The 141,817-nt window shown below is 48.6% G+C and overlaps 3 protein-coding genes, 1 long non-coding RNA gene and 1 pseudogene across 16 annotated transcripts; 3 read left to right on the top strand and 2 right to left on the bottom strand.

Moving 5' to 3' along the window:
* The first annotated feature begins 317 nt into the window (after nucleotides 1-317).
* Nucleotides 318-8,912, top strand: TMEM254 (transmembrane protein 254). The gene is made up of 4 exons (XM_007095611.2): nucleotides 318-456; nucleotides 2,557-2,660; nucleotides 2,850-2,909; nucleotides 7,226-8,912. The coding sequence occupies exons 1-4, from the start codon at nucleotides 367-369 to the stop codon at nucleotides 7,344-7,346; spliced, it is 375 nt and encodes a 124-aa protein (XP_007095673.1). The 5' UTR covers nucleotides 318-366; the 3' UTR covers nucleotides 7,347-8,912.
* A 12,970-nt stretch (nucleotides 8,913-21,882) lies between these two features.
* LOC107180911 lies at nucleotides 21,883-22,149 on the bottom strand (annotated as a pseudogene).
* Nucleotides 22,150-36,748: 14,599 nt separating this feature from the next.
* Nucleotides 36,749-50,744, top strand: PLAC9 (placenta associated 9). Its single transcript, XM_042960339.1, has 4 exons — nucleotides 36,749-36,845; nucleotides 48,458-48,555; nucleotides 49,972-50,098; nucleotides 50,607-50,744. The coding sequence occupies exons 1-4, from the start codon at nucleotides 36,794-36,796 to the stop codon at nucleotides 50,651-50,653; spliced, it is 324 nt and encodes a 107-aa protein (XP_042816273.1). The 5' UTR covers nucleotides 36,749-36,793; the 3' UTR covers nucleotides 50,654-50,744.
* Nucleotides 50,745-60,101: 9,357 nt separating this feature from the next.
* Nucleotides 60,102-105,147, bottom strand: ANXA11 (annexin A11). The gene is made up of 15 exons (XM_042961124.1): nucleotides 104,963-105,147; nucleotides 78,302-78,364; nucleotides 76,268-76,380; nucleotides 74,961-75,353; nucleotides 73,562-73,649; nucleotides 73,256-73,350; nucleotides 72,433-72,546; nucleotides 70,592-70,682; nucleotides 70,141-70,220; nucleotides 69,948-70,004; nucleotides 67,551-67,644; nucleotides 64,224-64,319; nucleotides 63,223-63,281; nucleotides 62,935-63,057; nucleotides 60,102-60,932 (listed from the first exon to the last, which is right to left on the bottom strand). Exons 2-15 carry the CDS (start codon nucleotides 78,354-78,356, stop codon nucleotides 60,873-60,875), a joined length of 1,518 nt encoding a protein of 505 aa, XP_042817058.1. The 5' UTR covers nucleotides 78,357-78,364; nucleotides 104,963-105,147; the 3' UTR covers nucleotides 60,102-60,872.
* Nucleotides 105,148-105,210: 63 nt separating this feature from the next.
* Nucleotides 105,211-138,171, top strand: LOC102969232. Of its 13 annotated transcripts, XR_006209418.1 has the most exons (9): nucleotides 105,211-105,513; nucleotides 106,701-107,018; nucleotides 107,596-107,674; nucleotides 110,346-110,526; nucleotides 112,229-112,538; nucleotides 112,646-112,827; nucleotides 118,224-118,405; nucleotides 129,939-130,022; nucleotides 137,790-138,171. It is a non-coding gene; the product is annotated as an uncharacterized LOC102969232 (long non-coding RNA). The 13 variants fall into 13 exon arrangements; XR_006209419.1 differs by lacking the exon at nucleotides 106,701-107,018 and having other exon boundaries at nucleotides 105,216-105,513; nucleotides 110,435-110,526; XR_006209407.1 differs by lacking the exon at nucleotides 106,701-107,018 and having other exon boundaries at nucleotides 105,218-105,513.
* Nucleotides 138,172-141,817: the final 3,646 nt, after the last annotated feature.

The following is a 141,817-nucleotide window of genomic DNA, read 5'->3' as shown; positions in this document are numbered from 1 at the left end:
CAAGCCGTCTACTCCACAGCCCCTGCTCACAAGTGCTGTGCAGTATGATACATCTTCACTAATGAAGAGGAAAAGCATCCCTTCACTCAGACTCGTGGTTATTGGAGGCGCAAAGCACCATCTATTCCAACACTTTCCTCTTAAGCCCGGGAAAGGGCCATGCACAGAGGGGGTGTTCCCTGCGAGACGACGACCGGTCCAGCAGGCCAGAGGCCAGCAAGCCTCGCTGTCCGAGTTTCCCAACACGCAGGTGCCTCGGGCTCCCGGGAGTAAGGAGGGAGGGAGGAGCGCTCGCCCAGGCCCCGCCCCGCCTCTCCGCGCGCAGCGGAGCGCCCCGCCTCGCCCTCTCGCTGAAGTGCCGCAACCATGGGGACAGCGGCAGGCGGTAAAGCGTACTTCCAGAGGTGCAGTCTTTTGTGGTTCACCGTCATCATCCTTTCATTTGGGTATTACACGGTAAGGGCAGCGGCCGCCCTGAGCGGTCCGAAGCGCGGAGCAAGCGCTCCTCCGAGCGCAGGACCCGAGCCAGCCAGGCCGGAGGGGTCGCGCAAGCGCAATTAGGCTCGGAGCCCCGGGGGCGGGGACCGGGCCGGGAAAGAAGACGCAGGCGCACTCGTGTGCCCGCGCCTCTCCCGGGTCTCGCGGTTCTGAGAAACCTGCTGCCCAGGCTTTGTCGGGATGGGGGCGGGGGCGGGGATGGTTCCCCATCCCACGATTCAGTGTGTAGATCTTTCAAGATGGTGGTGACGAAGTCCGAGGCCGGCAGGGCTGCTTCTGCCTACTTCCGTCGAGCCAGACGTTTGCCCTCGCTGGTCACCGTCCTGGGACTGGGCTATTTCGCGGTGAGGAGTAGGGAGGGGTGGTGCATCTATTTGGGCCCTCCAGGCCCTCGTAGGGCGAGGGGAGCACAGGCAGCGAGGTCTCGCGCTTGCGCGTCCGGCGGTTGCCTAGGTTACTGTCGTAAGCGGAAGGTCGGTGGGCTCACGGGATGGTTTCTACTCCACCTGTTCCTCCTTTGCGTCCTCGCCCCTCCACACTTACTGCGGCATAACCGGGTGTGAGTAGAGTTCACCGAGGAGGAATTCACGTTGACAGGCTGCCGTAGGCCTGCCGGCTCAGAATAGGGCTTCCGAAGCAGAATGTTTGAGGCAGTTAGAATTGTTTGGAAAACGGGGATAAACCTAAAGAAGGGATAGACAGGATATAAATGTTATGGCATAGATGTGGTATCAGGAAGAAGGGATCTCTGCTGAGAGAGGAGCGACTTTTGTCTGGCTGACAGTTCATTTAAAGGATAATAGGAAAGATGCCTGGAAAAGTAGCTTGGGGACTAGGTTGGTATAATTTTGAAGAGAGGGAAATCTATTTGGATCTTGACGGGGAGATCCTTGGACACTGGGGCTTAGAAGTGTGTTGTCGTGTCCGCAGTGTTGTTTGTTGTCAAATCTGAGCTCCTTGACTCTGATTTCCTCATATGTAAAATGGAGGGATTGAACCGAAATTCTGCAAAGGTGCATTTCTGTTCTATGGTTCTGCATTCCTGACTAGTTAGAAAAATAGGTGGAGGAAAGTGTTGGGGACCTCAAATTGGGGTATTATGGGGCTGGCAGGTGCTGCCCCTTCCATTCCCTTTGGTTTTGGAAGGTGCAGTGATATTTTAAGCTTTATTTAAATTTTAGATGTGTTACAACATGATGGGAGAGGTAGGACTGCTCTTGCCTGAGATCTGAATGAGACAATAACGTTTTGGACCTGTTGGCATTTAATTATTCTCAGAAAAATCCGGCAGAGGTTACAACATAGAGATTAAAGGAAAGTCGATCAGATTACACAAACCTAATGTGATTAGGTAGTTGGTGTTAGCACTTCACAAACTTGGCTCACATATTTTTCAGCTCTGAGGTGGATCATTCCCAGTTTTAGAGGTAGGAAGAGTGAAAGAAGTGAAGGAATTCTAAATTAAATGGGGGTTTGGTTCAAGCTGTAGCTTCTGTCGTAAAGAAACTACCAAGGACGCGGAAACTTAAACATTTATTAGTAACCTGTATAAAAATAATGTTTTGGGTGGAATTCATTAAAAATAGAAGTCATCCAGCCTGGACACTGAGTCTGATAATCACACAGCTTCCTTGTCATAAATCTCCCAGCCAGATAACTTTTAGGAAATATTAAGTGGAGGGGCACCTGGGTGGCTCAGTCAGTTAAGTGTCTGACTGTTGATGTAGGCTCAGGTCCTGATCTCACAGTTTTGTGAGTTCGAGCCCCACATCGGGCTCTGTGCTGACAGTGTGGAGCCTGCTTGGGATTCTCCCTCACTCTCTGCCCCTCCCCCACTCGCACTGTCTTCTCTTTCTCTTAAATAAATAAAACTTCAAAAAAAAAAAAAAAAAAAGAAAACAGAAGTGGAGAATGGAAACCCAAATGACTTAATTCAGAGTTTCTTTGGTCTTTAGTTGTTTTTGTAGAATCTGGGTTATTTCATAGTTTCTTTGAAAAATAAACCTGTGCTGATTTCAGCACCCTAATAGGTATTCTGTGCCTCTGATTCTCTTTCAGTGGGTTGTCTTCTGGCCTCAGAGTATTCCTTACCAGAGCCTAGGGCCGCTGGGCCTCTTCAGTCAGTACTTGGTGGACCATCATCACACCCTCCTGCGCAGTGGGTAAGGAGAGCTCCGGAAGTGGAGTGTGGCCAGCTCCAGCCCTACCGAAGACCTGGAAAGCCTGCACTTGCCTTTAGATATCTAAGAGTGTTGCTGGTTCACATTAAGGCACCTTTCTTTTTGAGGTTTCTGTGTTAGATTTCATCAGCAGATAACCATCACCTTAAGCAAGGCTGACTTTTGTTTCAGGTATTGGCTTGCCTGGCTGATTCACGTGGGAGAGGCCTTATATGCCATGGTTTTGTGCAAGTAAGTGTTGGGGTTTTTTTGTTTGTTTGTTTTTTGCAAGTAACTGTTTTTAATAGGTCTTTATCATTTTTCTCTTGGTATCTAATGTAAGTTAAGAGTAGCCACATTTAAATAATTCATGCCTTTGTAGGCCAAGAGCATTCTCAGGGTAGGGTTGAATCACCATGCCTAATACTGAGCCTAGCCCAGAGGGAGTGCTCAGTAAATATTTAACAAATGGATTCATTTCATTTGTGTTGGCTAGTCAACTAATGAGCTACTTAATTTAGATGGTTTTCTCATTTAAAAAAAAAAAAAAATTCTCTAAATAGCCCCAACTAGAACAGAAGATTTGGAGTTTGCTTTCTAGTTTGAAAAAGAGCCAAGTTAGGGGAGCCTGGGTGGCCCAGTTGGTTGCGCATCTGACTTCGGCTCAGGTCATGATCTCACAGTTCGTGGGTTCAAGCCCTGCGTCGGGCTCTGTGCTGACAGCTCAGAGCCTGGAGGCTGCTATAGGCTCTGTGTCTCCCTCTCTCTCTGCCCCTTCCCCTATTTGTGCTCTTGCCTTTCTCTCTCTCTCTCAAAAATAAATAAACACTAAAAAAAAATTTTTTTTTAATAAAAAAAGAAAAAGAGCCAAGTTATGGACATAGGCCATCGATTCTCAGATTCTCAGTCCTAGTTTCATGACTGAATCACCTGAGGAGCTTTCTCGGAATACACATGTCTGGTTTCCAGACCCAGAGATCCTGATTTGGTGGGCCTTGCTTCAGAAATGGGAATATGTTCTTTGTTTTCAAGCTCCACAAATAATTCTGGGTTAATTCTGCAAGTTAAAAAAAAAAAAAAGAAGCCTCTGGACTAGACCCTACTCAGCAGATGCCAGCATAAGTTAATACTATGTGAGCATATTTGGAAAGATTCTCTTTCCATTAGTACTTTACGTAAGCGTGTAGAGACAGCATGCTGTCATGAAGCAATGGTTACCGTCATGCCAAATTTACTTTGCAATTAATTTTTTTCTGGTCGAGATGAACTATCACCTCTATTATTGTATTCTAAAGGTGAGAACTAAGATACTTTATAACAACTATCTTTTAATAATAAAAGTAATTAATATTTATTGGGTGCACACTCTGCCAGACCCCGGTTAAGTGCTTCAAATAGATTATGTCACTCTGTCTTCTGATTTATGAAACAAGCTGGGCTTTCTAGGAGAGGAGCAGAAAGCTGCTTTATTTTTTCTCACCCCTCTCCAGTTACACTCTCCCTATGGGTTATTGTCTGCCTCCCACTGGACCGTGGATGAAATCTGAAGTGGTTCCATAGGTTTTCCAGTCACTCTCTGATGTAATCCAGTCTAGTCCAGGCTATTTATTAAAACGATGAAACTGTTAACCAAAGTCAAAAGTGTCTGTTCTCATCCAGCTGGGGCTCAGGAGGCTGCCCTGGGGAAGAGAGTGTAGTTAGTGTCTTCTCTCTCGGGCCACCTCTTTTTCCTATTTGTTAGCGACAGCTGCTTGTGGCCCACCAGGGTGGGAGTAAGTTTGGGGAAACAGGGCACGGTCCGCCTTGTGGTCAGGCAGCTGGGGGCTGTGGATGTTGCATGCCCGGTGTTGGCTCGTTTTCTCCGGCGGAGGCCCGGTGGGTTTTTGAGAAAGCAGCCATCACTGGGGATCAGTCTCCCTTCTGCATTTCCCTTGATGGTTCCTTCCGCTGCCTCCTCCAGCCTGCCACCTGCAGTTTCCCTGCAGGATCTGTGGTTGAGGGGAAGCTTTCTTTTACTGAGATCTCTTCTACCCTTCAATTAGGGCCTCTGGGCCAGGGTCCCTTTTCAGCCCACCCACGCCTGTGGCCTTCCACCAGATCTGGATGGCTCACAGTAACAGCTTCTTTGTCCTCCCAGTGGGATAATCGGCAGATACATGCACTTCCCACTGCAGTCGTGTATGTTTGGTCTCCCATCAGGCAAGCTTTACCTGAGTCTTAACTTTAGAGTCAGATATTAATCTCTTCCCCTAAATTCCAGGGGACTCGGGTCAGGCTCTCCAAGTGGGTCTGTTGAAGCTGTTCTTTGAGTCTGACTTGTGACGGGAAATGCCGCAGCACTTGGCCCCTTCAGCCTTGCATTGAAATCTTAGCTTGGAGGCGTGTGGTCTAACCCCTCGAATTTACAGTGTTGGAGTATTTGACGCCTGTTCTGTTATGGGCATTTGGAGCCTCTAGTGAAAACCGAAAGACTCAAATTTAACATCCTGCTATCCAAGTCTTTGAAGGGTAGAGGAAGAGCAGGCATAGAGAGGTGAGGTCACTCTTATTATGTTCTTGAAGTTATTTCTTTATGGTCTCACATGTTGCAGTATATCATTAGTCACCGTACATCAGAATAAATACTCCATTTGAATTGTGAATGAGTGAATGAATGAATTTAAGTGAATGTATTTTTGTAACCTCCCAAATCACACTATCAAGCCATAAAAAGGAATTGGTGAATCCCTTTTAACCAGAGAAAAGATTGGTCTATGTGTTTGACTTCATAGCCACCCTAATATATATAAATGTAGATATCAACTCTTCTGTAACTTTTTCCATTGTCGTATATGCCTATTTTTTCATGTCTACACCTATAAATTTACCTCATTCATTTTATTAGTGCAAAGTATTCTGTTCCATGGCTGTGCCTCACTGTATTTCACAAATCCCCCCTCTGATGGACTTTTAAGTCTCTAGTTTTTTATTGTTATAAATAATACTGCATGAACATGAATTCCTCATATATCCTGGCCCTTGTGTTGTTGCTGATTAAAGGGAAAGCTTTCAAATTTTGCACTGTTTTTTCTAGAGTCACGTAGACCTCCTCTATTAGAGTAAGGAAGTTCCATCCTGTTTCTAAGTTAGCTGAGAACCTGTATTCAGAATGGATGTTGTCATTTCTCAGATGCTTCTGCATGTATCCAGATGATCATAGGATTTTTCTCCTTTAATCTGTTAGCGTGGAAAACAATATCATTTCTACGTATACTATTCTAAATTAGAATTCATCCACATAAGACTTATTTATATACAGATGAGACCAGCAAGCCATTCACTCCCATTAGGCCATTTTCTTTTGAGCTCTGTTTCAAGCAATTTAGTTTGCAGCCGGGTGTTTATTATTTCCGTGAGCCAGGCTTTTGACTAAGCACTGTGTGTATGTTATCTCCTAAATCATCCCCAAACTTGCTGGGATAAATACTGATACTTCTGTTTTTCAGAGGAGGACACAGAGTCTAAGAGAGGAGTGGCTTGCCCAGCCGTCACAGCTGGTAGTTGGCCAAGCTAGGATTTACATCTGGTCAACCTTCAAAACTCTTCCTCTGAAGGCATCCCAGTGCTTTTTAACCCTCCGCTCATCGAAGTCACAGGAGAAACTTTTTTTAAAAAATTTTTTAAACATTTATTTATTATTGAGAGACAGGGGAGGGGCAGAGAGAGAGGGAGACACAGAATCCGAAGCAGGTTCCAGGCTCTGAGCTGTCAGCACAGATCCCGACACGGGGCTCAAACTCACAAACCGCAAGATCATGACCTGAGCCGAAGTCAGACGCTTAACCGACTGAGCCACCCAGGTGCCCCGAGAAATAGTTTCATAATTCCATGCCCTAGGCAGTAGCCAGACTGCGTCTGAGGGAAGAGTGTACCATCCTGAATGCACAAGAAAAATGAAAATAAATGAACTAACCATGTGAGTTAAGAAACTAGAGGAAAATGGCAAAAATAAACCTAATGAAAGTAGATAGAAGGAATATATATATATTTTTAAAGTTTATTTACTTATTTTGAGAGAGAGAGTAGGAGGAACAGATAGAGAGGGAGAGAGAATCCCAGGCAGGCTCCATGCTGTCAGTACAAAGCCTGATGTGGGGCTTGAACTCATGACCTGAGCCGAGATCAAGAGTTGGACACCCAACCGACCGAGCCACCCAGGCGCCCCTAGAAGGAATACATTTTTTAAGAAAATGGAAGACTAGGGGCTCCTGGGTGGCCCAGTTGATTGAGCGTCCGACTTCGACTCAGGTCACGATCTCATGGTTTGTGGGTTCGAGCCCCACGTCGGGTTCTGTGCTGCCAGCTCGGAGCCTGGAGCCTGCTTTGGATTCTGTGTCTCCCTCCCTCTCTGCCCCTCCCCTGCTTGTACTCTGTATCTCTTTCTCTCAAAAATAAATAAACCTTAAAAAATTTTTTAATAAATAATTAAAAAAATAAAAAATGGAAGACTAACTCTTATGAAACCATAACATAAAAATTCTGGTGGTTAAGTTTTTCTTTTTTCTTTTTTCTTTTTTCTTTTTTTTTAGGTCTAAAGGCATCACGGACGGTCGGGCTCAAGTGCTGTGGTTCCTACAAACTTTCCTCTTCGGGGTGGCATCTCTCTCCATCTTAATTGCTTACAGACCAAAATGCCAAAAACAAACTTAAGGAAGATATTCAAATGCTTTCTCTACACTTTTGGCCTTCCACTTCACTGTTTTGGGGGCAAGGAAGATGCTGACTTTACTTGATCTTTCTACTTTGCAGAAGTTGAAGACCGTCTAGTTAGTCATTATTCTTTCATATGCTCTGGTTGAGCTTGACTGGATGACAAGAAAGGATTTAAGCTTCCCAGTTCTGTAGACAGACTATTAGGCAGAGGGTTTCCAGCTACCTTCTTGAGGTCGTTGGCAGTGCTGGTGCTCATTCTGTTGTCTGGTTTAAGCTGTGCACCAGAATTGTCTGGTGGTATAATTTTGCTCCCACCTTCTGAGTAAACCCCATCTCAGCTCTCTTTTCCCCCAGTTTTTTCCACCTTTCTGAACCAAGACAGAGTGACATTTCCACAACACCTCAATTCCACACACGGTAGGCATCTGTAAGGCAGGATCTCATCCTCTTGAACTTCCTTTTCTCACACCACCAAGAAAAGATCAGAAAGATGAGCAGGTGCATGGAATGGGCCAGGCTGAGCAGTAACAGAGACACAGAGGACACGCTGAGCACCGAGAGGAGAGGATTGGGGGACGCCTTCCCTGATCCTGCCAGCCCGAAGCCGTCCTTCCCTCCACGCGGCCCCTAGGACATAGCACTCTGTGGTGTGCAAGGGTCTGAAGGCCACTGCTGGATTGCTCCTTCCAGGCAGGATCACATCTCAGATTTATTTTTGTTTCAGCACCTGGCCCATTGCTTTGCACACAGGTGTCCTACCAGTGTTTTTTCGAACAAAGGACAGAAACCGATGCAACTTTCCACGTGTTCAGTGTCATTCCAGTTGTTCTGTGAAAACTGCAGAACTCACTCAGTGTATTCTCTTCTCAGAGAGAAGCACAGGACTGCCCTTGGCTGGTAGCGCCACCTTTCTGTGGGTTCCCCATTAGGAAACCTGTATCTTTTTCTTAGTCATTTTCTCCAGACTCTAACATCTCCCTCCTGCTCTGGCTTACTCTAACACAGATGTTCCTGAGCTAGAGATTCTAACTGGAAGCTAGCGACTACCTCTCCCATTCACCTGATTAGACCTTTTTACTACTGACTGGTCAGGGCAGAAGGGTCACTGACTCCGTCCCCTGACCTTGGCCAGAATGGCTCAGTCACCTAGGAGCCATTGAGATTCCTTCCCAGGAGGATCTGTTCCCCAGGGACTAGACCTTATTTTCCTTCTATGATGCAGGAGGGCATGTTACCTGTTTCAAGCAAACGTTTATGAGAGGCAGCCCGCTCACCCCTAAAGAGGCCCCAAGTAAAAGTACAACCCTGAGAGATGATGGACTATGAATTGTTTCTGGTGGCGATCACTTTCTACAACTAAATCTCAGTCTTTCCAGTTTCTCTGGTGGTGAAGGGGTTGCCTTTTGGTGAAGAGACAGATTTTTAATCATAGAGTTAAACATCATGGAAATCCAACCCAGATTTTTTAAACGCATGGCCCTGTCAAAAGAGAAATAGTAATGACAATATTACAGTAATGGTGACGGCAACGATATGGCAGATTATTGAATAAAATGGATTAACTTGAATAAATGCTGTGAATTGCCTTTTCTATTCAAATACTTTTTTGTATGTCAGTTTTGTTATTGTCGCACATTTGATTTTACTCTTCTAGGTAGACTCTATTATGGAACTGTTCGTACAGTTCAGATATTGAGGCTTTTTTTCCATGGATAAAGAAACGTAGAGGGGCGCCTGGGTGGCTCAGTGGATTAAGCGTCCGACTTCAGCTCAGGTCATGATCTCACGGTTTGCAAGTTCAAGCCCGGCGTTGGGCTCTGTGCTGACAGCCCAGAGCCTGGAGCCTGCTTCAGATTCTGTCTCCCTCTCTGCCCCTCCCATGCTCATGTTGTCTCTGTCTCTCAATAATAAATAAACGTTTAAAAAAAAAAAAAAACAAACGTAGAATGCCCTAGTTGCAGGGCATATGCTCCTCGTTATATTTACAGAGCTGCCCAGGGCCCGCTTACCTCCATGCACACAGAGTCATCGGTGGACGTGAGTGTCTCCTTTCGCTGTAGGAGTGTTCCCCTTTTGTTTTCATTTATATTTCATTCAGCATCTGATACAGTCTATGCAGCAGGCAAGAGGAATATTTGTGCTCTTTTACGTGCCAAAAGTATATAATCTCACTTGCGGGTATTATCCTGGCTTACAGCAAAAAAAGGATCTTAATGAGCGCACAGTGTAGGTCATTTTGTAGACCCATAAACTGCATCCCATCGAGGTGAAGTAACAACATCACATGGAGAGGCCAGACCTCAGCTGGATCTTGTGTCTCTCCCCTCCTCTGCAGCCCAGGAGCATAGAAATTAAGCCTGTGAAGCAAAAAATAAACAAATACAGAGATCTGTTGGCTTTGTGTTGCAGCTGTAATGGTGATAGGGGAGAAACATCCTTGTTGAGTTTGGATGAGAAAGGACCAGAAGCACCTTAATGGAAGCAACCGTGGGAGGCAGACAAACTAACCTGTTTTCTCCTGCCCCTACCCCGAAGATGTTGGGAGCATGTGTAGTTTGGAAGAACAAAAAAGAAAGGACTAATGGAAAAAACTAATGACCTCACCACTTAAATAGTAACAGACCTGTTTATAGTTTCTCCTTATAAACATTCAACTTATTTAGGACTCCATGCAGTCTACGTCTAAACATGTTTTCAAGCCACGGTTTTAAAACAAGTCTTGGGCTTAAGAGGTCCTATTCCAGATGGAGGTTCTTTGGCAAAACAGCTTGCCATCTGCGGGCCGTACGTATTTACATACACGGGGGGTCTGAAGACACACAAGGACAGTCTGAGCACCTGCCGTTGAGATTAGAGAACCCTGCAATCACATTTTTATCTTTGCCTGGACCCTTCCTGGAACCTTGTTAATTAAAGCTCTTAGTTTGGCATAAATATCATTGATCTGCCCTTTATTGGCCCAGGCAAAAAGATGCTGGTAGGGCAGCTGAGTAATGTCTGTGTAAGCATAGGAGGCACCTGTCTGCAAGGCTCCTTGTCTGCCTCAAATTGGGAATTAGGGTTCTCTCTTCATCAAGGTTAGACAAGTGAGAGACTAATTGTCATTTCACATTTCTCTTTATGAGGAAGAACACTATCCTTTGATTCCATAGCGGATATTTGAAAATCCTATTCAAAATACTGTATTTGTCATTTCTATGACCATTTTAAGATGGCTACTAGGCTTTCTTGATAGGATTGAGTTTACCGATTGCCTCCTTTTTGTTTGTAGTGAGGCATAAAGGTGGCTTAGGGAAAAAGCCTTTGACACCCTAGTACTGTCAGGGAAATGTTCATGTAAGTGTCAAGGGTGAGAGAGTGCATTGTGGGAATGGAGGTCTCAGTCCTTGGATTTCCCACGAGAAGATTCACATGGGGGAACCGCGCTGCAATAAGGACAGCCAGCCAAAAGGAAACAGCGAGCACCAAGCAGTTTCCTAAGACGAAGGTATGCTCTCAAAATTGGAGAGAGAGCCGGCAGCTTCTCCAAGATGGAACCAGCCCCTAGGTTGTTTTGGGTTTGGATATTATTGGGTCTCTCTGGGCGGGGAGCTGGGACACACAGTGGGGAAGCCTCTAAAGGAGGTTTCTGCCAACAGGATGGGAAACTCCTTCCACAGCAGGGCGATCACTGCCTGGTTTGTAGCCTGATCCGGCCCTTCTCCACAGGCAGGGCTGGACCCAATGCCAGTGCATATATTGAGTGTGGGGGTTACCCTGGGGCCCAGGTGGGAGAGGAGAGCACTTGTCCCGTACCTGTGGCTCTTGATCTGTCAGGCCCAAGGTCTTAGAAGCCTCAAGGTCAGCCTCAAGCTCCCAGGCTTTGTGTAGCTTTTTCTTTCTTTCTTTTTTTTTTAAATCACCATCCTTGCCTCCAGCTCATGTCTCTATTGTTCCCCTTCAGGGGCTGGGGACTCTGTCTCTGGGAGTTACATTCACTTTTTCTTTGTACCAACAGGTTGCACAAGCCGTTCTTAGTAAACAGAACTTAGTTGATAAAAACTGCCACCAAAGCTTTGATGTTGCTATAAAGGAGAGTAATGATAAGATAGGGAAGTGTTCCCTAACCCTCAGGCATGTGGGGACCACCCCCGCAAGGCTGGTCATGCCTATGCTACACATGAATTCATTTTAAGAAATCTTCCTAGGGAAGAATAACTATGAAATGCCCTGCTTGGTTTGTTCATTATATTTTTTTTTTCCTCTGATACGTATGAGAATAAAGCACCGTTATTACCTAACTCACCATGCACATTAATGATGCATTCAGCAAACTGTTAACAATTTAAGGGTATTACACTACGCAGTGATACTGAAGTGTGGCATTTCACCTGGCTCCAGGCACGAGATTTTAGGCAAGTCTGTCACCTTCCTGGACCTCAGTTCCATCAATTTTACATCGCGGCTGGGATGAAAGTAGAATGGTAAACTTAAGTGAAAAAATCTAGATAAAGCAACTTCATACACTGTATCGTACTGAACAATAGTTTTATTGGAAGGCTGGTAATCACCAGTGATGCGTCCTGTGCTTGTTAAATGTACCCATGCAGATGGGTCACGTGAAACCTTGCAGAAATGCAGGTTCTGTGTGGGTTACGCGTGTGTAGGGGGGAGGGCGGGCACTCGGTAAGTTAACTGGTCTTGATGTTAAATTGAAATAGTTCCCTTTTTAAGGGGAAATCTACTGATCAGTTTAAGAAAATGATTGGGGTAATAAAACGTGAGCTGTGGAACTAGGTACAACTCCCAGAAGAACAGAAATAGGATATATATCATTGCTTTTATTTGAAAAGTTGTAAGCCTTCAGAAAAGTTACAAGATGAGTATAGAGAACATCCATATACCCTTCACCTCCCAGGTTCACCAGTTTTTAACATTTTGCTGTGTTTGCCTTATCCCTGTCTTTTTGTTCCTCCATATATAATTGTTTCTTTTTTTCCCCCTGAATCATCTGAGAGTCTTTGTAGACACCACTGCCCTTCACCTTCAGTGTGCATCTCCCAAGAGCGGAAGCGTTGTGTTACATAATTATTACACCCAGGAAACGTAATGTTATCTTCTACACAGTTCAGATTGGAATCTCCCCCCTTGTGCTGATAACATCATTCAGAGCCTTAGGGATGATGGGGGTGGAAGGGTCCCGGATCCCGTCCAGAATCACACATACTGTTTAGTTGTCAGCTTTCCTTAGTCTCTTTAACCTAGAAGGTTCTCTGCCTTTTTTGGTTTTGGTTTTTGCCTTTAACAACCGACATTTTTGAAGTGCCCAGGCCCAGGCAATGTTGCAGAATGGCCCCCAATTTTGCCCGCCTTCTCACGATCAGACTGAAATTAAACGTGCTGGGAGGAACACTGCCAGGTCCTTTTCAGTGCATCACAGTGAAAGGTATTTTCCCTCCCTTTGAGTTAATAAGAGATGTGTGGACCGACACTTCAATACCACATGACCACATATTCCCTACCCATTGATGATTATCCATTATGATTATCCATTGGTGATTCTTGCCTCAACCAATTTTTTACCATGATGTTTATGAACTGGTGATTTTCCTATTTCCATCATTTCTTCTACATTTATTAGTTGACATTCTGTAAAGAAGAGATTTCCTTGGGACATCTGGGTGGATCAGTTGGTTAAGTGACCGACTTTGGCTGACGTCACGATCTCGCGGTTTGTAGGTTTGAGCCCCGCTTTGGGCTCTGTGCTGACAGCTCGGAGCCTGGAGCCTGCTTTGGATTCTGTGTCTCCTTCTCTCTCCGCCTGTCCCCACTCACACACACTCTCTCTCAAAAATAAATCTTTTTAAAAATTAAAAAGAAAAGACTTCCTTTCTCGTTGTTCCACCCGTTTTCATTTTTTGTTCGTTTAATATTGGAGGTATCACAATGAACTTATCATTTCTTTTAAATTTTCTGTATTATAAACCCAGTGTGGGGCACTGGCCTCCATGATGTTTACATTTTGAAGAGCCAGCTCGGGACCTTTAAGAAAAACTTTGCTGGGTACTAATGTTGTTGAGTGGCATAGTTAGCTTATTTCAAAGTTTATTTTATTTTGAGAGCAAGGGCAAGCAGGAGGAGGGGCAGAGAGAGAGAGAGAGAGAGAGAGAGAATCCCAAGCAGGCTCCACACTGTCAGTACAGAGCCGGATGCAGGGCTTGAACCCACAAACTGTGAGATCGTGACCTGAGTCAAAACCAAGAATTGGATGTTTAAGCGACTGAGCCACCCGGGTGCCCCAACCTTTCTATCTACCCTTACCCATAACAGGTATCATTAATTTTGATTTATCCCTCCTGTGTGTAATTTTGCAAATGCAAACAAATAAATGTTCTTACTTCACCTTTTCCTTAGGTACCAGTTCCTGTGGTAGATAGATGCCCACCATGGCGTAGATTTTCCAGACAAAAATGGGCTGAGGCCCTTTCACAAAACACCTGGCAAAAGATTGGGGGAACCCATCCCCGGGAGAGTGGTATATCGAGCGAAGCACCAGATTTTGTAAAATTTTCCACTTTCTAACGCTCCAGAGTCCTCTAAAATCTCCATGAGCCAGAGCTGTGCCCCTGATATAACCCCAGAAGACTCAAGTTGAACTACCTTACCTTACCTTTCCGGCTACTGGGAAATGAAGCCACCCAAAAAAGACAAGATCTAATCAGGAGAAAGCTCCAGAAGGGGGAATCCTGCAGATACTTTACTTTCCAAGGGAAAAATAACAACATAGCAACCCTCTGAGACAACTGATAAATAAGTCACACTGCACCCCTTTGTTACTGTTGTTTCCCCTGAAGAATGAAAGGCGGCAGGTGTAATGGAGTAGGGTCCTTGGCTTTTGAGCCACAGCTCTGTTCACATTGTTACCTGGTACTTATTACCTATGTCACCCTGGGTGAGTTTCATCATGTCTTTGAGTCTCAATGTCTACTCGCCCCTTGTTTCGTTTCCTTTTATCCCCATTTCCTGCCTGCCCCCACTCCCAGGCAACAATTCCAGTGTGTTTGCTGGGCATGCATTCTTGCAAAATGTACGTTGTTTTGTGAGCAAGTATCTTTAATGTAAATGAGTGGTATTGTGATACATTAAGACTTAAAGACCAGATCATGTTGCAATATGCCAATTGCTACTAGACTTTGGTCTCCAGAAGGACTTCCAGGACAGTGTGAGTTTGGGAACTTAATCTGATTCTTGTTTAACTTTTGACAATTTGCCAACAAGAGCTGGGTTGCCCACATTCCACTGGAGGGAAGAAAATCTGTATGTTCCTTTGGAGCGGGGAAAAATCTGTCTCCAATTCAACATGACAGCCAGCTGGAACCTGTCTGTCTGTGAACAAGACAGGTAACAGTAGAAAAAGAAAGTCCAGGTTGGCCAACTAAAAAATCTTAGTTTTGCTCAACTTAGAGAGAATGGCGTTAAACTACAGAGGAGATGAGATGAAATCATGTTTGTGGCCCTCTTGTAATCAGAAAGCTGGAAGGGACTGCTTAAATGTTCAGATAGACGCCCCCTTCATTTTAGCTTTGGAGAAACTGAGTGCCAGTGACGTCACCACCAGGGTCACACAACCAGTTTGACGGCAGACCTAGGTCCCTGACTCCTCCATATGTCACCAAGCTGCAGGTCAGCGGTGTTGGAACAGACATCCAAAGTGCTGTTCTCAACAGCACGCCTCACCTCCCAACTATTTTACAAATGTTATCCAAGAATGATGCACGAAGAGTGAGAATTATCTCCGTCGTTGTTAGCTGCCCTAAACCCCTACGTCCCGTTCATGTTATGGGTGCCTGCCTTTGATGCCGTCTCCATAGCAATGTACAAATATTATAAACACTCTGCAGACCTAGGGATTTTCTTGCTATTGGTTAAAGATGCGGCAATAATATGTTGCACATGTATACAGAATAGGGGTATTTATAGCCTTTGCGAAACTTTAACATCTGCGATGTTGGCGAGTTGGCCGGGCTTATGTTCTGGTATTACAGAATATTTCCTAGGAAACTGAAAATAAATACATTATGAAATTTCAGTGTTCCACATGTCACTGGCGTTGTCCTGGTGTCCTGTCACGCCTATTACAAAACACACTGTTGGCCAGAGACCCGAATTCCTTAAGTAATCCCATGATATCCTTTGAAACTGCAGGAATCTCACAGAATGGCTTCTCTGTTGATAATAATGAGAGCAAACATTAATTGAACTCTCCCTGTGACCCAGGCATTATGCTTAGAGCCTTGCTTGCATTCTTTCCTTGAATCCTCACTAACTTTTGGGAAGTAGGCGCTGCTCCCATTTTCCAGGTTAGAAAACTGAGGTCTGATGAAATTGAGTAGTTCTTTAACAGTCAGAGCCAGTGAGTGGTAGAACCAGGAATCAAGTCCGGATCCCTGTGAGTCCCAAGCCTACGTTTGTAATGGGTGTTCATGGCCCATTGGTTCTGGATGACAGACGTAAACCTAATAAAATCATTCCCTGGGATTAATATATTCACAGTGAAATACACTGCTTCATGAAATACATATTCAAAATGGACTCCACCACCTAACTTCTTATATAGATGTTATTCCTTCTAGGGGTGCCTGGGTGGCTCAGTCAGTTGAGCGTCCAACTTCGGCTCAGGTCCTGATCTCACAGTTCATGAGTTCGAGCCCCACGTCAGGCTCTGTGCTGACAGTTCAGAGCGTGGAACCTGTTTTGGATTCTGTGTCTCCCTCTCTCTTTGCCTCTCCCCTGCTCACACTCTGTCTCTCTCTCTCCCTCTCAAGAATAAATAAACATTAAAAAAATTTTTTTAAAGAAATTCTTCCAAGTATATTTCAAGCAAGGGATCCATTTGAAATGTCTCTTTGAAATGGCATCTAGTAGGAAAGACATTTCCATCTGAGCATGAGTCTGAGCAAGGGCCAGCTAGCTTGGGAGATAGCCTGAAGCAGGTCATCCTGCTTCCACACTAGGTGGAACAGGTAGGTAAATGGACCTTGGCCTTCAGGGCCTGTGAGCCAGAGACCAGGCATCTTCATTCAAGCAGGATCGAGGTGGAGATTAAGAGGCCACTGGGGGGGTGCCTGGGTGGCTTGGTCGGTTGAGCGTCTGACTTTGGCTCAGGTCATGATCTCATGGCCCGTGAGTTCGAGCCCCGCGTCGGGCTCTGTGCTGACCGCTCAGAGCCTGCAGCCTGTTTCAGATTCTGTGTCTCCCTCTCTCTCTGCCCCTCCCCTGTTCATCTCTCTGTCTCAAAAATAAATAAACGTTGAAAAAAAATTAAAAAAATAAAAGAGGCCACTGGGACTAGAGAGGGCTGGGCAACTGAAAGGGTATGCCCAGAAATGGGGCAAAGAGGAACCATTCATGTGATATTGGGGCAGGGTGAGGGGACTGCCTTGCAGAATGTAGCAAGGAGAACCCAGTTCATCATTCAAATGTTCCAAAATAATTCTCGTCCTGGGGTCCACGGATGGATCAGCGAACCTTTAATATAGTCTGGGATCTGAAGAGGCCCAGCGAACACAGCCTGGGGCCTCCAGGAATTGTTCTTTGAGAGGGTGGGGGGCACTGGTGGGCGCAGCACCAAGGCTCTCAGATGCATTCAGGAAAATGGACTTAATAAGATAGGGGGGCAGAGGAGGATACAGCTGCCATGTGACTAGCCCGGCAATGTTGGACAAAGCATTTCACCTCCCGCACTTGGGTTTCCTCACGAGGCAGTTTAAATTTGATGGTTTATATGTTTCCAGCTTTAAAATTCCTTTAAAATCCCAGAAGCACTAATCACTAGTGCAAGGATTTACTGGGATAAGTAGTGAGTTCCCCGTCACTGGCAGTATTCAAGAAGAAGGAGAATAGCTACTTGTCTAACATGGCCCGAGAGAGAATTCCTACATTAGGTAGGAAGTTATGATTTGACTTTGAATAATAAAAACAATAATAATGATAATAATAATATTAACTATCATTGATTAAGTAGGTAACACGTGCCCAGTACTGTTCTAAGCACTTACACACATCTCATCTAAGGTATGATTAACATTCCCGTTTTGCAGAGGACATTCAGAGCTGAGGTTGACAACATGTTGCTCTGACTCCCCCACTTCCTAACCACCACCCTTCATTCCACCTTCAGCCTCTGTCACCACCGGGATAGGCATGCCTTGCCCGGCCTGGGTTCCGAGTGCAAGGCGATACGACTGCTCCCACTTGAGCTAGCGGAATGCAGACATCCTTGCCAACAAGGATGCTTTCCCAAGGCATGCTGCCAAGAGCGGGAAGGTGTGGTCATCCGTGCTGAGAACCCCAGTGCTCTGGGCCCCTTTCACCCTCCACCTCCCTTTACAGAGGGAAGACTACTGCCCAGAAGGGGTGAGCTAACTACCCACACTCACACAGCACATTAAGTGTCAGAGTTGGAAAACAAACCCCCTTGCGTCCCGACTTCCAGGTCGGCGCTTGACGTTGTGTTGTTTTGTTGTCAGCTCAGCCCTGTTATTGTGGTAGCTCACGTCTGTCCGTCCCTGACAGTCCCCCGGTTTTGATTTCTGACTAGACGCATTTTCGCATGAAGGCACATGGATCAACCACAACTAATTGGAGATTCACAAGGCTGGTAATTATTTAAATTCCTGTCTGTTCTAAAACTCTGAATCTAATCTCACCCCTATACAACCAAATTTACCTCGTACTGATCCTGAATCAGCATTCCTGCTTTTAAGCACACGTCTTCACTAAATTGACCCCGAATTACATATTCCTGCCTACTGTATTTTGCCCAAGTCCTCAGCCCGCTAGAATTCCCCCCCCCCCCCAACGGCCTCGGCTTATCTGCCAGGGCTGTGAGTTCCTGCTCACGTGCACCCCCGAGGGAACTGCAGTCACTGGAACACTTAGTTTACAAACTAAATTTATGCCTCAGTCAGAGACATGTGACCCCACTCTGCTTTAGAATCCCCCGCTCATCTACCCTTTCAGTCCTACGGAACTGAGGGAAAAGCAGAATTGTTCCAGGGCAAAGATATTTGCCTGTACCTTCTTTTTCCTTCCCTCCCTCCCTTCCTTCCTCCCTCCCTCCCTTCCCTCCTTCCTCCCTTCCTTCCTTCCTTCCTTCCTTCCTTCCTGTCTCTTATTAGTTCAGTGGTTTCCAAATTTTAGGTGCAAAATTCTTAATTTCAGTATGATTGAAAGGGTGTCCGAGGACTGTATAACTTTAGGTCACATGCTGGCGTGAGGACCAGCCCCTTAGCAAGCGGTCCTTCTGATGGGGTTCTTGTGCAAACGGCTAAGAAAGAATTCTTGAGACATCTTTGGTGCAAAAAGGTGATTTTAGTAAAGCACAGGGACAGGACCCGTGGGCAGAAAGAGCTGCACTGGGGTTGTGGGGAGTGACTGATGATATACTCTTAAGTTAGTGGGGTTAGGGACAGTCCTAAGGAAGTTGAAAGCAAGGTTTTCAGGCCCTTGAGGGGTAGCTACTGTCTAGATAGATAAGATTACTTTTAGTCTTTAATGAAACAAAAACCTTAAGGAAGTAAGGCAGCCCTGAGTTCCTTGAGCAAGGTCACGCTCAGCAGGTTTTAGGTGTCTATCAGTGGCCAGCAGGCTTTAAGGAGATTTAATTTAAGCTACATTTGTCTCACCTTTGTTTCCTCACCACTTCCACAGTCTGGAGCACTGTTTACAGTCAGGAGCAGGCTTTGGAGTCCAGTGTGACCTTGGGCAGGCTTCTTATCCATTCTCAATCCACTTCTAAAATGGGGGTGATGACAGGACTCCCTCACAGGACATGTTTGCTGAAGGGGGAATTAGTGGGTCTGGGCCTCTGCACCCTGGTCTCTGTCACCTGCTACAGGTCCTACTTCACCCTCAGATGTAGAGACTGTCGTCAGCATCAGCCCCAGCTGGCGTCATGGCCGCCTTCACCGGCCCATCACACTCAGGAACTGTGCCCAATGCCACAGAACTAGGGCCCAAAGCCCTGTTTTCCATCGCTGACTGGACAAGGGAACTCTCAGAGTTTAGGGAGGCAGGGCCCAGCCCCTCCTGTGCCCTCTCATAAGGCTCAGTGCATTTCCTACAGTCTCCCGGGCTGGGCCTCCTCTGCTCCCCTCTTCTCCTTCCCACCCTGCTTCCTCAACTGCTCCCTGCCCCCACGCATTGCTGCTAACCCACTGGCTGGCCTTTGAGCAAGGCCCTTTCTCGGGGCCTCAGTTTCCTTTTCTGGAGAAAGAGGAGCTTGACTGCAGCAGGGGTTGTTTCTACTGCTATTACAAATGTATTGCATGCTTGTAGTGAAACGTGGGATCGATCAACAACGTGCCGTCGGCCACGTAGAGCTCCCAGGCATGCGAGGACCTCACTTTCATCCCAGTTTCTGTGTTGAAGAGATTCCACTCTCACCAGTTGAATGTCAGGTTAGTTTTCTAGGTATGAGCAATGGGTGTATGGATGGGCATGCGTGAAAGAGTATGATACATATGCACACGCGCTCATTCACACACTTTGGTCAGGAACAGGATTGTATCATGAATGCTCTTCTGAAACTTGCTTTCTCTTTGCAACACTAAGTCTTGGAGGTAATTCCATTCTGGCATACGTAGACAGAGTTCCTTCATTTTAGCATCTCCTCAGTATACTGTCTACCATTTTTGTGCATTCGATTCATTACCTATGGACCAGGTTCTTGAAAGCGGAATTGCAGAACCAAGGGCATGTACGTGTAACGTTGTTGTAGATGTGGGCAGATGGCCCTCCACAAAGGCTGTACAAATTTATGTTCCCACCAGCAGAATATGAGGCTAACATCAGAGGAAGTGGGAGCCATCAGGAGAACCAAATCTGAGGTGATGGGTCAGTACTAGGCCCATCTGAGCTTGAAAGAATGAGGCTTCAGCCCAGAGGATCGGGAGAAAGGTTACTTCCATCGGACTGAGGATGGGCAGGATAGTAGGATCCTCAGGGAGGCTCCCAGTGACTTAGGATTGATTGCTTCAGAACCCAAGGCTGGAAGATGCTTCATGCCGTTGAGGAGGGAGAACAAAAACCTTTATCTCAATTTTGTGGCAGCGGGATCACAGCCTTTGGTTCTCCATCTCTTTTGGATCATGGACCCCTTTCGGGATTTGACAAAAGCATGGGACCTGTGCCCTGAGTACGCACACATACTCAGACAAATGTGCACATGCAACTTTGCATATAGTTTCCAGGAGCTAATCCCAAATCTCAATGTATATGAGACATCACACAGAAAGCCCAAATTGGCCTTCTGGAAGGTAAGATACGATGCAGAGTCCCAAGCTATTCTAATCCTCTCAAACAAGGCCATCAAAACCTCCTAGTGCCAGCTGTCCCGCCGCTGATTACAGGTCCATCAGTGAGCCCACCTGAGATCAGTGGCGACCAGCAGAAGGACCACTTAGCAGAGCCCAGTCCAAATTGGTAACCTGCAGAATCATGAGCTAAAGAATGACTGATGTTTAAACCATCAAGTTCGGGGATGGGTTGTTATACAGCAAAAGCTAACGGATACAATCTCCATGAAGAACACTTGGGAATGCTATTGGGAGCCTCAAAAGAGGAGTAGAACAAGCGGGAAGACGTTCTATGTTCTTGAGCGGGAAGAATCAAGATCATGGAGATGTCGATTTGCCCTAAATTATTCTATAAATTAAATAAGCTGCAAAGGAAACACAAATGGGATCTTTTTATAATCAGAAGAGCTGATCCTGAAGATCCCACAAAAAAAAGAAAGGGTCAAGAAGAGTCGGGGAGAAAATCTGGAAAAGAAGACAGAGAGGACCTATTCCTATCAGATAGCACAACACATTACAAAGCTTCAGTAATGAAAAGCGGGCTCATGAATACAGCAACATATTAGATAAGCAGAATAGGAAGCCCAGAAACAGATCTAAGTATATAGGAGTTTGGTATATGCTGAAGGCAACTTTTTAAATCAGTAAAGGAAACAAACAAATATTGTGCAACTAATGTCGCTGGGGAAAGTAGATAGCCATCTGAAAACATATGAAATTAGGTAGGCACATTTACTTCGAGATTCAAATGTAAAAAAAAAAAAAAAGAAGTCATATTAGAAACAAGAATCTATTTTTTTAATAAAAACAATCCCACAACATTTGCTGTCATCTGATAACAACGTAAAGGTAGTCAAAACAATTATGAACAAGTGTTTCAGAACGACTTGTTCTGAAGCACGCCTGAAAAAACAAAGTATATTGGGGCGCCTGGGTGGCTCAGTCGGTTGAGCATCCGACTTCAGCTCAGGTCACGATCTCGCGGTCTGTGAGTTCGAGCCCCGCGTCAGGCTCTGGGCTGATGGCTCAGAGCCTGGAGCCTGCTTCCGATTCTGTGTCTCCCTCTCTCTCTGCCCCTCCCCCGTTCATGCTCTGTCTCTCTCTGTCTCAAAAATAAATAAATGTTAAAAAAATTTTTTTTAAAAAAAACAAAGTATATTTGCCTTCTCAAGAATTTCTCACTTCACCAATCATTTCTAGTTGGAGATACTTTGGAACAGGGTAATAGTATCTCTTTTTAGCATGATCCGACCCAGTTGGTTTCTCGACTTTGTTTTAGAATGAGTCTGTCTGCATTATCTAACACAAAGTTCACACACTCATCAAAACCAATGATACAGCCCTCTCTCTGAATTTACTTGCTCATAAGGCCACACCGGAATCCAAGATACATTTTGCAAGTATCTGAAGATGAGGTTGATGGGCTCTATGATTACCTTGTACATTTTGTGACCCCGGGCCATGGTGCACCATGGTGAAAGCTGACAAAGACCACACACAATACTGTGTAGTTTTTTTTAAAGCTTATGGTGGGAAAGGGTTGTCTAACTATGATATAAAACACAAAAGTCATAAAAGGACATTAAAAAGAAATACTGGTAAACTGTATTATATAAAAATTTTATTTTATTTTTTATTTTTTTTTTAATTTTTTTTAACGTTCATTTATTTTTGAGACAGAGAGAGACAGAGCATGAATGGGGGAGGGTCAGAGAGAGGGAGACACAGAATCTGAAACAGGCTCCAGGCTCTGAGCTGTCTGCACAGAGCTGGACGCGGGGCTCGAACTCACGGACCGCGAGATCATGACCTGAGCCGAAGTCAGCCGCTTAACCGACTGAGCCACCCAGGCGCCCCTGTATTATATAAAAATTTTAAATTCAATGTTGAAATTACTATAAGCAGACTAAAAAGACAATAATGAAACTGGGATAAATATATGGAATTCATAACATAGACAAAGGGGAACGTCCTTAATATGTAAAGAACTCCCACAATTCAATAAGGAAAAGCTTTACAACACAACAGAAAAAGGAGTGAATGATATTAATATCTAGGTCACAGAAAAGGAAATACAAGTAGTTCCGGATATTTTAAAAGATACTAAATCTCACTCATAATAAAATATATTAAAATTAAAGTTCTACTCAGAAAACAATTTCCCACCTGTCATGTTGAGGAAACCACCTAAGAGTTTTATAACACAATCTGGAACTCGTGTGAGGGGAAAGGCATTTTTACATACCGCTGTTGAGAGTGAACATTGGAGTCACCTCTATAACTCAATTTGGCATTATCAATCAAGATTGCAAATGCGTATAGCCTCTGACCCAGAAATACAGATATATTCTGATTCACGCAAGTAATATACAGACAAGGTTTTTCACTGCAGCTTTATCTGTGACGGCATATCATAAAATATTATGCAGCTGTCAAATGAAGAGAATGAGGAAGTACTTTTATGTGCTGATATGGAAAGATCTCTAAAAAATGAGTGGAGAAAAATAAAGCGTAACACAAACCGTGAGATCATGACCTGAGCCAAGGTCCGACGCTTAACCGACTGAGCCACCCCAGGTGCCCCTAAAATTTCTAATATTTTAAACACATTTCACAGTGTCTCAGACTCAGGTGTTATAAAGCAAGGCAAATGAATTTCATTTCATGTTAAGTTTGTGGCTAACATTTGTAACGAAACAGAATGTATGCATGTTTCTCGGCTGTTATATGAATGAAATAACTCTCGAAATGTGTACCGGAGCATACATTTTTGTTCTGCTTGTGTTTTTTTTCCTCAACTTTCGCATTTACTCCTCAAATAAGCCAGCACTCCTTTTACTAATGGTTACATTTGCAAATGCAAATCCGTGTTTAACAAAAGTTACATTGTTATACTGAAGAATTTTATTTTTCAAGTTATGTTTTCTAGTTGACCAGCTTGAAAATAATTTCTGGGATCTTTAGGTAACTTGAAGCCTTGGACTGATTGATTTGATTAGTGGATATTCACTGGGCACATAGATTATTTCTAAGCAAAATGGGATACGGAGGCATGCAAACTAAGCATAATTTAAGTTTATATTCTTTTGCTTCTTCTTTCATATGCTACAGGTAGCCTCTATCTTTGGGTCTCTTAATGCACCTGTTCCTTTTCGCCACTTGGAGAAGCTGTACTATTGGGATACCCATGACCACAGAAAATTGTGTTTGAGTACTCATGAATTCTGCTCATCTGCTGAAATGCCAATGGGTGACAGTGGGTAGTTACGAGTATCTCTCTGTGAAATGGAAGTCACTTTGCTTAAAAGTTATCATCGATGAGCATGATTGACACTATGCTTAACAGTAATAGTTTCAAAGAAAGACAACTGTGTGTGCTTCTGTTTTCCCAGAAAAAGAGTAGTGTTTCCCTAAGGCACCAGTATTCACATTGGTTTTTTGGGGTTTTGTTTTTGTTTGTTTGTTTGGTGAAACTCCCTATACATTCTTCAAGCATTTTGGGGATACCGAACAGCTTTTCTTGTGTTATAAATAGTGATATTTACTGCCTTGGACATTGAAATTGAAAAAGATTTTAACGCTTATTTAGTAATTCAGTTGAAAAAAGCAATAATGAATGCATCGCAAGTTAATAGCGTCTTAGCAACGTTAGGAGATTGGTTCTTACCTCATGGGTCCTCTGAGATCATTCCTAAAGAGTCAGTTTGTTGCAGAATATGAAAGAGCGTAATGAAAGACTTAACAGTGAAATTCATTTGCCTTGCTTTATAACACCTGAGTCTGAGACACTGTGAAATGTGTTTAAAATGTTAGAAATTTTAGGGGCACCTGGGGTGGCTCAGTCGGTTAAGCAGCCGACCTTGGCTCAGGTCAGATCTCACAGTTTGTGGTTTCAAGCCCCACATCTGGCTCTGCGCTGACAGACAGCAGGGAGCCTGCTTGGGATTTTCTCCCTTCCTCTCTCTCTGCCCCTCCCCGACTCAGGCTTCGCTTTCTCTCAAAATAAATAAAAATAAACTTAAAAAAAAGATATTAGAAAATTTTTCTTAATTTTGGTGGCCCCGTTTCCTTGGTTTCCTGGTCTATTGTTACCCATTATATGAAGGGTTATTCTTTTTCCCATGTGATCTGCCTAGAGAGTAAAGACTCTCAGTTTTACCAGAATAATGATCTGATTTTTATGTTGATGTTATTACGCCTTTAATTATTTAAGAAAACAAGGTTTCTTACTTAGGAGGGTGCTAAGTGTGCTTTACAGTCATGTCACTTTCTGCATTTATTCTTAAATGTTTTATTGTCACTTTCAAGTAGATACACGAGTATTTCCCACGTACCCGTGATCCTACCTTAAGTGTTCAAATCTCCTGACAACTTTGGATTTTTGCCTTCCTCAGATCAATCCTAAACATAAAACGAAATAAAATTATAATGATATCTGAGATTTCCCAGACAGCCCAAGGAAAATCACAAGAGATTTGTTATTTCCCCTTATAAAAAGGGAGGTGCCAGAAATAATTAGATCTATTTGATACATTACTATTGATGAAGTTGCATGGGAAGGGATGGAATTATTTTTGATCGAAAGAGGAGGAAACTATAGGAAATTTTCTTTCCGTGGAAAACTATGCATTGGCTGTAGTATCCCCTTCTGCATTCTGGTTTTGATTTCATGGGGGTTGTTTTGCAATTCTGTAAAATGTAGGTAACTGACAGCAACAGAAAAATAATTCTTGTTTTTAGACATGCACATGACCAAAACAGGTTTCCACCCTGGAAGAAGCTGGTTTGGCCTTCATTCATGCATTTGTTGTAATATTCCTTTACTTCTACACCTTTGTGCTTTTGGACTTCTCCTTTGGACCAATTATAATTTGCTTTGTTCCCTTATTGAATCAGTGAAATAAAATCCTTAACACATGTTTGCATTATATCTGTTTGAGAGTCACTATTTTACCTTTTTTTTTTTAAATGTATCTCTTTATTATTTTTTTAAATGTTTATTTATTTTTGAGAGAAAGAGCACGAGTAGGAGAAGGCCAAAGAGAGAGGGAAACACAGAATCTGAAGCAGGCTCCAGGCTCTGAGCTGTCAGCACAGAGCCTGGTGTGGGGCTCAAAGTCACGAACCATGAGATCATGACCTGAGCCAAAGTCGGACACTTAACCGACTGAGCCACCCAGGCGCCCCAAAAATGTATCTTTTAATAATGCATTGAACAGAAGCCCTACTCATCACAATTCATTACAAAAATGAAAGCTTTAGGCATTTGAGTTTGATTCTTTCCCTAATGCTAGTTGAGAAAACCTGGATGGTGGAAACTGAAAGATCAGTAGCTGACATTGACCTTCACCATGTAATCTGGCCCCTCCCCAGCATGGGGTTGCCTTGGGCAAGTCACTTCCTTTCCCTACACCTCCCCACCCTTCTAGTTGGGTGGGTCTAAAATAATCCCTTCCCACCCTACAGCACCAGACAGGACTGGATCAAGCATCTTCGCCCTGGAAGGCTAGCATCAAACACATACGGTTTAGGGGTGCCCAGGTGGCCCAGTTAAGCATCTAACTTGATTTCGCTCAGGTAGTGATCTCATGGTTCGTGGGATCGAGCCCCGTGTTGGGCTCTGTGTTGAGAGCACAGAGCCTACTTGGGATTCTCTCTCTCCCTCTCTCTTTGCCCTCCCCCTCCCCCTTTCTTTCTCTAAGTAAATAAATAAACATTAAAAAAAGAACGTGTGTAGTTTAGATGTCAGTATGCAGGTGGGGGCCAGATTAGAGGCGATAAACGTTAATACCAATTTACATGAGCTTTCAATTATTGCCCTCAGGTTTTTTCAGCTGGGATTAAGTGAAAGAATTAAACTCTCAAGTGCCTAAAGTTTAGAGATTGGTCCTATTCTATTCAGTTAATGGGGTTGCTCCAGCAGCTGAGCTGAAATGAAGGCAACATGAAGATTTTTAAAAACGTTTTACTGAAGTATGTTCATCTTAAGACTGGAACACACCCATGTGACCAGCACCCAGACTGAACTGCAGAACAGTACCGGCACCTGAGGAGTCCCTCATTTTTTTTTTTTAATTTTTTTTAACGTTTATTTATTTTTGAGACAGAGAGAGACAGAGCATGAACGGGGGAGGGTCAGAGAGAGGGAGACACAGAATCTGAAACAGGCTCCAGGCTCTGAGCTGTCAGCACAGAGCCTGACGCGGGGCTCGAACTCACGGACCGCGAGATCATGACCCGAGCCGAAGTCGGACGCTTAACCGACTGAGCCACCCAGGTGCCCCAGGCGTCCCTCATTTTTACGGCCACTGGCCAGCACCAGCCCACATGAGAGTAACTCAATACCCAGTTCTCACAGCATGGGTTAATTTTGCCTGTTTTTGTACTTCGTATAAAGTGAATCATACAGATTTTTTGGTGAATATTTCTTTTCATTAATTATACTTCTGTAAGATTCAGCCTTGCTGCTGGATACAGGTGTGCTGTTTCAAAGGGGCGATTACACCCCAATATTTATAGCAGCACTATTGACAAGAGGCTAAGTATGGAAAGAGCCCAAATGTCCATCGATGGATGAATGGATAAAAAAGATGTGGTATGTATATATATATATATATATACACACACACACACACACACACACACACACAATGGAGTATTACTCGGCAATCAAAAAGAATGAAATCTTGCCATTTGCAACAACATGGATAGAACTAGAGGGAATTATGCTAAGTGAAGCTCAAGAAAAACCAATATCATATGACTTCACTCATATGAGGACTTTAAGAATCAAAACAGATGGGGAGGAGGTGGTGCCTGGGTGGCTCAGTCGATTGAGCGACCGACTTCGGCTCAGGTCATGATCTCACAGTTTGTGAGTATGAGCCCCGCGTCGGGCTCTGTGCTGACAGCTCGGAGCCTGGAGCCTGCTTTGGATTGTGTGTCTCCCTCTCTCTCTGCCCCTCCCCCACTCATGCTCTCTCTCTGTCTCAGAAATAAATAAACATTTTAAAAAAATTAAAAAAAAACAAACAGATGAGGGGTGCCTGGGTGGCTCAGTTGGTTGAGCGTTCGACTTCGGCTCAGGTCATGATATCACAGTTTGTGGGATCGAGCCCTGCATCAGGCTCTGTGCTGACCGCTTGTTCAGAGCCTGGAGCCTGCTTCAGATTCTGTGTCTCCTCTCTCTGCCCCTCCTGCGCTCACGCTTTGTCTCACCCTGTTTCTCAAAAATAAATAAATGTTAAAAAAAAAAAAAAGACACAAAACAGATGAACATAAGGGAAGGGAAGCAAAAAGAATATAAAAACAGGGAGGGGGCCAAAACAGAAGAGACTCATAAATATGGAGAACAAACTGAGGGTTACAGGGGGGTTGTGGGAGGGGGGATGGGCTAAATGGGTAAGGGGCACTAAGGAATCTACTCCTGAAATCATCGTTGCACTATATGCTAACTAACTTGGATGTAAGTTAAAATAAATAAATAAATAAATTTTTAAAAAGGAAGAAAAAACGATTCATCCCTGTTGTTACATGTCGGGGTAGATCTGTCCCTGATGTAGTCAGCTGTCGATTGTAATTTGGGTAGTTTCCATTCCAGGGCTATTGTGATAGTGCAGCTCTCTTGGTATTGCTGTCCACGTCTTTTCGTGGCCACGCATTTCCATTAGGTATATACCTGTGAGTGGAGGTCCTAGATCACATTTATTTCTGCATCTTTCGATCTGCATATGTATTTAAAAAAAAAAAACAAACTTGAATTCATGCTGATCTCTCCAATTCTGATCGAACAGAACAGGGCCCATGTTATCCTTCCCCCTTTCCTTATTTGTAATTCTTTTCTTTGAGAAATCTAGCTCCCATTAAATACAATATATTTACTTATTTGCTCAATCCTAGGATACCCATAACATAGCTTCAGAATTGCTAACCCACAGTCCTTAGTCCTGTCTGCTGAGACGGCCTAGAAGCAGTGACACCCCAGTAGCAATGAGCACACCCAGCACTCAGATGTTAGTTTCTAAATACCATTCTCCAAAAAAAGGAACCAGGGTTCCTTGGAGAAATGACCGAGTCTGGGGGCGGGGGGGCGGGCCATGGGACTACAAGATGAGCCTGAAACATCCTGTGGTCTCAGGAAGTATGGAAGTGCTCAGAATAGAATAGGAGTATTTCAAAAGGACACAGGGGTCATCCTGAAGATGCTCCTAATCGCCATATCTGGGACAATGTGAGAAACAAAACAAATAATGTTTGTAATGGATTAGAAGCCACAGAATAAAAGAAATATCCACGAGTCCATACTTAAATAAACAACTGAATAAGTCACTAAATGGGAGAGAAGGGAGAGCCCTTCTATACACTTGGATTTCAACTCATAAATGTAGAAGGAATTATGGAGGTGGAAAATCACCTTTGGAAAACCAACGGTAATAAATATTGCAGATAAGAGTCAGCAATGAACGCTAAAATTACTGGCTTGAAAGTATGATGAGAAATAGATTTATATAGTCTCAGAGCATCTCCACATAAGGTACTTACTAATTACAAAAGGAAATGCAGTAATTTTAGAGTGGAGAAACCTGGCACACAACACCTTTACCACAGCATCCTTCAAAGTTAACAGTACAAGTAATGAGACAGCAATATCACATGTGCCTTCTGGTCTGATGCACTGGGAAGGATGCAATAGCACTTCTGTGGGGCTCCCACCAAAAATGCACAACTTCAGGGGCGCCTGGGTGGCTCCGTCTGTTGGGCGTCCGACTCCGGCTCAGGTCATGATCTCTCCGTCCATGAGTTCGAGCCCCTCATCGGGCTCTGTGCTGACAGCTCGGAGCCTGGAGCCCGCTTCAGATTCTGTGTCTCTCTTTCTCTCTGCCTCTCCCCCATTCACACTCTGTCTCTCTCTCTCCCTCAAAAAAATAATAAACATTAAAAAAATTTTTTTTTAAATGCATAACTTCAACCTCATCATGAGAAAACATCAGACCTAACTCCAGTTGAGGGACAGTCTGTAAAACAATTGGCCAATACTCTTCAAAAATGTCAAGGTTATGAAAGAAAACATAACTGACCCGGACTCATAAGAACCATCAAAGTTCTGAGACACAGGGAAAAAGAGCAGCTGTTTTAGATCTGTGGAATCCCGGACGGCATCCTGGACCAGAAAGAGAACAGTAGGGGGACAATTGGCAACATCTGAGTGAAGTTTATAGATTCTTTAATCCTATTGTATTGCTGCTAATTTCCTGGATTTGCTAATTCTTCTGTAGTCATACAAAATGTTAGTATTTGGGGAAGCTGGTAAAGCCTATACAAGAACTCACTGTATTATTATTTCTAAGTCTAAAATTATTCTGCAGCGCCTGAGTGCCTCAGTGGGTTAAATATCGGACTCTTGATTTTGGCTCGGGTCATGATCTTGTGGTTCGTGGAACTAAGACCCCATGTCGGGCTCAGCATTGACAGCACAGAGCCTGCTTGGGATTCTCTCTTTACCGCCAACCCCCCCCCCCCCCGCCCCAGCTTGCAATTTCTCTCTCAAAATAAATAAATAAACTTAAAATAAAATAAAATAATTTCAAAAGAAAAATATTTTTAAAGGAAGAAGAAAGGGATTGGGCACGACTGTGTCATCCTTTGTCCAAAATCCCTTCCAGCACCTCCGCCCATAGCACGAAAGCAGACTCTCCTGAGAGTGGCATTCAAGGCCCTCAGTAATCAAGCCAAACATTCCCCACCAATCTCGAAAGCATGAGGTGCTTGGGAGAAGCCTTATATGTTTAAAGATCACCTTCATGGGACCGTGACTCAGAACCGACCTCAGGAAGCAGCATCTGCTGTTGGCTCTTACTTGGTCAGCAGTTGACTTTCCTGACTCGCTGGGAATTTGAACTCCTTCCGAGGGCCTCCGCAGGCCTTTTAGGCATTGCTCACACACCCTTTCTATCCCCAAGAAACTCACGACACACAAATAAGGCCAGGAAACAACAGTGACAGGCTCAGGGACACTCGGAAAGCAGGTCAGAGGCTGGCAGGGGAATTCACACTTTCTGCAGTGAGGCAGGTGTTGCTGTGATCCCCTCTTTGCTGGTGAGCAAATTGAAGCTTAGAGAAAGGAGGGCATCTGCCTAAGGCTACATAGCCAGTGAGGGCAGAGTCAGGGCTTAAACCCGATGCCTTCCCTTGCTTACTGACGGATTCGAACTGAAATGCTTTGAATAGTTAGCCAGGCAGGGTCCTGAGATAGTCTACATTTTACCCCAACTCCAGCCTTGAGTAGCAAAATGAGATCTCCCTAGAAAGCAGTGCAGACAAGATTCTTAAAGAGCCAGGGTGATGCCAGCCGACTCCCCACCCACCAAGCCGCGGAGGATGCTGGAATCGAGCATCAACACATTCTTGGCAAATGTCACTGCCTCTTACGATGACCTGAACGGACACTGAGCAATGTGAATCTGTGTAAAATACCTCTGGGCAGGCGGGATTCCTTGCTAGACCCCACTCGGCAGGTCTCCTCCACTTTTAAATGTGGATTCATCACTTCAGAAAATGCCGGCTGGGAAAGTGTTCTTGCCAAGCTCCGGGATGGCCACAGAACCCATCTCCCAGAGTGGCAGCCGCAGTCACTGAGAAACGGAGCACACGGTGCTTCCAACGTGGTCGGGATCCGTGAACGTCAGCTCTCAGGGCTGTGATTATTGACATTATCATTATTTTTATTTTCTAATGCTTATTTTTGAGAGAGAGAGAGAGAGAGAGAGACAGAGAGAGACAGAGCGTGAGTGGGGGAGGGGCAAAGAGAGAGAGAGGGAGACACAGAATCCGACACAGGCTCCAGGCTCTGAGATGTCAGTGGGGCTCAAACTCGGAATGACGAGATCATGACCTAGGCCGAGGTAGGACGCTTAACCGTTGACTGAGCCTCCCAGCGCCCCTTGATATTATCAACGTTAAACCTCTACCCTCCCCCACTGCTCGGCCCCTTGGACTCAGCAGATCTTCCCTTCTTACAGAAAGATCTTCTTACATCTTTTCCTATCTGGGGAGATTCAGGACCGCATACCAGAAAGGGAGCAGAGTCAAAACCAAAAAGATCTAGGGTGGGGGAAATGGGTGACGGACATTGAGGAGGACGCTTGTTGCGATGAGCAACGGGGGTTGTACGTGAGCGAGGAGTCACGGGATTCTACTCCTGAAGCCAAGACTACACTGTATGTTAGCCAACGTGACAGTCAAAAAAAGTTCTGAAATTTCAGCTTGTCGATCCTACCCGCCCCCCACCCCCCCACTGCTATCTAACCCCCAACCTCCGCAGACATCCATGGCCACGCCCCACCACCCCACTGGGTTGCTTCCTCTGACCTCGTCTTGCATGGCCCTGGGCTAGTAGCCTGCTCCATCTATGCTGAGAGGAGGCGGCCTGGCCCACCAGCATTGAGGGCTCTCCTGGAATGGGTCTTGCTTGTGCCCAGACAAGAAGACGAGGAGCCTTTGTGAGGCCCAGCTCTGACACTTCTAGCTCCTGAGACCCTTTCCGTTGGGCTGTCCCTCCCCCTCCCCCCCTCCCCCCAGCCCCCCAGAGATGGCCCCTTGCTTTGGTTGTGGGCTGGGAGAGCAAGCCTCTGCCTGACTCCCCTCCCATCGTCCCGGAGCGCAGCCGGGTGGGGGGCCCGTGCCCGGTTGCCTGTGGAGGCGTGGGCTCCCTGGGAGCAAATCCCCACATTTCTACATGGTATGTGTCTAACCTTGGGCCACTTCTTAACCTCCCTAAGCCTCATATTGCGAATCTTGACGCTATCTGCCAGAGTGACGGTAGCATTCAATGAAAAACTCTGCAAGTTACAGCATTCCATTGACACAGGATGCTATGCGTGTCCCCCTAATGGCCAAGAACTTGCCGCTCGGAGCCTTCAAATACCCTGTTTGCCCTCTACTCGCCCACCTCCCTCCAGACTTCCTAACTCCCTGCTCACCTGGGGCCTGAGAGTCAAGAGGCCTAATATCACACAAGAGCATGGATTGTAACATCAGATCTACCTGGCTTTCGAGCTGAGATCTGCCCCTCTCTGACTTTAACCAAATACATCTTATTTGAAAAATGGGGATAAGGATACTCACCTTATAGGTTTATTGGTACTAGGATTAAATGAGATAACCCACGGACGGCCTTTCCCCAATACCAGGTTCCGAGAAGCTTAGCAGATAACAGAGTAATAACACATAATGATACTTACTGTCATTAGTCCAGCTGGCCACCAACTTGCTTTGAGACCTGGCATATGGTTGACATATTTCCCTAGTTTCTGGCACTTTCCCTAGTTCCTGCCAGTTTCTTCTATTTTTTGTTTTATTGCCCATTTCTGGAGAAGGTCAGAAGGAGGATATTAACAAACGATGACCTTAATATCATCTGGCCCAGAAGTTTTCCTTTGCGTGTTGTAGGCTGATTTCCGTCGGTATGCGGAAATAAATTGATTTCCAGACACTTAAGTCAATCCAGCCAGTTCATGGAATCATTTGAGTTGCCCTTCTAAGGATTTTCTAAGAAAGCAATGGACCCTTCTACTATTGGCAATATTTTGTCCCCTTCACAATGCCTCTTCGTTTGTGTTTCGTTGCATGGATCACGCTAAGGATAGCTAATAGTGACTCACGTTGCCTCTTTACCTCATTCCTGGCTTAACAAGGAATGCCTCTCTCCTCTCTCCTGTACGTACGCGTCAACTATTTGTGTGAGGTAAAAGTAGCTATCTTGTTAAGGCAATATCCCTTTATTTTCTTTATTTCTACCTCTTAGAGTTTGTTGTTGTTGTTTAGTCTGGGAAGGCTGTTTAATTTCACCAAATAATAGTTTCAGTGTTCGTTGAAATGATACGGTTATTTGATTTTTGTTTCTTTGACCTTATGACAGACACGATGGCTAGAGATTTTTCTGGAACTCCACTTGGGAATGAATAGCTATTTAATTTTGTGTTCCAATTAGTGGCTAAAGGATGGGGGACACAAGAAGGAGCATTAGGCTGCTTAGATGCCCATTCAGGAAAATATTTAAGTTTGAATCTTTCTTTGCAACCACATTAAAATTCTAGATGGATCAGAGATTATACCTTTAAAAAAGTTTTAGACTAGTTGGCAAAAAAAGTATTGGAGAATATTTTTTATAGTCTTGATATGAGGAATCACAAGCAAGTTGTAAAATCTAGAAGCCATAAAAGAAAATCCTGAGAGATTTGGTCACCTAACTATCTAAAACTTCTGTATGATGAAAGACACCACAGAGAAAGTTAAAGACTTGGGAAGAATGGAAAGAAACATTGCCAACATACATAACAGGCATTGGATTAATAATCAGAATATGTCAAAAGAGGAAAATAGAAAAAAGTATTTGACTAGGCAAACAAATACTAAATAGCATGTAAACGAAAATAGTAAGGTAATATTTTTCATCGTCAAACTGTCCACGTTTTAAAAGTTGTTTCCAGCGTTGCGAAATGTGCATGGCTAGCTAGATCTAGGTATTTTAGGTCAAGTATTTTATGTAAATGGCGCCCCCTGCAGCCCAACTGCCTTAACTACATGGAACGTTAGTTCCATTAACTACAATGGAATTGGGTGCCCCTTGGAGTCAGGCTCTGAGTGCCTGCCTCCTCCCTCCGGCTGAGTGTCAGTTTTTGCATAACCAGTAAAATGTGACAGGCCCTCTAACTCAATGATTCCTTTTCCAGGAATCTAGCCTTTCAGAAATATATGAGTATGTAACGTGGGCGTAAAGATACACGCAAAAGGATGCTCATTGAAGCTTGCTTTATATTGGGGAAAAACAGGAAAGAAAGTACATGTCCTTCGACAGAGGGCTGTCTGCACAAATAAGGGGGCATCCGTTCGTGACATATTTTGCAACTCTTCAAAGGGATGAAGTGGATTTCTGTGTACTAACAGAATGATCTTCAAGGTTTAATGTTCTGACTGAGGTGAACATGAATGTGAAAGCAAATCCCCCAGATATCTATTATTCATTCCCATGTACGTACGTTTGCATCTGAAAATGCATAGGCAAGGAGCTGGAAGAGTCCACCAGGCTGACAGAAGTGGACTGGAATGGCTGCGCCAGGGAGGGTGGTGACAGGGAGGACTATCAGCTTTCACTCTACCTGTTCTATGTGTGACTCTACCACAACCAGAAAGTATAGTACATGTGCTGTTTTTCTCTGCGACTTCAACACCTTAAGTCCCCCCACTTGGCCCAAGCTTCGAGAATCCCTGTGGGTTCGGCTGTTCTTTGACACCTTCCCACCTGGCTAAACTACTGAGGAATGTCCTACGGAAGCAGGAGACGTTGTTGGCATTCTGAAATAGATTTTTCTAAGCCGGCTCATCTGGGCATCCTAATCCCCACGAGAGCTTTCTAAAAATTTAGATCCAAGTCTCTGTGCAAGATCTGCTGATTCAGAACAGGAATTTCTGTGCTGTGGCTATTATCTGGAGGAGGAAGTGACGGGTGAGGGTCCCTGGGTAGTGTGGTGGCTGTGTGGGACAGCCACAGGTGGGAAGGAGAAGGCAGAGACGCAGCCTGGATCTGCGAGGGCTCCAGTGACCCCCAGTGGAGACACCTGATGGATAAAGGTGTGCTCTCGGGCCAGCGTAGCCAGGCCAGGCCCTCAAAGCTGTGCAGAACTGACGGTAGGACTGCAGCCTTCATTTCTTGTTTTCGCTAAAAGTTAGCTTTTCTTGCACTTTTTGGGTGGGTGCTATTGTGTTCTAAACTGGAGGGAAGGTGGAGAGTTGAAGTTCACCCAAAAACTCACCTGGGTTTGCTTAGATGGAGAAAGAAAACCCGGCTCTCGGGGACAATGTGTAAGCATATCCTTATTTAAGGATAAATAAATAAACTCCGGCCTGCAGAGGCGGTAGAAGTGGATTCAAATCCTGACTCCGCATTTATCAGCCACGTGACTGTCGCAAGGTTCTTCACCTCTCTGAGCCTCAATATCTTGATCTGCAGAATGGACGTAACGATGTGCTCCTCCTGGAGTTGCAGTGAAGATTGGAGAGGTTGTGTGTGTAGAAGCGAATCAATCAAAGCTGAGCTGCAGCTTATTAATATTACGGCAGTTCCTAGACCATGAACTCCTGGAGGCAGACATACGTGATGCCGAGAATTTTTTCTCTCTTCCCTTCTCCAGAGTTTACCTAACACTAATCTAGTACAGACCTTAAGTGTTTGCTGAACACTGATTCTGATTTTGATCCTATTAGGGCTCTGGGTCTCTCCTTGCGTTGAAGCCATTTCACTAGTCTGTGTGTTACAGAGAGCAGTGCAAAATAATTGTTGTCTACAGACGGGCAAACTATTCCTGTTATAGTTCAATTCTCCATCTCCGTGTGGAAGAAGCCGGTCTCACCTCCACCTGTGCCTTCTTGCCGATATTCCAGACCCATGTCTGTTCTTTGGACTGGGTGTCACCTCTTGCTGGTTCCCTCAATAGTGAGTGAAATAAAATCTTCAGCACATGCTCACTTTACATCTGTATGAAAGTCACGATTTTACCTTTTTCTGAAAAGTATCTTTTAACACTTGCTATTACCTGTTAGCAGAACAGGAAGTTTCTATGAAAGGCAGACCCCACCACTGAGACTCTCAGGGTCCCTGTCCCCTTGCAGTTAATTACGAATTAAAATGCGTAGGTGGACGGATGAAAGCCTCCACACTCGGTGCGTTCGGGGTTCGGGAACTGGGGGTGACACCGGGGAAGCCTCGGTCTGCGGGTCTGAGATGGGCTCCCGCGAATACCCGGGCCGGGGAGCGGTAGCCCCGGGGTGGGGGTGGGGGGCAGCCCTCGCCCCTCCCGCCCTCCTGCGCCCGGGCCCGCGGGCGCCTCAGGGAAGGGGGGCGGCGGCCCCCGGCTGGGGAGGCGCCCGGGGTTGGCACGCCGGCCCCTCCGCCCGCGGGGTCTCTGGAGGGGGCGGGTCGCGCGAGCCGGAGAGCCCGGCGCCGCCCAGGAATCTTGGCTCGGGCTGCGAGCATTTCCTGCGGGCGGGCCGGCGCGGGCCCGGGGGCGCGGCGGCGGGCAGACTCCGCGCTGCGCTCGGCCGGCCGGCAGCATGCGGCCCCTGCTCTGCGCGCTGGCCGGGCTCGCCCTGCTCCGCGCCGCCGGTGAGTGGGGTCGGGCCGGGTGGGACCGAGGGGACGGAGAGCGGAGAGATGGAGAAAGGGGGGACCTCCCGGGAAGGGGGGGGTGTGAAAAGAGACGTGAGAGAGCGCGCCCGAAAGAGGAAGGCTGGAGAGACCCGACGCCCCGCAGGAGAGAGAGGGGACAGGCATCGCAGGGCGGGGAGGTCAAGTCTGCAGGGAGGGCACACATCCCCCCAGCGCCCCCCGCCGCCTTCCGGGCCAGCTGCATCCCGAGGGCCTGTGGAGGTGCCCGGGCTGGGCTTACGGGCAGGGCACTCGCTTGGAAGCTGAGTTCCGGCAGACGACGACCCAGGCTTGGCCCAGCAGAGCCAGCGGGCGGACAGGCGGCCCCAGGAGAAAGGCCACGACTTCACCTGCCATCTGGCCGGCCGAGGGCTCTGCGGCGTGGGAGAGGAGGCCAGTGTCTCTGCTTCCAGAGATCTCCCCTAAGGCCCCGAGCTGCCTTGGGTGGGGGTGTTGGGGTGCGGGAGGGAGAGGCCCTCCGGGTGCTCCACAGGGTGGGGGAGCTCCACAGGCTGCTGCTCCCAGCAGGGCAGGTGAGGGGAAGGCTCGGCTCTCACAGCCGTGCCATGGCAGAGGCCTCACCAAGTACTCAGGCCTCCTGCCCCCTCAGGCAGACCCTTGCCCCCACCGGCAGGTGAATCGCCTAAGTGAAGTACCCTGAGCTAAGATGGGAGCCTCCCAGGCCAGTGCCTTTCAGGGCACAGCCAGCTGTGGGTGTGAGCACCCAGGGGCAGGGTGGAGGCCTGTGCTGATCCTGGGCAGCCCCCCCGCTGAGTAAGTTGGGTCGGCTGCCTTATCTCTGTGAGCCTGCTTCCTCCTCTGTAAGGTGGGGAGAATGACACCCACCCTGCGGAGACTGAATGAAGTCCCCAGCACGGAATTCAACACACACGGGCTCCCTCCCTCATCCCCTCAGCTCCACTGATCTCTCTGAGCCTCAGTTTCCCCACCTATTGATGAAGGAGGACCAACAACTGCCTCCTCAAGGGCTGTATGACGAGTGGCTGGGATTGTGCTCGGCACAGAGCCCATAGAGCCAGGCCTTCTTTCCCCCTTCCTCCCCCGCTGCTCCTGGAGCCCCCCCCCCTCCAGGAGCCGAGGGCACAAAGCCGAGTCTGTGCTCCCCCAGAGGGAGGATCTGGCTGCCGCCCACAACTGGCCGACTTTATTGTGGCCCCTGCAGTCATGACCAGTATATGCGTTTTAATTTAAAACCGTTCTTAAACATTCTTTCTGATTATGCTTGCTTATTGCTACGGATGTTTTAAAAAGGGGGGAAGTATAAATGTATAAGTGTAATCTCACACCGTGTTCGCACAGTGTTGTGTATAATCTTTCAGCCTTCAGACAATTTACCATTGTGTTTCTTAACGTTTGACTATGAAATGTCTTGGATACAAAGGCAGAGCAGCGGGGCAAACTCCGGTGTTCCTGCCATCCTGCTTCGGCGAGTATTGGCCTGTCTTGTTTCCTCTATCACCCCACATTCTGTCCCCTCCCTCCAATAGTTTTAAAGGAAATTCCGGGCACCATATATTTTCATCCGTAAATATTTCCTTCAGTATCTCTAAAAGATAAGTAATCTTGTTCTTTTTAAGTTTCGTTTATTTAAGTAATCTGCATACCCAGTGTGGGGCTTGAACTCATGACTCCAAGATCAAGAGTCATATATGGGGCGCCTGGGTAGCTCAGCCGGTTAAGCGTCTGACTTTGGCTCAGGTCATGATCTCACAGTTTGTGAATTCAAGTCCCGAATCGGGCTCAGAGCGTGGAACCTGCTTCAGATTCTGTGTCTCCCGCTCTCTCTGCCCCTCGCCTGCTCATGCTCTGTCTCTCTCTCCGTCAAAAATAAATAAATACACATTAAAAAAATTGTTTAAATTCATATGCACTCTCAGCTGAGCCAGCCACGCACCCCAAGATAAGTAATATTTTAATAAACACAACTGCAATACCATTATCACACCCTAAAAAGGGATGAAAATTTCTTAATATCATCAAATGTCCACATCCCCCATTGTGTCATGTTTACATTTGGTTTTGTTTTGTCCAAATAAGGTGCACATGTTGCTTTTGGCGGACATGTCAGTTATGTTTCCTTTAACACGTGAGTTCTCTTCCCCCCTTTTCCTTAAGATGTATTTGTGGACGCAGCTGGGTTGTTTTGTCCTATAAAGTTTTCCCGCATTTAGATTTTAGCTGATTGCATCTGCCGAGAGTCATTTAAATGTTCTTCCTTCCCCTGTGTTGTCTATAAACTGGCAGATCTGGAAACTTTTGCTGTTCGGCAAGAATATGTTAAGATGGTTTGTTGCTTTAATTTGTATTTCTTTGATTACTACTGAGGTTGAACTTTTTCTTTAAGTGCACATTGGTCATTTCTACTAATTCATGCGAATTGTCTCACGCTTTTCAGTTGCGGTACTGGGATTTTTCATATTGACCTACAAAAGCTCTTTATGTATTGACTGAAGCAAACTGCTTGGAATACTGATAAGAGCCCTTTTTCAAAATTAAGTTTTCTGTTGAGTTCCTTTCCTGTTTTCCTATCAGAGAGATCTAAACTCCTAGAGCCTGGTTCTTTTACCAATTGTCACCCATGCCTTGGGGCCCTTTGGGCATTCTCTCATTGTCCGCCCCTGCTCCAGATCCCCGTGGACTGGACATCTGTCTTCCACTGGAATTCTGCTTTCTGCTTCAAGTGAAGGAAGAAGATGCTGAAGGGCTGTCGTGAGGGTCACAGCATTTCTTCCTACAAAGATGGATATCGTGGGAGTGAACCAGTCAAAGACATTTCGATCCCAAGCACACATTTGGGGTCTTATGGGGCCCCAGACAGCTGTAAAGGTCATGTGAACAGGTCCTCTTTGCCCCATACCTGTCCAACCCCTCATTTTGTAACTGTGTTCAAGTGTATTTGCTTGCCGAATGATAGGCGAGTTGAGAAGCAAGATGTTGGTGTAGGAAAGCGACTTTATTTGGAAAGCCAGCCAACTGAGGAGATGGTGAACTATTGTCCCAAAGAACCATCTCTTAGAGCATGTGAGTCGGGCTTGTTCTATGTTAGGAAGAGGGGCAAGGGAGTCAAAAGATGACTGATATCTGTAGACATTGAAAACAGTCGTGTAACTTCTTTGCCCTTGGTCAGTTGATCTTTGTGTGTAGGAATCTGGTGGTGTCGTTCCTGTAAATCTTAAACATAGCATAGTCATTTCTGTATGTACTTCTGTATCTCCTCCAATGAGGCAGGTTTCAGGTAAGAAGGCGGTTTTTGCAAATCTCAGTTGTAAGCAGAATTCCTTCCGTGATTACTATGCCTGTGTGTGGGGCTAAGCAACGTTTCTAAGCTACAGGTTACAGTGACAAGGGAAATAAAAGCAATATGGAGTCAGGCATGCTAAGTTTCTCTCTGTTACCTTTTACAGAGGAGGCAGCTGAGGCCCCAAGAGGGGAGGCCCTTAACTTACACAAGGTCACATGACTGCCAGTGCACAGTCTAGACTGTGTCGGGCAGGTAGGATTCAAATCCTCTCCCTACCACCTACTAGCTATGTAATCTTGGTCATGTTACGCAATCTCTTTGATCTTTAGTTTTCTAATTTGTAAAAACATGATGTAAGCGTTAAATGGGATAATGTACGTAAGCTCTCAACGGAGAGCTTGGCGCACAATGAGTGATCGCTAATTGATGGGAGCTTCCCGTATAGAGTATGGCTATGCCTATTGAAAAGGCGAAGGACCCAGGAATCCAGTGAGTGGGACTGGCTTGTAAGAGAGCCAGAGAGCCGCGTCAGCACCGAGCCCTCTGTGTCCTTGTTGGAGAAGCCCCTCCCCAGCATCCCTTGGACCCCTGCATAGGTTTATCCTTAGAGCAGATGCCTCTCCATCCTGAGAACTGGTCTGTATGACCCAGCAGAGAGGCAGAGCCCTGGCAGCTTCCTCTGCCTTCTTCCATCTTCAGCTCCCCTGGTAGATGCCCTACACACCATTGGCACAGCACTTGGCAGTTCCAAGGCATCTTCAAGGGCAGGAGTCCCTTTAATCAACACAGCAGTCCTGCCAAGTAGACCTGGCAGGACAGCTCCCTCACCGTCTGAAAGAGAGGCAAAGAACGTCCTCAGTAAGTCTCGGAGGTGGGGCTGCGTCTCTGACTCCCAGCCATGTCTGCTTTTCACGGTGCACAGAGAGAGGTTTATTCTGGATGGCTTCTTACACCTTCTCCGTCTTGTGGGGCTTTTGGAGTGTTCTAGTACATTATGACCCCGCGGACTAAAAGAGCATGGTATTCCAAGATAGAAGGAATCAGGGTTCCCATATGGCTTGGGGAGCAGAGCTCTCTGCCAGCCCTGACCACCAGCCAATCTACCTCTGAACTCACATATGAGAAAACGAATAAATACATGTGAAGCCGAGGGGGGGAGGGGGCTTTTTTATGGTAGCCTAGCTTACTTACTGCAACCAGATACTGAATGTACTGGAAATGACATTGAAGTGTTCTCAGAGTGATCAACAAGACCCAGACCCCCATTTGGAAAATGACCAGAGACCAGGGGAGATGGGAGGGCGTGTCTCTCCCAAGAATGTGCCTCAGAATCTGAGCTCTTTCTTGGGGGGCTCAAGGGTCTCTCTCCTGGCTCAGCCAGAGCAGTTCCTCATACTGGAATTCTTCATATACTTGTTTGAAAATAGTATTCTTCTGCTTAAAAAAATTTTTTTTAAACCGCTGGTGGTTTTAAATGAAGCACCAATTTTAACACGAATATTAAATGTGGTAAATTTTATTCTATTATAGTGAGTGCGGTCGAACACAATTAACTCCTAACTGATGGATGTTGCTGGTCAAAGCAGAGTGTGTCTTTGATGATTCAGAAGGCACAGCAATCTTCAGGGTCTCCTCTGGGAAATTATGTGTCATCCCAGAAATCATTGGAGCTGTGCACGCTTTCTTGGTGTTTGAGTCCCAGATACAAGAGGTCCCCTATGCCTGTAAGTAAGAGGGGCCATACTTCCTGCCTCAGAGGATGGGGACCCGGTGGCCATGTCTCTTTAACTGAAGAAGTTAGCCCAGCACCTCCGCTGGGCCTCTGGCCTCCCCGACAGCCTGCTCTCACCAGCCCACTGTGTTCCACCCATGGCCGCCATCCAGGGTGCGCATAGGCCCTGAGTGGGAGCCAGGCCAGGGAAAACAGCCCGGCGTCCAAGAAGGTCCATTTCCCAACTGGCCGGGCAGGGAGGGCGGGAGCAGAGGAAGGAAGGGAACATGGAGACCCACAGCCTTGGCTCCTCCAGCATGCTCATGGTAACCCTTCAGCCTTCCCCACTCCTGACTGTCCCAACAACCCCGTGGGGCAGGCATTATCCTGAGCCCCTTTCTACTGACGGGGAAGCTCAAAGACATGGCAGACGCCCAGCTCTTGTCTCGCTGGAGCTTCTGATCCAAGAAGCAACTTGTCCTTGACTCACGCCGGTTTTGTCCTGGTAGCTAATTTTTGAGGCCTCTCAGCAGGCTGTGAGAGACAAAGCGGCATCCCCCATGAGCCAGATGGGGGTGGCGGTGCGTCAGGCCTCTCCACCCCGAGTTAGCAAGGAGGCAGCAGAGACTCAGGGAGGAGAGGAAAGCTTCCCACAGGCCCGCACCAACTCGTGGCGGAGGGGGGTGAGAACGGGGCTCTCCGGTGTGTTTGGGGCCCTTGTGCAGTGAGGTCAGTGCCAAGTTAGGGACCCACATGGGGGAGGGAGCAGCAGCACAGGCCCCGAGGCAGCTTTCTCTCTCAGATGAGCTCGTAGGGAGGCCTGGATGAGCTCACGGACAGTTGTGCAGCGGAGCCCAGGGCACAGCTCTGTCCAGATGTGAGGGATTAGTGCTGTGTGATGTGGAAAGCAACCTCAGCCAATCCTTTCCCCTGGAGGGCTTTTGGAGCCAAATTAGACCTCACTGCAGACTCGTACAAAACAGGATGTTTTAGGCCGGCGGAGGGGAGTAGATTCATGTTGTTCAGGACTTACAGGGCTGGCGGACCCTCACACTTGGCCAGCCAGGTCAGACTGTTTCCTCCTGGCCCAAGCTGGGGGTGGGAGAGGGCAGGCCGGGCTCCGGGGAGAGGCTTGGCCAGAGGCTCATGGGCGGAGCCCACAGTGGCTGTGTGTGGACACAGATCCACACTGGACAGCCCCCCTTTTCACGGACAGTCCTCCCTGGGGGTGAAAGCGACTCTTCTTGCCCCCCAGGAAACCCTTCTTCTCTAGACTGGGCTCTCCAGTTCTTTCAGCTGAGACAGATGAGTCAAACTTTCTAGTCCCTTCACCATGGCCGCTTCTAGATCTGCTTCTGCCTATCAAAGGCCCAGAACAGAGCACAACCATCCAGGTGGGGTCCCTCAGACCACCCCCTCCCTCTTCCTGAGCCTTTCCCGTCCGTGTATGCGGCCCGCAACGGCTTCTGCTTTCAGCTAACAACCCTATCAGACAACTGGCCTTTATTGTGGAAAATTTCAAACCATATATACAAGAGCAGAGAGGGTAGTGGGAAGAACTCCAATGTCCCCGTCACACAGTTTCAACAATTATCAATTTCGGCCAATCTGGTTTGGCCACCCATGCCCCCGCCCACTCCCAGGCCTGGATTACTTTGAAGTGAATCCAAGATATCATAACATTTCATCTCTAAAGATTTCAGTATGGATCTCTAAGAGACTCCTTTTTAAGAACATAACCAGTCCTCACATGAGCCGCACATATACTAGAAAAAAATAACCAAAATACCATTGTAATGTCTACCCGCCTCCCCAAAGTCAACAAGACCATTGTCTTACAAAAAAATTTTTTTTTAATGTGTATTTATTTTTGAGAGACAGAGAGAGCGTGAGTAGGGGAGGGGAAAAGAGAGACGGAGACACAGATTCTGAAGCAGGCTCCAGGCTCTGAGCTGTCAGCACAGAGCCCAACGCGGGGCTCCAACCCACAAAGTACGAGATCATGACCTGAGCCGAAGTCAGACGCTGAACCAGCCGACTCCCCTGGCACCCCAAGACCATTGTCTTTTGAAGAGGCTTTTCTAAGTTCAGTGGAGGGAACTAATGGAAAATACAGAAACAAATTGTTCTCCGTGAAAGATGCTCAGGGTGGAAGGGAGTTTTGTCTCTGCTGTTAGTTCTTACCCCTAAGTGGAAGAGCTGGGATCCAGAGAGAGTTGGGACAGGAAAGTCTCAGGACGGGAAGCCTCTGGCAGAGATCCAGAAGGCCAGCTTGCTGCGGTGAGATCAGGAGAAGGGTGCTAGGGGTCCAGTCATTTGCTAACCATGTGACCTTGGGCAGGTCACTCAACCTCTCAGAGTTACACATTCGTCACCAGCAAAATGGCTCACCATCTCTGTCCTCACCTCGAGAACTGTCAACCTTCTAGGCGATTCTGTATGTCCCCTTGGGCCATCCAGCCAACACCTGGGTCTTACGGTTACGACAGTTTTGCACCTAGACAGATCAAGTCCAATAACTCTTTGTCCCGACTGTGCCTCAGATGCCCACATCTATTGCCGCAACCTTGATATTGCCACCAGGAAGCTGCTTCACCTCTCAGAGCTGAAGCTGCAATGTCTTTTGCCACTCATTCCTTCCGTTACTGCCATCACCCTTCAGCCCCTCCGTTTCTCCCAATTTATTGGCCCTCTTCTTGGCCTCTCTCCTTCCTTATTCAAGCTAGACTCCAGAGCTCATCCCCTTAACTGCTTGCTGGTCAAATCCTCAATCCTTTTCTCGCTTGCTCTCCCCCATACTCTCTCTGCAGACTCCCAGCTTCCGCTCCATCCAGCCACCTGTCCTGGCCACTCCCAGCCTGTCAGGTGGCACACTGTGGGTCTGGGGTTTCCAAAGTTCTTCCCTGAGTCGCGTCCTTCTACATGGCCCTCCTCATTCTCCTCATCTCCTTTTGAAGTCCTCTGTATATTTGCGCCCCCTCCCCAGTGGTCTGCTGATAAAGTGGCTCGCAAAAACAGACAAAAACCAAAACAAGACATTTGCTGGTTTCCATGATGTAAGTGCTCTCACTGCGCCTCCCATTTTAGTGGCTGTGTTCAACAACCCCCCTTACAGAATTCCTGAAAACGTCACAACTAGCTTCCTCTTTCACAAGCCAACGCGTATTACCAGCAGATGATTCCCCTCTTGCTTTACAGAGTGAACAGAGGCCAGCAGGTGAGAACTCACTCAACTTCTTGGCCCTTTGAGTAGAGGTCTGCTGTGCCCCTTGTCCTCTGCTCGGTTCTTTTTTTTCTTTTCTTTTGCTTTTTTTAAACTAATTTATTTATTTATTTTTACAATTTACACCCAAGTTAGTTAGCATATAGTGCAACAATGATTTCAGGAGTAGATTCCTTAATGCCCCTTACCCATTTAGCCCATCCTCCCTCCCACAACCCCTCCAACAGCCCTCAGTTTGTTCTCTGTATTTAAGAGTCTCTTATGTTTTGGCCCCCTCCCTGTTTTTTTTTTAAAATTCATTTTAATTTTTATTTTTTGAGAGAGAGAGAGAGCACAAATGGGGTAGGAGCAGAAGAGGGGGGGGGATACAGAATCCAAAGCAGGCTCCAGGCTCTGAGCTGTCAGCACAGAGCTCAACATGGGGCTCGAACTCATGAACGATGAGATCATGACCTGAGCTAAAGTTGGACACTTAACCGACTGAGCCACCCAGGTGCCCCTAAATCTTTTTTTTTTAATTTAGTGATTTATTTTTGAAAGAGAGAAAGCACTCGAGTGAGCGTGGGAGGGGCAGAGAGAAAGGGAGAGAGAGAACCCAAGCAGCTCACAGCCGGGAGACCGAAGAAGGACTCAAACTCACAAACTGTGAGATCATGACCCGAGCGGAAACACAAACACAAACACAAATATGGAAGCAAATAAGCCCAGAACCGTGAGAGGAACCTTGACTGTGGACCCTTGGGTGGATGATGTTTCTTATTGAAGTTCTGGGCTTGAGAAGCTCTGTGAGACAGCTTCCAAGGGACCTGCACTTCCTGCCGTGCTCCCTCTCAGCCCGGTGTGGTGGGCGAGCACGCCCGGAACTGAGACTGCTATGTCTCCTTTACTTCTGGAAACTAAGTTGACGTGAGAGAATCAATCCCCTCACTTGAATTATTTTGACTTAATATGTTCCTGAGACTTTAACTTTGTCATTTCTGGCTGCTCCCATCATTCAATTTAGATCATTAATATAAATTAGTATATGCCATTCACCTTTCTGTGAGAATCCCAGATGTGAAAGCCTGAGTGAATCTTTCTTTATTTTGAACCGTGAGTTCCATTTCCCCTTCACAGATGGGCTCCTACTGTCTCACGATGTTTCTTTCTTTCCGATGACACTTGGGCCCTGGGGTTTCCTCAGGTGCTCATTTTCAGCCTTCCTTGGGTAGCCTAGAAGAGTTTGCTGCAGTCACTCTCATACATCTTGCCTAGCTTATTTTTGCCAAATCTGATCACTTATGTATTTAAAACTTCTGAATAATATACATATATCATCAATCTGTAATAATCCTGATTCAAAAAAAAAAGTTCTTCATTCATTCAGTCTAATCTGCACTGAAACCCTTTTTTTAAATTTTGTTTTTTATTTTTTAAAATTTACACCCCAATTAGCATATAGTGCAACCATGATTTCAGGAGTAGATTCCTTAGTGCCCCTTAACCATTTAGCCCATCCCCCTCCACAACCCCTCCAGTAACCCTCAGTTTGTTCTCCATATTTATGAGTCTCTTCTGTTTTGTCCCCCTCCCTGTTTTTATATTATTTTTGTTTCCCTTCCCTTAGGTTCATCTGTTTTGTCTCTTACAGTCCTCGTATGAGTGAAGTCATATGATTTTTGTCTTTCTCTGACTGACTAATTTCACTTAGCATAGTACCCTCCAGTTCCATCCACGTAGTTATAAATGGCAAGATTTCATTCTTTTTGATTGCCGAGTAATACTCCATTGTAGATATATGCCACATCTTCTTTATCCATTCATCCACCGATGGACATTTGGGCTCTTTCCATACTTCGGCTATTGTGGATAATGCTGCTGCTATAAACACAGGGGTGCATGTGTCCCTTTGAAACAGCACACCTATACCCCGTGGATAAATGCCTAGTAGTGCCATTGCTGGGTCGTAGGGTAGTTCTATTTTTAGCTTTTTGAGGAACCTCCATACTGTTTTCCAGAGTGGCTGCACCAGCTTGTATTCCCAGTCCTTTGTTAAGTTCTTTCCTTCAGGCTGTAAGTGTGGTTGTTTCTTCGACTTAAAAGAACAGAAATGACAACAAGAAACATTCTGTAGACCATGTGATCTGATCTCCCTTCCTTCACAGCCAAACTTCTTGAAAAATGTTTCCCAGGGTCCAAGTTTCCACCTCCCAACCTCTCTTTCCCTTCCCATCCCACAGAATCTCGGCTTGGCTTTGCCTCCACGACTCCGTGAACAGGGTCGGGGTGGAATTTAGCAGGACTTTCCTGTTGCTCTGTCTTTCCATCCTTATCTTGCTACACTTCCCTGCTGCTTTAGGCCATGCTGACCACTTCATCCTCAGGGAAGCTCCTTGCTTCTCTTCGTTTCTGGGACAGTGGCCTTCTTCCTGAGTATCTGCATTCTCCAAGGATCCAGCCAACTCTGCTGCCTCACAGGTACCTGGGGGTCACTGACACAAAACCTGAGCTCAGAACCTTCTGGTGTGATGGCTGGTGGTGCCAGGAGGAACCAAGGGGGAACCAGCGTTGGGGAGGAAAACAATGAACCAAAATCCGGACGGGTCGGACCTCAGATCTTCCATTTAACTAGCTGTGTGACGTAGGATATAGCATTTCACCCCTCTGCATCAACTGGGGATAATAAACAGGTTATTGTAAGGATTGAATGAGTTCGCACACTTGTTTAGCGGGCCATGTGGTACATAGTAAGTGCTCATCAAATGTCCAATATTAATAACTGGTCATCAATGTCAGTGTGACGACTAAAATATCTTCCCTTCATCCTCTCTATACCTACTGCCTCCCCTCATCACTTCTCACAGGGATTCCTGCAATAACTTCCTGCCTTCAAGGACAAATCCCTCCGATCCATTCTCTGTATTTAAAAAATTCACATAGGACCGTGTGACTCTTGTGTTGAAATAAACCCCAAGATAAGCACTGCGGTTGGCTTATTAGGGCCTCTGGTTTTGTTTCCATGACCCAGTGTCCTCCCATCCACCCTGTACTTTCCAGCCACGCCAACTCCCTGAGGGCTTGCACACGGAACCGTGCCGTCGTGTGCCTCTCTCTTTGCACACGCCATTCTCTCTGTCTGCAACCTTGCCTCCCTTCCTTACCTCATCCAGTTCAGGCAGCAGCTTCTTGAAGAAGCCCACCTGGGTATGGAGGTGACCATGGCCATAGAGACAAGCGAGTGATTGGGCCAGCCCCCCGGCCCCTCACACCCTGACCCACACTGAGCCTTCCTTTGCTTCTCTGTGACTGTTTTCAGGACCCACCTCACGGAGCCCAGCGCTTTACGGGAGTCTCTAGTGTCACAGGGAATGGTGACAAGGCTTGTTTCTCCACAGCTGCTGAACCCTTCATGCCCTCCCATGGAGACCCAGCTTGGAACACAGGGTGTGACAGACACATGGCTATCCACGGCCGTTTAGACGTCATAGAGGAGGTAATCAGGGTGACTTGGGAGGACGTACAGCTTCAGGACCACCTGGCAGGCTGGCAGCTTTTTTTTTTTTCTTTAATTTTTTTAATGTTTGTCTATTTTTGAGAGGGAGAGAGACAGAGTGCAAGTGGGGGAGTGGCAGAGAGAGACACACACACAGAATCTGAAGCAGGCTCTAGGCTCTGAGCCGTCAGCACAGAGCCCGACGCAGGGCTCGGACTCATGAACCGTGAGATCATGACCCGAGCCGAAGTCGGATGCTTCACCGACTGAGCCACCCAGGCGTCCCCAGGCTGGTAGATTTATAGGGCTCAGGACAACCTTGCTTTGGAAAATCGGGAAAACCCATGCCAATTCTGCTCCCTGGCCACCATGTGAAACATCTCCCTGCCCTGTCTGGGCTCTTAGGCTGACCAGCCCTCAACAGACCCTGCCCCTGGTGGGGGGTGGGGTGGGGTGGGGAGAGGGGCTTGCTTAAACCCAGCTAGAGATCGCCACATAATTACACAACGAGATGGTGGAAATTGGGTCACTGTGTTTTGTTACACAGCCACAGTTTGTAACCGGGGGTCTATAAACTCGTGTGGGAAAAAATTACACCTTATTTTCACAAACCTTTAACTGGAATTTAGCATTCCAATTCACTATAAATACAGGCAACAAACCATAGTAGTATTAACAGTACTGTGACTTTGTTCTCAATAGAAATCACAGATAATTTCACTCCATCATAGTTGTTGTGAATATATCCACACATCATTCATCCTTGCCAGCATGACGTAATTACAGTCGTCGTTAGACCTGATGTTAGATCGTGTTATTTCCTAAGTTAATAAATACATACATTTTTACATCAAAGATTTAATTTTTTAGCACTTGAATAGTATTTTAATGCAGTGGGAATCCTTGGAGATCCTGTATGCTTTATTTTGTTTTCAATTAAGGTATTTTTCTGAGAAGGGGGTCTGTAGGTTTCACCAGACTGCTTTTCATTCATGAAAAGGCTAGGAACCCTGAATAAAGAACATTTCAAAATCCCCCACCTGTCATTTGGCAGAATTGCCAGCAGGGGGCGGGGCGACAAAAGGAATGTGAGCTCCTAGTGGTGAAGAACGGAAAGGAAAACAGGAAAAAAGGGTGGCTCCTTGTCAAACCTGTTGTGACTGGGTGAAGCGCTTAGGGCCCGAGCCAGCGGCGGCCTTAGAGAACGAAGCCCTAGGATCCTGTCATCAGGGGAATGGCGAGGCCGGCAGGGGCTGAGCCTGAACAAGAAGGGCCCAAGTCCCCTGGCGCTCAGTTCTCTCGCGCCCCCACTGGGCCGCCCCGTGCCCCTTAGGATGTGGCTGATGGACTTGGCTCCACTCTAGTGCCCCACTCCTGCCCCCTGCCCCCGCCCCGCTCCCATCTCTCTCGCTCTAGACGGTGGAGAAGACGGTGGAACACCTGGAGGCAGAAGTGAAAGGCTTGCTGGGTCAGCTGGAGGAGCTGGCCTGGAACCTGCCCCCGGGGTCTTTCAGCCCCACGACCCCCGACCTCTTCGGAGACGGTGAGCGGCTGCCTCGGGCTGGGGTGGGGGATGGGGGGAGGGATGGTTGCCCACCGCACAGGTGTGGCTTGGACAGGCAGGGAGAGGCCTCGGGTCAGAGTTGGGAGGGCATCACCCCCTCCCCGGCCCACCCCCAATGTTCTCTGCCCTCGCCCTCCCCACCCCCCCCACCCCCCCGCGGAGGGCGCTGCAGCCTGGCATCCGAAAGGGGGTTCGGGAAGAGCTGGCACAGTTCACCCGGGTCCCCACCCAGCGCCGCCGGGGGCACAGCGCTGCTGCCTCCCCCGCTGGCCATCTTCCCACCTCAAAGCTCCTGGTCTCCTTTCAGGTCCCTTGCAGGGAACCACTCCTGCGCCACCACAGAACCCTCCGAGGACGCGGCGGAGGGGCTGCCCCCTGCCCCTCCTGGAGCCCTGAGTTCCCTGTCACAGGACTTGGGGGGGGGTGGGGCCTGGGAGCGGGGCCGCGGGGGGCCTTCAGCGCTCCCGAGCCGTCCCTTCTCTTTCAGATGGCTTTGGAGCACCGGAGCCAGAGCTGCCCGGCAACTGGAAATGACACGCCCGTGGTGCAGCTTCTCTGGGCACAGAGTGGCACATGGTGGCCTGCCTTCCTCAGCTTTGTGCACAATAAAAGCTACTCCCTTGGTCCTCTGTGTCTGCTGACCGTGACCCCTATAGCCACAGCGCCTTCTCTGTCCACTCCCACGCCCTGAGGCCCACATCCTCCTGCAGGCTCAGACCTGGGGACTTCTGGCGGGCTGCTTCCGCCCGTCTTCGTTATAGGGGCAGACAGGGCAGGAGCTGGTGCGGAGGTGAGGCACCTGAGGCCCAGACTGGCAAGGGGACACAGTGGAAGGGCCCTTGAGTAGCCTCACTACTCAGAATGTGGCCATAGATGAGCGGCAGTGGGAGCCCGTCACAACCCAGACCTCCTGAATCAGAACCTACATTTCAGTGAGATCCCCAGGGGACAGGTGTGCAAATTTCTGTGTGACTTAAAACCTTTTCTATTGAGGTAAAATTCGCGCAACGTAAGTTTCAGATTTTTAACCTTGTTAAACTTCAAATTCAGCGGTTTCACACTGTTGTATACTCATTGCCGAACATTTTCATCACCCCCAAAAGAAACCCTGTACCTACAAGCAGTCACTTTTTAAAAATTTTTCTTTTTATTATTATTTTTGAAAGAGAGAGAGAGAGAGAGAGAGAGAGAGCGAGTGGGGGAGGGGCAGAGAGAAAGAGGGAGACATAGAATCTGAAGCGGGCTGGAGGCTCCGAGCTGTCAGCACAGAGCCCGATGCCGGGCTTGAACCTCCAGATCGTGACCTGAGCCGCAGTCAGTCGCTTAACCGACTGAGCCACCCAGGCGCTCCCAAGCCGTCACTTTCTATTCCCCTTCCTGCCATCCTTCAGAAACCACTAGTATTTCTGTCTCCATGGACATTTTATATAAACGGAATCATACAATATGTGGCCTTTGTGTCAAACCTTTTTACCATTGACCATAATGCTTTCAAGTTTCATCCGTGTTGTGGCATGTCTCAGTACTTTATTCTCGTATAGCTGAATGATACTATATACCATTTTACATTCTCCCCAACAATGTGTATAGAAGGGTTTCGATTTTTCCACATCTTCACTGTGTATCTTTTTAAGTATAGCCATCGTATTAGGTATGAAGTGGTAACTCATTGTGGTTTTAGGTTGCATTTGCCTAATGGTGATGACCATCTTTTTTGTGTGTGTTTCTTGGCCATTTGTCTTTTTGCGGAAATATCTATTCACGTCCTTTGCTCATCTAAAGATTTTTGTCTGTTATTGAGTGGTAAGAGTTCTTTATGTATTGTGGATACTAGGCTTTTTCAGATATATGACTTACAAATATTTTCTCCCATTCTGTGGGTTTTTACCTTCTTGGGTGTCCCTTGAAATACAAAAGTTTTAATTTTGATGAAGTCCAATTTATCTATTTTTTTGTTGTTTTTGCTTTTGCTTTTGGTGTCAGCAAGAATCCATCGCCAAATCCAAGGTCATGGATATTTATTCCTGTTTTCTTCTAAGATTTTTATAGTGTTTGCTGTTACATTTAGTTCTCTGATGTTTTGAATTACTTTTTGAATATGGTGTGAGGTTGGGATCCAACTTAATTCTTTTGCTTGTGGATATTCAGTTGCTCCTGCATTATTTGTTAAAGAGAATATTCCTTCCCTATCAAATGGTTCTGGCACCCTTGCCAAAAATCAATTAAACGTAGATGTTTAGGTTTCTGAATTCTATCCCATCTATAGGTCTATCTTTATGCTGGCATCACACTGTTTGAATTACTGTAGCTTTGAAGTAAGATTTGAAATTAAGAAGTGTGAGATCCCTGACTTTGTTGTTCTTTTCCAAGACTGTTTTGGTTATTTGGGGACTGGTCCTTTGCAATTCCACATACATTTTAGGATCAGCTTGTCCATGTCTGCAAAAAGGCTGCTGGAATTTTTATAGGGATTAGATTGAATCTGTAGATCAGTTTGCAGAGTATTTGCCTTGTCAATACTGAGTCTTCCAATCTTTGAGCACAGGGTGTTTTGTATTTTTGTGTTTTCAGTGTAAAAGTCTTACATCAACAAATTTAGCCTTACATATTTTTTGTTATTATTGTAAACGGAATCTTATTTTCAGACGGCTCACTGCTAGTATATAGAAACACAACTGATTTTTGTATTTTGATCATGTATCCTATATCCTGCAGCTTTGCTGAATTCGTTTATTAGCTCTAATAGTTTTTGTGTGGGTAGGATTTATAATTTCCTATATAAGATCATGTCATCTGTGAACAGAAACTTTTACTTCTTACTTCCAGTTTGGATGCTTTTTCTTGCCTCATTGCCCTGACTAGAGCTTCCGGTACAATGTGGACTAGTGGTGGTAAAAGCAAACATCTTTGTCTCGTTTCTGATCTTAGGGGAAAGATTTTCTTCTTTCACCATTAAGTATGTCAGCTGTGGCTTTTCATAGATACTCTCTATCTCAGGTTGATAAATACTCCTTTTCTTACAATTTTGTTTTTAATCATCCAAAAGCGTTGGGTTTTTTCAAATGCTTTTTCTGCATTAGTTGGGGTGATCGTGCGGTTTTCATCCCCCTTTATCCTACTAACAGTGTGTATTACATGGACTGATTTCTGTATATTGAATGGTTCTTGTATTCCTTTGATAAATCTCACCTGGCCATGGTTGCTAATCCTTTAAATACCCTGCTGGATTCAGCTTGCTGCTATTTCATTGAGGATTTTTGCACTTCCCTTGTGATCTCTTTGTCTGGCTTTGGTATCAGGGTAACATTGGTCTCATATGAGTCAGGAAATGTTCTATATTTTGAAGAGTTTGAGCAGGATTGGTGTTACTTCTTTAAATGTTTGATTGAATTCACCAATAAAGCCTCCTGGTCCTGGCTTTTTCTTTGAGAGGTTTTTATTATCAATTTAATCTCTTCTTATAGGTCTATTCAGATTTTCTATTCTTGAGTCTCATTTGGGAATTTGTATATTTCTAGGAATTATCCCATTTTATGTAGGTTATCTCATATGTTGACATGAAATTATTAACAGTATTTTTGTATAACTTTATAATCCATTAAAAATAAATAACATTTTATTTCTATAAGGTTATCAGTAATGTCCCACTTTCATTTCTGATTTCAGTAACTGAGTCTCCTCTGTCAATCAGTCTACAAGTTTGTCAATTTTGTTGATCTTTCCAAAGAATTATTTTTTTGTTTCATTGATCCTATTGTTTATCTATTCTGTTTATTTGTGTTCTAATCTTTATTATTTCCTTCCTTCTGGTTGCTTTGCATTTAGCTTGTTCTTCTTTTTCTAATTCCTTAAAGTGAAAAGTTATTGACTGGAGATCCCTCTTTTCTTTTTTAACGTAGGCATTTGCAACTATATATTTCCTCTGAGCACTTTTTTTTTTTAAGGATGTTGTTTAATTTCCACACATTTTGTAAATCTTCCAGATTCCTTCCTGTTATTTATTTCTAATTTCATTCCACTGTGGTCATAGAAGATATTCTGTGTAGTTTCAATCTTTTAAAATTTGTTTAGGGGCACCTGGGGGGCTGTCGGTTGAGCATCTGACTTCGGCTCAGGTCCTGATCTCATGGCTCGTGGGTTCGAGTCCAGCGTCCCACTCTGTGCTGACAGCTGAGAGCCTGGAGCCTGCTTTAGATTCTGTGTCTCTCCCTCTTTCTACCCCCTCCCGCTCATGCTCTGTCTCTCGCTCTCTCAAAAATAAACAAAAAAAATTTTTTTTAATTTGTTTAGATTGTTTTGTGGTCTATGTGGAAAGTTTCCATTTGCACTTAAGAATGTGTATTCTGTTGTTGGGTCTACTGTTCTATATATGTTTGTTATGTCTAGTTGGTCTACAGTGTCGTTCAAGTTTTCTGTTTCCTTGTTGTCTTTTGTCTACTTGTTCTATCCACGAGGAAAGTGGGGTGTTGAAGTTTCCGACTATTATTAACTATTTCTCCCTTCAATTCTGTCGGGTTTTGTTTCAAATTTTCTGGGGCTGTACAGTTAGGTGCATACATGTTTATCATTGTTCTATCTTGATGGATTTAACCCGTTTATCAGGATATAATGTCCTTTGTCTGCCAATCTGCTTTTTTGAGAGTTTATGCCATTTATATTTAAAGCAATTACTACTAAGTAAAGGCTTGTACCATTTTGCTATTTGTTTCCTATGTTATGTATATTTTGGCTCCTTAATTCCTCGATTATTGCCATATTTTGTCTGAGACAGTTTCAAGTGTACCATTTTGATTCCCTTCTCAGTTCTTTTCCTATGTTTTAGTTATTGCCAGGGATTAACATCTTAATTTGTAACAACCATTTTGAATTAACACCAAGTTTCAACAGTATATAAAAACTGCTCCTACATAGCTCCACCACCTTCCTTTATGTTGTTATTGTCACAAATTACATCTTTATGCATTTTGTGCCCATCAACAGTTATATTTCTTGATTGGTGTCACTGTCTCTAAATCATGTAGAAAAAAAAAAGAGCTACAAACCAAAAAACATATTAATAGTAATGTTTATGTTTACCTAAGTAGTCGCCTTTGCCAAGGTCTTTTGTTTTCCTCAAGTGGATTTGGGTTACTGCCTGCTGTCTTTCATCTCAGCTTGAAGGACTTTTAGTGTTTCTTATAGGGCAGGTCTACTAGCAGCAAACCATCTCCGTTTTTCTTTATCCAGGAACGTCTTAACGTCTCCTTCATCTTTAAAGAATATTTTGCCAGATATAGGATTCTGGGTTGACATTATTTTTTCTTTCAGCACACTGAATAGGTCATCCCACAACCTTCTGTCCTGCACAGCTTCTGACAAGAAGTCAGATGTTAATCGTACTGGTGATCTCTTGTATGTGACAAGTTGGGTTCTCTGTTGCTCTCAGGATTCCTCGTCTCTTGTGTCTAGTTACGTGTCTTGATGTGGATCATTTTGTGTATCTTGCTTATAGTACGTCGAGCTTCCGAGATGTGTAGGTTAACTTGTTCCATCAAATTTGGTCAGTTTTCAGCCACTGTTTCTGCAGATATTTCTGCTTTCTCTCTTCGCTGACTCCCATTACATGCATGTTGCTACACTTGATGGTGTCTCACAGGTCTCTTAGGTTCTGTTAACTTTTCTTCATTCTCTTTTCATTTTGCTCCTCAGACTGGGAAAGCTCAACTGGCTTATCTTGAAGTTTGTTGATGCTTTCTGCCTTCTCAAATTTCTTCTTAAACCCCTCTAAGTGAGTTTTTCGCTTTTACTGTACTCTTCAACTCTAGATTTTCTACTTGGTTCTTTTTTTGTAGTAACAGAAATTTTCTCTCTCTTCTATTCTAATATAGATTTTATTTCTATTAGGAAATTACAAAAGGGAACCAAATAGAAATTGGCATTTTTAAAGACAGTCGATTTAAAGTCTTTGTTTCGGAAGTCCAATTTCTGGGTTTTCCTGTTTCTATTCACAGATTTTCTTGGTTTCCTGCGTGCGGCTCATGCTTTCTTGTTTTGCATGCCTTATAATTTTTGTTGAAAATTAGGCATTTTGAACATTATAATGTAACAACTCTGGAAATCAGTCTTCCCCTTCCCCAAGATTTATCGTTGCTGCTTGCTGCATTAGTTGTAGTTTAGCGAGTTTTCTGAACTGATTTTTTAAAGTTTGTATTCTTTGTTAGGTGTCACTATTGAAGTCTCTGAATTCAGTGAGCTTAGTGGTCACTCGTGATTCGACACATTTCCTTAAACTCCTGGAACCAACTCCCCAACCTCCATCCCCAAATCTCCCAGTCTTTGCAGATGTGTTCTGTGTGTGTTGGGGCTTCTGACACTCGGCCAAGTGGTCTAGGACTCGACCTAAGCCTTTACTTCCTGCTTGTGCAGAGCCTTAAGATCAGCCAGAGGTGAGCACTGAGAGCCTTCTCGAGTCTTTGCTAGGCATGCGTTCAGCCCTGGGCATGTGCGTGCCCTTCCAGATTGCTAGGGACTCGTGGTGCTCTTGGAAACCGTTATCCCCCAAAGTATTTCATGGCCAGCCTTTCTTCCCCAAACTTTTCAATTTGTCTCCTGTTTGCCCCTACTGTTACCCCTTCCTCCAGGCATCAGTGGCTAATACTTTTGCCTTCAAATGTCCCCCAGGGTTGCCGCCTCCCCCCTTCCCACCCACCTCCACCAAATTAGGTGAAATAAAAGCAAGTCATTCGAGCCGGTTGCTTTCAGGGAGCAACCAGATGGATCAAAATATCCATAGTTCTTGAGGACAACAAGATCCATTCTGTTCCCTCCAGTGCTGAGAACTTACAAGGACCGTGGGATATTGTTTCTGAGGCTGCTGCTGAGCTAGGGGTGTGTGGGGGATAGGGCCGGGGTAAGTGAACACACAACAAAACCCTCTTAATGGAGCCTTTTTTTTCTCAAGCATTTGGTTGCTGCAGACTTTCATTTAGTTTCCGGAGTTTGAATAAAGTTGATTCTGACTGTTCTCATCACCTTATTTGTTGTTTTTGTGGGGGAGGAACACTTCTAGAGGCCCCTACTCCACCATTTTTGCTGACTACATTGAAGTTTAAGACACTCTGATCTAGTCTTTCATTTTACAAAGGCACAACAAAGGCCCAAAGCAGGGACACATGACTTTTCTAGGATCATAGAGCAAATCAGCGGCTGATCTGAGATCGGGACAAGATACTTGACTCCCAGAATGGTACTCTTTCTGCTTCAGGATGTCCAACTCTTACTGTTAGGAGGAACGAGGTTCAGAGTGGACACCCGTGTTGGGCCAAGGCTAGCTTTCCAGGGAATGGGGGCTGAGGGTAAGAGCCCCTTGTAAACCTGAGGGCTTCAGTGATTGAATCCTTTATGGAGAGGGTCCCTGTAAGGGGCCAGGCAGAAGACTGAGCAACATGGCCAGAGAGAGCTTTCAGGTTTGATGGGGTGAAAATTTAAGCTGTTATCTGCCCGGTGAAGACCTTGGTGATGATTTAGCTTGGTTTCTTGTTTCCAGGTCTGACTCCACTTCCATCAGCCAGGGCAGGGAGGAACCGGCAGCAGACATAAGGGGCCGAGTCCTAAGCTAGAGCTGTAACCCTTTGCCAAAGCAAGAGGAAGGACACAGCACGGTCACCCAGCGGTCACCGCCCGTGGGCATCTGTAGAGGGCCAACCTGCAGATCCCTCTTGCCCCCTCTTCCATCACCTGACTGAACTCCAAACACAGCCTTCCTCGAGCTCACCTGCCCGGTGTGTGACCCAGCACCTCCAGGCTCAGAAGTTCTGTCTCAGCTCAGGAGCGTTTAGATCAGCATCAGAATGACAAGGCAAGCACGAGGCAGGAGTGGTTTCCTGGCCCCCAGGCCTGCTCAGATCTGTGAGGTTGGGGCCCAGGGACCTGCATTTTGACAAGCGCCTCAGATAATCCTGATACACGCCGGGGTTTGGGAACCACCACTTTAGGACCATTTCTCCACCCGCAAAGTAAGCACCTTTATTCAGCCTAATATACAGCAGGGAGGATTTCTTCAATTGTGCACCCAAAACAAGTGACCCCTTTGCCTCGCCCTCGCCGTGCTCCTGCCCCCAACCGTGTTCCTTCCGATGCCCCACAGCTGCGGAGAATTCACTCAGGGCTGAAATTCACCGGGTATCTCACCCTCTGGTAGCTCTTCTGGAAGTGACATTAGATGCGTGGCAATGAACTGGCCTCGGCCACCATTTCCAGGGGGCAGAAAAAGACCCAGGGTAGCCCTCTCCCAGAAAGATGGCCTGTAAGGTTGAATGTCTCCCTCCCCATCTTCTTTGTCCTGGGCATAATCAACGCAGTTAATAACCTCCTATCGACCCTGGAAGGCAGTAAATAAATGCCTTTGCCCCTGAAGCGAACTCACCGAGGAGGTCATGCAGTCTTCCAGCCCATGCTTATTATGGGTTGGGTTCCGTGGGCGTGACCAAGAGGGCAGCCTGAGGGACAGGAAGGTAGAGAGAAACCAAGACCGGGATGAAGGCAGGTGGTCCCCAAGTGTGTGGACCAGGGGTCTCAAACTCCGACACCTACAGGGGCCAAACAGGTAACATGCAGTGGGGTGTGGTGGGGCTGGTGGCAAAACAGAGAGCGCTGTGCTCCAAGGGGGCAGCTGCGGACTGGCTCCGGCAGCTCCTGGTCTGCAGGGTTGCCAGAGCTGGGTTTTTCGAGGGAAGCCAGCATTGTGTATTTTTACAAAACGTAAAACCTCTCAATACCTCAATGTTGGCAATAAATTCGAATGTCTGAAAAGACGCTTTGGGGACCAAAGTAAATGCATGTACAGTCAGGTACTGCCTGCTGGGCACCAGGCTACAACCTTTGGTGCAGACAACAGGGCAAAGTAATGTCACGGGACACTTACCGTCACCTTGGAGGGGGCTGAATGCAGGCCCTGGCAGGGCTCAGGAGGCCACCGGGGTCAGCCTGAGTTCACAGTCATGTCGGGCCAATCAGTCCATCCCAACAGGCAGGGCCCCCCTGGCACCCGAGGGCAAGGGGCCTGCCCTAGGGGGGCAGCACCTGCACCGGGCATGCTGGGCCTTGTTCAAGAGGCCACGGGCATGGAAACGGGGAAAGGAGTGAAGAGCAGGGCCTAAAATCGATATTCCAGGGCCCACAGTGACTTCTCCGGCTGGGCAGTGGGTCTAGGGGGAACAGGCTGGGATCTAGCTCACGGCTGCCCCATGCCCCTTGGGCCATCCTCTCCTCTCTTCTATGTCCAGGGGAGACTGAGGGGTCGGGTGGTATTCCCAGGCAGATGTCTACTCCAGGGACAAGGCCTCCCTGGACCCTGCCAGGGCCCAGCTGGCTTGATCTCCCACCTCAGTCCCTGAATTCTCTCCTTTCTAAATTCCAACAGAGGTCAGAAAGGGAGTGAGTGGAGACCCCTGGCAAGGCAAGCTCCAGGCTTCTGGAGAGAACAATGATGTCTAGAAACTGTGACCCTTCTAGACTCACCCTCTAACACTACTGACCAAGGGGCCAAAGGCCCACCAGGACCACAGCCACGAGCACCTCTCAGACCGAAGGGTCCCTGAAGGGAGGCGCCAGTCTTGTGCCTCTCTGGGTTGTCCCCACCCTCCTCTCCAGTGCCTGGCCGTGAGGACTGCCCCAGGAGTCCCACACACACCCTCTTGCCCGTGCTCCTTCCTCAGGACCCGGATGAAGGACCACACTCTTCTACCTTGTCCTCAGTGGACTACACCACACCCGTATCTGACCAAACTCCACACATCACTTCAGCAGCCGGGCCCTGGGCATGGATGTCGGGAACCTCCCTTCTCGTTCCTTACAAGCCGGGGCTCCGTAAATCACCCACGCTCAGGATTTCCTGAGCATGTTTCTACTTAAAGTCATATACACTTGCACTGGCTATTAAGGCCGAAACCCAGAGCTGCAGGCAGAATCGGGAGGCAGGAGAAAACAAGCTGGCACCAGGGAAAACATTTCCAAAATGTTCCAGAGCTGGCTGACTTTAATTTAGAAAGTTTTTGGCTATTGACATCCAGGTTTAAGGCACATTCACGTAATTTACACGAAGCCCTGTCACTGGCAGGGAGCTGGCCGTGTCCTCATGGCTTCGCACAGAAGAAGGAACAGATGAGTTTCTGGTCTTTTTCTTCTTCTTTTTTTTTTTTTTCCCTTTTCTAAGAAAACTCTAAGGAATGGGTTTGGCAATGACAAAGCTGATGACACATTCTCACCAGATGCAAAGATTACTGTCAAAGGTCTTCCCTTTTACTCCTTACCGAGGACACGGTGCTCCCCAGCCAGCCTCTCTGACCCGAAACGTGCACGCAGCACAGACCTGTATGCATCTGTCTGGCAGGGACTATTATAAAAAAAGATGCCTCCAAATAAAAATGAAAAATTACAGGACTAATATGAAGCCAAGAGTCTCAGCCACAAGCAAAAGGGGATGACTGCATGAGTCAAGAAATAAAACATGTACTTCAGCAGCAAGCGGCCGTGAAGGCTGGGGAGGGGAAGGCACCCCGAGGGAGGGAGGGACCCAGGTCCTTCAGCTCGAGCATGATATACGGAGCAGGAGAGGTGGCGGAGGATGGGCCAAGGCTCTACGGACGGACGGGCGGCACTGGGGCACCTGGGGGGCTACTCTGTGGATTTGTTAGAAACAGATGGACATTCTCTTGACCTTTTCCTGGCATCGCTGTTGCCCGCAGGCGGACAGAAGGGAGCCACCAGTCACAGCTCAGTCGTTGCCGCCACAGATCTTCAGCAGAATCTTCTGGTAATCCCCTGAAGTGTCTCCCTGATCCCAGAAACAAGGAAAACATCAGCTGAGGGCGCTGTGGCCCAGTTTCGGCCTCCTATCTTCTGATTTTCTTCTGCCCTGAGCGCTTTTACAGAGAGGCAGGCCCCACGGGGGAAATTCCCCATCACGTGGGTCCCGCAGCGGGAGAGGCTCACTCGTACTCTGCGTCACTGGAGACCCAAACCCAGTGTGGTGCAGTTCGGCTTCCCCAAAACCCCGCTGAAGAAAACAGAGCTGCACTCACCCCGGTGATCAAAGTCGTAATTTGAAAAATAAATACACAAAAATTATAAAAAGCTCCCCCCAAGCCCCTAACTCTGAGCTAACTCGTGGTGGTCTCTCCCCAGTGCAGTGTCATCGTGCTAAATTGAGACTGCCCCTGATGCGGCACTAAGTGTGCTCTGGAAGAGTAATCTCCTGTGGCAGGAGGGTCTGCTGCTATTATTCGGGCATCCCCACTCAGGGGCGCCTGGGTGGCTTAGTTGGTTAAGCGTCCAACAACTCAGGTTATGATCTCACGGTTATAAGCTCAGGTTATGATCTCACGGTTCGTGAGCTCGAGCCCCACATCAGGTTCTCTGCTGTCAGCTCAGAACCCACTCTGGATCTTCTGTCCCCCGCTCTATCTACCCTCCCTCACTCGCATGCGTGCACTCTCTCTCTCTCTCTCTCAAAAATAAATATTAAAGAAAGAAATTAAGAAAATATGCAGAACACAGCTAACTTCCTTTTTTTTTTTAAAAAAGAGTTTTATTGATTTATTTTAAATAATTTTATTTATTTTAAACTAATTTATTTTTTAAGTAAGTTCTATGCCCCAGATGGGGCTTGAACTCACGACCCTAAGATCAAGAGTCGCATGCTCTACTGACTGAGCCAGCCAGGTGCCCCTCACTTAGCTAACTTCTCATCATTTCCTTCTACCGTTTCTTTCCTCAGGGGTGAGGCCTATGGCGTCTTCCAGTAGCCCACGGGCACACAAGACCCACTCTGTGAATAATTACTAATCCTCTGCTATCAACATCATCGTTTTTATAGCCAGGAAATGGAGATTAGCTGTTCTCCGCGACAGGCCCAACATCAAATTTGAGGGAGTCTGAAATCAGAACCTGGTTGTGGTGACTTTGCTTTCAAGGCTCATGTGAGTTCAGAATTTAATGGTCAGACCCCTCCCCCCCGCCCCACCCCCTGCCACCAACAGGAATGCATTTTGTCAGACCAGCCCTGGAACACGGTGATAAGAGTAGCTAGCGTTTCTTAGACATGTCACATGTCATGACGTGCTTTATAGGGGCTGTCTCAATCAAGGCTCCCCGAACTCCTGGGGGGAACTATAATTATCCCCATCTTGGGGATGATGGAACCGGGGTTCAAGGAGGGTGAGGAACCTGCTTGAGGTCACACAGTTAGCAAGTGGAAGAGCTGGGCTGGACTCCAGTCTGACGAGGAACCGCGTTCCTGTCCCAGGGCAAGGGGCACCCTTGGGACCGGGACCCTCATGGATAAAGGATGGCTGGGTGGAATGGCTATGACCCCGGGGCCCTGTTCTCAAGTGCCTTCTTATGCTGCCCCTGCCATGAGGCTGGGTGAAGGAAGTACTTGTCAGTGGGCTGAGCTCCAGGGAGCCTCGGGATGGGAGTCCTCACTGACGGGTCAGGGTCACAGGGTGACCAAGTACCCAGGTGGGGAGGCCCTGCGTTTTCTCACACACCGGTGTTTGCGCTCCCCCTCTTTCCACTTACTGAGCAGCAGGTGTGCTGGAGGCTGGGGAGATAGGGACGGGGTGCCACGCAAGGTCAAGGCCCAGCCTGCCCCCGGGGAGCTTACAACAGCCTGGGGGCAACCGGACAAAGAAGCAGAAGCTGAAGAGGGCCAAGTACGCAGCCCACAGGCAAGATGCCCGTGCAGGGCAGAGGCCAGAGTTCTGAGCAGGGAGGTATAGGAACAATGCGGGTGACCAGGGTGGTCCACAAGCATCCATCCCCCAGAGGGCCCTTACCGCAATGTCGTGGTACAGCGACTTGCCGTACAGCCGCTTATACTCCATTCTGATGTCCAGGAGGTCGATCTCACTGCGAGACACCATGATGCGAATCAGGGTCCGGTCCTTTGTCCCCGCTCCCTGGAAAGAGTCCACCAACGGCGTGAGCAGTGGGCATCCTTACTGTCCCACGCTCCCGCTGTGGGCCCTCTGTCCTCTTAGCTGAGGGGTGGCTCTCCTCGGGCCCCAGTCATGGGAGGGGCTGAAACTCCCCCACCCAGACCCCTGCATGTGGGAGGCACATACCCTCATGGCCTTGTTGAGCCTTTCAGCAAAGAAGGCTGGGGTATTCTTGAGACATTTCACTAGAAGAGAGAAACAGCATAACTCAATCTGCAGAAAACTCTCAGTCCGAGGGGCCTCAGAGAGAGCGAGTGTCCTTCCAGGAGGCCGCACGTGATGCCCGTCACTGCATCCACCTTCCTCTCCCCATTTCTCCTCCAGGCTCAATTATCTGTGATCTTGGCTCCGGCTCTTTGGGATAGAATCACGCAGGGCCTAGAAACCAACCTCAGCCTCCTTCCTGGCAACCCATGTGGTGAAAGGAGCCATGTAGGGAAGAAGCATGGCTGGCGACGGGGAACCGCGTTCCTGCTCCAGTGTGAGGGGCAGCCTTGGGACTGGGACCCTCACGGAGAAAGGACGGCTGAGTGGAATGACAGTCTCCTTAGAGACCTCAGGCCACGATCCTTACATCAGAGAGGACACGCCAGGAAACGAGGAGCCAAAGATGGGCAGACTGCTACGTCCCCACAGGGTACAGGGAGGTCACGAGGGCTACGCAGCCGGGGCCCAAGCCCTGACGGTGGGCAGAAGCGAGCCCACCCGGCCCTGCCCTGAAGGGCACACGGCCCCGCACTGTTCCGGGAGCTAAGCCAGCTTTCCTCAGCAAGGGCCTGTTTTGCTGTTGCAAGTAAAAATCTTTCCACGTGTTTCCATCACCGACATCTGACAACTGCCTGCAGGGATGTATTTTTAGAGGGAACTTGGCAGGATGTGAGTCATCTTCCTCCGGGAGAGGAGCTGGCTGCCCTCCCTCGAGTGCCCGCGCACCGCGGCTCCCTTCCCCGGAGCTGCGCCCGAGACACAAACAAGACACCTCGGGGGCAGCGGGAGGGGCGGTCTCGTTTCCCACCAAGGAGGCCCAGGATTCAGCATCTTGGATCACGTGGTTCGCTAGCTACCCCTCAAGCAGAGAGCGGCGAGCACCCTGAAACCGACAGCGCCGGCGACCCCAAGACACTGACCCACGGCCAGCATGCCCTGCTCCAGGTCCCCGGACATCTCCCGGCAGATGCTCTTCTCAATGTCTCGACCCGTCATCCGCTGATACTCGTTGAAAACTAGCGGAAAGAGAGGGAACAAGTTACGGACTGAATTCTGTCCCCCGAAATCCACATGGTGGAGTCCTAACCGCTGGTGCACCTCAGAACGTAACTGTATTTGCAATGCAGACTTTAGAGAGGTGATTGAGTTAAATGAGGCCCTTACCGGGGCGCCTGGGTGGCTCAGTCGGTTAAGCGTCCGACTTCGGCTCAGGTCATGATCTCCTGGTTCATGAGTTCGAACCCTACGTCGGGCTCTGTGCTGAAGCTCGGAGCCTGGAGCCTGCTTCGGATTCTGTGTCTCCCTCTCTTTCTGCCCCTCCCCAGCTTGCACTCTGTCAAGAGTGTACTCTCTCTCTCTCAAAAATAAATAAACATTAAAAACAGAATTAAAAAAAAAAAATTGAGGTCCTTAGTGTGGGCCCTAATCCGATCTGACTGGTGTCCTTATAAGAAGAGGTTTGGACACACAAGGAAACACCAGGGACATCCACACAGAGAAAAGATCGTTTTAGAACACTCCAAGAAGCTGGCCATCTGCAAGCCAAGGAGAGGCCTCCGAGGCTGACACCTTGATCTTGGACTTCCAGCCTCCAGAACGGTGGGAAAGTAACTACCTGTTGTTTAAGTCACTCGGTCTGTGGTAGTTTGTTGTGGCATCTGGATCAAACTGACACAGGACACACGGTAAGGAGGCCACCCCGCCTCGCCAGAGCCCGCCTTCTCCCCTCTGCCTGCAGCACCCCACGTGGCCCCACTGACCGTGCCCACCCAGCTCTCGAGTTGGGCAGGGTCTTTACCCCACGAGACGTGTGCCCCCAACTCCCGCCTGCTCATGTGATCCCCTCACCAGACTGCTTTCCCAATCACACCTTACTACCCCACCCAGGACCCCTCCACACACACCAGCAGAATGTTTGCTCTCTTCCCAAATCCTTTCCCATCTCCAGGCGGACTATATGTGCTAACTCCTATCCGGCCCACATAGCCTGCGCTAGGACAGGCCAAGAACCCACGGGAACAGGACCCTAGGTTCCTAGAGAGGCAGATGGCACAGTAGCGACTTAAGTCCTAACTCTGGCTCTGCCCCCGGATATTAATCCTCCCTTCTCCTGACCGGGTCTCCCTTTCTATCACTGCTCCCTAACCTTTGGACATTTGCACCTCTGTGTCGTGAATTCTGCTGTACCTGTATTGGTCTTCGTTACTTCCTATTTTCTTCAGATCAGCTCCTCTTTTTCCCCTAAGTAATAATACTTTTGAAACCACGCGTTTGATGTACTACTTATGTATTCTATACGCATTGAAATAAATAAAGACCAAGATGGAAATCTGTTCCCTCATGCTCCATGACAGCGTAGTGGAGGGATTAAGAAGTGCTCTGGAGCCAGGGGCCAAGTTCAGACCTGAGCTCTGCCACGTGACCGGCTGGGTGGCCTAACTTCCCACCGGCCCCGCACCGCCCCGTGGCTTCTCCCCCATCTGTACCAAGGGGAGAACACCAGCACCTGCTGAATGCAGTACAGCCTAGGGCACGTACGGAACGGGTGCCTGCGTTTTCACTCGGGCTCCCACCGTGCCGCTGAGTGTGGCTGTCATTCCCAGTCCTCACCGCCTCACATACTAGCCTTTCCGACACAGCTGGCCTCCAGGACTCCCCTTCCCCTGGGTGTTCCTTCACAGCCAGCTGTGATGGCCATGGCCCTGTCCTCCGCTGGTTTCTCTCCAGATCCCCTCCAGAGGGAACCTCTTGCGGTCCCAAAGCCTCAAGCACCGATGACCCACTCAGAGCTCCCAAGCTTCCATCTGGAGTGTAGGCGTCTCCTGACCTCCAGAATCCTAAACCCAGTGGTCCACCTGGAATCTCTGGACAGAGGCTCCCGACTTCTTTCCCTCCTAAAGCCTGTTCCGCCCACAGCTTCCCGATCTCGGGGGAGAGGCAGGCACTCCGCTCCTCCTCCACCCACCCTCCATGCTTTGCTTCTCTTACACCCCACATCCAAGCGTCAGCAAACAGGGCCAGAATCTGCCCCTCCCCGCCCCGCCCTTGCCACCCAGTCTGGGCCGCCAGCCTCCCGGCTGCTTTCCTGCTCTGCCACTGAACCCTCCACCCTTGACGACACAACAGCCAGTGAACACGCAAAATCTAAGTTAAATCACCTCCCTCCTCCACTCTGAGCCCTCCAGGCCCTCTGGCTTTACTCAGGATGAAAACCCAAGTCCGTGCAGTTGTCCCCAGGGCTGTCCACCACTCTGATCTCGTCTCCTCTGGCTCTCACTCATGCCACCCGCCCCAGCCTCAATGACCCCCTTTGCCGGGAGCCCCCCTGCTCAGGGCCTTTGCACCTGCAACTCTGTCATGTTTTCATTTTTTAAACAAGTTTTATTTATTTTGAGAGAGAGAGAGAGAGAGAGAGAGAGAGAGAGAGAGAGAGAGACGGCACAAGTGGGGAAGAGGCAGAGAGACAAAAAGAATTTCAAGTAGGCTTCGCAATGTCAGCGCAGAGCCTGATGTGGGGCTTGAACCCATCAACTGAACCGTGAGATCATGACCTGAGCCGAAACCAAGAGTCATTCGCTCAACTGACTGAGCCACCCAGGCGCCCTTACTCTGTCATGCTTTTAACTCAAATGTCATTACCTCAGCAAGGACCACCCCAAGCACCATCCCTGACCCCTGGACCATTTTCTATCCCCGTTTCCAACTTTATTGTTCATTTCTAAAGGATCTGCCATCTGGCACAGACTTTGTTTCGTTTTTGTTTACTGCCAGAATGCGAGCCTCAGGACAGCAGAGATTCCATGATGCTGTTCCCTACCGCTTCCCCACACCTCCTCCTTGACCTGGCACGTGGCAGGAGCTTGGCTTATAAGTGCTGAGTGAAGGAGTAAATAAATGCTACTTTTGTACAATGTACGATTGTTCTGCTTATGTTTTTATGCAGGCGCTGGATAACTTGGAACAGGTGCTCTTGAGGGCTGTCTGAATTCTAATTTCCACGCTCTGGTGTAGAAAGACACCAGCCCACAGGAGGCTGCCATTCCTCTCACCTCTTCCTTTGCTTTCCTCCAGAACCAGATGCACGCAGAAACTCGGGAAACCCACCAATAAGATCTTTTAAATCACCACCAGGGGGCTCCTTTAAGGTGGAGTAAAGCTCCATGCAGAGTAGGATTGCCCAGTGTCTCCCCATCATATCTTGTCTGCTCTTATCTATCTGGCCCCAGGGAGGCCTGGGACTGCCTTACCTGCCACCAGGTGGGCCCGGCTCCGGGAGCACAGAATTGCGTTGAACTTGGATTCATCTGTCCCCAGGCGGTTCTCCCCAGCTGCATACAGCTCCTAGACAGATGGGAAAATGGCCATGCAACGCAGGCCTCACCCCAGAGACCAGGCCCAGGCCACCTAGGACGGCCCTGCAGGCCCAGAGGGGAAAGAAATGGGAGCACACCCTGGCCGCGCTCCCTTCACCCTGTGGATCTAGACACCATTCACACATCCTCTCGGTGGCAACACAGAGGATTCTGAGGCAGGGTGGTGGGAGGGGCGGGGCACAGGGATGGGACACCCTGGACCAGGAGAACCGAGGCCGACTGGGGCCAGGACAGGCAAGCAACAGCTTTAACCCAAGCAAGGGAGTAGCAGCACAGGGGCAAAACAGAATGAGGGCCGGGCTACCAACTTGCCGCGGGACTCTAGGCAGGCCACCGGCCCGCTCAGAGCCTCACTTCCTCATCTTTAAAATGTGAAGGTCAGATTAGATCCAGGGTCACAAACTTGAAAGCCCAAAGGGGTCAGCTGGGTAATTGAAATGAGAGAAACAGGCCAGTTGTCAGGCCAGGGGGTGGCGGGGACTGAGGCCAACCACGGGGAGGGGCGATCGCTTCTCAGCACCTGCTGTGCACTTTAATAGAGAAGCTAGGCTCACAGCCGCCAGAAATCCAGATTTCTATGTAAAATTTCCCAATCTTTATAAGCAGTTTCCCTATCTATAAGGGGGAACACACGAAACAATAAATATTATGACAACTGATAGACTCCAACCGTGGATGTGGGATTTCATGTGATAGGTGCTTTCCCTGCGTCTCACTGTGGGTACCATGATGTTTGCAAATGGGCAGAATTTGCACTTGCCTGTTAAATCCTTGAAAGTTTAAGCCAAAAATATTTGCCAACTTGCAACCCCAGTACCAGATGGCCCGAAGGTGCCCTCTAGGCCCCAGGTAGTGGCTCTTGGACCTAAAGGCACCGAGAGCCAGGAGAGGAGGGCAGCCACCAGGGGCCTGGAGATCCCATGGGTCAAGGTGAGGCAGGAGCAGGTCTACAACTAAGAAGACAGAAAAGCAGGCACAAAACCAAGAAACTGAGGCAACTTCTGCCTCAGCTAGGGAATGGACTATCTAGGAAACAAGAAAACAGGAATAGGAAAATTCCCACTGGGATAAGAGCCAGAGCCTGGGAGCTTGGGGGTGCCCAGCCCTATGTCCAGAAATGGGAACCGATGTCGCAAGCCAAGGAAATGTTAGGGTAGGCCCTGCAGGAGGGCATCTGGGATACTGTCTGGGCACAGGGAACAAGCCAGGAGTTTGGGCCCTTATCCGGTCTCTGCCTCCAGGTTTCTCTGGGCACAAGGCTCAACCTTTTTGAGGTTCAGTTTCCCTATCTGGAAGGAAATGGGCCAGAGCAGACAAGCAGCTGCCGTCTAGCCCTAAAAAGCGGGCCCTCCACAGAGGTCACCTTCAATCTGGCAGACAGCAGAGGTGAGGTGACCACTGGCAGCTTCTGGTGGGTGCCGGGCTGGGGGTGGCAGGAGTGATGAAAGGGGAGAGGCGAAGCCAGCTCTGTCTCTCCAGCCAGCACTGCTGTGGTCTGAGCTCATTAGGGGGAAACCCAAACTCCCCTAGAGAGGCACTCAACGCCTGGACAAAGAGGCGCAGCGAGAGACCTTCGCCTTTTGTCCGCAATCATACCAGGCTGGGGAAAAGGGCAGAATTCTCAGGCTGTACAACGAATGTGACAGCTGGCTCCTAGGCTCAGACCTTCAAAAGCATTATGAGGCAAGTGTAAAGTCTGCCCGTTTGCAAACATAATGATATATGCAACCAAACACAGGAAGAGGACTAGGTCACATGACATCCTGCACCCATAACTAACCTACCGACTCTTGCAATACTTACTATCTCTCGGGTTGGCTCTGAGAAGGGATCAGAAAGGGGGGGGGGGAGGGTGGGTCGAGGGGGAGGGATAAAGATAGAGAGGCGGCTGGAGCCCAAGCCCAGAGTCGCTCAAGGTCACACGGCTGATAAGCAGCAGAGCCCATCTGCCCATCCCAGAGCTCCTCCCTCCAGCAGCAAAAAAAGTGGGGGGAAGGGGAGGGCGCCTGTGTGGCTCAGTCGGTTAAGCACCTGGCTCTTGGTTTCTGCTCAGTCATGATCTCACGGTTCGTGAGTACAAGTCCCGCTTCGGGCTCTGTGCTGAGTGCGGAGCCTGCTTGGGATTCCCTATCTCCCCCGCCCCCCTCCCCACCTGCCCCTCCTGTGTGTTCTCTCTCTCAAAATAAATAAACTCAAAAACAAAAAGAAATAAAGTGGGGGGGCACACCCCGACGCAGGAAGCCCAGGAGGGGCCCTGGCCAGCACACCCACCTGGGCGTCTCTCTGGACGAGCGACATGTCCACACTGGTACTTTCATCCCGGTTTCCCTGAAAGGAAGCAGGACGTGTGGTCAAGTCTCCACCCCGCGGTTGTGTGCCTGCTCCGTCCCCGAGCCCTCTCCTTGCTGCTCACAGGTCCACCCCGCTCCGCTCTGAGCCCCGAGCTCTGTCGCGGGAAAGGTACCTGAGACAGAGAGATGAGGAGCCGCTGGAAGTGCCCTGACGTGTCGCTTCGGATGGCCTCCTCCAGGGTCTTTTTGAATTCTGAAAGGGAGACACAGAGAAGGCCCCCCCTTGCAGCCACAGTCGCCAGCCGGCACTGGCAGGAGCAGGGCGCGGGTGCGAGGAGAGAGGTGTCTACACGGCCCTTCAGGGACACAGGGGTTGGGACCTCCAGGCCCACCTGGCCTGGCCCAGACCACACCCAAGAAGTTCTCCCCCCCATCCCTCCCTTACCTCAGTCACCTGCCCCGTGAACAGCAGGCAGGGGCGGGTCTTGGATCAAAGCCCCATGTGTTGGGGGAGGCAGAAGATGAGGTGATAAGAAGGCCAGGAAAGTTTAAGAGGCCATGGGAAAGGGTGTGGCCGGGGCCCAGAGAGCACAGGAGTGTGCGGAGGGTGGGTGCCAGCCTAACCTGTCTTGTAGGCTCTGCTTAATTCCCGGATGTGCTCGTTGTTGCGGGAAGCAAAGATCTCGATCAGACAGGCTTCGTCGGTGCCAGCCCCCTGAGGTGGCAGACAACACAAACCACAGGCTTGTCACCGCTCCCTCACCAGCATCCAGGGAAGGAGCCGGTGCCCTATGCCCCACGGCACAAATCCCAGAAGCAGCGGCCGCCAACACAGCCACACGCCCCTGCTTGGCTGCTGAGGCCCCAGGCCCAGAAAAGTACCACACAGTGACAGCGACATGGTGATGGAGCACAGATCACAATAAGGGCCACCCCACTGCACCACCAGGAAACTGAGCATCGGAGAGGTGTAGTGACTTCTCCAAGGCCACACGGTGAATGGGGGGGGGTTGAGATGCGGACCCAGATCTGTTTTTATTCCAAGTTCGGCCAATGAACGAGACGAGAAAACAACTGAAAAATGGCTATAAAGCAAGAGCAGACGTGTGGACAAATGTGAGTCCCAGATAGGACTGTGGAGAATCTAAAGACATCTAGAAGAGGCAGCAACGAGGGCGAGAGAGATGACCAACCACGCCAGGGACAGGGAGAGAGCCGAGGACACGGTCAGCATCCTGGCTCCTAGGCTGGCTTGAATCTTGGTCTGCTACTTATTAGCTGTGTGACCATGGGCACCTTCCTTAACCTCTCTGGGCCTCAGGTTCCTCGCGCATCAAATGGGAACAACGCTAACACCTAACTCCTGGGAAGTCATGGGGATTAAATGAGCTACGCGTGTAAAGCACTTAGAACGTGCCAGTCACAGGAAGTACACCACAGGGTTAGCTATTTTCATGATTACCACTGCTGTTAGATTACTTGGAGCTTACAAAGAGCTTCGGTTAGCTACCATGCCCGGCCCTCACCACATGCCACAAGAACATCCACATTCCCGTTTTACAGATGCTCAAAGACACATAGCTTGGCAAGGACAGACGACCCCAAATCTGTGTTGTTTCCTATACTCAACAATTGCCTCCACCTCACGCGGCTGGCTGGGGGGCAGGGGCTGGGCTGAGGTCTGGGCTGCCATCCCCAACTGCCTCCCGACACGTCTCTAGAAGCGGGCATGTCAGGATTTCGGCAGGGTCCTCTCTCCCTCCGGGCTCCGTCCTGAATTCTCTGCCTCTCCTCTTGGGGGCAGGAAGTCTTTCTGCCTATCAGGCCCTCTGAAAAATTATGGATTCCTTCTGGAGCCCCTGTTCAATTCACAAGGGTTTCCTCCTTCTGTGGGAGCCGCCTCCTCCCCATCCATTGGACTGGGGGCAGATATTAACCCTAACTAGGTCAGTCAGAATCTGACTCTATGTGAAATTTGGACCGAGGGACAGCTTGTCTCTTCTGTGGTTGAATCTCATAGGTAAATGGAGTGGGGTCAACAGGGGTCCTCTGCCCCAGCAGATGAAGAAAGAAGGGGACACTCAGGAAGCAGCAAAGACCAGAGAAATCCTGCCTGGGTCCCTGCCCTCTGCTAATAACAGAGTCCTAAATGAGTAAGGGTGGCACCACCCAGGGCCTCATATCCCTCTTCCTATCATGGTGTCACCAGCTTCCTCTACAACCCAGCTGCCACCATGCTTTTCAGATGGAGAGACCCGGATGCTCCCCGATGATGAATGATACCTGCGCTGCCTCCCGGAGAAGTCACGAGAACTTGGGCTCCAACCTGAGAGGGTCCAGGAGCCACACTCACAACAGCGGCTAATGAACAGGTTAAGCCACACCATGCAGGCCAGGGAAAGGCCTGGCCTTTGCACGTCCATGCGTGCAAGCGGACACATACGTGAACACACACACGTACATACCTTGATGGCATCCTTGATCTCATAAACGTCAAAGAGGACCGGGGTCTTCATTAGAGCCAAGATTGTCCTCTCGAAGTTTCCTGACAGTTCAGATTTCAGATCTTTGATCAAATCCTGGTCGAATATTCAAACAAACAAACAGACCGATCTTGAGAATCCACAGGTCTGGGGACCAGCGGCATCTGCATCAGAGAAGCCAAATCTCAGCCAGCCCAGATCTGTGGAGCCGGGGCCTCCACGTGAGCCAGCTTCCCAGGGGACCCAGGCACAGTCAAGCTGCAGAAGCACAGGGCTAGGACACCAGCCTGTTCAATTCAGCCAGTGTTTACCTAAGATTCCAAAGCCCAGAAGTTCAAAGCACGTCCCACTGCATTTGTTCAAAGCTGAAAGCCTTTTCCTTCAAAGCTCGTCTGTCAGCTACACCTCCTGGGGCGGTCGTGATGAGGGCAGGGACTAGCAGCCTGGGTCTCCAGGAGGGAAAACAGGCCAGGTAGGAGCGGAAGGGCAATGACTTGTCTGCAGTCTCTGTGAGTCATGGCAGAGCCAGGGCGAGAACCCGGATCTCCAGGCACCTCTCATCAAACCTCACCCCCGGCCTTTGAGATTTCCCCCTCAGAGTATCCTTCCGCTCTAGAAAATGCCATGAGCCGAGAGGCCACCACTGGGCGGGCAGCAGGAAGCGCCCTAATGGGCCTTACTGCCCATCCAGGAGATCTAGACTCGCTTGGCACCAAGGAAAAGCAAGGGTGAGTAGGGCTGTGCTGGAGGACACGCCTCAGTCCCGCAGGGAGCAGGCCTCCCTCTGCCCCGCAGTCCCCCTCACCTTCCCGTAAGCGGTCTTGAAGGACAGGAGGATCTGCTGCCGCTGCTTGTTGGAGCGACTCCCCAGGCAGTCGATGATGGCCTGCTCGTCAGTCCCTGGGGGAAGAAGAGGTAGGTGTGGGCAGGGCTGTGGTCGTGGGGCCACCCTGGCCTGGGCCCTCCAATTCTCCTGGACGTCCCAACAGCACCCCCGTGTCCTCCTCCTCTCCCGCCACCACTGGGACCGGGTTCCCTCTTCCAGGCAACCCCGCAGGGGGCCCGGCGAGCCAGGGGGCCGTGAGGATGTCGCCCACCGGGGGTTTCTCACCGAAGCCTTTCATAGCCTTCCGCAGAACCTCAGCATCTCGCAAGGGGTCAAAGCCGGGAGCATCTGTGATGGTGCCTCGGTTTCCAAACTGCTCGGACAAACGGACTTAGGTAAGATGGCGTATCTCCGAAACACAAGACTTCCCCAGCCCAGACTCTGGAAGTGCCCTGACCACCACAAGTTGGGGTACCCGAAGGAGCCTGCGACCAATAATTGAGTGGGCCTACGGCGATCATTTCGTGTCCTCGTGTTCTGGTACTGAGCTTTCTGCCTGGCTCCTGCGGCTAGGAGCCCCGCTCTAGCTGAGTCCTGATGCTGAAAATCTGCCCTCTGCCCAGGTTCTGCAGGACTGGGCCTGGGTTCCCGATGAAGGGGGAGGCCCCGGGAGCAGGGGCCACTGGCCTCTTCTTGATAACTCACTGCCACAGCGCACGTGAGCATATATTCGGGTCTTCCTGACAGGGTCTGGGTGGTCCATGCAGCACAGCACCTCTGTGCAAATGAGAAAAAGGTTTTCCCCCCAGAAATGCAGGTGCCCAGCCTTCGCGATGGTACACCCAGCCCCGCCACCTCCTGGGCTAGCGCTGATTTCCAGGCTCTGTGACCCGCCTGCCGGACTTCCTCATGCTAAAAGCTGTACTCCCGGCAAACAAATTTTCCTGCCTAAATGGTCTCTTGGTGGACTACCTCCTGTGGCCAGTACAACGCCGGTTTTAACAGAATTAAGGAGAGAAGCTCCGAGAAGGGACGAGGGGGAAGGCACAGGGAGGACAGAGAGTAGGGCGGGAGTAGGGGATTGTGGGGGCAGGGAAGACAGAGACCCTCAGTCTAAAAATAGTAGTCCAGCACTATGCTTGGTTGGTTTGGCCACGTAACCATGACAATGAATTCTAGGCCCTGCAAACATGAAACGCTCTCCAAAATGAGCCCAGAGCAGTCCCGAAGGAACCGCCAACACCCTTCCCTCGCCAAGGGAGGTTTTAAGAATCCTCTAAACCCAGCCTGAGAGGCACCTCAGGGGACTAAAGGCTAAGCGCTGTTGGGCACAAAGCCTTGAGGCCAGCGGCCTGGCAGCTCATACAAAACACAGAGCCCGGGCAGTAAATGACAAAGGAGTGATGAGAACCCCAGGACATTCAGATCCAACTCGCACATGGAACATCTAACCGAACTGGGAGAAACAGGCCGGCTCCCTCAGGTCTTTTCAGAGCACAAACCAGGGGTGGGGGGTTTGAGAGAACGCAACACCCTGTTAAAACAAGATACTACGGGTGGAGGACCGAGCCCTTATCTGGCCCCTGCACCCTCCCTGGCCTTGCCGGTGGAAGACACTATGCCACATGTTGCGGGCCTTTGGGGCCCAGGCCTGGGCAAAGGGCAGTGCAGGGCGAGCACTCACCTGGGCTGGAGGCACGGCAGGGGTGACGGTCCCAGACCCCAGGTATCCTGGGTAGCTTGGCACTGGCTGCTGCTGCTGCCCAGGAGGCGGCATCGGCGGCTGCCCAGGGTAGGTCATTGGCGGCTGTCCAGGGTAGGGCCCTGGGGGCTGCTGTCCAGGGGGCGGCATGGGCTGGCCTGGCACAGGGGCCCCTGGGTAGGGCGGATATGAAGGCATCCCGGAGGGCGCGTTTCCTCCAGGGGGCGGATACATTCCATATGGAGGAACAGGCTGCTGGGCAGACGGGGGCTGCCCGAAACCCCCAGGGGGGATGGGAGGGTAACCACCCCCGGGGGCCCCAGGGTACAGATTTGGCACGTTGGCTCCTCCAAATGTCCCGGACATGTTGGATGCCTGAAAGTCCACAAAGCAAGCCTAAGATCAATGGCTGTCCCTGATGAGCACGGCCACACCCGTGCATCTGTCCTTCCCTGCCCTGAGCTCAGAGTCCGAGCAGCAGCGATTTCTTAGCGAGGCCCAACCCGACCACCCAGCTTGCAACTATTGTCCCCCGGCCCCGTCTGCACTCCTGACCCCTCATCTGCCGTTGTGCCCAAGGCACCCATATTTGCTCTAAAAACACACAGTTTACTTATGGCGACTGTCTTCCCAGTAGGTTCGTACTTCAGGGTTGAGGTTTCTGTTTGTTGTATTCACGTATCCCCAGTGTCTAGAACAAGCCCGGCACAGGTGAGACTGCGTGCTGACTGCACTGTTTACACTGTGCCAGCAGTTGTTTTTAGATTACAAGCCAAGTAACAATAAAAGGAGCATGTCCGGGGGCGCCTGGGAGGCTCAACCGGTTAAGCATCAGGCTCTTGATTTTGGCTCAGGTCATGATCTCATGGTTGAAGCCCCACACACTGACAGTGTGTGCAGCCCGCTTGGGATTCTCTCTCTGCCCCTCCCCCACTCTCTCTCAAAATAAATAAACTTTAAAGAAAAAAAAAGAGGTGCGCAATACATATTCTATGAAGGCACCACCCCCACCCAGTTCAGAGCGGAAAGGGACTTGAGAGACCATGCGGCCCAACACATTCCCCTTCCCCTCATTTTACAGATGGTAAATCAAGATGCACAGGGACGGTGAACTGGAGACAGGCCTCACGGAAACCCTTCGTTCTCAGATGCAGTTCCGTACCCGGTGCCTGCCCATAGGTACGCACACACACAGACACCTCTGAAGCCACCAAAGCCAGCAGTCTTTGTCCCTCTGGCCATGCAGGTGTGGCCCCCAGGGGCAGCCCCAGCAGGAGGGCTGGACTCACCATTCCCGAGAGGTAGTCCTGGTTGAACTGCCCTGCGTAGTTGGCCATGTTATCCAGCCCGATGGGGGGCATGTTGGGCGGGGGGTAGCCAGCACCTCCCCAGGCACCGCCACCTGAAAGCAACACTGAGCCCTTTAGCACCCTGCTGGCACCCCCAACAGGGAAAGGCAAAGCATCAAGCTCTCAGGGGTGGGGGGAGACCAAAGCAGGGCCTTGGGGACAGCACAACAGACCCCACGGAAAACACTCAGGCGAGAGAGTTGAACCCAATCCCACTGCCAGAAGAAGAGAAGAGAGGGACCCCCACCTCCTTCCGAGGAAGGTGGGGTTCAGCAAACACTCCCAGGACCTCTGTGGGATATTATTAAGGAGGTAGGAGGGCCAAGGGCAGACCTGCCCTCCTGGGCTCACCATCATGGAACAGGAATACAGACATAAAAACAACAACAGGTCTTTGGGGATGCTGTGCTGAGCCCATGACAGCGGTGAGCTCAGAGAGCACCGAGAATCCACAATGAAGCAACAGCATGGCAGGGAGGGGTGGGTGTCCTGCTGACCGGGTTGTTTGCGATCATAAGTCCGTGAAGGGCAGGGAGAGCAGGATGGGAGGGTGGAGGGAGACAGGGTTGGGTCACAGAAAACACAGACACCCATCCCTTCAAGGGGGGCCGTTGGGGGAGAGCCGTAAAAAGCCCCAGCTCTGAACCCAGAGGGACTGGATGTGTGCCCTGGGGCGAGGGACTCAGCCCCTCTAGTTCAGCTTCCTCAGCTGACAAGTAGGGATAATAATTCATTTGTGTCACACTGCTGTGAGCAGGACTAAGACCTAAATGCCCATGCAGGGCTCCCATGCTGCAGCAGGCGCCGGGACAAGGGGCGTGGCAGCTAGCATCACGGTGCGGGCCGCTGGCCTGTTATATGCCTTCCTGACCAGGGCTCCGGGACACTGAGGACAGACCCTGCTGGGAATCACCTCCTCTCAGTGCTGCTCAGTGTGGCAGGGGTAAGACACAAGGGCAGGATCCCTACTGGAGAGAGGCCCATGAGGCCAGTGCTGGCAGACCCAGGCCGTGTCTCGTTCAGAGGGAAATGGCCCCACTTAACTCGATATGCCACACAACAGTGGCCAAGCCACCTCCCTGCTCCCGGCCTGTTTTCCACCTGTCGGATGGCAGGGTGGGCTCAGGAGGCCTGCAGGAGCCATAGGTGCTCAGACTCAAGACCTCGGCTCTGGGGAAATGAATGTGACTGGTGGTCTTGTGGGGGCGAGGGGCAGTGCAGCTCAGGCAACCTCAGGATGACCAGCCTGGAATGATCCCCTCTCCCCCTCATCTCAGGAGACCTCGTTTCCTCCCCTACCATGGGGCCCAGTCTCATTTCAGGAACCTAGGAGGGGCTGGGGCCAGAGGAGCCAACTTCTAAGTGTGAAGAGAGAGGTGTTGGAGCTGGGGCCGGGTTCTGATGGCCTGACAACTGGTGCAGCCCCGATGCTATCAGGCCACAGCATCTGGCAGCTGCAGGAGGCCCATCTGACCCTTAGTGACTGCCTCCTCTTCCTCCCTTGGCAGGAGGGACCCTGCCGCTGCACAACCACGTGTTTGAGCCCAGGGTAGGAGAAGTGACAAGGGGCAATGGTCACCTAACAGTGCTTTGGAGGACACGGTGCCAGAAGCTTTACCTGGCTACCTCATTAGTATCTGGGATAGCCCAGTGAGGAGAGATACTTGAAACCACTTGCAAAGGAGAAGACTGAGAAAATGGAGTCTCTGAGAAAAGAAGGCATTTGCCTCTTGTTATCAGCTAATAACGCAAGAAACTGGGTCTCGGCCTTGTCCCGGCTTTCCAGAAGTGCTTCCAATCCAGGCCTTTTGTGGCCCCTGGGTCCAGGATTTTCTCCAGCCCCTCCCCACCTGGCTGAGCCCTTGGGGTAGTGAGGAAATGACTGGAAAGCACCATTCCTCTCTCCCTCTCCACTCCTGGACTTCGGGCAGACAGGGCATTCATTCCCTTCCCCACCGGCCCCGACCCTCTTACCTGGTGCAGCCGGCGGGTAGCCGCCTCCGGGCGGGGGATAACCTGGGTAGCTCATGGTTTGATCTGAAGCGGAAGAGGAAGAAACCAAGCTCAGGCTCTGCCAGGAGCCGCCACCAGCCTTCCCGACAACGGGGACACCCACAAGCCAGGCCCCTACAGGAGGAGGGGCCGCCTCGGGCGTGACCTGGGCCAGCCCAGTTCACCTTCTACTTGCTGCGTGGGCCCCCAGCTAGAACAGGGAAGCAACAGTAGACCCATGCCTGCGCCCACACCCACGACAGGCTTCACCACGCACCAGTGGCTGCATTTCCTGGCAAACCCCTTTCTCCCACGCTTCGCTCCCACCTCGGCCAACACAGGATGCTGCACGTGGGGAGCTGTTCTCTGACCGCAGGGGCGAGCGCGCACTGCCTCGTTCTCAGGGGTCTGGGTCTATTTGTCTTTGTTTTCCAGTGTCTTCATCACCATCCAGCCAGAGGCCCTGTCCCCTGAGCCCGACCGACAGACCCCAAGCTATCCACGGTGGCCTCCAAAGTGCATCTGCCCCAAGCTACATTTTTCATTCTCCAACCTCTGGTTCCTCAGGCATAGGACTGTGGCACGGAATCATCATTTCTAGCAACCAGACACCTCAGGACAGCTCATCTGACCCAGGATCTGGAGTGAGGGCGAGCGAGGCAGTTGGGAGCCCAGAAAGGGTAAGTGTCTTGCAGATCAGGAGTAGAGAAGGGGAAAGTCCGGGGACCCAGGACGCTTGCCTGTTGGTGGCCGGTAGGATACCTGCTCTCACTAAGTCCCTCTATATACAGATCTCTCTGCCTGCGCCACGCCACTTGAACTGCCCAGGGGGGACACAGACCTGCTGTGACCCAGACCACTCAGACTGTCACCCAGCCTCCTTCCTCTTGCTCACTGGCAGCTGCCACGGTTTGCAGAGGCACTCAATGACAGGTGGGAGTGGCAGGAAACCCGTAGGCCCCCTCAACAGTCATACCTGCTGACCCCCGGTGACCGCCTTCTCCCTGTACATTGGGCCCCAGCCTAGTTCTCAAACTGCAGCGTGTGAACCCCCGAGGGGCTTTTAAAACACGTTGCGGGGCCCCGCCGCAGTTTGGGTCAGCAGAACCAGAATCTGCATTTCTAACTAATTCCCAGGTGACGCTGCTGGTGCGGGGAGCCCACTCAGAGAACCACTGCTCTAGATGCCATCGTCCACCCACAAGATTCTAGTTGCCCTTCATAGCTCCTTTGGAGATCTGTGCATGTCGTTGTCAAGGAGGCTGACGGGCTTCCTTAAGGTGCCACTCACTGGTCCCCACAGGGCCCACAGGAATGATGGATGTGGGATGTGTCACCAGGGGCGACTGTAGGCAGGGCAGCAGGAGGCCAGATGATGGCCTGGTGACCTTGGAGAGAGCTAGAATTGACCATGAGCAGAATGGGCCAAAGACCCTTCCCCTTGCACACTGTGGTGAGGTAGGTGGTTGAGGGTCCCAGTGGTGCTGCCTCGGTCTGACTCATCCCCCCCGTGGCTGGCTGAGCCGTCAGCATAAAGTCCTCCTAGGTCCTGCCCTAGGCCTGATCCTTCTGACAGAATCCCCGGACCCTGCTGATGAGGAGAGCCTGGAAATCTGAATGATGGATGAACCAGGAACCTTCTGATGGGAGGAAGAGGAACCACCCTGCATGAGGTCAGTGTGAGCTGCAGTTGTGTTCCAGACGCCCTTCTCTCTGGAGACCACCATTAAGCAGAAGCTTTGGGCACCAAAGACCCTTCCATGCCCTTCTCGTCTCCTCCCAGAAGACTGAGGCCAAAAGGCCCATCCGTAGCCAGGAAGGGAAAAACAAACAAACAAACAAACAAACAAAACAAAACCACGAACAACCAAAAGCTAGATACTACCCTGTTTCCACACATCAAAATTAATTTCAGCTAGAGATTTCAATATGAGAGGTGGCCCCAAGCCCCAAAGACATAAAAATAAGTTCTGCACAATAAGAAACAAATAAGGAAAACAACAAAAAGACAAGAGAAATGAAAAATTTAAGAAAATTATTTTGTGATTTAAAAAAAACAAACGGGCGCCTGGGTGGCTCAGTCGGTTAAGTGGCCGACTTCGGCTCAGGTCATGGTCTCACAGTCCGTGAGTTCGAGCCCCGCGTCGGGCTCTGTGTTGACAGCTCAGAGCATGGAGCCTGTTTCAGATTCTGTGTCTCCCTCTCTCTGACCCTCCCCTGTTCATGCTCTGTCTCTCCCTGTCTCAAAAATAAATAAAAATGTTAAAAAAATAAAATAAAAAAATAAAAATAAAAAAACCAAACAAACCCAACAACCACTAGAGGAACTCAAATGATGTGAACAGGCCATTCTAGAAAAGCAACTGAAGGTGCTCACCCATGCTAATACACTAGGAGAGCTGCCAATTACAAACACAGAGATGTCAGAACGTAACACGCCAAGTTCTGACCCAGAAACTCACCTTCTAGAAATCGATTTCCCAGGCACACTGACACCTGGGTGAAATAAGAGACGTGGATCTCACTGGGGCATTCTGTTGCAACAACAAACCCCTAAATAACCATCTGCAACGGGCTGGTTAAGTTCATCAGAACAGACCCATACAGTAAATCCACTGTAGCTATTTTTAGAATTAGCCAGCTCTACATGTGGGGATAGGTAATGGACACCGTTATTAATCAAGGTGTAAATGGTGTATACACTAAGCTAACATCTTTTTTTTATATATATATAATTTATTGTCAAACTGGTTTCCATACAACACCCAGTGCTCCTCCCGACAGGTGCCCTCCTCAATGCCCATCAGCCACGTTCCCCCTCCCCCACCCCCCATCAACCCTCAGTTTGTTCTCAGTATTTCAGTCTCCTATGGTTTGCCTCCTTCCCTCTCTGTAACTTTTTTTTTTTCCCCTTCCCCTCCCCCCTGGTCTTCTGTGAAGTTTCTCAGGATCCACAGAAGAGTGAAACCATATGGTATCTGTCTTTCTCTGCCTGACTTATTTCACTTAGCATAATACTCCCCAGTTCCATCCACGTTGCTACAAAAGGCCAGATTTCATTCTTTCTCATTGCCAAGTAGTATTCCATTGTATATATAAACCACATCTTATCCATTCGTCAGTTGATGGACATTTAGGCTCTTTCCATAATTTGGCTATTATAAGCTAACATCTTTAAAAAAAATGTAAACATATAAACTCAGTGGTGTATATGTATACACACACACACACACACACACACACACACACCATCCCTGGAATGATAAACAAGAAACTTGGTAACCCCGGTTGCCTTTGGAAGGGAAAACTGGGAATAGAAATGAAGCTTACGGTTTATATTTACACTTTTTTGCCACATGCATGTATTGCCTATTAAAACAACAGCTTTAAAAAAGGCCTGATTCAGGTGCGGATTTCTGAGCTCACTTGAGGCCATGGCTGTCCTTCCAAGATTTAAATAACTCACACAGGGTCTATTCAGCCCCAGGCAGCCTGGCTCAGAGCCTGGGGTTAGCATTATTACATAAATGTACCAGGGGACCCAGACCCAGAGGATCCACTAGTGTGTCCCCGCCCAGGGCAGGACCACAGGGCAGCCTCAGGCTGCTCCCGGAGTGATGGCACTCATTCCCAGGAGGGCTTTGCAGACTTCCCAGCAAGAGTCTAAATTTGTCCCCTGTCAGTAAGCCGGGTCTAAACCCATGTCCGGGGAGCAGGCTTTCATCCCCGGGTCTTCCCCTCCCCTTGTGAGTCCACCTCCAGTCCACGCCCTCTCCTGCAAGCAGCCTCATTTCCCCACCACTTCCGGTCTGCAACTCACTCCCTTCTCTGTCACGGAGCCCTCTTTAGAAGCAAAGGCCCCAGTTGTGGTCCCCCAAGAGTACAGGGCAGGACAGGACCACCGCCTCCCTCTTCCCTGCCTCTCTGGGGGGTACACTGAGAGAAAGTTCTGGACAAGGAGACCTGATGCGGATTCCTGTTAAACTCCCGATCATTCAGCCTGCTGCTCAGCCTGCTGATGTGCGGACATTCCGATATCAAACATCTTCATGCTCAGTTTTGTTTTATAGCCGCTGATTTGGTAAGCATGACATCTGCTTTCTTCCAAGTAACTGGGAGAAAAGGGCCAAGGACCACACTCTTGAACTGTCACTGCCGACCACACGCCAGCCCCACAACAGCAGGTGCAGCCACTCAGCCGGCTATCCGGCCCTCAACTCTACCACAACACCACACACGAGTCCCCATCAACTTCATGATGGTTTAAAGAGGGCCTGCGTCAAGTGAGGATTCTAACACACTGCCCATGCCTAGAGTCCTCTGGTTTACCTGCCTAATAATCCCCAGGAGAAGGGCGACGGCAGCTGGATGACCTAGGGCACCCTTGGGGTGCACCATCCCTGGCCCCAGTGCCTACCCAGCCAGGAGGCTGCTGGGATCCAACTCTCTGACTCACAGTGCCCACATGCTTTCCCCTTTGTGAACATTAAGAAATCTGCTCATCGTCCAGTCTTTGTGTAACTTTGAGCCACCACCGGGGGTGCCTGGGTGGCTTGTGGCTCAGTCGGTTGAGCGTCCAGCTTCGGCTCAGGACATGATCTCGGTTTGTAGTTCGAGCCCCGCATTGGGCTGTCTGCTGTCAGTGCAGAGCCTGCTTCGGATCCTTTGTCTCACTCTCTCTCTCAAAAATAAATAAACATTTTTTTTTTAAAAAAGAGGCCACCACCAGGGCCTGCTGTACTCGGTGGAGGTGTTCCCGGCACCCCGGGGCTGCCATATCCCCGCTCGGAGGTGAGCTCAGGCAGGGCTGCTAGGGGCTCCTCACCGTCCTCTCCCAGGGCCTGTCCAGCCCTCGTCCTCCACTGCAGAGGAGAACACGGTGAGCTACAACCTAGCAGATCTGCTTTCTCTTTGGCGTCCACAAGTATGGCATCTTCCGCACTGACCAGGCCCTTCTCCTACTTCTGTCCTTCAGCAAAGGAGAAAGGTGCCTGGGGAGGAATGCTTCACATTGCTGATGCAAGTCTCACAGACTGGGGCATATCCCCCATTCTACGGTGGCTCTGGTCAGGACGCTGACCCGGGGACTCACTGGAGAGAGCTTATTCCACAAGGCAGGCAGCCGGCCTCTTTCAGGATTGCTCCAATTCTCAGACACCAGTCTCTGGGGAACGTCCAGCCTCCAGTCCTGCCACTTTTGGGCCCGTGTGAAACAAACACCACCCCTGCTTCCTCACTGGGGCCATCCACCTGCCACTGGACACTTGATTTCATCCAGCTGTGGCCTGTCTCTGGCTAAATTGTGCTTCTCCAACTTCAGTCTGCAAAACAATCCCCCATCGGACTTGTTAAAAACCCAGACTGCTGGGTCCCTTCCCCACAGTCTCTGAATCGGTAGGTCTAGGACAGGCCTCCAACTGTATTTTCTCTGTATTTTCCACATGGAAGCTTCCAGGTGGTGCCGATGCTGCTTGACTGTAGACCACACTTTGGGTAGCACTGCTTCATCACGCACGAGAATCGTCTGGACTGCTCACTGAAAATGCCTGTGCCGTGGCCCCAGTCATTCTGGGCCCTTCAACCTGGGAAGGACCGAGGAATCTGCAATTTAAACAATCACCCCATCCCCATCCCCAGTGATTCTGATGTAACTGATTCTGCGCTCCACACTCCAGGAAACACTCTTTCCTTTCAGGTACTGGGACACCTTCTAGCTTATACTGCCTAGCCTTTCTTCCCAATAGCAAGCCCTGAAGACAAGCACCTAGACCTGGGCATCCCAGGATCGCATCAGAACTGAGCCTCATAGTGCCAGGCTGATGAGGAAACAAAAAGCAAGAGAAATGTAGCTTGAATTACATCTCCTTACAACCTGAAGCCCACTGACACACATCTGATATACACAGAGCGTGACCTTGCTCAAGGAGCTCATGGCTGCCTTCATGCTTTTTTTTTTTTTTTTTTTTTTTAATGTTTTATTTCTTTTTGAGACAGGGAGAGACAGAGCATGAACAGGGGAGGGTCAGAGAGAGGGAGACAGAATCTGGAACAGGCTCCAGGCTCTGAGTTGTCAGCACAGAGCCCGACGCGGGGCTTGAACTCACGGACTGTGAGATCATGACCTGAGCCGAAGTCGGCCGCTTAACCGACTGAGCCACCCAGGTGGCCCCCCCTTCATGCTTTTTATTACAAACCACAAGTAACCTTATCTCAACAGCATCTAGCCCCTCAAAACGCTGAAAGCCTTGCTTCCAAATTCCTTTAAAACACACTTTATCTTGGGGAGCCTGGGTGGCTCAGTCGGTTAAGCGGCCGACTTCGGCTCAGGTCATGATCTCGTAGTCCGTGAGTTCGAGCCCCGTGTCAGGCTCTGTGCTGACAGCTCAGAGCCTGGAGCCTGTTTCAGATTCTGTGTCTCCCTCTCTCTGACCCTCCCCCATTCATGCTTTGTCTCTCTCTGTCTCAAAAATAAATAAACGTTAAAAAAAAAAAAATTAAAAAAAAAACAACACACTTTATCTCTATCCCCCTCCCTCCACAAACTTAAAAGTATATCATCAGTCACTCCCCACAACCCCAGTGCAGCTCTTCCTGCCCACGGGTCCTGTCCCTGTGCTATAATAAAATCACCTTTTTGCACCAACAACGTCTCAAGAATTCTTCCTTAGCCGTTTGCTCACGAACCCCACTTCATAATTCCATCAAAGCGAATGCTGAAAGTATACAGCAGGCACACACTATATACTCTACAGTCTCAAGGACTGTAAAAGGGCCTGTTTCCTAAAGCTGTGTATACGTATGCAAGCATATGGTTACATTTCAAGGGCTCCACAAGGACAGGAGCCAGAGTCCTCAAACGCAGGAATCTAGAAATGCTGTGTTGGCAGAAGAGGCAAAATCATCCAGAACGAGAACCTTACTCCTCCCGCTCACTCGCCCCCCTCCTGTAACAGAGAGCCTCGTCGTTTCCCCACCTCATCAAGGGGAGAGGGAGACAGGAGCCTCCAGCAAGGCTGGGCTATGCACACCTCCTGGTGTCCAGGCTGACTTTCTGGGACATGGAAGAGAAAGGGAGGGTTGGGTGGTGGCAGTGCCATGCTGGGCACAAGGACACAGAAGTATCTTCCCCAGAAGGCCAGCACAGGACTCAGGTGGGGGACAGAGCTTGCAGCAGGCTAATGCTGAACAGAAGGGGAGGCCTGAAAGCATCATCCCTGAGACCTCCCGCCCCTCTGTGCCCTGCAGCAAGCCAGGCAGGCCTGGACCAGAGTGGAAGCTTTTGGGGGATGACCTCTCTATTGGCCTTCCCCAGCCTGGGGGCTGGAGTATTCATTTGTGTATTCATCTTTTAATATTAAATCCTCAATCTGGTTGTATGCAAGAATTTAAATATAGAGTTTAAGTCATGCAGCTCAGATGATTCTCGGCTGATATATTTTTAAAAACAAAAAGAAGAGAAGACAAGCCACCAACTGGGAGAAAAAGTTTATGCAAGACACATCTGATAAAGGGCTGTATCCAAAATATAGAAAAGAACGCTTAAAAACTCAACAGTAAGAAAACAACCTGATTTTTAAAAATGGGCCAAAGGCCTGGACACCTCACCAAAGAAGACCCACAGACGGCATTTGAGCAGATGAAAAGATGCTCCCCATCAGACATTAGGGAATTGCAAATTAAACAACGAGATACTATTACACACTTATCAGAATGCCCCAAATCCCACCCAGTGACAACACCAAATGCTGGTGAGGCCGGGGAGCAACCAGAGCTCTTGCTCACTGCTGGTGGGAGTGCAACAGGGGACAGACCCCTTGGAAGAGTCTGGCAGCTTCTTATCTTACCCTATAATCCAGCAATTCTTGGTACTAACCCCAGTGCGTTGCAAACCGGTCCACGTAGAAACCTGCACACAGATGTTTACAGCACCTCTATTCAAAATGGTCAACACTTGAAAGCAACCAAGAAGTCCTTAAGTAGGTGAATGGATGAATACCCAGAATGATGGAATATTATTCAGTGCTAGAAAGAAATGAGCTGTCAATCCACGAAAAGACATGCAGTGCATATGAGAAAAGGCTACATACTGCAGGATTCCAACTCTTGACAGACTGGAAAAGGCAAAACTCATCAGGGGTAAAAAAAAAAAAAAAAAAAAAAAAAAAAAAAAAAAAAAAAATCAGTGGTTTCCAGGAATCAGGGAATAGGGAGGGATGAACAGGCAAAGCACAGAGGAATTTTTAGGCCAGTGAAATACTCTGGATGATACTAAAATGGTGGGTATATTAGTTAAAATTCAGGGAATGTCCAACACTAGAAGTGAACCCTAAGGTAAACTACGGACTCTGGATGATTACGATGTGTCCACGTAGGTTCATCAATTATAACAAATGTACTTGTCTGGTAGGGGTGTTGATAACAGGTGTTGATAGTAATGTACTTTCCACTCAATTTTGCTGTGACTCTAAAACTGCTCTGAAATATAAATTACACTTAAAAAAATAGAAAATAGAATTAAAAAAGAACAGGGGTGCCTGGGTGGCTCTGTTAGTTGAGTGTCCGACTCTTGGTTTCGGCTCAGGTCATAATCTCAAGGTTTGTGAGTTCGAGCCCCACATCAGGCCCTGTGCTGACAGCTCGGAGCCTGGAGCCTGCTTCAGATTCTGTGTCTCCCTCTCTCTCTGCCCCTCCCCTGCTCATGCTCGCGTGCTCTCTCTCTCCCTCTGTCTCTCAAAATAAATAAACATTAAAAATAAATAAATAAATAAAACTAAAATAAAAGAATAAAATAAAAAGATTAGAACATATTGTAGGGAAATTCAAACCCAGCCAGAAAGACACAAAGTGAAAACAAAAGGTCTCTCTACCCAAGGTTGCCACTGAGCAGTTTCTCATGTATAATTCAAGACCCCCTCCCCCAAAACATACACATAAATGGATGTGTCTGCGCGCGCGCCCGTGTGGTTTATGTATGTTCCTATGTGTATACAATTGTTTTAAAGCAAGAGATTTATTTGCTTATCTGTAACTCTCCTTGCTCCAGTGCAAGGCTAGGTTTGGGCAGACTCGGGTGTAATTAATGGTGCACATTCTTACCTGGCACTGTTTGCGGAGATAAAGTTAGTTCGCCCCCAGCCAGTCTGAGCAACTTCCAGCCTCCATACACTGCCCCAGGAGTGGTGGGCCATTCTCCCTGGGTTAGTGGGCAGGACAACAGGAGACAATGACCCAGACAGGATGCGAATGAAGCCCAAAGCAAGCAGAAACACCTACCCAAAGTAATCCGCTTCCAAGAATCTTACATGGAAAAGGATCCCAAATGTGACCAGGAGCCAGGTCCATCCAGATCTCCGCAGACCTCACTAACCCATGGGCGTGAAGTGGGATTGGGAGGGGGGCTGGGGGGAGGGCTTTACCTCTCAGGGCTCGTCCTTCCTTTTGCATTCTAGGACTCCTAAAGGGGTCTTTAGATTTTTACTCCAGTCCTAGGTCTATAGACTCCCAAATGTTCACACTGGAAGCGACCTTGAAGAATATCTAATTTCCAACCCCTTTGGTTTTGCAGCTAAAATACACCAGGGGCACTGTTTACTCAAGCCACTAACACACTAGGGAGAGGGTCCGTGGTAGAACTCTGCTTGCTGCCTGCTCTCTCCTAACACAGCCACGCTGCAAAACCTGTGGCCACTTCATCCTGAGCTAGGCTGGCTTGTTTGGTGGTCCCAGTCGGTCCCGCCACTGGAGACCTACTTTCAGGCCCCTCTTCCCAGGGCAGAAGGAAATGCAGTAAATATGCTCTGAATCAGGGTTTGCCAAGGCCATTCCTTATGGCCAGAAGGCTCCAGAGATCCTCAGGTGCCTAGGCTCACACCACTTCCCTCTCCCCACACCTACAGGGTAGGAGGGAAGCCAGGTACAGGCTAGAGCTATGCCACATACAGTCATTCAGAGCTGGCTCAGCACTGACCTGGACCCCCCACCCCCAGCTCAGCCTTAGCAAGCAGAAACAGGCAGCTTGATGTACTGTTCAGTGTTTCCTGAACTGTGTTCTTGGACACCAGCTTAATATCTTGCAAGTTGAGAATTTAGACGGATGCAAAGAGAGAGAGATCAGTTGTCCAAAAACTTTGGAAAATGCTGCCTACCACATCCCCTCCCCAAAGTGCCAATTCATAATAGCATAATAAAGGCTCTGAGAAATCCTGTAACAAAGGAGCCTACTTAACTTTATCCCCAAATTTCCCAAACTTATTAGGCAATCATGACAACAGTTACCATTTATTGAATAATTATGTGCTAGGCACTGTGTTACGTGCTTTATGTGGAATTCAACTTTACAACAATTCTACAAAACACTAAAATAATGGTACCCTATTAGAGATAAGGAAACTGAGGTATGGAGAGATTAGGAAACTTGCCCAATGTTACAGCTAGCAAATGACTGAGCCAAGATTCACACCCAAGCAGTCAGACTCCAAAGCCCAGGCCTTTCACTGCCCTCCCCCCGCCACCCCCCCACCCGGCTATACTATACTTCCTCCAGCCCCAGAAACTAGTATCTCAAAAACTAAAACACACCAGTTGATGGAAGAGTATGGGATTAGGAATTGGGACCATCAAGCCTCACTGCGATCCCAGGTGCTCCATCAAAGGCAGGATAGGGTGGTGGGAAGAAATGAACTCTGATGCCAGACTACACGGGTTCAAATTCCAGTCCTGATCTCTACTAGGTGTGTGGCCTTGGGCAGGTTACCTAACCTTTCTGAGCCTCACTTTTCCACATCTGTAAACTGGGGACAGTTAACAGTTTAATATCAGATATGTTCTCCTTGTATCACTTAACCTTTCATTATATCTGTTTCCCCGGTATAAAACAGCAAACAGAGTTAGAGGGTCCCAGAGACCCCCAGACCATTTGATAACACTCATGATGAGAAGTGTGCGGGCAGAGGGGACAGGGTGTAGAGTTGGGGAGCGAAACTAGAGGTGGGGGCAGAGGACGCGAAGAGTAGAATCCAGTCCACCAGTCCCTTCTCTCACATCAAGCCCAGCCCTGGGAGCAGCAGGTCCTGGGAATGGCTGTGTTGGATGTTCTCATCTCCCCAAGGAAAAATCACAAACATGAGACTGGCAAAGTTTTCTTTCCTTTCCCTCTGCACACCTGGGTGCCCTGGGGGGCCTGGTGCAAGCCCCAGGAATGGCAGGGGCTGGGGAAACAGAGGCAAGAAGCTGATGGGGGGGGTGGAGAAGAGCATCTCTGAAAAGGCCTCTTGGAGATGAAACCTGCTCAGGAAGAGGGTGCTGGGGAAGAGCCCCCGCGCCCCTGCATAAAGCTCCAGCCCCGCAGGCACCCAGTAACTGGCGTCGACACTTCCACCTGGGCCCCGCGCTAACGGAAACCATTTTCTCTCATCTCAGCTGGGATGAGAGAGACCACAGCACAGCTCTCCGACAAACCTGGCTCGCTCCTGTTCACGGGACGGTTCCCTCTGACACCGCACCGAATGGGCTTCGGGAAGAGCCGATGCTCAGTCAAAGACCGATCCCCGATTCGGTATTTCTGAGCGATGGAAAATGAAGGTGAACCCAGATATGGTGTCACCGTCTGGCTCACACCCAAAGCCCAGAACGTGACAAGGGCTCAGGCCTCGGTCATTGCCGATGCCAAGGGTCTTGTGACAGACGCAGTGGCAGTGAAAAGTCCAAGTCACGGTCAGGACCTGAGGAAACCCACCCCAAAAAAGGGAAACTGTGGGCTGTGTTTCCAAGTGCAGTTCAGGCTGAGAGCCAGGTCTGTGTCTGCCTCACCACTTCCGCCTGGGGAGGCGCCTCCTGGTTACGCCACCTGAGCAAGAGGGGCTGCTCCTGGAACCACCTGAGAAACAAGGAGGAGGGGCCCGCAGACGTTAATCAGGCACGAGTGCCAGGGATGCCTGGGCCCTCCTGGCTGCCCCCTTCGCTCTCAAGTCCCTCGCCCTTTCCTGCAAAGTCCAACCCAAGGCCGTTTCCCCAGGATCACCTGGGCCCCCAGGGGTGCAGCGCATCCACACCCCAGAGCGGTTACTGTCTGTGCAACACAGCCTTTCAGTGGCTCGCAGGAAGGCAACTTGGGGAGTTCCTTCCCTGGACCCCGCCTCTGAGTGGGGAAAGAGGAAGCCGAGTGGCTCATCCCACGTCTTGTAGCCTAAGCATCACCAGCGTCCATCCCCAGATACTCTGTAGGTCCTGCTACCACCAACTGCTCTCCCTCCCGTACCCTAAACCAGTTCCCCATCTTCACACAACCCACGCTCCCCCATCAAGAGCCACAAATATCACAGGACAGTCACAAGAAACATCTCGGCTCTGCCGTATGAGTTTTGCCCACAGCCCACACAGATCTGATATCATCTTCTAACACTGCTGAGGAGGAACCAGGGTGATACACGGGGTTTCGAGCCCGACGACAATGATTCCAAGTCTAGCTCTGCCACTTGCTGGCTGGGTGACCTTGGGCATATTGCTTGACCCCTTTGAGACTTTTTCTTTACCGGGAAAATTGGGGAAGAAACATCTATCTAACTACGTGGCTGGAAGGATTCGATACACTGATACCCATATACAAAGCTACCCACCATGCAGCTTATTAGCATATAGTAGGCACTCAGGTAATTTCAACTTTCTCCCTAAAAAACATTAGCCTGGAAGCTAGGATCTGGGTCCTGGCTCCACCACTTGCTGTGTGACCTTCTTGGAGCAGCTCTACCTCTCTCAATTTCGATGCTGTCTGCAAAGATACGACCTGCCCACCTACCTTGGAGTTGCCGTGAGTACTGAAGGAAGCAATAAAAGAAAAAAAAACTTTGTCAAGTATGGGACAGCTCTCTTAACTCTGTGACCAACTCACACAGTGCTGGTCTCTCCCAAGAGGCCAAGAGGACAGGCGGCGATGTTCGGAAAGGGGGAAAAGGGTCATCGAAGGTCCTGGACATACACCCCAACTTGGTCAGTGTCTGGTACTCACCTGCCACGTGTCCAGCCCACACAGGAGGGGCGTGCCTAACCAACTATACAACCATGGGGTGTCCCAGGACAATGTTGGTAAGGAGGAGGGCTTTTCAAAGCCTGAGATCAAGGCACCATCACGTTCCTTAATTAGGTCCTTCAAAAATATCCCAGACAGTCCACACCCTGATCCCCCAGAATGTGTGAACATGTTACCTTACATGGCAAAAGGGGCTTTGTAGATATGATCAAGGTTACCAATTATGAGATGGGGAGGTTGGCCTAGACCACCCAGGTGGGCCTGATCTAATTACATGAGTCCTTTCCTGAGCGGAGGCCCCTTCCTGGCTGGGTTAAGGATGAAAAGGAAGAACAGGGACACCTGGGTGGCTCAGTCGGTTGGGCGTCCGACTTCGGCTCAGGTCACGATCTCGCGGTCCGTGAGTTCGAGCCCCGCGTCGGGCTCTGGGCTGATGGCTCGGAGCCTGGAGCCTGCTTCCGATTCTGTGTCTCCCTCTCTCTCTGCACCTCCCCCGTTCATGCTCTGTCTCTCTCTGTCTCAAAAATAAATAAAATGTTAAAAAAAAATTTTAAAAAGGATGAAAAGGAAGAACAAAGAGGATGGATTTGAAGCACCGTGGAGGAAGGGGCCATGAGCCAAGGAATGCAGATGGCCTCTAGAACCTCACAAGACAGGGGTGTGTTCTCCTCTAGAGCCTCCAGAAAAGACACAACCCTGCCCAACAAACACCACGAGGCCTGTGAGACAAAAGCGTAAGACAGAAAGGTTGAGCGGTAAATGGTGCAGCCGCTGTGGCAGACGGTAGGGTAATTCCACTTTGGGGTCACAGACCCCGAAGACCAGAAAGCAGGGACCCAAACACACGAGCACACCACTGTCCACAGCACTTTACAAGCACCAAAAGGTGGAAACAATCCAAATGCCCATGAGAAGGAATGAATGAACAAAATGCTGTGCACAACACATGACAGAATATTACTCGGCCTTAAAAGGGAAGGAGATTTGGAGATTCGGACGTGTGCTACAACAGGGATGAACGCTGAGGACGTGATGCTCAGTGAAATATGCCCATCACGAAAAGACTGATAGTGTGTGATCCCACTTCCAGGAAAGAGGTGCCGGAGTGGCCAAATTCAAGAACTGTGGGTGCCAGGGCCTGGGAGGAGTGGGGACTGGGGAGTTTCTGTTTAATGGACAGAGTTTCAGTTTGGGAAGATGAAAAAGTTCTGCAGGTGGGTGGTGGCGATGGTCGCACAACAAATGTGAATGTACATAATGCGGTGGAGCCACACACCTTTGAAAAGTGCTTGAAATGGTGAATTTTATGTTTTTTAAAAAACGTATATATATATTTTAAATGCTTATTTATGTTTGAGAGAGAGAGAGAGAGAGAGAGAGAGAGACAGACAGACAGAGTGCAAGCAGGGGAGGGGCAGACAGAGAGGGAGACACAGAATCTGAAGCGGGCTCCAGGCTCTGAGCCATCAGCACAGAGCCCGATGCAGGGCTCAAAGCCATGAACTGTGAGATCATGACCTGAGCCGAAGTCGGACACGTAACTGACTTGAGTCATACAGGCACCCCAGTAAATTTTATCTTTTATATATTTTACCACCAAAAAACCGTGTGTGGTTTTAAGCCACCAAGTTTGTGGCAATTTGTTATGGCAACAATAGAAAACTAATGCATACAATGATCTCCTTCTTTCCAGATCCTCCCATCGTGTTCTCTTTGAAAAGGTCCCTGCCCTCCTTGTGTAAAAGATTCGTGAACAAGTCTATGTAACTTGGCAAGCTTTCTTTGACATGGGAAGCAATAAACCACCAAGACCAGAGAAAAACCATTCCAACCGAGAAAGGGAGGAGCGGGTGCTCACCTCTCCTGTATGTCTGGGAATAAGAGCTCAATAAAGCTTTGCTCCCTTGTATTATCAGTCAACATGAATCACCATGGTGAGACTTGGGGCTCCGAGCGGGTTCTGTATGGCCAGGCCAGACACACCCAGCCAGGAATGCAAATGCTCTGGGGAGGGAAAAGCTCTGCACAGGCAGGCAATCACACTCAAACTGGCCAGGACCCCACCAACTAGGGCACCAGAGCTCACTACCCCCTAGCGATGACTCAGTTCATTCCTACCCACCCCACCTCAGCCCTCATTTCACAAATGGGGACACTGACCACCAGGAGGGAAGAAGGGACATGCCTAGGTGACATAACAAGATCTCAAGAGGGCCGACCCAGGACCCCCACCTCCTGCCTCCAAGACAAGAGCTCACTGTCCAAAAGGTAGGACACCAGTCAGCCGCTGCATCTACAGGAGTTGGTCCTGGTTTGGGGAGGTCTGGAACTTATACAGTTTTAGGGGCCCTCCTTAAGCAATGACACGATGTCAGGGTGTCTGGGTTAAGCATCTGACTTCAGCTCAGGTCATGATCTCACAGCTCGTGAGTTCAAGCCCAGAGTCAGGCTCTGTGCTGGCGGCTCAGAGCCTGGCGTCTGCTTCGGATTCTGTGTGTCTCTCTCTCTGCTCCTCCCCTGCTCGCATCCTGTCTCTCTCTCTCTCTCTCAAAAATAAACATTAAAAAAAAAAAAAAAGAAATGATAAAATGTTTTGCAAATTTTACAAAATGATAGGACTTTGTGAATCCACTGCCAGGGCCCCTCTCGTGGAAGGGCCAAGGCAAGTGAGGTGGGGGTAGGGGTGTCCCCCAAAGCCAAAGCTTAAATTCCATTAGCTTCAAGGTAATGCCATTCCTGGGCTCGAAGAGGCGCCGGGGCTGGGCTAGACCATCGTGGGGAAAGAAGAGGAGAACACAAAGTCGGGCTTTCCTGTGCCGGGCTTTCGTTCTGGCTGTGGACACACACAATAAAGCAGTTGCAGGAAGTTACCCACAAGCGCTTTAGGAGCCATTCCTAATAAGAATGGAGATTCCGGCTGAGAATCAGGAAATGCATTCTTTGGGAGAGGAAGGTGGGAGAAGAGTCTAGACAACCAGCTTCCCTCTGAAGGGTCTTGGTCAACCTAAGGCTCTCCTGGGCCTCTCCCTCCCTCACCTATTAAATGTGTGAGCCTGCGAGGGATCCACAGTCGTGGACGTGTGCTGCCCAGAACCTGGGGCTCCGTGAAGGTTTTGTAGCTCACACTTATTTCCTGGTGGGGAGGGGGAAGAGCATAAAAGAGATTCTGGGCCTGACTTAAAGTTTTTTTTAATGTTTATTTATGTTGAGACAGAGACAGCACAAGCGGGGGAGAGGCAGAGAGGGAGAAAGAGAATCCCAAAGAGGCTCCACGCTGTCACGGCAGAGCCCCACACGGGGCTCAAACTCACAAACCATGAGATCATGACCAGAGCCAAAACCAAGAGTCGAATGCTTAACCGACTGAGCCACCCAGTCATCCCTGTTTTTTTGTTTTGTTTTGTTTTGTTTTAATGGAAAAATAGGAGATCTGGTAACACGGGTCCTAAACTTCCTGATGGGAGCACATGGCTAGGGAGGCAGCAGCTACCCTTTCGGCCAGGTGTGCCTGCTTCAGCTGCTCACTGTTCCCCACTTGCACAGTCCCAGGCACCTGCACACAGAGTCAAAGGGACAGGTGTCACCCAGGGCCCTGCCAGTTAAGATACAACGAGCCATATGAAAGCCCAAGGCCTATCACAGATCCTCTCTCACAGTGAAGTAGGGGAAGAGGGGTAGCGGACAAGACTGAAGGCGGTGGCTGTTCAAATGGCTTTGGAGAGGCTCAGTCCCTTCAAGCCTAGGAGACAGGAGACAGTATCTATCCCAGGTCCAAATGGCTGAGGCACTCCCCACTCACCTACAAGCCCCAGGAAGCCTCTCCTTCAAATTATACTTACCAGCGGCTTAACGGTGACAAAGTCCCGGCCAACCTTCTTACTGCTGAAGTGGAAAGAAATCCCCACCAGAGCCTATAGATCAGAGATCTATAAAGATCCGTGAAGGTTCTCTTTTAGAGCTCAAGTATGGGCTGACCCCTGTGTAGCTGGGATCCTAAGGTTTGCCAAAGGGCCCTGGGCCAAGAGACACACTGTGCCATGGCAGGAAAATGGCAGGCTCCTGGAGGTCTATGGGCGATGGAAAGACTCACAGGAAATGGCATGTCCGTGGCTCAGCCAGGGCATTTTCTTGGCACTTCTCATCTTCAGGACTTCTGTTCAGGCAGTTCCTTCTACCTGGTCTGTCCTCCTTGTCTCCTTTATCCCTTCCTTAAGGCTGGGTCAGTCTTAGCCTTCCTTTAGCCAAGATAGAGCCCCCCCCCCCACCCCCTTCAGGAAGCCTACCCGAATCTCTCCACGCATAATGACCGCTCTTCCTGGAACTTATCAGCACTTGGCCTAAAACGTTTTCTATGTTCTCCAGTGCTCTAACAATACTCCCCCTTTTCCAGTACCTATGATAGGCACACATATTAGCTCAAAATAGATCACCTCATTAATCGTCACAATGTTCCCACAAGATGGGTAGTGTCACCTTAAGGGAGCTAAGGCTTAGAGACGACTGACAGGCAAAGGTCACACACCCAAGTAGTGCCAGGGCCAGAATTACTTTTTCCTAGGGGAAGAGCGAGTGCCCAGGCTGTAGGATAGGCCCCTCTTCCTCCTGCCACTGGCTAGCATAGGGCTGGGCACAGCGAGCGCCTCACACGTTGACAGGATACGAGTGGACCCTGATTCATCGCTTCCACATCCTGGGTGGCACCTGTTCTGATGGCCTCTTTGGTCAAAGCTTCTGGTGCACGGGCTTCAGGAATCCAGGGGGCAGAGAGGACTCATCAAGGACATTCCCTTCTCTCTCTCCCACACCAAGGCAGGACCTCAAGCGTTTTGAGAGGGTGTATGAACATCCCTAACTCTGCTGGAGAAAGGGGGTAAGTGGCCTTACCCTCTGCAGGGACCGCAGAGCCTCAGTGCCCTGCCCTCATGGGGAAGCTGCCTCTCCTCTCAGGTGTGAGCACAGTGCCATTAAGTCACAGAAACAAGCCAGAAAGCCACCGGGCAGCACTCCACAGATCCTGACCACATTTTCCCAGGCACTGAACAAAAACCCTCTGAGAGGTGCAGTTAAACATTCAACTCCCCACCCACAGGCCAAGAATTAAGACTAGATGGAGCCTATGTCAATCATTATCCAGGCAGTGCCTCAGGCTGTCCTCTGAGGCCTGGCACTTGGGGCTGACCAGCCTGGAGAGGTTCTGGGCAAAGCAGGCTGGGAGAGTGGCAATGGGACGGTGTACAGGCCTTACCATGGGGCTGAACTTGAGCAAGCCAGTTCTGAAAGATACCTCTTAGAAATAAAAAGTCAATTCCCGGGGTGCTAGCATTGGATGACACAGGAATCCTAGAATACTGAAATTGGAAGCGGGCTTCATGAAATCATTTGCTTCAACCGGCCTATTTTACTACAGTGGGGAACCAAGACCCAGAGAGCAGAAGAGGTCTGCCTGACGTCTCAGAATTGACTAGGGGCAGGACACAGACTAGAACCATGTCTTTTGACTTCCAGGCTGATGCATTAATGGCCCACGGGGGCTCCCCTCCACTCAGCACACTTCTGGGCTCCAACCCACTTTCCCGGGCTGGAGAATGGGCTGGGGAAATGTACAGGCTGTCAATAAGGAAGTGACTCTGCGGCCTCCCAAATAAATTCCCGTAAAATCGAGCAGCACAGAAGACAATCTTTGCTCCGCGGAAGCCTCTGGGACATTGTTTCCCTCCCTATGAATTAATAACAGCAGAGAGTGGGGGTTGGTGGCCAGTTGTTCTGACCTCTCTGGGGTCCGTTCGGAGTTTAAATGGCCTCTTCCCCCAAGCTCTCCTGGAAATAGTCACCTACGCCTAATACCTGGAGTTGAGAAAGGTGAGCCAGGAGGAGGAAGCACAGCAAGATACTCTCCATCCCAAAGCTGGGTCTTGGAGGGGCCATCCAAATCCCTGCACGGCCTGTAAGGTCAGGAGGTGGCTCCAAGCGACAGGATGTGCGGCCGCCAGACCTGACTCCTGGGGACAGCCCAGAAGGAGCGATGATTCTCAGAGCATCAGCAAAGTGGCGGCAGCAGCTGCTTGCCTGTTCATTCTCGAGCCCACGGGTGGGAGGCTGCCAAGCCCAGCACCGCGAGCTGGCCTGCCACTGTAGCGACAGACCATTCCTACTTCCTAACCTGAGGGATAGGGGCTTAGCCAATAGCAAGACTGATAAGCACAGCAGGAGTTCAAATTATAGACAGCAGTGGGTGGTGTCCCAGGAACTTCTGGTTGTCCCCCTCAACCATCTGCCCTCTGTTACTTCCGTAACAGAGCACAAACTGTTGCCTGGCACACGGTGGCTTCAAACAAGAACTGGGTTTCCAAGCCTCCCTTGGCAACTTAAGCAGGGTCCTGCCATGAAAGTCTGCTGTCCCGGGCCATGCACGCAGGGGAAGCTCCTGGAGCAGGGCTACCCAGGGTGGCCCCCAGACCGACGCATCAACACAGCCCGGGTGGCTGTCACAAATGACAATTCCCAGTCCTCACCCCAGACTTCCTAAGTCGCAACTAGGGTGGGGCCCAGAAACCTGTGTTTTAACAAACTTTCCAGATTATTCTTATATATGCTCACATTTGAAAACCACAGCCCCGGAGAATGCTGGAAGTGACTTTACAGAAGGAGCCTGGTGCCCGCACCATCTCATGGAGCGGACATTGACTCGGGCCTTCAATTTCTGAAGAGAGGAGCTCCTCTCTCAATCCATGACCACACCCGAATCCTAATGCAGGTAGGTTAGGGAAGCAGGATGATGAGAAACCGAAGCAAGTCAGCAGAAATCAGAAAAGCGATAACATCCAAGTATAATAAATAATGAACAGAAAACAAGATGCAAGGAATAAAATCAAGAATATCTGGTATGTGGGGTGGGGGTGGGGGGGCCTGGCTGGCTCAGTTGATGGAGCGGGTAACGCCTGATCTCGGGATTATGAGTTCCAGCCCCATATTGGGTGTGGAAATTACTAAAAAAAATAAAAACAAAAATAAAATTTTATGTTTATTTTTGAAAGAAAGAGGGAGAGTGCATGCACATGAGGGGGAAGGGCAGAGAGCGGGGGACAGAGGATCCCAAGTAGGCTTCACGCTGACAGCAGCCCACACTGGGCTCAAATTCATGAACTGTCAGATCATGACCTGAGCCAAAGTCAGACACTTAACTGCTGAGCCACCCAGGAGCCCCTTAGAAAAATAAAATCTAAAAATAATAAAATAAAATAAAATAAAAAAATATATATGTCTCTCTATAGATAGATAGATAGATATAGTATGTAAACAGTATTAGGTAAACAGAAAGAAAAACTATTAGTGGAAATACTTATATTAAAAATATGTTGAAGACTGTTTCAATAACCCTGCCTCAGCAGGCTGAGGGTTTTTTCCAGCCTGTTTTTCAGCCTTTTGCCTTTACCTGCAAATACAGGACTTGGAAAACTACTCGCTAGGATTTCCCCTGAAATCGCTGATGTGACTTAAAACACAAAGATACAAAAGGGTGTAAGATTTGGGGGCCCACGTCTTTGTATCTGACATTGGGCCCTCGGACATTTTTGTGTACTGACTATTTTGTCACATACCTTGTGGAATCGAGAAGGGTCACGTGCTGTCCCAAACGAGGAAGGAACAGTGTAATTGCCAGTCAGAGCTGACTGTGACTTTGGACATAAAGGAAGGGGCAGATATGGAGAGATGCGGCACCTGGGCCTGTCCTTGGGGCTTGCAGGCAAATCTTACTTTACCCATCCCTCCTAAGAAGTTGGGACTGGATTATTTCATGATTATCAGGGAGCTGAGAAGCAGGTGGGGGAGACCTGAGCACCACCTACTCCACACAAACCTGAAAGGAAACTAAACAGACCACGTTGTAAAACGTGCAAAACATTGGAAAACCCCTAGCTGATGCCTCCCTCTACATTTCTGAGCCTTTCACTTACTCTCTTAAAAAATACACATATTGGGGCGCCTGGGGGGCTCTACACCCAACACGGGGCTCGAACTCACAACCCTGAGATCAAGAGTCTCATGCTCTTCCAGGTGAGCCAGCCAGACGCCCTACCATGTAGATCAGTTTTGGTCCAAGGATGTTTTAGAAGACAGCATCCTGGGTTTCTGAGTATTTTTGTGGAGCAGTATGATCATATTTTAATGTTGACTGGGGCTTTTATTGGGTTATAATTACTAAATGTGATCAGCAAAATTTCTTTTCATTGGGCTGTATTAAGATTTTCTTTGCGGCAACTACATGACCCATACCAGAAGGTTTCACGGACGGGGAAGGCTGTGTATTCTCTGTGGGACACATACTCTAGATGTATCTGTTAACTTGAGCTTCTCTGCATTTCCTTGAGTATCTATCAATTATCAGAGGTGCTCCAAAAATTTCTCATTATGATCTTTATTTAAGTCAAGCTGTACTTATATTTATTCTAGATGTATTAATCTGGCATCCGTGGTTGGTGTATACACGTTCATCACGCTTATCTTTGCGGATTGTAAGGGCGTCTGCGTGGCTCAGTTGGTTGAGTGTCTGACTTCGGCTCCGGTCATGATCTCAGGGTTCATGGGTTCAAGCCCCGCGTTGAGCTCTGTGCTGAGAGCTGGGAGCCTGGAGCCTGCTTTGGTTTCGGTGTCTCCCTCTCTCTCTGTCCCTCCCTCACTCATGCTCTGTCTCTCTCTCTCAAAGATAAATAATAAAACATTAAAAAAAAAAAAGACATTAAAAAAATTAATTAAAAGACTAAAAATAAATGAACCAATTTAGATATTAAAAGTAGAGCAACAAAATAACCAAAAGAAGGAATGAATAATGATAAAGGCTGAAATTAAGGACCAACAAACAGAAAAAAGTGGAAAGGACACACAAAAAATTATTTTCCAGTTAGCATATCCAGTTGGATTCCCATTCATAATATATTGCAAAGATGTATTACAAGGCCTGTGATCTGTCCCTGATTTGGAAAACTTAATGTCATAAAAATGTCAACTCTTCCTTATAAATAAATACATTCAATGACATTCCAATTCCAATTTCAAGTTACAAAAACAGTCAACAGTCTCAGTGCCCATCGATAAGGGAAAAGTTATATAAATTATGGTCCATCTGCACTATAGAACATTCCACAGCTGCTACTGACCTGGAGGAATGCAAACCCAGAGTTACTGCCCGTGATAAATTAATCAAAAACACAAGCTACAGAGTAAGGTGTGCAGTATGAACCCATTCTGTGAAAGAAGCAAACATTTACAGGTGCCTTTGTCTACATGACACAGAGGGACACAGGGAGAGACCCTTGGCTGCAGGCCACCCACTGTGCTAACTTCCTAGGTGGAATGGGAATAAAAGAATGAATTGAGAAACAGAAACAAATATCCCCTCAGTGCAGGCCTCCTGCAGCACCACCCAATCCCTCTTCTTCCTTTCAAAGCCAACATTTTCAAAGCCTGTCTACACTCAGTATCCCCAGATCCCCACCTCCTACAGCTCCTGCACCCGTTCATCCCAGTCTGGCTTCTGCTCCAACATCCCACCAAAACTGCCCTGGCCAAATAAAGTGCCGAATATCCTCCTTGTCGCTTCCCACAGCAACAATGGACACCGCTGGCCATTCCTCCTACTGAGGTGGACTCACCCTGGCCTCTGTGATCTGACACTGTCCTGCTTTTCCTTCCCCCTCATGGACTGCTCTTTTTCTGGCTCCTTTATAGGCTCATCTTCCTTGACTCAGCTTTCAAGGTGAGTTCCTCAATCTCATCATGCCTTAAATCAGATACAATCCGGACAAAAAAATGTCCCTCTAGCCCAGACCCCTCCAAAGCCCCCCACATACCTGCCTACTTGGTACCTCAGAGGCACGTCAAACGCTACATGTCCAAGACTGAACTCATATGATCATGCCCACTCTCCAGACCTGGTTCTCATCCAGTGTTCCAGGTCTCAGGGGAATCCAGGGGGACAACCTAGGGTGGGTGGGGTGGCCTTTGCTTTTATGCACACAGCACAAGGCTAGGCAGAGAGTGGGTGCTCACTAATGTTGAGTTCAACAGAAACACGCCTTGTCACCCACTTCCTAAAAATAGCCATGACCTTTTAGGTGGACACAGCACGCTCACATCTGCTACCACCAGCCCCCCCACAAAAACAACCTCTCCCGCCCCCCCCGCCCCCCAGAGATGCCACTCGCGGGCTTAACCTGCCACATGCTCCCTCCACCCTGCTACCCTCCTCTGGGTTTCTCCTCTCCACCTTCACTCAGATTCCTCTCATCTCACTGTCCTCCTGGCCAGCCTCTCCCCAGGCTGTAGGTGTCAAAGGCTGGAGCCACGGGACTTCCCTCTCAATTTCAGGAGCAATTCTTCCTTCTTTTCTGCTAAGGCGTGGCACTTTCAGGAGCACAAGCCCATGGAAGACCAGACACTAAGGGATCACAGAACCAGGACTCAACCACCTGCACACTCCAATCCCGTTTCAAGTTTCCTTGCAGTAACACCCTCAGGGTATCAACATTGTCATCACTACATTCTAACTGATCTTAAACTCCCTTTGCAAACAGTTTCCGCAATCAACCATCTGAGGTAGGCATTTTTACCATTCAGAACACTGGGACCCTGTGTGGCTCCATGGCTTGTCCCAAGTGACCCACAACGGATGAGAACTCTGTCTATCGACTCCTCTTTTGCCCTCACCTCGTTACTTTCTCCCATCAGTGTATCTGAGTCACTGTTCAGGCGGTACTGTTAGGATCCTCCCAAATACAAGCCACCGGGTGACATCAGACGGTTATTTTGTGGGGCAAAGGGGCCAGAGTCAGTAGGCCTACGGAGGTACGGTTTCCGGTAGTTATTAGAAAGTTCCACTGAGTTTCAACAACTCCCTTTAACAATGCAAATTTCCAACAAAGAAACTTCAGTTTTTTTCATTTCCCCTAAGGACTTTCCTATCTAGGATCATTCAAACTCCCAGTGCTCCAGGAGACAATAGCATCAAGAAGGTGCTGTAGAGAAAAATCCGGGGAAACCTGTCGGCTTGCCTGGTTGTGATTGTGTAGCACACCTGCACACAGACTCCTCCCTGAGTGCTCCCCATGGGACCAAGTGCCCGGAGCTGCTCAGGCTTAAGGGGGAAAGACAGAAGCTAAGGAGAGAGAGAAGGAAGTGAATCCAAGGGGAAGGAGGGGGAGTTCCAGAAAGGCTCTGGGTCCTCTGAACATCCAGCACTCAGCACAGATTTTGTTTCTACATTTACCTCCTGCCTACACTGGCTTCCCCGCCCCCCCGCCTCCTCTTCACCCCCCCACCCCACCCCCCCTGTTCTGCAGTGAACAGCAAATTGCCAAGAACCCACACTAACCTATTCTGGCTAGATTCTTACTGCTGTCACCAGGAACTACCCATCCTCCCCTGAATCACAAGACCAAGGCATCACTAATCGATCTTGGCCTTCTAGGTACAGCAATCCAGGAGGGGCTCTGTCACCCTTGCCCTGACTACATAAGGGAATCAAAGAGGACTCTCAGCCATCTACTCTCACCTCTCAGTCTGAACTTAATTCTATTTCATTCTCCTTTTTTTTTTTTTTTTTTTAAACCGATCCAAACCCAGCCTTCAAGGTCTAATATCAAAGAAAACCTTGCTTCTCTGGCCTGCCTCTTTCAAGCAGCTAACATCTGCTGAGCACATACATTAGGCAAGGCCCATCCTGGGTATTGTGAGACCAGAGATGGGTAAGAAACAGACCCTACCTTCCAAAGAGGAAGGACAGGGCAGAGACAAGACATGTGGTCATACAAATACCAAGCAAGGTGAGTACTGAACAGTGGTGCCAAAGGAGTGGAGGAGGAGGACTTTGTGGGCTCAGGGGATGTCGTGTCCCTTTCTGCTAGGAGGAGGCACTCGGATGGCTCTCAGGAGGGTGGTGAATAATGGGCAGAAATGGGGAAGGAGGGCATTCCAGGAGGACAGAACGACGTGAACTGAAACAAAGGAACTGGCAGAAGGGCAGTTCAATCTGAACCTTCAGCTGCACAAAAGAAACAACAGCTATTTATTATTGTATTATTATTATGGCTGACACAGATTATGACTTATGAACCAGGCCCTGCTGTAAGCTTTATCTACTGTGGGTGCTATCCACCTGGAGCACAGGGGTATGGTGTACCAGTCACCAGTTCAGGTCAACGCCTGGGTTGTATGGTTGCAATATAATAACTCACTGAATTCTCAGTGACCCTGTAAGGTAGGTACTATTATTACCTTCACTTAAACGATGAGGAAACCAAGGCACGGAGACTAGTAAGAGACAAGATTCTGGAGGGATGCGGGACCCCAGGGACTGAGCACCCAATGCCAAAGCAACAAATTTCCCTGGCACCTCACTTGGCCGGTCTTCTCAGGGACCACCTAGAAGCACAGAGAGTGCCTTTGAGGGAAGGAGCACTGTCAATCCTCCTGGAATCCCCAACAATTGACTTTAGCAAGGAAGGAATGAAGGAACATAATGAGAGCCATTTAGGAGTGAGCAAGAGAACACACCCTGCCGGTCCAGCTCCTGGACTCAGCCCTACCCTCCCCTGCAAGTTTTGTTCCTTGTTGCGAGAGGAGGGAAGAGGCTCACCCCCACAGCACCAGTCCATGCCTAGGTCAGGGCAGCCAGGAGCAAAGCGGGGGCTCAGGAGAGAGAGCAGAGTGTCTGGCTACCTAGGATACCCAGAGTGTCTTAAAACACCCAATCTCCATAGCAAGGTCACTGATGGGGAGAGGAGGGGGGGGACATAAATGCTCCCGGGGCCAACTGTAACCGTCTTGGGCTAGAATTGGCTAGCTTAACTCCCCTCCTCGGAAGGGGAACTTCACAACTGTCCTTTAAGCCAATAGACTTGGTTTCTGCCTATTTAAGCCTTCAAAGGGCTGGGTAGGGCCCAGGGGGAGAGAAAAGTTCAAGAACCCCTCCCTGAAACTGTGCTCGAGGGGAAAAGCAGAGAAGGTAAACACACTGGTGAACACAGTACCCCGGACGGTTCCGCATTCTCTCAAAGTGCCTTACAAACACTCTCCAACGGCGGCAGCTCCCAGGATTTGCGTCCTCCCAGGTTCAGAAGGAAAGTTCCTGAAGCCAGCCTCCCCTACTAGCTCTCCTTAGCACAAGCCTTTCCGGGAAGGGACATACACTCTCGAGAACTCAGCTAGGTCAGAGGGGCCCGGGCCATAGGCCATCCCCATACCAGCCAGTCGCCTTCTGGTCACAGATTCACCCGGTCCCAAGTTCACCCAGTCGTCTCACGCCGACCCCGAACCTGCAGAGCCCCAGACCCCCGCCGAGCAACACAATCACGTGGTCCTGGCTACGGGGGCCCGGCCTATGCACCTCCCACCCCACAGGGAGGGCAGCCATCTACTGACAGCCAGGCCGACGCAGCCCGTCCGGAACCGACAGCCCGACACCATCATCCCCCCCCACCACCATGCCTTGCAACCAGGAAGCCGCAGGGCGGGGGCGAGAGCGAGCGCGGGGTAGTCCCGGGCCTCACCGGGCGGGCCACCACGCACTGCAGCTGCCCGGTCTCTGCCGCCGCCCCGCCGCGGGTCGGGCAGCCCTCACTTACCTGGCCACTGACCACAGGGGTGGGGGCCGCGAGGGACAAAGGGGGCCGCAGGCAGCGGCGTCTCTCTCCGCGGGCGTCCGGCCGCGGCGCCTTGGTCGGCCTGGAGCTCTGTCCCACTCCGGCTTTCTGGGCACTCGGGGCACTTCGGGCACTTGGGCTCCGCAACACCCAGGGCGGGGCGGGAGGAGGAGCCGGGCGGGCGGAAAACTCGGCTGGGCCCCAGCGCGCCCCGGGGCGGAGCCGCTCGCACTGGGGGCGGGGCGGGGCTGGGGGCGGGGCCGATGTGTGGCCCCGCCCCTAGGTCCTAGCCCAGAGGGCTGAAGAGCTGAGAGCTGCCTCCTGAGGCCGGGGAAGAAACCCTCCGGCTTGCCCGCTCTCCTTAACCGGCAGGGGATCCCGCGGGCTCTCGGAGGTCGGCGAGAAGTAGCAGCTCCGCCCGCCTTCTCCGACGGTCTCGCTCTCCGCCGGGCACGCCCTGCGCCGCGATCTCGGGGCGGGCGTTCCCCAAGCCCGCTCTGGCCTGTGTACCGTTGTTAGCGACTCTCCTTAAGGTAAAGAACACTTTGCACGCTAAAATGGCCACGCAACCGTATGGAAATGGTGGGGGTAGGGCGAGTGGCTGTACAGTGGAGAAACCCAGCAAACTACCTTAGCCAGGTGATCAAGGTCAACATCAAGAGAGAGAAATCAGCGGTGAGAGTAGGTGCCGATTGTGGTCTTCCTCCCAAGAATACATATTCCCAGTCTATGGGAAAAACACCAGCCAAACCCTGGTTGAGGGATGTTCTACAAACTACTTGGCCAATACTCCTCTAAATTGTCAAGGTCATCAAAACCAAGGAAAGTCTGCAAACACGTTGTTACAGCCAAGAAAGCCTACGGAGATAGGAAAATAATGTAGTGTGGTATCCTGGATGGGATCCTGGTAAAAGGACATTAGGTAAGAACTAAGGAAATCTGAATAAAGTATGGACATCAGTTAATAAGGCATCAGTATTGGCTCATTCATTGTAGCAAAAGCACCATACTAATAGAAGATGCTAATAATAGAAGAAACCAAGTATTAACTTCTCATTTTTTTCTGTAAATAGAAAACTTTTTTTTTTTTTTAATGTTCATTTTTGAGACAGAGCACTAGCAGGGGACAGACAGAGAGAAAGAGGGAGACTCAGAATCCGAAGCATGCTTGGGGGTTGGGGGAGAGCTCGAGCTCACCAACTGTGAGAACATGACCTGAGCCCACGTCAGACGTTTAACCGATTGGGCCACCCAGGTGCCCCAATATAAAAACTATTCTTAAAAAGAATAGTTAAAATTCTTAAAAAAATTTTTTTAAAGTTTATTTTTGAAAAAAATGTTACACAGGTAATAAATGAACAAATGGTAATTTAAAAGCAGTTTTTAGAAACTGAAATTCTTTACTTTCCCAAGACTTTTAGGCGTGCCCTTCCAGATCCTTCTCTCTGCAACACTCTACTTCTACTCTAGGTGAATATATTCACCTAGATGTACTGTTTAAAATGATAATTGCAGTAATTTTTTTTTCAATGTGTTTTACTCATTGCATCTTGCAGGGTCTTTCCCCGCAAGCGTACCTTGATCTACTTGATTCTTCCTAAGGATTGCATGGTGCGCGCCATCGTGCGTGTCACCTAGCTCCTTAGGGAAGGACATTTAGGTTGCTGCAGGTTTGGGGCTATTGCAAACAGCGCTGCTGGTCTTGTTTCCATTTTTTCAGAGCGCACGGAGTGGGAGAGACTGGGCGCAGTAGGCCAAAGGGGAGACTCTGGCCTCGGCTCTGCAGGGGGCAGGGGTGCGGGTGCCTTGCGGCAGCCGCGCCCTCCGGCAGCCTGCTGCCTCCAGACTCGGAACCCCGGGACCCAGTCATTTTCCACGGCCTCTGCAACACCCCTCCCTGCAAGGCGCGGCCCGTTTTCGGAGCTGGACTGCATTTTTTAGAGATGAGTGGCCGGGTGAGCCTGAAACCCTGGCCAAAGGCTCCAGTGCGACACGGAGGAAATGCCCCGCCCCCACCCCCAGCAGAAGAGAGGCCGAGGTCAGTGGCACCTGGAGACTCTGCCAAAGTTGGGAATTACTGCGGTGGGGGCGTCCGCGGCGACACAGGAACGGGCGTCGGGGTGAAGTTCCCACCGAGCCCGCGGGGTTCCGAGGAAGCTTCCGTCGCCCGGCGCGCTCTGGGCCGGGGGTTTTGTCGGGGAAGGTCACCTGGCGCCCACCAGGCCTCTGCCTGGGCACCCTGCCCCGGCGCCGCGCGTCCCGGCGGCCTCAAAGGCAAGCTTCTTCGAATGGCTCACTTTTTTCGTAGATGAGCGACTGCCTCTTTAAATACTACCTTAAAAAAAAAATAATAAACAAATCAGGGTTGGAATTCCTTCTGCACGTAGCACACACTTTCTGGCATCGGAACTGAGCTCTTCAAGGCCAGGATGGTGAATAGCTACCACTGTGCTCCCCTTACTGTGACTCAACCGTTTACTTTCAACAAACGTGTGTGGAGCTCCGACTCGGTGGGAACACTTGGGTGGGGGAAACGACTCTAGGTTTGGTGTGCAAACACCTGGGTTCTGTCACTTGAAGTTACATGTTCTTTGAGCCTTGGTTTTCCCGCCTAGAAAATCTTCAAAATGATCTCTGAAAACCTGTAATCACTGCTTCATCGCTGAAAGGAGCTGCTAACAAGCATCAAATGAGGTAAGGGAGAGTAAGTGCCTTATGATAAGTCCGGGGCTGCACAGCCCCGAATAATAGTAGGAGACTCTTCTGATCGTTCTTACATTGAGTCATTCGACAAGGATTGAGTATGGCCAATGTGACAGCCCTCTGCTGGGTGCCACAGAGAGGGACAAAAGGAAATTCTCTTGCTCTAGACTCCCATCTCTTCTCATGTGGGGAAACAAATCGTAAATACCTCACAGAATACAGGCTTGTAAAAAGAATCGTTCTGGGTGGATGAGCAGCCAGTGTAGAGGATGGGATGCAGAACGGCTTCTTCTGATCTGTCTGGCCAGACTTTTCAATCGACTTTTAATTTTCAAAATCATGTTTATTCTCCCCCCCACCCCCCAAGTATCTATTGCTTTCATTTCTGCTTTATCTTTGTGGGTTTGTTCCTTCTTTCTTTGGATTTGCCCTAGTGCTCTTTCTCTGGTTTCTAGAGTTGAACTTTAGGGCCATTTGTTTTCCAAATCTTTCTGTTGTTGCTTTGTAATAAATATATATAAGACTATAAATCTCCCTCTACATCCTGCTTTAACTACATATCACAAGTTTTTAATATGCCATGCTTTTGTTATCTCTCAGTTATAAATATTTTGGTGTTTTTTTTTTCTCTTAGGATTTTATCCCTAATTCATGGATTATTTAGAAGTGTGTTTCCATTTTTGTTTCACAGTCATGGCTTCTTAAGAAAACATTTTGTCGTAGATTTCTAATTTTAATGCTTGGAGATGAGAAAACGTGCTCTTTTTAGAATTTGTTGAGACTTCTTTGTGACCTGATAGACAGACTTTTTTTTTTTTTTTAATGTCCCAGTTTTTGTTTTTTTTTTAAATTTTTTTTTCAACGTTTTTTATTTATTTTTGGGACGGAGAGAGACAGAGCATGAATGGGGGAGGGTCAGAGAGAGAGGGAGACACAGAATCGGAAACAGGCTCCAGGCTCCGAGCCATCAGCCCAGAGCCTGACGCGGGGCTCGAACTCACGGACCGCGAGATCGTGACCTGGCTGAAGTCGGACGCTTAACCGACTGCGCCACCCAGGCGCCCCTAATGTCCCAGTTTTTGTAAAGGCACAAGATTCTAGTATTTCTCCATCCAGTTTGCTAATCTAGTTATTTAGCTTGTTTATACCCCAGGCTTTTTTCCGTTCAATCTGCTGATTTCTAAGAGAGTCGATTTAATGTTTTCTACTTTTATTGTACTTTACCAGTGTTCTCTATAATTTGGTCTCATTTTGCATTATAATTTTGAGAACAAATTATTAGGTTCATGTAAGTTCATAATTGCTTTATCTTTTGATGACTTATCTTCTTTTATTGCTTTTCTCCTTGAAAAATTATGATGCCTGATATTAGTATTGCTATCTAAGATAGTATTTGTCTCATATGTATTTCCTCTCTTTTTTCAGGCTTTACTCTTCTTTAGGTTCGTCTCCTGGAAATGACATACAATTTTTTGTACCAATCTTAAAAAAAAATCCATCTGAGTGTCTGCTCTTTTTTAAGTTTATCTGTTTTGGGGAGAGAGAGAGGGAGGGGAGGAGAGAGAGAGGGAGACAGAGAATCCCAAGCAGGCCCCACATTGTCAGCGCAGAGCCTAACCCAGGGTTCAACTCACTAACAGCGAGATCATGACCTAAGCTGAAATCAAGAGTCAGATGCTTAACTGACTGAGCTACCCAGGTGCCCTCTGAGTATCTGCTTTTAATTGGCGAGTTTAGTTTATATGAATAATGATTACAGAAATATTTGGACTTATTTCTGCCCCTTGTTTTGGTTACACACACACACACACACACACACACACACACACACACACACACACACTCAGGGCTGATATTCACCTAAAACACATTAATAAAATGCTGTAAATTGTAAAAAATTGAAACTCTTCCATCCTGCTTGGTAAATAGCTGTTGCCTTGAGACCTCACAGGGCCCCCACCCCTGACATTCCCCTGACCTAGCAACAAAAGGGACAATGCTTATCAGAGGGGACCTACAGCACCTTTTCCAACTTTCTAATTGGTCAGCAAACGGGCCATGCAGGTGGCTTAATATTTTGAATATCATGTGAATTATACTTTCTCCTTGTTTCCTTTTTTTTTCCTTTCCTACTTCCCTTTGAATTGTTTGAATTTTCTTTGGTTAAACAGAGAGGTGATACTAGGATTAAAAATGTATGAATAAATAACTACTTACAAGACACCCTTCCCAGGATATCCCTCAAAAAATTCAAATCTATAATGTCAAAAAATGAACCATCTTCTCCCCTCAACCTGCTTTTCTTCTTGGGTTCTGTATCTCTGGTGAGATACCACAGTAGTGTCCCTCACGTCTGTGGGCTCCTCACGGGAGAGGCTTAGCAAACTTTTCTGTGGTCCAATGTTCTTGTAGAGTTTGCAAAAGTAAGCTATTTTAAGTACAAACAGTTAAGACATCTGGCTCTTTCTACCCTGAGTTCTCCAAAACCCTCTTGTGTTGGAGGGGCCATAGGCATTTTTGGGATTTAGCTAAAAAAAATAAAAATAAAAAAATAAAAAAATAAAGTGAGCTGGAGATACACTTAGGGCTTAGTAGGAAATGTTTATGCCGTGTGCAATCACTTCTGTGTGTACTTAACATTATTGCTAATCTTCCCATGTAGAAAATGGTTTCTATGGACGTGGCTCTGATTCAGCCAGCAGAACCAGAGGTGGCTCAATAACAAACATGTCCTGTAACACCTGTTTTCAGAAATATGCAGAAACAAGATTTGACATCTTCGGAACCAGAAACTAGTCTATGGAAAACTCTTCCAACCATTGTACGTATGGAGTTTTAAGCATGTAAGTCTATTCTACTCCACGCCTGTTTAAAATGGAAGCTCTCTCTTATAAGGAATATACTCAATAAGGCAACGTAGACAATTGTAATATACAAAGAGATATAAATACATCTTTTTAAAAAACGGTTTCAAGAAATATATTTTACTAGAATTCTGTGTAATAAGGCACAAACTGTAGGAGTGCAGTGTGTGAATTAAATGCTTTCTGCACCTCACTGTGTCACATCTCAACTTATGCCATGTGTTTTATACTGATGGAGTCTGTAAATTCTAGATGCGCACACCAAGAAAGACAAAATTTTAGCATGACTTTTTTTTTTCTTAATGTTTATTCATTTTTGAAAGAAAGAGCGCAAGTGGGGGAGGGGCAGAGAGAGAGGGAGACAGAGGATCCAAAGCAGGCTCTTCACTGACAGCACAGAGCCCGATGTGGGGCTTCAGTCCACAAACCAAGAGATCATGACCTGAGCCGAAGTCAGACGCTCAACCAACTGAGCCACCCACGTGCCCCTAGGATGACTTTTATATGAACTACATCAGATGATACAAAACTCAATTTACCACTACAATAAGAACATCCATGACAAGCTGGAAAATACGGTATCGATTCAAGAAATATTTAAGATTAGACATTGCACAAGAAAACTTAAAATGCCTAGAAATCTCCTAGCCCAGGACACCTGGCTGGCTCAGTCAGTAGAGCATATGACTCTTGATCACAGTGTTGTGAGTTCAAGCACCACACTGGGCGTGGAGCCTACTAAAAAAAAATAAAAATAAAGAAGTAACAAGGTCTGTTTCTATAGCCTTCTTGGCTTTAAAGTTCCTATCTGGTGATAAGGATGTCTTTTTACTTCTTAGCACAGGGAGGGTACCTTTTGTATGGGAGATTTGTTTCCTGCTCTCCGGGGGACGGAGGAGGGTCTAAGTGTCTTGCACCTGCTGCTTCCCAAGTAGCTTCAAATATCAAATCAATCTATATTCCATTGGGGTACCTTTTGGGCAGCCTGCCCCTCACCCCTACAACATGACTCTACCAGCAGTATTAATTGTTTGCAACTCAAGTAGCTTACTTGTGCAAATTCTACAAAACCATATGACCGTACTAGAAGAAGATTGGCATCCCTTTCTATTCTACGGAAGAAAACATACTATCAGAAAAGCCTCCCTATAGATAGATTTCTCTGCGTTTTTTGCGTCTGACCCATACTCTCCGCCCCTTAAGCACCGCTGTTGTAGTTTCCAGGCCCTTGTGGTTTCTCACCTGGACTCCTGCAGGGCCTTTCTAACTGCTCTTACTGGCCCCAGTCTCATTCTCCTCAGATCTGTCCTCCAGGGCGGTATAAGATGCACATGTGACTGTGTCACTCTTTTAGGCCCATCGTGAGCTCTCCAGGATGAGGTTAAGCTCTTACCCTGCCCCATCAGTCCATGTCCCGCCTCTCCTTTTGCAATGCAGGCAGTCTTGCCTCTCTCAAAATGTCGACTTGCTTACAATCCATCCTTCCCGTCCTACCCTGCCATGTCCCCATACCTTTGCTCATGCTGTCCCCTCAGCCTGCAGAAGCCTTCTCTCCGCTTTTCACCTTGGTTGCTCCTACTCATCCTCCAAGACTCTGCTTAACTGTCATCTTTTCTAGAAGCTCTCTGACCTCCTCTTTCACCCTAGTGGACTGAACACCTGCTCTCGTCTCTCTCCGCAGCCCCAAACTCCAAAAATGAGAGGAAAGGACAAAAGTTGGTATTTTTAAAAAAGAGGACAAGGAATGTTCAGAGGAGCAGAAGCACTGAGCAATTTCTGAGAGACTGAAAGTAGACAGGATGAGATATAACATTTCAGCCGAGCACATGAGCAAACGGTGCTTATATTCTGGAGTGTGTATCCTGTACTGTACATTATACCTCATATTCTGGAATGCGTATTCCAGGAGCAGGAGCAGCAACAAGGACACTCCATGCCTGAGGTGGGGGAGGCCTGGGACAAGAAGGAGCTAACGGGCTATTGATTGGCAGGTGAGATAAGCACCCCCTTGGGAGCAGCTAGATGAGTGGACTCCTCAACATCTCCTTAAATCCAACCTTGGAGACAAGATGGCCGTGACAGGAGTATCTGTCTCTAGGTATGAAGGAGTGAAGATAGGACGAGGCCCAGATGGATGGCAAAGCCAAGGAAGAAAGGGTAGCAGCTAAGCTCCAAAGACCAAGTATGAGAGCATCCACCCAAGGATCCATCCTGCCCATCCTGCACATTCTGAATGTGTGGTGCACACATTTGCAAAGTGGCTTTCACCCCTTCATCACAGTAAGTTACGCAAACAGATCTTTTTTGCAGGAAATCTCATGGCCAAACATGAGTTCACTACCAAAAAATTAAATACCCTTTGAGAAGCACCAACACCATGAAAGGAAGATTTATAACTGAAGAAACATAATCATTGCTAATGTTTACTGAGCATTTATATGCCAGGCACTATTCTAAACATATTGAATATATTTATTAAAAAAAAAAATTTAAGCTTATTTGTTTTGGGAGGGGGGAACAGAGAGAGAGAGGGAGAGAGAGAATCCCAAGCAGGCTCTGCACCATCAGAACAGGGCCTGACGTGGGGCTCAAACTCATGAACCGTGAGATCATGATCTGAGCCGAAATCAAGAGTCAGATGCTTAACCGACTAAGCCAGCCACAGTGCCCCATATTACATGTATTTAAACTTTAGGGACACCTGGATGGTTCAGTCAGTGAAGCGTCTGACTTCGGCTCAGGTCATGATCTCACAGTCGGTGAGTTCGAGCCCGCATAGCGCTCTTTGGTGACAGCTCAGAGCCTGGAGCCTGCTTCGGATTCTGGGTCTCCCTCTCTCCCTGGCCCTTCCCCTCTCGCGCTCTGTCTCTCTCTCTCTCTCTCAAAAATAAATAAACATTGAAAAAAATGTAAAAACTTTAACCCTACCAGAAATCTTTTAGGGTAAGACTATTTTTATCCCATTTTACAAAGGGGTAAGCTAAGGTGTAAGTGATTAAGTAACTTCCTGCAAAGCCATACAGATTTACAGCCATACAGCCATACAATTCTTCCTGCCTCCAGAGTCAAAGATTAAAAAAAGCAAATAGGACAACTGGTACTGAGCTTTGAAGTAAGTATAACTAATTTTCTCAAATAAGAGAAGATGAAAAAGAACCAATTAGAGATGTTGGAAATGAAAAATATATTTATTTAAAAAAAATTTTTTAATGTTTATTTTTGAGAAGGAGAGAGAGAGAGAGACAACGTGAGTGGGGGAGGGGCAGAGAGAGAGGGAGACCCAGGATCTGAAACAGGCTTCAGGCTCTGAGCTTTCGGCACAGAGTCCAACATGGGGCTCGAACCCATGAACCATGAGATCATGACCTGAGCCAAAGTTGGACGTTTAACTGACTGAACCACCCAGCCATCTCCAAAAATATATTTATAATTAAAGAAAGAAAACCACGCCAAGTGGATGAGCTAAGTAGTAGAACGTATGCCCCTGAAGAACAAATGAACTAGCAGATTGGACGAAGCAATTTTCCCTGAAAACAGAAGGGGATTAATAAATAGAATGGAGAAAAGATAACAGACATGGAAGATAGTTCCAGAAGGGCCATGATCCATCCATTAGGTGTTGTAGAAAGAGACTAGAGCAATGGATGTCCAGTGAAATGTGGTTGATTGGCAACACAAGTTCATTTCCTCTCCCTCCCCAAATCCCAACACCACGGCAATAGAAGAAACCCGCAAAAACAAAAGGAACAAGAGAAAAGAAAATGGTAGACAAAATTTCAACACGCTTTTTGAAGACAGAAATTATATGGAGGAGTGGTAATTGATTCGATAGAATGGAGGATGCTTTAACTTGGGTGCACTAGAGGGAGAAATCAAGAAGTCAGCTGATTCTCCCCACCCACCCCCAGAATCTCAGCCAGGCTTAGCCTTACAGATGTAAGCTAGAGTATGAGGCTGCAATGAGTATGGGAACAGGGACATAGGCAGAAACCCTACTCATTTTCCCTGCCCCCTTCAGCAGAGGTTCCCCCCACCTATGGAGAAAGGGGACTCATTTGTCATATAAATTGAACTGTGGGGACTGCAGAATGGGACATGTAAGGCACAATGAATTTGTGAGGAGGAAGTAGAGCATGGGGCTAAACAAGGATCCAACAAAAATCTGCATATTGAATGCTGGGACCCTAGTCTCCAAGAAGTAGGCAATCCGCAAACAGGGAACTGAAGGATTCCCCTGGGGAGAAAATGAGCCGCCCAGACAAATGTCCTCCAGTGGCTGATATTTACTGATTCCCTCAATGCAAAAGCTGATTGGTGCTTAAACACCCTCCAGTGAACACCATTGGTCAACAAGCCCTACAGCCATGCAGATTCCATTTACCATTGTGTGCCTCATCCCTAAATGCGAATGTCCAGCCTAGGATCACCATCCTGGGAGGAAGGCCTCTGAAGAGGGTGACCAACCGTCCTGGTTTGCCAGGGACCAAGGGGTTTCCCAGGACACGGGACATTCCTTACTAAAACTGGAAGGTGTCTGGCAAGCCAGGATGAGCTGGTCGCCCTACTCCACATGTATAAGCGAGATCCATATGCTTGGCTTTTGCTTAATAATCTGCAAGCCTGGCCCACTTGCCCAGCTCACAGCCTGTGAGCACAGTCATCTGCTATAATTTGTAGGGTGTGGTGGCAAAATCTGCCAAAAGTTATATTAAATGGTTCGTGACTTTTGCTGATCCTTTTCCAGCCTTTGACATGATATAGAGGGGGAAATACGGACTACGCTATTTGTAATTGCCAGGTGGGTAAAACAAAGCTGGATCAAAGATGGCTTCTTTAACTTTTAACTTTACCGTTAACCACCTGATACCACTTTTGGATGGGTTACAGGTATGTTTTCCTACCGAGCGCAGTGCAGCCCGCCTGCCAGTGTGGATTCCGAAGGGTCAGCATCTGTGCCATACAGGTTGTTAAATGTGGTAGTAACTGTGTCATCCTGCTCTGTACTTGACAACAGAAAGCTAAGCGTTCTCTGGGATGCAAATTATCTGCTTTTGACATCATGAACTCAGAATGGTCTTAATAGGCAATCGATACTGCTATCTTATGACCTCCAAATACAAGGGCTACTGATTTTGGATCTGAAACAATCATTTTAATAGATACCCGCCAACCTTAGGGGATTTATAGAAAAGAATTATTAATAGTAAGTTACCTCGTTTAGTTCCCTTGGGAGTGCATTTCACAACCAGTTTAACTAGCAGGGTCTGTTGTTCAAAACGAAATGTGCTGCAGGTTTTTATGTGTGTCGCCAAATAGGGTGTATGGTTACCCATCTCCTGTACAGTTTCTCCAGGCTGATTTTTGTTGCCAACACACGTTATGATGTGGAGCTGCGGGGCCTCAGTTACTCACTTGTTGCATTCTTAGGGAACTCTCAGTTTCTCCTAAAGCAGCTCGTGGCTCTGCCAGCAGGGACTCCCTTGACGACACACTTTGGAGGGGATGTGTGTTGGCCTTTGCTCGAGGAACACGTTCTTGCAGGCACCTGAGTTTTCATAAGAGGCTTGAATCGAAGTTCCAGCTCCATTTATTATGAAGGCATGTGGCTCCTGTCTTAAATGGCAATGGAAAGTACCAACATTCCAAGTAGAATCTCAACCTCATGGCCACAATGGACTTTTTTAAAAAGCTTGGTTAAAAGAAATGCTGTTTGTGGATGAGTGCCTACAAAATATGTATTGTATTCAGTCTCTAGACACATGTTCTTAAATATATCACCAATTCAGCCAGAGCATCAGACTTGTGTGCTTGACTGCCTCTCATGGCTTCTTGACGACCGACTTTTAGTGGATTGTGTTTGGGTCAATGTCCCTCAACCTCTACTGAGGGACATTATGCAAAATATGGCTTTGAACATTGATCCGTTGTCTGTTGTAGGGATGCTGTTGAGCACATTGCTTCTCATGCCCACAGTGGCCTCTCCATGAGGACCATTTGTAGAAGTGAATGCACTAATTGGTCTCATGTATCTGGAATTATGGAATAGTTGCATTTTTTTTTTAGCAACTTGCAAATACTCTGGATCTTATAATAGGTCATATTTCCCTCCCCTTATAATAGGTCACATCTCCCTCTGCTGCTAGGTCTTAGAGCTAGGTTGATAAACAAGCGTGAGACTGTACAAAGGGGACTAATCACTCACATTGGCATAGTTGGTGAAATGGAATCAGAGCACGGGTGTTGGCAAGGTTCTCTGGAGGATGTGCCTGCCATGTTGAGTGTCAGGGAATCCCCTCCCTGGACAAGGGTTGGAGACCAACATAGGTCTCTCCAAACCAGTCTTATAGAAGTGCCTACAGATTATCCCTCTCATGTAGGGTTGGGGTTAGGATCAGGTATAGTGGGGCGATGACATGGGGAGAGAGACCCATCTAGCTCTCTACCCTCTTCCCTCACCAGCTTTCTATCTTTTATCACACATGGCATGGTTGGAAACAAATGGGCACCATATGGGAAGTTAGGGGCCAATTGCTGTCCAATGCTTCACCCACCTCGGTCTCCAGATCTAGATTCCAGTGTTCACTTCTGTTATGGGAGCCAGGGAACCGTAGATGTTGAAAGTATAGCTCTGGAGTCAGAGGGCCAATTTCAAATTCTGCCTCCATGCTCAATAGCTGAGTGGCCGCGGGTAAGAAATCTAGTCTCGTCATCTGTAAGGTAGGAACGAAAACACAGCTTGCCAAACACAGTTGTTACGGAGACACATTATGTAACTACTGTGAATCATCTGCCACAGAGCTTGATGCAGCAGTAGATGTTTGCTATGAAGAAATGCATCATGGTGGTTAAGAGTTTGGGCTTTGGAATAGGATATACTGGGGTTCAAATTCCAGCTCTTCCTGAGCCAGCTATGAAACCTTGGGCAACTTTCTAACTTCTTTAGTCCTTAATCTTTTTCTGTCTCCAAATGGGACAAATAATACATATAAAACTCTTTTTTTTAATTTTTTAATATGTATTTATTTTTGAGAGAGAGAGAGAGAGAGAGAGAGAGAGAGAGCGCAAGCAGGGGAGGAGCAGAGAGAGAGGGAGACACAGAATCCAAAGCAGGCTCTATGCTCTGAGCTATGAGCACAGAGGCTCGAACTCACCAACCGTGAGATCATGACCTGAGGCGAAGTTGGATGCTTAACCAACTGAGCCACCCGGGTGTGCCCCTGTACATATCAAACTCTTAACACACCATTTAATATGAAGTGTGTGGTCTCTAAATGATTGCTCTAATTTCTTACTTTACTGCCGCCCCGGGAGAGAATGTTTCTCAAGTCAAGCAGGCAGGAGGAAATGCCTAAGAGAGAGTCCCCAGAGCTGCCAGCACTTTGGTAACAGGGGAACTGATGTCCATCTCTAACGTACTTTGGTAACACAGCCACTTAGATTTATTATTTTCTGTGTGCTCAACAATGAGCTAAGAGTTCTATATTTTTGTTTTACCTGGGACAAGGTGTGGTGGATCTTTTGGGAGCCACCAGTGCTGTATCAGTCTGGGTCCAGTCAGGAGACAGAAACCACATAGGGGTTTAAGCAATGGACGTGTAATATAAAGAATATTACGCGATGGTGAAAGAGTAACTATAGGATGTAAAGAGAGCCTTACAGGGCTACTCTCCCTACAGCTGAGGAAGGCTTCCCAAGGAAGGACAACCTCGGAAGGGGTCCACCTCTCCAAACTGTGGATCAGGCCTTATTGGAGAAAGATTCGTGGCAGCCCCTTGGACGGCAGAGAAATTTCCCGGTGCATTGGCCGCAACTGCTCTTTGGTTGCCAGATAAGGATGAAGCAATCTGTGGGAGCACAGGTGAGTCACAACCTGGAAGGTGGGGCTGCGGACATGTAGAAGGAGTCAGGCAGCAATGTTAGATGGGCAGCACGGAACACACAGTGTCAGTGTTGGGAGGGTCATGGGAAGGTGATCACCAGGCTGGACAGGACTCTAAGGTCTCTGGGGGACCTCCTGGGCACGTAGCTGGGGAAGGGCACCATAGGATGTCCTACACTTGCCAAAACCAGCAGCAGAAGCCCCTTCTCCTGCAGAGTTCTCCCAGTATACCCTCTGCAGAGAAGGCTCACTGTAAAGGAAAGATGCTTATGGGGATTCTGCCCGTTATCACCCAGCACATATTCTTGGGTGAATTTGGAGCTGAAAAGTAGTAAGTTGATAACCAGCGGCATTTGAAGAAAGTTGGAAACACATACGTGTGGATACATATGTTCATGCATGTGCATATATGTGTACTAATCCACCCTGCTTGGTGGGGTGGGGGTGGGGGGCGGATACTTCTAGAATGTTCACAGACCCTAAGTGAAGAACACCACTCATGGTTCCCCACAGCCAGAAGAAAGCCTCCATAAAGCACTGAACTAACTCTCCGGGGGAGGTGGGGCAAGGTGGCATGAAAGAATCGACCAAGAGACTTCCAAAACCCTGTCCTAATTATGGAGGGTGACATTTCTTCCTCCTTCTCCATTCCCTTCTGTATTGGTCATGCACCCAAGGGAGACCTGAAGACTCCAGCAGGGCAAGGCCTTTTTTTTTTTTTTTTTTTTTTTTTTTTGCATATTCATTTCCCCCAACATCTAGCTAATCTGTCAGCTTGGGCACACAGAGGGCATTGTGCTCTGAACATCAGGCTTCCTGGGTTACTACACAGACTCAAGGCCAGTCATTTTCCTCCACCAACTAAACACCAAGCTACTTGTTGGGAGTGACAGACACCAGTTTCCATACTTTCTACTGTTCGTGGCACGCTAAGTTCCCACTCATGGCCCTGCTGAGAGTAAGGGCCCAGAGGCTGAAAAGTCATCTCTCGCCCTGCTCCAACCTCATCGAAAGGACTGGATGTTGGCAGTGGTCAGAGATGTCCAAAGAATGAAATCGATTCCATTAGGTGCTCAAATGTATGACTCATGAATGGAACCCTGCCTCCATCCCACATCTACCAGAACCAGAAGGGGGCCCAGGAGCCTGTGTGTTCTGAATAAGACTGCCCTTCCCCCAGCCACATCACCTTTGGTAGAGTGAAGAAGGCCTTAGGAGCTCCACATGTTGCTGGAAGGCCCTCATCTCTCCTCCCCAGGCTTACTCTTCACCACCATTATTTGCCTAGAGAGCATCAGGATCCATCTTATCTTTAAGGCTTTATTTTGATTTGCCTCAGTCGCTCCAAACAGTTCAGGCCCCCAGGCCATCCCTTATCTCCCAGACTGGAAAGACCTTATAGCTCTTTATGGCCCTCTCCACCCTTTATTTTTCCCCACAGCACCTGACAAATAGGCCGATTCACTCATGTGTTAGACTTCCCCAACCGAGGGTGAGGTGTCTTGTTACGTTTGTTAACCGCTCTGCTCCCAGCATAGAAGATATCTGGCATATAGTAGGTGCTTAATAAATACATGTCCCAGGAATGCATGAACAAACAAAGCATCTCCGATGCCCTGTGTTTTGTGGGACTCAGTGTCCACTGCAGACCAGTTAGTCTTGTCACTACCTTCCCATCAAGGGCCTCAATTACAGCCCCCCTGCAACCCCCTTCCCCCCCCCCCCCCCCCCCCAGTGGCTTATCACAACTCTCTGGCACTTTCAGAGCATGGGCTTTGGAGACACACAGGCTCGGGGTTGCATCCTGGTGCTGCCACCTGGAGGTTTTTAGCACCTCTATACCTCAGTTTTGCCTATTTGTAAAACTCGGACTTTGTGGTCAAGTGGATTAAATGGAAGGCTTGTGTAAAGGACTCCGCACAGCTCCAGGCACCCAGTTAAGTGCACAGTAAAGGATAGTGGGCAAGCAGGGAGGCCACAGAGCAGGGTGGGGAGGCACAAAGAGGCTTCATCTGCCTTCCATCTGCTGTGGGTTGGTAGCGGATGCCTGGAGCCCTGTGCTAAAATGGATTCTGGGCAGGCACTGAGCTCAGGGGGAGTCCTGCAATTGATTAATGATGTCTGCCATGGGCATGGGTGCTGGAGGGTGTGGAAGAACAAGGAGAGTAGCAGACCCAGGCCACACATTTGCCATCCTGATCTACAACTTGCGCCACGGCTCCTTTCCTTTTGTACGTCTTGACTGCTTTCAAGAGTAAGAGCTCCTCTCTTTCCAGGAGCTCTTCCCTGACCTCACAGTTCTTCACACGCCCCCACCCTGAAAAGGGTAAGGTTTGCTCCTCTGAGCCCCCACACGTTTTCTGTGCTGTTCCTTTGTTAGTCACCATATAGCATTTTGGATGATTTTTTTAACTTTCAGATCTCCTGTCTGTATATATGAGCTGAAAAATGCCTTCAGGGAAGGTTTTGCCTTTGAGAACGGATGTGGTAAAATGAACATGGTGCGCTGGAGTAGGAATCAGAAAATTTGACCTTGCTGTGTGAGTTTGAGCCCATTGGCTTGCCTCTCTGAGCCTCAGTTTCCCCGAATGAAAATGGGAACCTTGAGTAAGCTGCCTTCCCCGCCCACTGTATCGCAGCATTTCAGAAGGCTCCGTAGAGAGTAAAAGCGTTCATGTTGTGGTTGCATACCCCTTGTGCTCTCCTTCTGTGGCTAAAACTGGAGCTTCTGCAGATATATGTTGATTTCAGCAAACGAGTAGGCAGAAGAGAGCCTCAAATGGGAGCAATAGGCACTCTGGACGCCCTGACGGCAGAGTCTGGAGAACGGAAAAGCCAACTTTTCTCTCCTTGTGCTTGCAATTGGGGAAGAGTGAGGAGCCGGGAAAGGTAAATGCTGTCATCTGCTGGTCATTTCCTGTGTAGCAGCATCAAATTAATAGTTTTGCAAAGCTCTCGTTCAAAGTTAGCTAAGGACCTGGAGGGAGGAGGAGGCATTTGCTGAGCACCTACTGGTTATAAGGGACTATCTTCAAGGATGCTATGAACAGAGATATGACCTAGCCCTGGATGCTGCCAATAAGGAGGACACGGACCCCAGGGAGCCAGGGCCGCCTCCCTGTGCCTGTGTGCCTCAAGCACACCCTTGACCTCTCTGAGCTTCAGGTTTCTCATCAGGTGCGTGGACTAGGATGGTCTCCAAGGATCTTGAAAGATGAAGAAAATATTACAGATGGGCACTGGGAAGGAAAGGAGGAGGGCATCAAGAGAAGCCCTTGGAAAGTCTGACAGATGTCCTCTTCCCTTGTGCCCGTGTTTGTGACACCATGGGCTAGGCTCCAGATCGCTAAGCACCTGCCCTCCTCTGACTTCTGTTCAGGGGAAGGGACAGTGGAGTCGGAAAGACTTCTTGAAGGAAGACTGGAACCAACGCCTGCGTTGTCCCCACCAGTCTTAAGAAGTGGAACCATATGGTTGCCTCTGAAGTCATCCATTATATGAATATATTATCATTTCTTTATACATTCTGCTGTGGATGGCATTTGAATTGTTTCCTATTGTTCCCAGGCTTTTACTGCTTTGGACATCCTGTCTTATTAATCTGTAGGAGTTTAAAAATATATTTGAGATACAACTCTTTTATCATCTATGTATATTGGAAAATGTTTATCCCACTCTGTAGCTTGCCTTTCCACCTTCTTACAAATGTCTTTTGCAGGAGAGAAGTTATTAATGGTAATGCAGTTGTAGCAGGCAGACTTCTAAGATGACCGCCATGCCCATCACCCTGGTACAATGTCCCCCCACTGGAGTTATGGAATATGATAGGTACCATTGGGGATCATGTTCTAGTCTGTGGCAAAAGGAATTTTGCAGATATGGCTGTGATTACTACTCAGCTGAGTATGAGTTAACCAAGTGGGATGTTATCCAGTTGGGCCTGACCAAGTCACATGGTCCCTTCAAGCCTGAGTCTAGAGATCAGAAACGGAAAAGGTCAGAGATTCGAAGCATGAGAGATTTGATGTACCATTGCTGGCTTTGAAGATGGAGGGGCTCCATGGCAATGCAGGTGGTCTCCAGGAAACTAATAGATCTTGATGGACAGCCACCGAGGACCCAAGGACCTCAGTCTTACAACCTCAAGGAGCTAAATCTGCCACAACTCCATGAGCTCAGAAGAGGACCCAGAGTGCCAGAGGACCCAGAGACCACAGCCCAGTCCATTCCTTGCTTTCGGCCTGTGAAACCCTGAGCAGGGAACCCAGCCATGCCGTGCGTGGGTTTCTGGGCAACTCATCTGTGAGCCAACAAATGGGCGTGCTTTTAAGCTCTGCTGAATTTATTGTGCAGCAATAGAAAACAAACACAGTGGTTGTATTTATCAGCATTTTCCTATATTTATCTCACTTTCTGAGTTAAAAAGATCATTCTCTACACCGAGGTCGTGAAGATACTCTTCTAAAATTGTTACAGTTTTGCTTTTTCACGTTTAAGTATTCCAACTTCCTAAAATTGATTTCTCCCCTTGCTGTGAAGTAGAGCTCGGACTCCATTATTCCCCACTTTCAATAGAAATTTGTCCTGAGACTACTTATTGACCAGTCCATTATTTCCTCATAGATCTGCAAGTGCAGTCTGGTCATGAAGGCGATTTCCGAACAAACGAAGGTCTGTGTCTGGCCTCTTTATTTTGTGTCATTGTTAATTTGTCTATCTTTGCAACAGAGCCACACTGTGTTAATTGCTATAGCTTTCTAGTAATTCTAGATGTCTGGTGAAATAACGTGCCCGTCTTGTTCTTCAATAGTGTCTTGGCTTTTGGCTCTTGCAAATAGATTTGAGACGGTTTATCAAATTTCGTAGGAAAACCCGTTAGGATTTATATCGGAATCATAATATTATATCTCTAAATCAGTTGGAGGAGAGATTGGCATCTTTAAGATACTGAATATTACAATCTATGCCTATGGTCTATGCCTCCTTTACTTGTCTTCCTATCTTTCCTAAAGACTTACAATTTTTCCACTCAAACATCTTTCCCAAAATTTGTTTCTAGGTACCTTCTATCTCTTATTTTAACTATGAATGGCATCTTCTAAAAATACATCTTTTCTGTTTGTGACTGGTGAATGGAAATGCAAGCCATTTTTATATTCTCATTTTGTAGCCCACAACCTTGATAAATATTCTTATTCATTCAAATAACTCAGTTGTAGATTCTCTTTGGTTTGATTTCTTGAATGGATATAAGACAATTCGGATTTGGTAATTTGTGTCTTTCAAGGAAATTCATTTCATCTACGTTGTCAAGTTTGTTGACATCAAGTTGTTTATAATATTCCTTTATTATCTTTTAAAAATTTTTTAATGTTTATTTAATTTAATTTTGAGAGAGAGAGAGAGAGAGAGAGTGCAAGCGGGGGAGGGGCAGAGAGAGGGAGACACAGCCTCCGAAGCAGGCTCCAGACTCCCAGCTGACAGCACAGAGCCTGATGCGGGGCTCGAACTCATGAACCATGAGATCATGACCCAAGCCAAAGTGGGATGCTCAACCGACTGAGAGAGAGTGAGTGAGAGTGAGCATGTCAGCAGGGGAGAGGGGCAGAGGGAGAGAGAGAGAGGATCTTAATCATGTCCTACACTCAGTGCAGAGCCTGACACAGGACTTAATCCCACGACCCTGAGATCATGACCTGAGCCGTAATCGAGAGTTGGAAGCTCAACCGACTGAGCCACCCAGGTGCCCCCTTTATTATCTTTTTAATATCTGTAGGGTTTAATTGCTATCTTCTTTATATTCCCAATATTGGTAATTTTGATCTCTTCTTGATCAGTCTTGCCAGAATTTTTTGGTTTTGTCTTTGCTCAAGTTTTATCTATTTTCGCTGTGTTGTCCGTGAGTTTTTGGTTTTGCTATCCGGTTGCTCTGTTTACCTGTGACGATTAGGGGAGATTTAAAAATGATGTCATTGTCATCATTTTCCTACAACCTCACACTTTGATTTTTGAAGTGTATTTCAATGGGTGTAATTCTGTGTTGGCAGATTTTTTTTTTTTTTACTTTCAACACTTTAAAAGTGTCATTCCATGGGCTTCTGGGGATGAAATTTCTAAGTATGTATAAAATATGGTAAGTCAATAAAGAAGAAATTATTGACTCCAAGGAAATTTTTTATGTGTACAAATTAGGAAAAATAATCTTGGTATACTTCAAGATATGTTATAATATATATTATATCCACAACCTAGTGATCCTTTTTTTTTATACAAATGCTTGTTCTGTTTTTGGTTACCTCTCGGAGGACTGAAACACCACCTCTCTCCACAATGTTGTGGGAAATTAATTATGTAGAATAATTTTCAAAAATTTGGAAGGAGGGACTATGTAACACTTATTACAGCATCTTATTGTTCATTTGCTTATTTATGTCTTATTTTAAGCTCTCTGTTGGTAGGGAACATATCTTTTTAATTTTTTTTCTTTTGGTGAAGCCTTAATATATTTAAAAAAAATCTTCGCGTCTTCTGGAACTAGTATGTACTGGAAGCATGTTATTTCTTTGAATTAACGATGACACGTGGGTATTGAGATCACGTAAGGTGAAAGGGAGCTAACGTTTCTTGAGCACCTACTGTGTGTCCAAGATTATGGGAGAGTGTCTTGGAATTTGGTTGAGGTTGAGGATAGAGACAGGTGACAGAAATGTTCAGAGCGGGCCTTCAAAGGAGGGGAATTTGCTGTGTTTTGCTGGCCATGGAGTATGTTCTTCTCCACCTAGGAGTCACAGGGGAAGGTGTAGCCTTCACTGGTCAGATGTGGGGCTTAGTGACCAAAACCCTTGTGAATTGTGCTGGTGTGCAAAATCAAGATCCGCATGGAGGGTGGATTAGACACGAAGTGCCTGGAGAAAAGAAGGTTCAGGAGGACACGGTTTTTACTGAAGTCTTTGAAAGGCTGCTGTGCTGTGTGGAAGATGGTGCAGACTTGTGGGAAGGTCACGGCTGTGTCCTGTGGGCAGAAATGTGAGGGAGACAGAGTTTGCTTCGAGCTTGTCATTACAGCACGCCATTTGTAAATAGAGTGGACTGCGTCAAGAAGGACCGAGCTCCCTGTCTCTGGAAGTACACAAGCAGAACTCGGCTGGCCATCATGACATGACTCTTGCATTAAGAAGGATGTTGACAGCTGACTCTGGGGTCCCTACGCTTTTGACTGAGGCTGAGAAAGGCAGTCTCGTCGCCTCAGGTTCTCAGCCAATTCATTCAGGCGCTGAGATAGCCATTTTTGATTTAATAGAAGGTGTTCAGACCAACACTTGGGTGTCACACGGCACATCTAGAAAGAGAGACAGTAGGAGAAGCAGAATCTATAGGGAGAGAAGAGGGAGAGGGATTGCTGCTGATGATCCAGAGCTTAGACACCAAGAGTCAGTAACACTCCATCTGGACCAGCTGTTTATACATCACTCTCCCTTAAGGGCTGTATCCAGTAGGGTCTCTACAGGACACAGAGTCACCTTGGGTGACACCCGTGAAGATGCTGTAATAGATTACTGACAGAGATGTGGGTGGGGGAGGGAAACAGGCAGGAAATGGAGAGGCTCCAGAGACTAGCCACAGTGGGAAGCCTTTACTACCCCCAGGCTGCTGGGATCAGAAGAGGAAACTGTGTTCTGGACCCCTTGAGAGCCGGAGCCATGGAGGAGGGGTCTCCTGAGGGAACTGCCATCATGGAGGTCACATCTGCCAATGGAGACATGTTTGTGAGGAAGGAGAGGAGCCAGGGAGGAATACCCCTGGGGCTTGCTCCTCTTGTCCTCCAGAAACCGCCCCCCCCTGGGCCTCCTTTTGGTCAAGCTGATCAGAAACCAGAGGCAGAGGAGCCAGGAAGACTCAGTCTACAAGGATGAGCCTCCCCAAGTTCATAGCAGAAAGGGGAAGAGAGACATGGGGGGAGGGAGGGGTGACAAACAGAATGGCCAGCGAGAGGGCTCCTTTCCCCACCCTTTGGGGCAGAGGCTACGGGCTGCCCCACGATCTCCTGGACCAGAATGCAGACACATCAGAAGATGAGGGCAGGACCTCAACAAGACAGAGAAACTAGAATGAGTGAGCCTGGTCCCCAAAGCCCCAGGACTGCTGCCCTCTCTCCAGAGGGTACCATTAGGATTGTTACAGGAGAGAGACCCAAACAAAGCAGTGCTGGCTCAGAGCTGCCAACCTGGGCCCCCCACCCAGACTATTACAACCTTTGGTGGCTTTTGACAAGGACAGAGTCCCCATTTTCCAGGAAGCTTTAAGAGCCTCCTGCATGTTTTTACAGCGTGCCACAGGGATCTAGTCACCTTCTTGCCTAGGACCCCCAGCTCCGAGACCGCTCAGAGCAACTGCAACCTTGCACTAAGAAGCTCTCTTCCAGCGCCGGCGTCCTTCCAGCGCTTTCTGCAGAGTGCTGGTGTCAGCCCCGAGCAGGGTGGGCAGGCCGCACCTTGGTGATGCTGTAGCTCTCTGTCTCTCCTCCTCAGCTGGGCTCTCTGCCCTGCCTTGGCGTCCTCGCCATCCCCAACCTCTCTGCCCTGCACAGCCCACGGGAGAATGACGGCTGGCAAGAATCACTTCCTGCCGGGTGCCGAGATGAGAAGAGATGGCCCGCGTTGCAAGCACCATCTCAATTTCTCTGTGACTCCAGTGAGCCTCCCCCTAGAAGCAGCAGGGGAGACAGAAGAAAAGAAGATAGGTTCCCCCCACCCACCCCCCAAGCCTCCTGCCTTGGTTAGGCAACAAAGCCTGTACAACTTGCCCAAATTGCTGGCAATCCTATTTTGTACTGGTATTTCTTCAAGTTGCAAAGCAACTTCACACAGAATTTCACCCCGGTGGCGAAGTTTGGCAGAAGCAGATTCCATTCCCATTTTGCAGGCAGAGAAACTAAGGTTTAGAGGAGGACGGTATCTTACCCAGTGACACACACATGTACCCAGTAGCCAACAGGCTAGGAGTGAAATCTGATTTCTGGTATTTATGCCAGAGGACCTTCCCCTTGTCCCAGAGAGCCCCACGTGATGAAAGAAAAGGTCCCTCATGAGTGGGCATTTTATGAAGTGACACATAGAAAATTCTGACCTTCTCCCTCTGTGCTGCCTTGGAACAGAGAGACAGTGGGTGCCCGATGGATTCCTCATCGGGGCCAGTCAGGAGGTCAGAACCCGCCCGGCTCTGTAAGTGACAGAGAAAGTTTTGGACAGCTAGTCTAGATGCTCTCGGCGTGTGCTTTATGTACGACAAAGTGTTTTGAGGGGCCGGGGGTGGCCTGTGTGTTTGTGGCAGTGGGTGGCTATACGAGGTGGGTCTGTGATGTGCGGTTATGTGTGTGTTTGTGTAGACCCGTGCGTGTTTGCGTGTGTGCGTGTGTGCGTGTGTGTGTGTGTGATGGGTCTGTGGCGTATTGTCCGTGTGTATACGGCGTGTGTATATGTGCTGTGGGTCTCCGCTGTGTGGCATTTGTCTATGTGAGTGTGCACAGGGGGTCCTTCGGAGTCTGGCGGTGCGGTACGCATGGGTATGTGTGTGGTGGGCATGTTCTCATCGGGTGGATGGGTGTGTGCTGTGCCACGTGTGTGAGTCTGTGCGGTCCAGTGTGTGGGAGCGCGTGTAGGAGGGGAGGGCAGGTCTGGGACAAACACCATGCCTCTCGCAGCACCCGTGTTGTGGCTGCCCCGCCCCCCCCTTGCCACGTGGCTCGGCGTGCCCAGCGAAGGCCTGTGTCAGTGTGTGTCCACTGGGGTTCTTTTGTTTTAAATAAGGCCCAAATGCTTGGCACGTGCGGGGGCTTCACGCTGGCCTCATCCCGACCGCGGGTCTCCCTCTGGGCCCACCTGAGCTCCAGGGGCTCTTACACCCGCAGGAGAGCCTCCTCCCTGCCCAGGACAGGGAGAAGCTGTTCCCCTAGCTTGACCCAGAATAGCCATGTCAACAACTCTATGTCCCTCCCACCCCTGCAAAAAGTCAGAACTAGCGCCAGATGCCGGCCATCTCCAACCTTAACCTTGCTTGTGGGGGCTCGGGTGGTGGGGGGGGTCCGGAGGCCTCTTCAGCTGTTTTCCTCCCTGGGAAGCCTGTCCAGACTCCCTCATTCAGCCTGCAGTGCTTGCCCCCTCCGCCCCACCGCAATCCTGACCCCTTCACGGATGTCTCCTTTTTCTCTTTTGTCAGCGTAACACTTGCACCTTCTAATGCTGCTTCCTTTATAGCCAGTGTGCTCCCTCTTGGTCCCCCTCAGGGGAACATAAGCTCCCTGAGGGCAGGGATCCGTTTTATCTTTCATGTGCCTGGAGGAGCCTGCCCGGCATTCAGAAGGGGCTGGAAAAGTATGTGTGGAAGGAAGAGGGGAAGGCGGGTGGGCGGGGCTTAGCCTCAACATTCCACCTGGGCTTGGGCTGTGGTGAGGGTATGGGGGTAGCTCCCTTCCTCTTGCTGTCCCCCCACTCACCACCCAGGGACAGCAGGGGGCCAGAGGACAGCCTCCGGGGCCGCGGCTGGGAGGCCTGTCAACTCGGCAGCCACCTGGCCTGATGGAAGGCACAGCTGTGCGTGGGGGGAGGGGGGAGGGAAGAAGAGCGTGTTGGGTTTCTAGGGACGGAACTACTGCCTGGGATGCACTTAATTTAGCCCAAGTCCGGGGAGGTGGGCAGATTAAGGCACGTTGCGTGTAGTTCTTTCCCGGAGCTGGGGACCGCGGCCAGGAGCCAGGTTTGGTTTAAGTGTGTTACTGGCCAAAGGGGCCCGAAGCCAACCGCAGAGACGGGTGAGGTAAACACCCACTTGGGTCAGTCCTTCCTCCAGCAGCACAGGACAGCCTGACCTCGCCTTCCCCAGGGCCACGTTGAGCCAGAGGAGGCAGTATGCCTGTCTCCCCTCGGCGTCACAGCCTGCAACTCCCTTCCGTAGGTATGGTTGGTCTCATTGGGTTCCGCAACCACCTGCCAGGGAGATAAAGTTTCCATTTTAAGGATGGAGAGGGAAGCTGCTAGGGCAGAATAGGCTTGCAGGGGCCGTAGGGGGCAGCTGGAACAAGGGCCCCAGCTCCAGCCCTCGCTCTTCCGTCCCCTGCCCATTTGATGGAAGGAGACCGACCCACTCATCTCCTTCCCCAACTGTAGAATGGGCCCACAGGGGAGGCAGAACATCCCCTCCAAGCCTGCACTCAGGCGCCACGCTGATGTCAAGAAGGCAGAGCGAGCCCAAACTGGGAATCACAAGATCTGGGTTTGATCCCTGGTGCGGCTGCAGATTGGGCAAGCCACTGCTGATCCCTGGGACTGTTTCCCCACCTAAACAGGCCAAGCCCTGTCCAGTTGATGGCGTTCAGGAGGGCTTTGGTGGGAGCTCAGGCACATTAGGCTTCATACATCACAGTATGTGATGGAGCTTCAGAGGCTCCCACGGGGGCTCGTTCTCACCCTTTTCCTCCTTCCCACTTTCCTTCTCTTCCCATCTCCTTGTCCCTCAGCCCCAGGGCCACGGGATCTGAATAAAGGCCAAAGCAAGTCAGACTCTCCAGGACGCACTGCCCAGCCACTGCCCCGGCAAGCAGGTGATGTGCTCCTTCGCATTCATAGTCCCCATGAGAGGACTAACACTTTATGGGGAGGACTCTGGTTGGGACTCTGCTCACCCCAAGGGTTGATTGATGATGGAGGGGCTTTTGGCTTTTGCTGCTGTGCACTCTGACTTACTTCACTTAGCGTAATACCCTCTAGCTCCATCCACATTGATGCAAGTGGCAAGGGCTCATTATTTTTTACGGCTGAGTAATATTACAGTGTGTGTGTGTGTGTGTGTGTGTTTGTGTGCGCGCGCGTGTGTGTGTATATACACAACTTCTTTATCCATTCTTTTATGGATGGATAGTTGGGTTACTTCCATATCTTGGCTCTTGTAAATAATGTTGTGATAAACATAGGGGTGCATGTATCTTTTTAAATTAGTATTTTTATATTCAATGGGTAAATACCCAGTGGTGGATAATATAGTAATTCTATTTTTAATTTTTTTTAATTTTTGATTTTTGGAGGAACCTCCCTACTGTTTTCCATAGTGGCTATACCCCACCAGCAGTGGACAAGGGTTCCTTTTTCTCCACATGCTCACTGACACTTGGTTATTTCTTGTTGCTTTGATTCTGGCCCTTCTGACAGGTGTGAGGTGACATCTCATTGTGGTCAATTGATTTAAATTTCCCTGATGATGAGTGATGTTGAGTATCCTTTCATGTGTCTGCTGGTCATCTCTGTGTCTTCTTTGGAAAAATGTCTATGCAGGTCCTCTGCTCGTTTTTTAATCAGATTTTTTCTTAATGTGTATTTACTGTGAGGGGGGAAGGGGCAGAAAGAGAGGGAGAGAGAGAATTCCAAGCAGGCTCCATGCTGTCAGCACAGAGCCCAAGTTGGGGTTCGATCTCACATCATGATCTAAGCCAAAATCAAGAGTTGGGTGCTTAACCGAAGGTGCCCTCAAGCTGTTTGTGTTTTTGGTGTTGAGTTGTATGTAAAGACTTGATTTTCAGCCTGGTTCATGATAAGCACCCAACACGAGGTCACTGCTGGAATTACTATTATTATTAGAGCCCCTATCTCAAGATGTCAAAGCTGAGGCTCAGAGTTGAGGTGACCTTTCCAAGGTGACCCAGTTGGTATTGAAGGAAAATTGGGGTCATGACTATTTCAAGCCAAAATGTAGACTTTGAAACAGAGGAAGAGGGCAGAGGGCAGTTCTTTGAGGAAATAGGGGTGCCTAGTTGGTTATGGGGGGTCCTGCGGGCACCTGGACCTGAGGCTCTGCAGAAGGGCAGTCCTGGCTAGGACACAAGACACAGGACATGGGGACATCACAACAGAGGGACAGAGGGAGGATGGAGGTGTTGGGAAGGGGAAGGCCCCAGAGGCAACACAGGTGTTTTTCTCACCTGGAAAATGAAGTGATGACACCGTCGCTGGAAGCAGGTCTAGCAGCCGGCCCCGAATCAGAAGCAAGCACCAGTAGTGGGCACAGGCTTCCGGGAGCCTCAGGCAAGACCAGCGGTCTTAGAGTCAGTGCTGCCCCCCTGGACCGGGGTTCGGGGCCCTGCCCATCCCAGAAGCAGCCCCCAGGGGCCCCAGCATCTCAGCAGGATTACTCGTCCAACAGCCTTGTCTGTCCAATGGGGAAGCTGGGGCCCAGATGGACGATAAGTGACCTGCTCAGGGTCCCTCTGCAGAGCCACGTTGGAGCCCAGATCCCATTCTCTGTCCAACGCTCCCGCATTGCCCCACACCAAAAACCTAGATGGGGAGAAGCAACAGGGAGCTCTGGGGACCCGGTTATCTAAAGACCCCAGGTCTCCAGTCCCTCCTAAGACTTCTCCCCTGTCCTGGGATCCCACCATTAGAGACAAGTTCCCTGGGAGGAAAGGACAGCTCTTCATATTTGGACTTAGTTTGTAATTACAGGCAGAGATTGCATAGAGTCAAAATTACCCTTGAAAACCGCTTAGGAGACACCTGGTGGACCCCTCCACGCAGTCCTTCAACAAACCCGTGACGGCAGGCGTTCCCCCGCCTTGGCTCAGAACCCGGTTTCTTTGGTGGACACCAGCTTCGGTGGATGAGGTCACTCATGAAAAGTCCCCTTATGTTCATTTGGAATCACTCCCAGCACAAAAAGGGACAGTCCTGTGCCAGGGACTGGGGACCTGGCCGAGAACGACAGATTCTGCCACCCCATCACACGCTCTATCCCGGCACACTGGGATGGTGGGGTCCCCCCCACTAGCTCAGTCAGGATCTCCTCGGACTCAACCTTGAAAGGGCATACACACATCTGTGGCTGATGTGGGCTCAGTATCCGGATGGGGATAAATCACGCAGCTGCCCTGCATGCTCCCGGGCAGGTGACTGATCTGGTCCTTACCAGGCCCCATGGTTGGCTGGAGAAAGGGCATAGTGGGCTCAGAGGTCATCAGAACATCAAAACTGGGACCAAACCCTGGATTTGTCATTTCCTATTTCCATGAATAAGTCAAGATTCTCACCCTCTCCTCTCCATTTCTGTATTTGTCAGAGAGAAAAAGTGAGATGACGGAGGATAAAATAAAGCAAGCTTTTCATGTAACAAGCATCCAGAAAATGGTAGTGAGCACACACACGAGCATGTGCACCCACATGCACACCCCTCTACTGGGGGTGGTGATGATGGGGTGATGATGGGGAAGAGAGGTCAAAAGGCCAGCACCCCAGGAGGCAGTTGGAAGAGGCAAGCAGAGACTTGGGGGGAGGAGGAAGCTGGGGAGGCTTAGAGGTGGGGTTGCTGTTGAACTAAGAGGCCCCAGTTCCAAGCCTAGTTCCGCTCCACCACACTGGCTAGAGTTTATCTTGAAAAGCCCACCCAGCCAGGGAGCAGAGGGGCAGACAAAAATCCGAGCATCAAAGCTGGGCCCGAGGTTTTCCGCCAAACGAAGAGCAGCAGGAAATGTGTCCCCAAGTTGAAAGGCCCCCAAAACCTCGTGGGTCTGAGCTCCTTAAGGCTTCAGAGAACTGGGTCGAGTGGCTGGGAGACGTCTGGATTCTGTCCAGACCCCTGGCTAGCGCTGCTCCGCTGTCCATTTGACTCATGTCGGGGGAAGAGAGAAGAGAAAACGGAGGCAGGGAGGGGAAGCCACGCAGCTGTTCCTGAGCTGGGGGCCTCGGAAATTTGAGCCGAGCCACAGGCAGCCGGCAGGCAGGAGAGGGCCTCTTGGAAGCCTACTTCTGAGGCTCTGGCCCAGCCTTGCCAGCAGCCTCGGGATTAGCTCAGCAGCCTTCTCTGAGCTCTGAACATCTGCAGCCTAGAGTCCACTTCCTTCTTTCCCAGCCCCATGGGGCAGCCCCCTGGAATGGGGACTGGGGGGGGGGGCAGACAGCTGCGACCTGGAAAAGGGAGGGTGGGGGGCCCCTGGCTGGCCTAAGACTTGGTTTAGGGCACAGCAGTGGAATAGGAATCACCCGGGGCCTCATTCCAGAAATGCTTTCCCCTTTCCCCATCTTGGGAGCCTGAAGGAAAAGGAGGTGAGAGGGAAAGGAAGGGAAATAGTATCTGCACAGACCCACTGGACACCAGGGGGATTCTGGGTACTTTACCTGATACTTAAAACTATGTCAAGGTCGGTCTTGTTATTTCTGTCCTTCGTTTGAGAAAAAGGCTCAGAGAGGTTAAGTAACTTGCCCACAGTAATCCAGTTAAGTTAGTAGCAAAGTCCAGATTAAAAGCCAGGTCAGTCTAATTCTAAATCCTGAGCCTTCTCTTTATCCAGGGCCCAAAGAATTAGGACCAGGCAGGTGGGAACAGAATCGGTGGCTGGGACTACCTCATCTACCTGATGAAGGCCCAGTGGAACCATTGGCTGCATCACTAGGGGAGGGCACTGAGGACGAGGGAGGAGGCAACAGGCTTTGCCAATTGCTCTTGGACTATTGTGCCCGGTTCTCACATCGCGATGTGTCCAGAGGAAAAGAGCGGGTAGGTAAGAAGTCAACTAACCAAGTCATGGGAGGCTCAGCCGAAAAAACTGGGGCTACATAACTTAGCGAAGACTTGGGGGAGGCTGGGTTGTTGCTGGCCCCGAGCAGATTGACTTGCTCTGTGGGACCCAGTCAGCCAGGATAGGCGAGGCATTGCTGTTGTAACGAACAATCCCCAAATCTCAGGCTTACCCAGCTAAGACTTATTTCTTGCACCCAGCACAGATCAGGGCAGTTTTGAGAGGGGGGCTCTGCTCGTCCTAGTAACTTGGGGGTCCAAGCCAAGTGGGTTTTCCTCCAGACAGACATGAGCCCCCCAAACCCTGCAGCATAGGAATGTGGTGAACTTTACACTGTCTTTTAAAGTGTCTGTTCACATTTCCTTGGTTAGAGGACGTCATGTGGGAATACCTAATTTCAGGAGGCCAGGAAGTACAATCCTACCCAGTGCCCAAGAGCAGGTGGAAATGTTTGACGGGCAGCACCAACAACTATCTCAGGCCCCAAAGGGGTGACTGAGTGTGGGTGGATGTACTCAGAAGTCAACTTTAAGTTCATTTAAGCATGATCTTCCTGGGAAAATAGTGAGTACCTACCAATAGATGTGTGCAAACCAAGGCAGGATAGGTGCCCTGCAGGAAGGCGGGGGAAGAGACTCCCCTGTCACTGGGGTGATGGGAGGTGGCCTCTGTGGCAGAAAAGAGCAGTAGTGGTTGAGACCTAGGGCTCTGAAGCCAGAGGTTCCTGATTTCAAATCCCGTTCTTGTCTTACTGTGTCACTTTGTGCAGATCACCTAACATCTCTGGACTCCAGTCCACTCCTCTGTTACATGGGGGCATAATAACTCCATGGATTGTTGTGAAGGTTAAATGAGATAATATATGTAAAGCCTGTAGCACACCACACCTGGCACATTGGAAGCTCTAATCAAGTCAGCTGCTTTTACTGTTAAGTTCATTTTCCCCCCGAGATCCTATGACCCACTGCTCAAGGAATCTTTGGCAGTGTACTTTCTGGGCCTGTCACGTCCCTAAGACATTAGTCAGTGGCCAGGGCAGGGTTGGGAGGGTTCTGTGTGCTGGCTGAGCAGGCTGATCTTTCTCCACTACTGTCATGTGGTCTATGGAGGTAGGGTGCTTTCTGGAGCCTTCTCTAACCCACCCCTCCTCCTGCCTTGGAGCCTGACTGCAAAGCATTTACTCTCTTCAGTTCAGCCCCCAATCTGCCCTGATAACCACTGAGCTAATGTATGTCTCCATGAGTTTGCCTTTTCCACATAGGTAGCCTTTCTGCTGTCTCTTTAAAAAAATTTTTTTTCATGTTTATTTATTTTGAGAGAGAGAGAGAGAGACTGTGTGCACATGAGCGGAGGAGGGGAAGAGAGAGAGGGAGAGAGAATCCCAAGCAGGTTCTGTGCTGTCAGAGCAAGCCCCCTGTGGGGCTGAAACCCACAAATTGGGAGGTCATGACCTGAACCGAAACCAAGAGTTTGAGGCTTCACTGACTGAGTCACCCAGGCGCCCCTCTGCTGTCTCTTAATTAATCTACTTTATTGAAGTTGAGTCCTAATGGATGGGAGATTTCTGACTCCCCTTCCCCTTCTCCCTGGCCAGCTATGTCGCTGGTATTTGTCCCTCGGTTGCTGTCTTTGTACCTCTAACTGCAGTCCGTAGACCTTCAGCTGTCGACAGTATCCCTAAGGCTCCCTGCTTCATGAGACAAAGCTATCAGTGTTTGCATAAGCTTGAAAACGACCGTTGTAGAGACATCAGGAAGAGGTGTAGCCAAGGGAGATCGTGCGTTTCAGAAATGAGCACTGCAGGAGCGTAGAAAGGAGGAGGAAGTCAGGAGAGGCTTCCTGGAAGAAGCAAGGTTTGAGGGGAGCCTTGTCTGCTTACTTTTCCGGGGGCTGCTGCGGGTGCTCTCTGGGTCTGTGAGCCCTGACCTGCAGTACCTGATCACCGACACCAGGGGGGAGACGAGTGGCTTTGCTGGGACCTTCTCTGCTCTACGGAAGGTAGGCAGCTCAGCTCTCCCCACCCCCATCCCTTAAAGCAGGGGGAGGTGGAGTGACCGCAGGCTCTCAGCTCTCAGCCCTTTACCCCGACAGAGGCTTGAATCTGTGACTGCCGTCTGAGCTGTAGTTTCCAGGCCCTCTGAGCATTGATACTGTCTCATCTGTACTCCCCGTTCTCAAAGTGTGGTCACTAGAACCCTCACGTGGGCATCAGCTTGTTAGACGTAGATTCCTGGGCCCTGCTCCCCAGCTCTCATCAGGAGATGGGGCCCGGGAATCTGCATGTTTAGTATTCAGCCCACCTTCCTCCTACACAGGAAAGACTGAGCACCTCAGTCAGGCTTGTCGTGATCTTAGCCCGTCAAACCTCTTCGTGTTTTCTCCCTAGTTTCCGCAGCAGTTTCTAAATAAAGGGTCCCTGACTGCGGGAACATGGAATATTTGAAACCTGGAGATTCACAGGTCATACCACCATGTTAAAAGCTCTGTGGTAAAGAAGACTGCGTGACTTTGTTAAACGTAGCATTCCCCAAATTAACCTACCCTCAGGCCAGACCCGACTCTTGCCTCTGTAGTCCCTGTGGACATCATGCACTTTGCCACTTCTATACCTCCCCTTAACTCTCACCTGGACACACAGGCTTCAACTGACTCCTCCTTCCCCAGGAAGGCCCCCCAGATCTCTAACACTGCCCACCCCCACCCCCACCCCCAGGGCTGGGGCGTCTCAGAGCTCTGGCAAATAACTCCACTTTATATCTTCTCTTTTGTCACTTCCTGGATGCTCTGCTGTGCCTATCTTAGTGTAACAAAACTTATCCCCTCCCTTCATTCTTGGGGAGAAGTACAGGCACGGGACCTCCTGGAGGATATCTCCAGGAGAGGAAAAGACCAGGCTCATTCCAGTCCTGCACAAGACGAGCCCATTCTGTAGCCAAAGCCCCAGCATGCTGGCCCCCAGTCCCTTCCCAGTTCACCATCTCAACAATCAAGGTTGCCCTGGCTCACTCGCACCTTCCCCGGGCTGGCCTCCAGAGCAGCGAAGGTAACCGCTCGGAGAGGACCTAAGGGCATTGCCCCGGAAGTCTGAGACCGCCAGGATTCCCATTCTCCACCCATTTATTTAGCCCGGTCGCTCCTGGCTTTTGGATTTCAAGGGCCTACAAGCAAACCCACCCCCACATTCCCAATCTAGAAGACTATATGAGGTTCCTAACTGTTAATATTTCCAAGAAACCCATCAAAATATTATCTGACCTGCACTTCGGTTTTCTCAAAAATGTTCCTGGAGCCTTTACATGGGAATCACTCATCATTAAAAAAAAAAACATATTTTAATGCTTATTTATTTTTGAGAGAGAGAGACAGAGCACAAGCAGGGAAGTGGCAGGGGGGCGGGCGGGACACAGAATCTGAAACAGGTGTCAGCACAGCCCGACGCAGGGCTCGAACCCAAGAGCTGTGAGGTCATGACCTGATGTTTAAGTCGGATGCTTAACTGAGCCATCCAGGTGCCCCGGGAATCACTCATCATTTAATAAAATGATCAAATACAAATTTTAAAGGGGCAACTGGGTGGCTCAGTCCATTAAGTGTTTGACTTTGGCTCAGTCACATGTTTACTGTAAATGTTGAAATGGGCCTTGAGCCTGTGGGCAATTGGAGACACCGCCCTTTGGGCCGCATGGTTAGATGCTGAAGGTTGGGAACCTGCATGGTGGGTGGAAGGAAGGGAGGAATTGTAGTAAAATGCTTTCCTAGAGATAAGCCCAAAGAAGGTCATGATACAGCGATCCTATTTCTGAACAGCTGACCCAGGAAGCAACAGGCTGCCTGACAGTCGGAGACCGTGGAAAGAAGAGCGCGTGGAAAGAAGAGTGGCAAGAAATTACGGAGAGATCCTTTTAAACTGGACAGAGGAAAGATGTTCTCGGAATCAGAGATGCCCAAATATAGAAAGTGAGCTTCTCATTACTGCACACAGATGTTGAATCATCATTAGCCTGGGAGGTGATGGAGAGGATTACTACATTTGAGTAAAAATAAGGAAATTAAGTAGAAATAATGAAAGTCATTTTACGTTTATAGTACTTGACATTCATTAAGTTGTTTTGAAGGGGCCCCCGGGTGGCTCAGTCAAAAGAGCGTGCAATGCTTGATCTTGGGGGTGTGAGTTTGAGCCCCATGTTGGGTGTGGAGCCTACTAAAAAAAATAATAAAATTTAAAAAATAAAATTAAAACATAATAAGTTTATTGGGGCGCCTGGCTGGCTCAGTCAGAAGAGCGTGAGAATCCTGATTTCCGAGTCATGAGTTTGAGCCGCATGTTGGGTGTAGAGATTGCTTACAGTTAAAGAGAAAAATCAAGTTTAAAAAAAAAAAAAGTTGTTTTGGTACAACTGAATTAAAAAAATTTTTTTAAATGTTTTATTTATTTTTGAGAGCGAGAGAGAGAGAGAGAGAGAGAGAGCGAGCATGAGTGGGGGAAGGGCAGAGAAAGAGGGAGACACACAGAATCTGAAACAGACTCCAGGCTCTGAGCTGTCAGCACAGAGCCCGATGCGGGGCTCAAACTTGGAAACGACGAGATCATGATATGAGCCAAAGTCAGACGCTCAACCAACTGAGCCACCCAGGTGCCCCGGTACAACTGAACTTTTAAATAGTTTTGGGAGGTAGATAAAAATCATTCTGATTTCAGGTTCAAGATAGCACATTGAGGACACACAGCACTGACCAAAACAGATAAAAATGCCTGCCTGGTGGAGCTTACAATCTAGAAATTCCATAGATTTTATATTATCCTTGTGATACTAGAACTTAGGGATAGGACAAAATAAGACAATGCAAGGAAGGGGGCGCCTGGGTGGCTCAGTGGGTTAAGTATCTGACTCCTGATTTCAACTCGGGTCATGATCTTGTGGTTTGTGGGATCGCGCCTCACGTCTGGCTCTGCGCGGACAGTGTGGCACCTGCCTGGGATTCTTTCTCTCCCTCTCTCCATCTCTGCTCCTCCCCCACTCACGCTCTCTCCCTCTCTCTCTCAAAATAAATACATAAACACTAAAAAAAAAAAAAAAAAAAAAAAAAAAGGCAATGCAAGGAAGAAAGGCAATTATCGACTCCAGGGAAAAAAGGCAAGAAAAACAATAGAGGCAATGTAATTATAGCATACTTTTGATTCCCTAATAAATGATATTAATACAGTCATAACAATATAAATGCTATTTTTGATGTTTTAAAACAACTTGTAGACGATGCATAGAAACTTAGTGATGATTAAAGACAGATACCAGTGTTAATCATCTTGACAATATAAAAAAAATACATGTAGAGTCCATGGAAGACTGGAGTTGTGGGGGACAACGAAATAAAAACTAGAGGAGTTAATAGTCAAATTCTCCGAGTTGTTGAGCTACTGAATAAAGTTGAGAAAACAAGAAATAGAAGTATAGGTACAATGTTTCAATGTTCAAATGTAACCACTAGAAGACAGAATTAGATGATGATGATAGATATATAGATGAGAGATGGATAGATAGATAGATAGATAGATAGACAGATAGATAGAACGAACAGAGAAGAAGGACAAAGGAGGGAGTTTCTGTGAACCAAATTCTTTTTTATCACACCATGAAGTCAAGAGACTACCTAAAGTTGGCAAATCAAGAAACAGATCCATAAACATTTGATTTAGATTTTTGGAGGCTAACCACCTAAATAAACAAAAACATAAATGATTAAAAGAGTTTTCCTTGGGGAGGTAAGTCAGAGGGAGGGAGGACTGGACCAAGAAACTTGTTTTTTATCACACACATGTATGTAACATATCTTTTTTTTTTTTTAAGAACACAATGTAATATATTCTTTTCATATTTTTAAAATTCAAAACTACCCTCGTCATTAAAAAGGTGAAGAAACTGAGGTTCTGAAGAGGAGGTGACTTTCCTTAGGTGATAACACTAGGAAGGACCAGGAATGGAGGCCATATTTCATGACACCCGGTCCTCTGAGCTATATGGGGCTGTTCCAAGCAAGAGTTCTTTCTCACCCTGCCTCTATGATTCACCATCCATGCAGGCCACTATGCCTTTGCACCTGCTCTTTTCTCTGCCTGGGGTGTGCCTCCCAGCTTCTTGCCTTGGCATGTGCCTGTTCATATTCCATAACCCAGCGCCATGTCAATTCCTTCGAGACTATGACTCTCTCTTTTCCTGTACTGTTCCTGACTCTACTATAATGTTTATTTCTGATCCCACTGGATCATAAATATTTGGTTACCCATATGTCTGCCCATCTTACCGTCTCATTTGCTAGACCGTGGATCCCTCAAGGCAGAGGTTTGTGCCTGATTCAACGCTGTACCCCAGCTCCTACCCCAGTGCCTGCCACAGGGCATTCAAAAGTGTTTGGGGAATTTGTGAATGGGTGGAGCACACGAGTCTCTGCCTCGAAGATTCTGGGCTGGTGGCCCAAGGCCCAAAGCCTGGCCACAGGCCTGACAGCTGTGCAGGAGTCTCCTCCTTCAGGTTCAAACTCATCCCTAAATGACTCCCCCACCCCCAACCATCATATGCTGTCACCCTCCTGTTTTCTTGTTCTTCTCTGACATGGCAAGGTTTATCTGCAAATCTCAGCACTCCCCAAAGGCATGCTTGAAGAGCCAAGTGGAGCCCTCCATCTGGATTGAATTAAATCACTGACAGAGTTATGTTCCCAAGTCAGCAGGGGCTGGAGGAAGGCTTTGGGGAAGGGACCAGACCTTGACTCCTTAGAGGAACTACCTCAGAAGAAAAATAACATGCTGGTAAGAGCTGCCCAAAGGGGTGGGAACAGGGAGATGCACGGACTGAGCTTTTCTCACTAGACGTGTATCTCCAGGCAGGATCTCGGTGTCTCTGGGCTGTTCATGTATCACCTATATCCTACAAGAGGTGATGCATGCTTTGTGGTTGGGGCATGTGGTGTGGTGTGGGGAGATTCATTGAGGAAAAGCACGAGGAGGTGTCTGGAACCGTGCTGGGTCAGCGGTGCTCAGTCTATGTATGAGCTTTTTCCTCCCTCTCCAGTTCATTTTCTATTTTTCTCTTTTTTCCTGTTTTTATTTTTATCACCGTTATCCATGGACATAGTCAAGGAAGCCAATTGTTCTTTTGCTACAACAAAAACAGCTTTCCCACCCTGCCCTCACTATTTATTTTTCTCCCAAAGCAATGACTTCCAACTCTTTTTAACAGTTCTTTCCCGTTCTTCTTAACAATATGGTATTTACTTCCATATTTCAAAATAACTTGCTCGCGTTGATAGTTTCTAAATGCACCTGCTGAAGAACATCTTGGTTGCTTCTAGTGTGGGACAATTATGAATAAAGTTGCTGTGAACATTCACTTGTAGGTTTTTGTGTGGACACAGGTGTTCAACCTATTTGGGTGAATACAAGGAGCATGATTTCTGGATTGTGTGGTCGGCTGCGGTTGGCTTTGTAAGAAACTTCCAGACTGCGTTCCAAAGTGGCTGTGTCGCTTCTCATTCGCACCAGCAATGAACGAGAGTTCCTGCTGCTCCCCAGGCTCGCCAGCACTTGGTGGTGTCAGTGTTTTGGATTTTAGCCATTCTAATAACTGAGTAGTGGCGTCTCGTTATTTTCATTTATAATTCCTAATGGCATGTGATGTGGAGTATCCTCTCTTATGCTTACTCGACCTCTGTGTATCTTCTCTGAGAAGGAATCTGTTCAGATATTTTGCCAATTTTTTAATTGGGTTGTTTGTTTTCTTACTGTTCAGTTTTAAGACTTCTTTGTAGACTTCTTGGTCTACAAAATATATATATATATA

This window comes from Panthera tigris, chromosome D2 (assembly GCF_018350195.1).
Source record: "Panthera tigris isolate Pti1 chromosome D2, P.tigris_Pti1_mat1.1, whole genome shotgun sequence".
In the NCBI taxonomy this organism is placed as follows: Eukaryota; Metazoa; Chordata; class Mammalia; order Carnivora; family Felidae; genus Panthera; species Panthera tigris.
The sequence above is the reverse complement of the archived record's forward strand: the minus strand, read 5'-3'. Positions and strand labels throughout refer to the sequence as shown.

What these genes read in the sequence shown, in the direction of transcription:
- TMEM254 (XM_007095611.2), top strand. Translation starts at nt 367, where the DNA reads ATGGGGACAGCGGCAGGCGGTAAAGCGTACTTCCAGAGGTGCAGTCTT. An exon ending in TTTCATTTGGGTATTACACG is followed by an intron (nt 457 to 2,556) that starts GTAAGGGCAGCG and finishes ATTCTCTTTCAG; the next exon opens with TGGGTTGTCTTCTGGCCTCA. An exon ending in TATGCCATGGTTTTGTGCAA is followed by an intron (nt 2,910 to 7,225) that starts GTAAGTGTTGGG and finishes CTTTTTTTTTAG; the next exon opens with GTCTAAAGGCATCACGGACG.
- PLAC9 (XM_042960339.1), top strand. Translation starts at nt 36,794, where the DNA reads ATGCGGCCCCTGCTCTGCGCGCTGGCCGGGCTCGCCCTGCTCCGCGCC. An exon ending in CGCCCTGCTCCGCGCCGCCG is followed by an intron (nt 36,846 to 48,457) that starts GTGAGTGGGGTC and finishes GTTTCTCCACAG; the next exon opens with CTGCTGAACCCTTCATGCCC. An exon ending in CCCCGACCTCTTCGGAGACG is followed by an intron (nt 50,099 to 50,606) that starts GTGAGCGGCTGC and finishes CTTCTCTTTCAG; the next exon opens with ATGGCTTTGGAGCACCGGAG.
- ANXA11 (XM_042961124.1), bottom strand. Translation starts at nt 78,356, where the DNA reads ATGAGCTACCCAGGTTATCCCCCGCCCGGAGGCGGCTACCCGCCGGCT. An exon ending in TCAAGACCGCTTACGGGAAG is followed by an intron (nt 72,547 to 73,255) that starts GTGAGGGGGACT and finishes ATATTCGACCAG; the next exon opens with GATTTGATCAAAGATCTGAA. An exon ending in TCCTCATCTCTCTGTCTCAG is followed by an intron (nt 70,005 to 70,140) that starts GTACCTTTCCCG and finishes GCTTCCTTTCAG; the next exon opens with GGAAACCGGGATGAAAGTAC.